At 44.7% G+C, this 144179-nt stretch overlaps 1 protein-coding gene across 5 annotated transcripts; it reads left to right on the forward strand.

Moving 5' to 3' along the window:
* Positions 1–32885: 32885 nt before the first annotated feature.
* KCNK5 (potassium two pore domain channel subfamily K member 5) lies at positions 32886–93783 on the forward strand. Of its 5 annotated transcripts, XR_005596858.1 has the most exons (7): positions 32886–33265; positions 84150–84261; positions 85559–85725; positions 86821–86989; positions 88212–90109; positions 90993–91079; positions 91216–93783. XR_005596858.1 is itself a non-coding variant. In XM_039532200.1 (5 exons), the coding sequence occupies exons 1-5, from the start codon at positions 33080–33082 to the stop codon at positions 89018–89020; spliced, it is 1443 nt and encodes a 480-aa protein (XP_039388134.1). In that variant the 5' UTR covers positions 32886–33079; the 3' UTR covers positions 89021–93783. The 5 variants fall into 5 exon arrangements, 2 of the variants coding, with proteins under 2 accessions (XP_039388134.1, XP_039388135.1); XR_005596857.1 differs by having other exon boundaries at positions 88212–91079; XR_005596856.1 differs by having other exon boundaries at positions 90993–93783.
* The last annotated feature ends 50396 nt before the right edge of the window (positions 93784–144179 follow it).

A 144179-nucleotide genomic window follows, 5' to 3' on the forward strand; every position in this document is an offset into this window, starting at 1 on the left:
TGGCCTACTTGGCTCTGATTGGCCTCTGCCTGCTCCTAGTCCTTCTAGGGTGCTGGAGGACCAGTTGTCACTGGTTCTACTTAGAGCTGATTGTGGGAGGCCTCTCTAGGCATCCCCTGCAGAGCTGAACTCAGTCTCTTCACTTCCAGCAGGACACCTTCTTGGGAAGGATGGGGTGCCAAAGTGTGGGGCCTCTGGCAGGTGGCAGTGAATGCCTGGTACACCCAGTCACAGGGAGATATCCACTTAAAGGGGAAGACTTGGTTGGTATTAAGAGAGTTTCTACCATCTTCATTTCACTGGCAAAAAATCGGAAGCAAAACACACATCCTGGACCTTTATTATATTCCTTGTGGACTCAAATATCCTGTTGAACTCAGTGAGACTTCTGGATCACACAGGATATAATGCCTCAGAATTTGGGCCTGATTTTGATCTCATTTATGCCCACTCTATATCAGGGTACCTCCACTGGCTTCAGTGGCACTAACATAGAGTTACACTAGTATGTGAGAGAATCAGCCTTGTGTCCTATTCCCATCAAGTGCAACCATGGACTATCTTGGAACAATTCGTTTAAAATGTTGCTCACTAGGATAGCCTCATTAGTCACATCTCCCTTTCGCGAAGTGGGACAAGAGGCATACAATATTAGTCTAGCATATGTCAGTAAAATCCAAATAGCATAATGTAGGGTACTCTTTCTCAGAGATGCCACTTTTAGCCTGGGATGCTGTTGGCTCAGAGAAGCTAAACAGGCATGAAGTTGAAGCTGACCAGCGCTTGGATGAGAGGCCTCCAGGGAAAATACAAAACACAACATGCTGCAGGAAGAGATACTGGTTTTGGTGAGTAGGCCATCATTCTGTTTGTGTTACTACAAATTAAAAGCCCAAGCATGGTTTTGGGGGTCTTGTGGATGAGACGCAAAGCCAAGTGCTAAAAGTTCTGACCATGTCTAAGGCCCTTTTTATCAGAATTAAGTGTTCACTCCCATGTTCTGATTCAGTTCCAACTCTGACTACATTCAGCCAGCCTTAACTACACTGCTAGTTTCAATTGGCTGTGGAATTCTTCATTCCCAGTCCCAAGCCACTGTATAGCAAGATTTCATGCTGTTAAACAGCTACTGCATCCATACAATTGGTGGCTGCATTAGATGCCTTCTCTGCACACAAAAGTTGATTACCAGTTGAAGCTAAATTGATATAAATTTGGTGTAAACAGCTATAAAAGTGACCACATAGGCACTTAAACTGGTTTAACTAAATTGATTTAAAAACTGATTTTAGTTGAACAAGGTCTCGGTGGTGGATGGTGTGATTCCTCTGTCTGTATCTTGGGATCCTTTGAGATGAAAGGGGCACTGCAACTGTGTGATAGTTTTAACGCTGCAGGCAGACCAAGACAAGGAGTAGTCACAATCTCCTTACAGTGTCTGGTCTCCAATTAGATAAGGGGGAGGCCTCAAAAAATGCTCTAGAGCTGAAGTTCACCCCTCTGCAGCAGATCAACACCAAAGCCTACGGACCACATAAATCCCATTCAGCTTATGTGGTATTAAATGCTGCACAGACCTTGTGTTGCCCTTTTACAGAGGGGTGAATTTATCCCAAGGTGTGTCAGCCCGTGCTCCCCTTCCCTTCCCCAACTGATTCCCAGGATTCTTTTGGTGACTTCTCTTCCTAACATGTACTATTCTATATGCTGGGTGTTCAATTAGTTTTCTGTCAAGCTCTTTGGAACTGCTCTGTACAGTAGTGAAGCTCTGGAGCTGCAGCACATACTTTTACAGCCAGAATCTCAGTGCACCCTCTTGGCTAGCAGCCACTAAGGCAAAAGAGGCAATAAACTAGTTTATAATGGACACATTTGTCTGTCAGAAGAATGTCAGCAAACAAATTACCACAACCTGCCTGAACCAGCTCAGGCCTCCTGGAAGTCAGACCATGATTGTCTTGAGAGTCTTTGTTTTGTTGTCTTTTAAATAGAAGAAGAAATCAATGGGTATAATCATAGCAATCAGCAAAGCAAGTAGATGATTTGCATGGCTAGCCCACAAGGCATTACCACTGGAGCTGTACTATCATCAGCACTAATCATACCTGGATAAATACCAGGCATCCCATGAGTCACAAACTTCAGGCTTTCATCTGCTGATGGTGGATTCAGGAATGTAGTTTAAATACTGGATCCATCTGGAAACAACCTCAAAATAGATTCCTTGTCCTCATCATCTCCTTAGTTAGCTGTGAAAGTTACTCCTACAGGATCTGATGTGAAAGGAGCACAACCATTCAACTACTTGGAATAAACAACCACTCCCCAGGATTAAGGGTATCAGAATTTGATTGGCAGCTGGGCCAGGACTGGATGTTGGTGTCTATCAACACTCCCTCATCACACCTCATTTTAAGATTCAAATTTACCTCCATTCCACCTACATCTGGTATCTTGCATTAGCTAGGTAATCAGGCCCGGATCCTCAGTGGCAGCTAAATGCCTAAATACCTTTGAGTGTCTTGGTCTAAGTATCAGGGTGATGAGCCCTATAACAAAAGCTGAGATAGGTTTCACTTTTGTAAATTTACATCAGAAATGATGATTTGGGGAAGTGAGATGATTTGTAAAATTAAATTCTACCTCACGCTGTTCTTCCTGCATTTTGATATGTTTGTTACTATTATTTTACATGCCCAACGTTGCCAACTCCTGTGATTTCATCAAGAAGCTCCAGCCCTCTCATGAATTTCAGCTCTGCACTGGAGAAACCACCCTCTGAGTGGCTGCTTTCTTCACTTGTCTGCCTCTTGGGGAAGAGCAGCCAACCAGGTCTGCTGCAGGAGGCAGATAGAACTCTCCTCCTCCACCCTTCCCCTCAAGAACCAGGAGCAGTTTTTGGGTAGAGGATATGAGAGAAGAAATAGCCCAGCCCTCAGGACAGCTCTGCCACCTCTCTCCTGTGAACAATGGGTCACCATGCGCCCACCTACCCTGAAATCCTGGCAATACCCAGCCTGGGGAGAGGGATGTAGAACCCCTGGAGCTGTCCCCCAGGTTGAGGAAGGGGGAGAAGGGGACCCCATTGCAGCTTCCCCCACCAGGCCTGGGACAGGGCATGAAAACCCCCCTAGAGCTACATGGGGATCAGAAGTGAGGATGGGCGGAGGGGGGGGGTTAAGAATTGATGTGGGAACTGGGCATACATAATTAGTTGCTGGGCTGGGGGGGCACATAATTCATTAGTGTTGGGGTTTAGGGAGAAGCTGGGAGCTCTGTACACTTAGGCAGCTGGTGAGAGCTCCCTCAGCTCTGGCACAAATCACCTTATTCTGTACATTTGGGACAGTGGGCAACACTAATTCTCTGTCACACGCATTTGGAGATGGGAAAGGGAATTCAAACATCAAAAGACCATGAGGACTAGAAACTTTTTTTTTTAAATGACAGCTGACCTCATGTAATCACATGAATCCGGAAGTTGGCGCCTTAAGACAAACAAATATTCTGAGAATCATATAAAAAATTACAAGAGTTGGCAACACTCACCACTCTTTTTGGTATCAGGCACTTGGCACCCAAGATGACTTCATAATGCAGAAAGAGACAAGCAGGGGAGCCCAACATAAGAATGGCCATATTGGGTCAGGCCAATGGTCTATCTAGACCAGTATCCTGTCTTCTGACAGTGGCCAGTGACAAATGCTTCAGAGGAAGTGAACAGAACAAGACAATTTGAGTGATCCATCCCCTATTGGCCAGTCTCAGCTTCTAGCAGTCAGAGGTTTAGAGTCATCCAGAGGATGCAGTTGCATCCCTGATTTTCTTGGCTAATAGCCATTGATGGACCTATCCTCCATGAACATATCTAATTCTTTTTTGAACCCAGTTATACTTTTGGTCTTTACAACATCCCCCACCAATGAGTTCCACAGGTTGAATGTGCATTGTGTGAAGAAGTACTTCCTTATTAAACCTGCTGTCTATTAATTTCATTGGGTGACTTCTGGTTCTTGTGTTATGTGAAGGGGTAAATAAAACTTCCTTATTGACTTTCTCCACACCAGTCATGATTTTAGAGACCTTCATCACATCTCCCATTAGCCCCATCTCTTTTCCAAACTGAACAGTCCCAGTCTTTCCAAACTCTCCTCATAGGGAAGCTGTTCCATACTCTTACTCATTTTTGTTGCCCTTCTTTGTACTTTTTTCCATTTCTAATATATCTTTTTTGAGATGGGGTCACCAGAACTGCGCATAGTATTCAAGGTATGGGTGTACCAGTGGCATTATATTTTCTGTCTTATCGTCTATCTCTTTTCTAATGGAGCCTAACATTCTGTTTGCGTTTTTTGACTGCCACTGCTCATTGAGCGGATGTTTTCAGAGAACTATATAGCATGACTCCAAGATCTGTTTCTTGAGTGGTACCAACTAATTTAGACCCCCTCATTTTGTATTAGTATTTACGATTATGTTTTCCAATGTACATTACTTCGCATTTATCAACACTGAATTTCATCTGCCATTTTGTTGCCCAGTCATCCAGTTTTGTGAGATCCATTTGTAACTCTTTCCAGTCTGCTTTGAACTTAGTTATCTGGAATAATTTTATATCATCTGCAAATTTTGCCACCTGACTGTTTACCCCTTTTTCCAGATCATTTATGAATGTTGAACATCACTGGTCCCAATCCAGATCCTTGGTGGATCCTGCTATTTACGTCTCTTCACTCTGAAAACTACCCTTTGTTTCCTGTCTTTTAACCAGTTACTTATCCATTAAAGGACCTTCCCTCTTATCCCATGACTGCCTACTTTGTTTAAGAGCCTTTGATGAGGAACCTTGTCAAAGACTTTCTGAAAGTCCAAGTACACTATATTTACTGGATTAACCTTGTCCATATATTTGTTGACTCCCTCAAAAAATTCTAATAGATTGGTGAGGCATGATTTCTCTTTACAAAAGCCATGTTGATTCTTTCCCAACAAAATTTGTCCATCTACATTTCTGATAATTCTGCTCTTTTCTGTAGTTTCAACTAATTTGTGTGGTACTGAAGTTGGGTTTACTGGCCTCTAATTGCCAAGCTTACCTCTGAAGACTTTTTAAAAATTGGTGTCACATTAGCTATCCACCAGTTATCTGGTACAGAGGCTGATTTAAGTGACAGGTTACATACCACAGTTAGCAGTTCTGCAATTTCATATGAGTTCCTTCAGAATTCTTGGGTGATACCATCTGGTCCTGGGGACTTATTACTGTTAATTTATCAATTTGTTCCAAAACCTTTTCTACTGACACTTCAATTTGGGACAGCTGCTCAGATTTATCACCTAAAAAGAATAGCTCGGCTGTGGGAATCTCCCTCACATACTCAGCTGTGAAGACTGATACAAAGAATTAATTTAGCTTCTCCACAATGGTCTTGTCTTCCTTGAGTGCTCCATTAGCAGTTCTATCTTCCACTGGCTCCACTGATTGTTTGGCAGGCTTCCTGCTTTGATGACGTACTTAAAAAAATATTGTTTTTAGTTTTTGTGTCTTCTGCCAGTTGCTCTTCAAAGTCTTTTTTTGTCCTGCCTAATTATATATTTACACTTGACTTGCCAGAGTTCGTATTTCATTCAATTTTCCTTGGTAGGATTTGACTTCAAATTTTTAAAGGCTGTCTTTTTGTTTCTAACTGCCTCTTTTATTCTGATGTTTAACTGTGATGGCAGTTTTTTGGTCCTCTTACTGTTTTTTGTTGTTGTTGTTTGTTTTTTAATTTGGGACATACATATAGTTTGAGCCTCTATAAGGGTGGTTTTGAAAAGTTTCCATGCATCTTGCAGGCATTTCACTCTTGTGACTGTTCCTTTTAATTTCCATTTAACCAGCCTCCTCATTTTTGCAAAATCTCCCTTTTGGAAGTTAAAATGTTGTTGTGGTGGGTTTCTTTGGTATTTTCCACCCTACAAGGATGTTCAATTGAATTACATTATGGTCACTATTACCAAATGGTTTAGCTGCATTCACCTCTTGGACCAGATTCTGTGTGCCACTTTTAGGACTAAATCTTAATTCATAAATCCCCATGTGTAATTCATCAGCTGTTTGAATATTTACTAACTTTTAGAGTCAAGTCCTGTACAAACATCTTGATCACTGTCACACTGATGTGAATCCAGTTAAATTCCAATAGATTTACTCAAGATTTAGATTCAGATCGGTGTGATGGGTTGAAACACAGAATCCCCCTTGGGAGCCACCACCCGATGTGCCAAGACTACTTCTACCCCTGCTTTCCCTGTCAGCTCAGGACTCCAGCATCCTGTCTTGCTGAGCCAGACAGAGGTTGGGCCACACCCGTCTGCAGTTCACTGAAACTGAGATGCACTCAGTTCAGGGGCTTCTTAGTTAACAGAGACTTTCCCGGTGCCCAGTGTTCAGCCTTTCTGGGCAATTTGCAACCTGTATAGTTCTAGCTTCTTCTCATCTTCAATCTTATTTATTTTGCTTCCTTTTCTATCCCTACTTTCCTTGCCCAAAATAAGCAAACAGAAAATAACAAACCAGTGACCACTTTGTCTGTTCTCCAGCCATCACACTTAAAACTCACTTAAAATCACTACCAGCACCTCAAAGCAATCAGCTGTGCACAGATCCTGCTCGACTGTGCCACTGTCACAGGTTGGATCACAGAAACCCCCTTGGGAGCTGCCACCTGATGTGCCAAGACTACTTCTGCCCCTGCTTTCCCTTCCAGCTCAGGACTCCAGCACCCTGTCTTGCTGAGCCAGACACTCCCGTCTGCTACAGCAAAGACCCAGGGTCTGAATTACTTGCCCCAAAGCTGCAGGTTTACCTGAAAGCAGCTAACAGAAGTGTTCCTGTCTTTAACACTCAGATGCCCAACTCCCAATGGGGTCTAAACCCAAATAAATCCATTTTACCCTGTATAAAGCTTAGACAGGGTAAACTCATAAATTGTTCGCCCTCTATACCACTGATAGAGAGATATGCACAGTTGTTTGCTCCCCCAGGTATTAATACATACTCTGGGTCAATTAATAAGTAAAAAGTGATTTTATTAAATACAGAAAATAGGATTTAAGTGGTTCCAAGTAGTAACAGACAGAACAAGGTAAGTCATCAAGCAAAATAAAATAAAATGCACAAATCTATTTCTAATCAAACTGAATACAGATAATCTCACCCTCAGAGATGCTTCAGTAAGTTTTTTTTCCCCCTCAGACTGGACACCTTCCAGGCCTGGGCACAATTCTTTCCCCTGGTACAGCTCTTGTTCCAGATCAGGTGGTAGCTAGGGGATTCTTCATGATGGCTCCTCTATCTAGCCAGCTGAAGACCAAATGGAGGGGTATCCCAGGGGGTTAAATAGACTTTCTCTTGTGGGTGGAGACCCCCTCCTCACTCCTATGCAAAGTCCAGCTCCAAGATGGAGTTTAGGAGTCACCTGGGCAAGTCACATGTCCATGCACGACTCACAGTTTTTACAGGTAGCATCCATTGTTTACATGCTACTTTGAATGTCCTCAAGTAGACTTCTTATGTGGACTGGAGCATTTCAAGATCCATTGTCCTTTAAGTGTTTCTTGATTAGGTACTTAATTTCAACATTCCTTTCTCCAGGAACTGACCAAATGCTCTACTAAGGTTATTTAGAAATCAAGCCTGTACACAGCCAACATTTATAACATTCATAACATCGAATACAAAAATGATACATGCATGCAAATAGGATTAATAGATTCAGTAGATCATAACCTTTACGTAGATATGTTACATGGCATATGTAGCATAAAACACATTGTAAGCATATTTCCACAGAGCCTTCTGGGAGGTACCGTCACAATCGGAGTCTGGGTCACAAGATATAATTGAGGCTCCAACTCTGGAGGGAGAAATTACAAAATTCCCTTTGTTAAATGAATTCAATTAATATATAAAGAGAACAGATGGAGAGGACAGGAAGTTGTTTGTTAAGCTGCATGTCATAGGCACATGATTAGAGTGACAAGGAGGGTGAGGAAATGTCTTCAACATGCAGCTACAACAACACTGCATAGGAGCACCATGTTCATTCCACTCTTGATCAATGTATCAAGCAATGTTGTCGGAAAATATTCTTCCCTTTTTAACTTTCCTTGCCTCTGGTGCATGAGGATAGCTTAGTCAGAGGGAGCTAGTTGCTGGGATGAAGGCCCTTAATTAAGAGTGCCCTTCGGCCTGTCCCCAAATGTTATAGGAACTAACCTAGGCACTATGATAATACCAATAATAAATAATATCATAGTAATGACAAGAAAAACCAAAAGTGCATTGACAAGACAATAGGACAGAGGCAAGCTATCAAGAAAAGACCATTCAAACCTTCACACGTAGTAACAAATACGGTGAATTGTACTCAGAATTGAGAGTTAGTTCAGAGAGCAAGTGTCTATATGCTCATATCTTCTATTCCGCACTAGCTAAGGCGTTCAGGTTTTTTAAAAGGAAACATGAAGGAGAAGCATGTAGGCCTTATCTACACACACAAGTTGTACTCCTTTAGCTATACTGGTCTAATAAACTGTAGGCAGTAGGTGAAGAGCTGAAAAAAAGAGCACACAAGTAGGAAACTGCAGTATAACGCTGTAAGATGATAAAATAAAGGCCATATTTCAACAGTAGGCAAAGGCAGCTGGCAACAACTAAGTAACAAAAAGGGACAGTCAGTACCATAACAGTATGTATTCTGGAATAATCAGTGGTTGGGATTTTTGACATCTTCTTTATTTAAAGATGAAACTTTCAATGGAATTTGTCCCAGCCTTAAAGTGATCTGCAGAGAGAAAACAATAGTTTGTGCCCTCTTTCTCCTTTGTGATGTCCAGAAAGGCAGTGGTGTTTTTAAAGTGTGAGTGTGTTTTTGTTTTGTTTTTTAACTTTGATCAGGAATGTCAAGTCTGGTCTTCTCTGGTTTTGCTGTAGACTCCTTGGATGGTTTGGATTTGGATTTGAATTGTGAGCTTTATCAGCCTTTCATTGAAGAGATGAGAGGGAGAATGTTGAATCTTTAACAAAGACTAATTTTCTCCTAAAGTGTTTCTCTGGTATTTTGTGGTAAGTAGACATTACCAGAAACAAACAAAACACAAAGAGTTTGAAACAGTGAATACAAATCACTCCACATCTCAGTTAATCAAGTTTCATTTTTCTGAGTATCTCTAAAGTCAGATGCCAGTTCTTTACTCGTCAATATAATTTTTCAGGAAAAACAGTGTAGACAAAACTTGAATTTCTAATTTTTAAAAACAAAGCAAAAATATTGGGTGGGGAAAGGGATATGAAAGAGGAAGACCACCTTTTAGGTGTTTGTTAATTTATCATAATTTGCATTTGAAAGATCGTCAGGTAATGGGGGTAGAGTTAAGTGAGGATTAGTTAATCCAGATATAGTTCAAAATTGAGTCTGATTTGAAGTAGTTATTAACAAACCTTTTTATGAACTTAACACTTTATGGTGTTGTCAAAAGGTCAAACTCCGGTCCAGTGTAACACCGAGATACTTTGGATTAGCTTCATGGCCGATGCTCTCTCCGCAGAATTGCACATCTAGTTTGGTATTAGCCATTTTATTGTTCAGATGGAAAGTAGTTACTATGGTTTGTTTTTTGGTTTTTTTTTTTTTTTTTTAAATTAGGTCTAAGTTTCCAGCATTGGAAATAACCAGTCATTGTGCTAAGATTTCGGGTTAGGGTGTTGCTGATGTTATGGAGGTTTGTGTGCTGAACCACTAGGGCAATATCATCCGCATACATGAATTTCCTTGACTCTGTCGCTGGTGTGGCGCGGTGTATAGATTAAAGAGTATTGGGGCCAGGACAGAGAGCCCTGAGGGATGGCCAAGTTAAGAGTTCTTGATCTAAGGTACACCTGGTCATTAAGGTGTACCTTAAAATGGCGATCCCCAGGCATTGCTGCCAAGATGCAGATCATTCACCAGCAGTGAATGATGCGGGAGACCTTAAGGAGGAGGCCCTGTCTCCAGATGGTGTTACATGCCGAGGACAGATCAACAAGGGTGATTCCTGTCTTCAACTTACATTGTAATCCTGCCTCAATGTGGCTGGTGAGTGAAGCTACTTGGTCACAGCAGTTCATCTTCGGGCGAAATCCTGCCTGCTCCACTGGGAGGATGTCTTCAATAATATCAGACAGGCGATAGAGCAGCACCCCTTCCATGAGCTTGCTGGTGGTTGAGAGGAGAGAAATGGGGTGTTAGCTGGTGCATTCTCTGGGGGTTTTCCAGGCTTCAGTTTCCCTGTTGCCTGTTATCAGCTTGTGGCCAGTTCTCCGGTTCTATGCATGGCAGTAAAAAGCACTGCTAGTCATTCCCGTCCCCATCTCCTCAGATTCTTGAGAAACTCTGGAGGAATGCCATCAGCCCCTGCAGCTTTCTGATTTTTGGTTTCCAACAGCGCAATAATGATCTCCTTGACAGAATATGGGGAAGAGAGTGGGGATTCCTCTGGGCATTGTTGAAGGTTTCTGCGGAGTTCCCACTTGACCTCCTGGCACGATAAAGTCAGGTCTCATGTCGTACTTATCACAAAATTGGCCAGAACATCATGGGGCTCCAGTCCACTGACCTTATGAACTACAACAATTGCTTAGGTATATTCTGCAGCTGAATATTTGCACCAGTGTGGTCTCATGGCAGTCACACTAAACTCCTTGACACTCAACTCAATAATGCTATACACACTGTGTTGGGCATGCTCAAATCTACTCCAGTTGACTGGCTCCCAGTCCTATTGCACATCCAGCCTCCACAGATTAGAAGAGCTGCTCAGACATCTCACTTTCTTAATCAAGTCAATGCAAATATGAGGTTCCCACTGCACCATGACTTGCAGAACCCGCCAAAGATGAGATTAAAATCCTGCAATCCTCTATGGAACCGTATCAAGATCCTTACACCCAACTTTGATGCTGAGGCTCAATGAAGAGTCACATGGAGTACTTCGACCACTGAAAACAAACAGCTCATCGTTGATCCTGTTGAGGAACCATCGAGTTTTGATTTATGTCGGAAAGAGACTGGTGCAGACTGACATCAAGACATCTCCTGGGAGATATGGACAAACTCTCTTTAAATGGAAAATGAGGCAAACACCTGTATGCGACTGTGGTCACCAGACACAAATGATAGAGCACATCATATCTGAATGTCCCCTTCGTTCTTCCGCTGGGGACCTGAAGAATGTTCACCATCTCACTGCAGTGAGATATAAATTAGTAGTTGTTGCTACCTACCCAAGCCATATGAAAGAAGAACACTTTACGGTGGTTTTTCTGTTTTATGGGGAGTTCTCAAATCTTGTTACCCATAAGTAGGCTTGGAAGAAGTAGATTCTTCTCAGTAAATACTGGTGAACCCTGATTTCACTGAACACACACAAACCAATGAAAAAATATTTCCATCAATGATAATCAAAATTTACAGATGGGCAAAGTAGGAAAAATTGTGCTTGGACTTATTAGAATCAAAATTAAGTGATTTAGACTTTTGAATTCAGCTTGTTACAAATGGACTAATAAATGAATAGTAAAACAGATATGATTTGTTGCTCTGTAGGTATTTGCTTTGTATATTTTGACATGTTCACAATTTGTGCTTTAACAGTTTATAAAGCTTTAATTTTTTTAAACCTTAACATCTACTGTCATTATTTAGTTGTCTCACCCCTCTCCCCTATAATTTCTGGAACCTGTAAAAATAAAAATCTAAAAAAAATCTTAAAAACAAACATCAAAATTATATAAAAAAATAAATAAAATAAAAGTAGAATATTGCCAACCCTACCCACAAGCATCCAGCCCCACCCAGTATGTTTCATGGCCACTACCCGGAAAGTAATCTGCAGCCGCTAGCAAAAGAATAGATGGTCAGAAGCATTGTTACTACTATCTGAGCTTTGGTCTGCTCTTTAAAGACCAGGTTTAGGATGTCCTATTGAAAGACCTTTCCAGGGAGATGTCATATATTCTCACTTAGCCCAATAAAAGCTACAAAACAGTGGAGAACTGCTCTGGAAACAAGAACATATATTGAAGGGGGAGAGTGGCGTGGTGGGGTATTGTAACCAGAAATGCTGACTTTCTATTGTGCTAGGGGGTGCTCGACCTCTGCTCTATCCCTGGCCCCGCTCCCACTCCACCCCTTCCCCCCAAAGCCCTGCCTCTTCCGACCCCTCCCCGCCTCTTCCCACCCCCACTCTGCCCCGCTGCACCCCTGCCACACCTCTTCCTGCCCCATTCCGTCCCTTCCCTGATCGTGCCTTGCCCTCGCTCATCCCCCTCCCCCAGTGCCTCCTGCATGCCACAGAACAGCTGATTGTGGTGGGCGGAAGGCACTGGGAGGGAGGGGGAGGCGCTGATCGGTGGGGCTGCTGGAGGGTGGGAGGCACTAGGGGGAGAAGGAGGCGCTGATCGGGGGGGGCTGCCAGTGGGTGCTCAGCACCCACCATTTTTTTCCCCATGTGTGCTCCAGCCCCACAGCACCCATGGAGTTGGCGCCTATTTGTAACTCAGAGCTACCTCTGGGTTTAGAAGGTGACTTGAGTTTCCAGGAAACCTGTGAAAGCTGAATTCTCCATGTCCAAAGAAAGTGCTGGTGATGCCTCTCCTCCAGCTTTCTCTCTGGCCTATGTGTATAAAAGAGCTTGCTTCTGTGTCTACACTGTTGGAGGGGAAGCACTGCTATGGAAACTGGCAGTAAAGATGACAGAGACTTCATAGGTCCTTATATCTGTTTATAAAATCCCAGTCCTGTATCTGTGTTTTCTAAAGAAAATAAAAATTCAGAGCCAGCAACTCAGCCCTCATGGGTAACTCTCCACTGCCAAGTCAGCAAATGCGAGTGGTCAGAGGGAATAGGACTAATAAAGAAATACATTTCCCTTTCAAGTGTTCAAAGAATTTCAGCAGTGATGAAATATTGTTTTATATTTGTCATGTAAACTGAAAATTTCCATTTAAAGTATTAGTAAAAGTTGCAGTGACATGCAAATTAAAATACAAACATCCAATGCGATAAATCAGCTATTTTGACTCTCCAGTACAACTATCATGGGTTGGCAATGCTGGGTTCTCCCTCATTTTTCCAAGCTCTGAGACAACCACAGCATATCAAATGCAATATTCCATAGTACTGTTCTGTGTAGTTTTAGTACTATTACAGATCCAGAAGTTAATTTAGAACAACTAAGTGACTGCTGGTACTTCAACTTTTATAAAGCAAGTGTGTGTGTGTGTGTGTGTGTGTGTGTGTGTGTGTGTGTGTGTGTGTGTGTGTGTGTGTGTGTGTGAGAGAGAGAACCACTTTGGTACAGAGCAGATTTTTCAGATACCTCCCTTAATTGCCCACAATACATACCTAGATCAATTTGTGAATGCAAAACTCATTTACACAGTCAAATTACATTAGTTGAGTGCAGTTACCAGACTTGCATGATAAGGTGTGAGATTATTTTCAAATACACCTTCAGGCAGTGTGGGCACAGTTAAGGAATGCTACTGAAAATATGATCCTACAGCCTGGTCTACATCTAAATTTTAGGTTGACCTACCTATGTTGCTCAGGAATGTGAAAGATTCAAACCCATGAGAGACATAGGTAAGCCACCCTAAACCCCAGAATAGACACCACTCGGTCTACAGAATAATTCTTCCATCAACCTAGCTACCACGTCTCATGGGGGTGGATTAACTACAGTGATGGACTCTTCCATCACTATAGTAAGTGTCTACACTGTAGTGCCACAGCGGCAGTCCCACAGCTGTGCAGCTGTACTGTAGAAAAGCCCGAAGACTGAAGACAAAGCCATGAAATAATCCATCAAGACTGCTCTGAACTTGGTTGATTTGAGTATAAGCATTACAGCACTCATTGACCTGAGCCTGGTGGGATCTTGGCACCTCCTGTAAGGTGATGAGCTCAGTATCTTGTGGGATTGGCCCATAGTTCTCCATCAAAGTAACATACTGTACAAGTACAGGGATATTACATCATAATGGGAAATATTTCACAAGTATGGGCTAAGCAGGTATTTAGAAATATAAATGTTATGTGCCCCACTTGTTTCAGGCAGTACTGTATATTTAGGACATGATGCTAATCTAAAGGGCAATATATGGTTAGCTTTTTATTTGTTTTTTGGGGGGGGATTGTTTTTAAAGTTCTGCTGCTCCTTATGTTTCCACTCCCCACCACAATTTTCTCCTATTGCGTGACCCATCAGCAGCAGGCTTCTGCAGAGAACCTGTAAACAGTCCATCCTTCTGAGAGCAAGGGACAAATAGTTTGTTTTATTGGTTTTTTTTTTAAATGAGCTTTGTTTCCTCTCGTATGCTGGACCTTGAGAGGGGAATGTACCTTCAGAAATGACCAGCGCCCTTCAAATTCTTATCTAAAGGAATCCCGCAGGAAACCTTGGAGCTCTTACAAAAATTTGGACTGTCTGTTATTTATCAATTTTGCAAGGACAGTAGTCTTTGGCTATCAAGCCCCCTTTAAGCCATCAACTCCCCCCTCCTATTCTCCTTGCTTTTAACAGTAGAGTTAAACATTGACTCAAGTTTGTTCATATCGGTGTATCTGCAGTACAAACACATTAACTAGAAATGCTGGCAAGATCAGCATTAGCCACTGAACCCTGACATCAGTGCCTGCTTATGTCAAGAAACAGGTTCTCTACCAACTAACTGCAAACACTTTGGCCCAGTCCACACTGGGTGGGGAAACTGTATAAGCAGCTTTTTCACAAGAACTGGTTCTCCAGAAAGGTCTTCCTGGCTCATATGGCCAAAGCCTTTCTCACTTGCAGAGCTCTCCAGATTCTCATTGCTAAATAGCTGTTCTTTTTTATTTTTATATTATATATTTCCCATAGAACTATCTATCTACCTGTAGGGCCCCCTCACCATCATATCTCAGCATCCCACAAACTTTAAGGTATTTATCTTCACAGCACCCACATGAGTTAGGGAATTAGCATTCCCATTAGACAGATAGAAAACTCAGGTACACAGAGAGAAGGAGACTTGTTCAAGATCACACACAAAATCTACAGCCTAGTCACAAATTGAACCCAGCTTCCTGAGCCCCAGTCCAGCGATTTAAAATAAAACCACCCTTTTACACTGCAGTTGTCTCATAACATGTATTACAGCTATATTTCAACCATGTGCTACAATAGTTACATATATTTAAAAGATTACACAGCTGCCCAGCGCTTAGGATACTTAAGATATATGGTCACCCAGCCTTTTCTAAGGGCTTGTCTACAATATCGAACCATGGTAAAGAATTGTCCTGTAACAAACATGTGGTTCACAAATATATAACAGTGTAGTCCTGCCTGTGTGAAAAGATTTAGACCCCCTATGATTTAACCCTGATCTTTCCTGGTAAGTAATATGTTCCACCGTATTCAAGAACTAAAACAATACATCTCAAAAATACCATATACCAGTAGGATTTATGATAATGTATAGCCAAATATTTTGGTGATGAGATGATTGATATGAATGGTTTTGTTTGGAAGGAGTATTGGGAGTCAAAATTCCTGGGTTCTCTTCCTGGCTCTGCCATTGATTTTCTTTGTGGCCTTGGACAAGTCACTTAAACATCTCAAAAAGAACAGGAGTACTTGTGGCACTTTAGAGACTAACACATTTATTTGAGCATAAGCTTTCATGGGCTACAGCCCACTTCATCGGATGCATAGAATGGAACATATAGTAAGAAGGTATATATACACATAAAGAGAACATGAAAAGATGGAAGTTGCCATACCAACTCTAATAGGCTAACTAATTAAGATGAGCAATTATCAGCAGGAGAAAAAAAAACTTTTGTAGTGATAATCAAGATGGCCCATTTCAGACAGTTTATAAAAGATGTGAGGATACTTAACATGGGGAAATAGATTCAATGTGTGTAATAACCCAGCCACTCCCAGTCTCTATTCAAGCCAAAGTTAATGGTACCTAGTTTGCCTATTAATTCAAGTTCAGCAGTTTCTTGCTGGAGTCTGTTTTTGAAGCTTTTATGTTGCAAAATTGCCACCTTTAAGTCTGTTACTGAGTGACCAGAGAGGTTGAAGTGTTCTCCTACTGGTTTTTTAATGTTATGATTCCTGATGTCAGATTTGTGTCCATTTATTCTTTTGTGTAGACACTGTCTGGTTTGGCCAATGTACATGGCAGAGGGGCATTGCTGGCACATGATGGCATATATCACATTGGTAGATGTGCAGGTGAATGAGCCCCTGATGGTATGGCTGATGTGATTAGGTCCTACGATGGTGTCACTTGAATAGATGTGTGGACAGAGTTGGCATCAGGCTTTGTTGCAAGGATAGGTTCCTGGGTTAGTGTTTTTGTTGTGTGCTTGCTGGTGAGTATTTGGTTCAGGTTGGGGGGCTGTCTGTAAGTGAGGACAGACCAGCAGACTAACACGGCTGCTACTCTGAAACCTGTCATTAAACATCTCAGCACCTAATTTTCCCCTCCTGTGAAAATACCCGTCTGCCTCACAGGGATGTAGTGAGGATTAAATAATGTCTGTAAAGCAATTTGAGACCCTTCATGAAAGGTGCTATGTAAATGCAAAGTACTGATATAGTGACTGCTCAATCAGCTTCTGTCTTTATGCCACCTACATACATTTTGGAGCCAAATTTGAACAAGGGCTTTAAAGAATTTCTAATATGATAACTTTTCACTTTTCTGCAGGGTTTGGAATATTTGTTTGGTGTGTGATGTGTTTGTGATGTGAGTATGTGTATACATCCTGTACAAACTTACAATGGTTAAGGTTCACCACATGAAAAAAAACCTCTTTGCTGACATTTGTCCCTGGCTTTCAAAACCAAATGAGTTATAAAGGGTTTTAAACAATGAAATACTTATGGCTAATAAATTCACAACTTGTTTTTCTGCATTTGTACCTTGATTGATAGCTTGCTCTCAATGAACTTGCACTTTAATGAACTTTCCATGACTATGGAGGTTAAGAAGGTTGAAAATAGAGAGAGACCTGAACCAACCCCCCAGCTCTGAACACACCTGAACTCTGGGAAAGTTCAAACCAGTAATCAGACTTTGAAGCTCACCTTGAGTCCACAATAACCCTGCAAAGTGTATCTCTTTAAATGTCTCTTTTTGGGTTCGGATATTGAGGGCATCCTTCCATTGTTCTGTGGCATAAATAACCCTCCACTACCATCACCTTGGCCCCCTGACACCTATTTTCTGTGGCATGCAGAGATTAAAATAAGGGGGAATCAAGAAGGAGCACAGCTTCTCTCATTCTGCTAAAAGCAGAGGGGATCTCTGCTTGACTTAAGGAAGCAGCATTCCTCCCACGGCTTCCCCACCTTCTTGGTTGGTGCAATGAGAGTTCCCACTCCTATTTCACTCTAGGTTAGCCACTGGTGGTGCTGAAAGCCTTCTCATTTGTGTATAGGAATCTAACACAGTGTTTAGAACCATTTCTAGGGTGTCAGCCCTGAATACAGGAACCAGGGAAATTGTGTGTCCTCTGAACTGCTCAGCAGAATATTAATTAATTTGTTTTTTTTTAAAGATACCTATCCCTTGGCACTTGCAAAGGTTTTCAGGATAGGACTCCATAGGGAAATGAGAACAGAATTCTACTGTACAAGAAAATTACCAGAGATTTAGCGAATATTTTGATAACATGTCCCCATGGTCCTTTTCCAACATAGCATACAGAAAGTAATATTTAAGCAATAAGACACAAGGCAGAACAATTTTGGGGGGATTACCAAGGGTCTTGGCCTGAAGCTGTAAAACTAAGTGACTCTGACCACTTGGGAAGTGAAATAATACCCAAGAAACATGCTGCCTGGAATGACTTTTTGTTATGAAATGAGATTCCTACATAAAAAAAACAAGGAAAACATTCAGTCTGATGCATTATTGATGTGGCTGTGAGGCCAGTGACATGGACTGCCTGGGGTGGGGTATGCTGAATTGGTTTGGGATTAAGGGTAAAATTCACCCCTGTGAAGAGGACTAGCAGGAGTCCTGTCCACCACTGAAGTCCCTCAGGGCTTATTGGTTCTTAGGACTCATTCTGATTGGCTGCACAGAGTGAATTTCACCCTCAGGGATTAAGCAGCAGGTTCTTGTGTGGAGCTATCTAACAGGAGAGGAGACTTCTGAAAAACCTGGGTCATTGAGTTTATTTTGGTTTTTTTACATTGAAACTCTTGTTGTTTTCCGTTTGGCTTTCTGTTCTATTCTGGGGCGTTATTTTTGGAGAAGCCAGGCATGTCCCTGCCTCGGCAAGTGCAGTTGGGAGCCTTGAACTGTGATAGCACAGCCGCTGTCTTTAATGGCATTCTGAGCTCTTGCATAGTAGGTTGCGGAGGGAAAACAATGTACTGTACACAGCAAAGAATCTGACACAATGTTCTATTAATCATCATCAAGCATGTTATGGCACAGACACTCAAGCAGGAACGTTTCTGAATAGAAAGCGGACTCCAACCATTAGGAAAGCATGCAGATAATCAACTAAATGGCGTGGGAGGGGTTCTCACTGCTTTATTCTTTTGCAACCTTTATTCTTTTTTATGTATATTTTTCTACAGACCCAAGGGCTTGTGTGGTTTACAGCCACAAAAGTAAAGTCCCTGCCACAAGGAACAAACCTGCAATTTCTTTCAGGATGAAATTCACTCCTGTCCTGTGCAGAAGATCAACACAAGAGCTATGCTCGAAAGTCCCTCTCGAGGCTTAAGTAGGATTTAAGTGTTGCACAGGCCTTGTGCTGGCCCTCTGCATAGGGTAAATTTCACCCTCTACAACATACTCAGAGAGAATGTTAAGTGGAAAAAGGGACAGCCAGCCCAGCACTGTAGTGCTAATGCTCTGTCCTAGATCTCCAGTTGCATCAACTCCCCACTTGGTCCAACAAGTGTTGGGATCACTATGGAAGCCGCACACTAAACTGGAAAGCTAGTGGCTGCAAGATTGGCTATATAGAGAATGGGGGGAATGGGAGTTTTTCAGAGCTCTATGGGAGTGAGATGTTGCCCCATTTCCACCCAAGAAAGAACAATAATACTGGGGCCTTTGTAGTTCCACTATATGAATGTGAGCATTTAACTTTCAGAATATTTGCATAAACCTGGTAATAATCTGTAAACCTGGTGATACTACACTTTACAGATTACGCACTTTACAGGTTTATGCAAATATTCTGAATTGGATTTTACCTTTCAGTGTCAGTGTACTTTTGACAGCACTTCCAAGTGCATTTGTGTTCTCTGATTTGGTGCCTGGGGAATGTTAAGTAGCCTCCAGTGTCCAAAGACAATACATATCATAGTTGGCGGGTCTGACCTCCTGTGTCCTCCACTCCAGTTAATTTCTAAGCTTTCACTTTCATTTGAACCTGCATTCACACAGTGATCACATTTGGACAGACTTAATTTAAATGCATGGAGATTAGTACAGATTCCACAGCTCCTTGCTGTAGCAGAAAATAGAAAGAACCCCATAATGTCTTTCTTTCTGTGCATCTCAGTGTGGAAAAATAAACAAACTCGGTCAGGTGTGCAGGGTTCTCCTATTGTTCTATCTACTCTATTTCAAAAATAGGGATAAATGATGTAAAGATACTAACCAAAAAAGGCAGAGAGCTGGATATGCACTTTGCAGTTAGCTCAGCACAGATTGATTCTCTGAATCATTGTTTCCATTGTTATTCAAACACTTAAATGCTCCCATTAACTGCATGGTACAGTATATTCTTTTGACGGGAGGGTGTGTGGGGGGGGAGGGAATTATTTAGTCTGGAGTTATTTGCTATTCACTTTATTGGGTAGACGTGAAACCATAATTCAGTCCAATGACTCTCAGAGGGATGCATCCTTTGGCATATTTTAAGGATCGGACATGAGCTATTCTTTATCCCTGCACAATGGCTGTGATTAGCAAACTGAACCATTATGAAAAGATGGTTTGGAAGAACAGAAATCATAAATGGAAAAGACCTATTAGGTCATCTAGTCTTGCTCCCTGCCAATGACAGTCTGTACCCTATGTAGTACATAGTCCAGTGTTTTTTATTTTCTCTCTTTCTACACTACTATGTAGTGTATTAGGGGTATAGTACTATGAGGTAGGGTGGCCGAGTGGTTAAGTCCCTTGACTACAATCCTGATGGTTATGGGTTGGAGTACTGCTTCATTTCCCACAGTTCACCCACAGCTGCATAATGGTTATGTTAGGACAGTTAAAGGCAGTCGGACAAGTTGCTGGTCACATCACTCCCTTGTGTTCTGTTAGCTATGAAACTGATACGTCTTAACCACATCACCCTGATGTGCCATTGGCTTGGAGGGACTTTGAGTATGTTACTGTGTGAAAGTGTTAGATTCTGTTTTGTAAGCAGGAATGGCTTTTTAAAAAATATCTAATCTATGCCCAGGGCTGCCCGGGGGAGGGGGGGCAAGTGGGGCAATTTGCCCCGGGCCCTGCAAAGGCCCCCACGAGAATATAGTATTCTATAGTATTGCAACTTTTTTTTATGGAAGCGGCCCCCGAAATTGCTTTGCCCCAGGCCCCCTGAATCCTCTGGGCAGCCCTGTCTATGCCATGATCACACCAGTATGCTGGGATCTGAAAAATTGTTGGTTAGATGTCACAAGAAACTTCCAAGCTAACAGGTTTCAGAGTGGTAGCCATGTTAGTCTGTATCAACAAAAACAACGAGGAGTCGTTGTGGCACCTTAGAGTCTCTAAGGTACCACAAGGACTCCTCGTTTTTTCCTAGCTAACAGTCTCTCACCCACACTTAACTTATTCACAGGTGTTTTCCATTCAGTGGGCAACTGAGCAAAAAACAGGTTAGAATCTGAATGGATACATAAATGTTGGGGACTCTATCCAGAGACAGATGGGAATTTTCATTTAGATAAAACTAAGGAAAGTCAGATTCACTAATCCACTCCAAATAGAAAAAACTTTTTTGGCAAGGAATACAGTGGCAATATTTATCTATTCATCAGACATGCTTCAGTTTGCTACAGATGACTTGCAACTGGCCTACACAGCCCTACCAGTAGGTTCTAATGCCATCTCTTTCATGTTGTCCAGCCACTTGACTCCAATGCCAGTTTTCCAACATTGCCCTGTCAATAAACTTAAATATCCACTCTCCTACACTGTTTAGACCAATGGTCCTCAAATATTTTCTGTCACGCCACCCCTCTACCCATCATAGAATCTGTCTGTGCCCCCCTGGGAGCTGCAGTCGGGAGCCGAGGGCCAGGATCTGCAGGCTGGGAGCTGAGGTTGGGATCTGCGGCGGGAACCAGAGCTGTGGCCTGGGGTGGGGCTGGGGCCAGAACAGGGCTGGGTGGCGCTCCCACCATGGTGGCTGGCCTGGGCTTGCGCAGCCCCCAGAACGTTCCTCTGCACACCCTTGGGGGGCACACAGCTATGCTGACCTAACCCGTAGTGTAGACAGCACTAGGTCGATGGAAGAATGCTTCTGTCGCCCTACACGTCACCTCCTGGGGAGGTGGATCAACTAAAGCAATGGGAGAACCCTTCCCATTGCTGTTGTGAATGTCTACGCTGAAGTACTATCGCGGCATAGCTGCAGTGCTGTAGCGTTTTAAGTGTAGACATAGCCAAAATTAGGTTTATATTACAAAGAAAAGGTTGCTTTACTTGAGCTAGACAGTGCAATAGGTGAAAGGTACACGTCTTAGTTATTTTATTGAACTGACAAACATTACTTATTTGTTAATTGTTTTTATAGCTCTAGATCAGTTATCAGCGCCTTCACTCAAAGTGCAAGTTTCATTGTCATCTGTTTATATAGGCACAAATTCAAATAACATAAAACACAGTAACACTACCTGTCAAGTTTCTGCTTAACGAGATCAGTATTTTCACGTTTCATATTAGTGAGATGATATTTTCTCTGTTGCAGGGGTGGGTGATGATGCATGCTCCATGCATCCCAGAAAGCTCTACAACACAGCTCAAGGCTACTCATAAATAACATACAATGGCAGCAATGCAAGATTATAGCAAGATTATAGCACCCAGCCTGCAATTCTCAATTTAGAGCTCTCTTTGAAGCAAGATGAAACAGTGCATGCTGAGGTCTGGAGTATCTGCAGGACACAGTTCCATATTCAGATACGGGCTGCTACCTGCAATCGGTTTCCTTTGATGAGTGCAGCCCTCAGGCTCTTGTTATGTTGCCAATGCAGCTCTCATTTGGGTAAAATGAAATCTTGCAGCCCCTCCCTTGCCTTTAAACTGCATCACAAAGGCTGATGTTGCAAAGTGAACTACAGATCCACAGACACACCCTTTACTAATTCTGATTGTTACCCAGTTGCAAAAGTCAGAAAAAAAAGACATAAAGACAGATCCTTCAAAACATCATTCACATGAAGAGTTTTTATTGTTGTAAGTATCCCACTGAAGTCAATGGGCCTGCATATGTGAGTAAGGCTACTGACACGAACAACAGTTTGCAGACTGGATCTATAATCTTTACGGGAATCTTTGTACCAAATGAATGTTAGTCACATTCAGAGAAAATATTTAATTTTCAGTTCTAATAGCAGTGCCATCTTCAAGACTGAATTCATTGGTGTCCCCGACTGGATCAGACACTTAAAACAGATAAAATGCCTTTTATAGATTTATTTTCTTTTTTTTTCCTATTTGGCAACAGAAAAGCCTGACGCTCTAAGGAAATAAATTGTGAAATCTCTATTGGATATAGCTGACAGTCTGCTAATCATTAGTTTTCATAACCCTTATTGCTGCATGATATATACATCAGACCTGATCCTGATCCACCTTGGATGGAAGGGGACCCTGAGGGAGGAAATCTCTGTTAAAATTCCCTTACAGAGACTCCTGCTATATCATCCTGTTGGGGAGAGGACTCTCCACCCATAGAAAAAGCCCCAGGACCATCCCAAACCTGGCAGATCTCCACGTATTTTTGGGAGGCTAGTGCTATTCATGCAGATATCCTTTGTCTCTGCCCTGGCTCTGGCTCCTCGCTGGCAGGCCTCTTCCCAACCACATCCCTGGCATCTTCTCCAACATTCTTTTTCCAACAAGGTGATCATCCTTAGAAGGCCACGTAAAAGTGATTTAATTAATCTGAAACAGTAAAGAGGAAAAGCTACCAACTTTGTCTCCCTTTCTCCTGCAGGAATTAGTCTGATGCATTTGCTTCTATGAGGAAAATGAGAGCTATTACTATAGCAAGGAATTCTATGGGCAGCCAAAATCTGCACACAACACTCAGACATTTTGCCACTGGACAAGCCTTTTAATGCTTGTAAAATAAGGTTAACAAACTGAAGAATTATGCAGTGTTGAGGATTAAAATCTCAATGGAATTTATTGACAGTTTTTGCAAATTTATATATTTACTACAGTAATACCGTTTATTAGAAACAAACAGAAATTAACAATTTCTTAGGAAACTAATTACACAGACTCCTCAATCATAGAATCATATAAATGTAGGGCTGGAAGGGACCTCGAGAGGTCATCTAATCAAGGCCCCTGCACTGAAGAAGAACCAAATATACCTAGACCATTCCTGACAGGTGTTTGTCTAACCTGTTCTTAGAAACCTCCAATGATGGAGATTTTCAACTTGTTTTGGAAGCCTTTCCAGAGATTAATTATCCCCTTATAATTAGAAAAATTTTCCTAATATCTAACCTAAATCTCCTTTGCTGCAAATTAGGCTTCTTACTTCTTCTACCTGAGTGGACATGGAGAACAAATTGATCACCATCTCTTTTTATAAGAGACCGTAACACATTTGAAAACTACAATGAGGTCCCCCCTCAGTCTTCTTTTCACAAGTCTAAACATGCCCAGTTTTGTTTAGTCTTCCATCACAGATCAGTTTTTCTAAATCATGGGTGGTGGGTAGCATGGACAGGGGAAGGCTGTACGTCCCCAAACAGTCTGGAGTGGCCTGCCCATGCTCTACTCCCAGACCCCCTCCTGCCTGCTGTTCCCTCGTGTGGCCGAGAGTCTGGGGCAGGTGGGCTGGGGCCATGGTGTGCACAAGACCCTGGAGCTGGGGCCATGCCATGCTGCCCATCTGTCTGGCACTGAGACTGCGCTGCCCACCCAGCGCTCCGGGGCTGGGGATGCTCCGGCCACGCTGCCCACTCACCTGCCCAGCACTGGGGCTGGTGGTGTTCTGGGCTCCAGTCAGGAAGGGGAGGAGCCGAGGGCTAGCCTCCCCCAGGGCGTGTTCACCTACCGCCCATGATCTAAATCTTTTTTCATTTTTGTTACTCTCCTCTAGACTCTCTCCAGTTTGTCCACATCTTTCTTAAAGTGTGGTGCCCCGTACTGGACACAGTACTTCAGCTAAGGCCTCGCAATGGCAAGCAGAGTGGAACAATTACCTCCCATGACTTCCATACTACATTGCAGTTAATTTATTAATAACCTTTTCTGTAATTGCATCACACTGTTGACTCATATTCAATTTGTGATCCACTGTAACCCCCAGATCCTTTTTTCTATAACCCCCAGATCCTTTTTCTATAGTACTACTGCCTAGCCAGTTATTCCCTATTTTGTATCTGAGCATTTGATTTTTTTCTTCCTCACTTTGCACTTATCTTTATTGAATTCCATCTTGTTGATTTCAGACCAATTCTCCAATTTGTTAAAGTTGTTTTGAATTCTAATCCTGTACTCCAAAGTGCTTGCAACCCCTTCCAGCTTGGTGCCATCTGCAAATTTTATAAAGCATATTCCACACTCCAAGTCATTAATGAAATTATTGAATAGTATGGGACCCAGGACTGATCCCTATAAGATCCCACTAGTTATGTCCCCCCAGTTTGACAGTAAACCATAGATAACTACTTTTTCATATGGTCTTCAACCAGTTTTGCATGTAGTTTATAGTAATTTCATCTAGTCGACATTTCTCTAATTTGCTTATGAGAATATAATTTGGAACTGTTTCAAAATCCTTATAAAAAAATCAAGACATATCACATCTGCAGTTTCCCCTCTATCCACTAGGCCAGCAACCCTGTGAAAGAAGATTAAGTTGGTCTGGCATGATTTGTTCTTGACAAATCCATGTTGTCTATTTCTTTATAACTCGATTATCCTCTAGGAGCTTATGAACTGATTGTTTAATAATTTGTTCCAGCATCATTCAGGTATCAAAGTTAGGCTGACTGGTTTATAGTTCCTGAGGTCCTCTTTGTTCCCCTTTTTGAAGACAGATACTATATTTGCCCATCTCCAGTCCTCTGGGACCTCACCTATCCTCCAGGAGTTCTCAAGGATAATTGCTAATGGTTCCAAGATTGCTTTAGCTAGTTCCTTAAGTACCCTAGGGTGAATTTAATCAGGCCCTGCTGTATTGAAGATATCCAACTTATCTAAATATTCCTTAACTTGTTCTTCCCCTATTTTGGCTTGTGTTCCTTCCCCCTTGTTGTTGTTATTAATTGAGTTAAGTATCTGATTACCATTAATCCTTTTTAGTGAAGACTGAGGCAAAACAGGCATTAAACACCTAAGCCTTCTTGATGTCATCCCGTTAATAGCTATTCTTCCCTGCTAAGTAGAGGACCTACACTTTTTCCTTCATCTTTCTCTTGCTCCCAATGTATTTCCAGAATCTTATTACTTTTACATCCCTTGCTGAGTGTACTCATTATGTGCCATAACTTATTATTAGCTTATTATTCTTCATACCTTTCCTTTGCATCACAATAGTTTGCTGTTGTGCTTTTAATATTATCTCTTTGAGAAACTGCCAGCTTTCCTGAACTCCTTTTTCCCTTAGATTTTTCTTCCCTTGAGAGTTTACCTACAAATTCACCATATTTGTTAAAGTTGACTTTCTAGAAATGACTCATTCACCATCTCCTCCTGATTTGGTGGTCTGCAGTAGACCCTACCATGACATTGCCCATTTTTCCTCCTCTTATCTTCACACACAGACTTTCAACTGGTCTGCCTATCACCTCCTTCTGGACTTCTGAACAAGTGTATATATTCTTGATATACAATGTAACACCTCCTCCCTTTTTTCCATGTCTGTTCTTTCTGAACAAGCTATACACCTGTATTTCAATCATGAGAGTTATCCCACCAAGGCTCAATGATGATGATAAAGGCATAATTTAGCTTGTGTACTAAGACTTCCAACTTATCCTGTGGATTTTCCATACCCAGACTCCTTACATTTGTGACATCTAAGATGTTGAGCAGTTTCTCCCATTGTTCTCATTTTCATTGCTTCTGTAAGCCTAGTGTAATTTTCCATTTCCCCCCACAACACTGAGCCCTCTGTTAAGGTCACTTTTTAAAATACCTACCTGTGGGCCTTTTCCACCTAACCCTTGTGAACCTAGTTTAAAGCTCTTCTCCCTGATTGGTGAGTCAGTGTGTAAAGATGCTCTTCCACTTCTTGGTCAGGTGGACCCCATCTCTTCCTGGAACAGCATCCTATGGTCAAGGAAGCCAAAGCCCTCCTTTTGACACCACCTGTGCAGTCATGCATTCATCTCCAGAATACATGTCCCTATCTGGGCTCTTATCTGCATCTGGGAGGTTAGATGTTTTATATTATTACAAACAATAGTAGAATATTTGGCAATTTTCACCATTTTTCTCCTACAACGTCCCACTAAAACTGATCATGAGGCCTGACTGCCAAAGTTTTGTGGGTATTATGATGGTGAACTAATAAAAGAAACTGAATACAAGGACTGAAAATACTGCAACTGACTGATTTTTATAGGGATGATTTAGATTTTTCCAGGTTGATATGCATGTTAAAATCAAGAGTTATAAGAAGAAATTGGTATTATGAACATTTGTCTGCAAGAGTTGAAGTGAGATGGAAGAAGTTTAGAGTTTCTTCATGCAATAGTTTGAGAGAAACAGGACTACACTGACCAACGTTGAAGGTCAGATTTCTGTTGTAGATAGATGATGAGTAAGACAGTCAATGACATGCACAGATAATAAATAATATATCTGGGTTCCCTCATCAGGAAGTTGCTCATGAAGATTAAAAACTACCCCACTGAAAAAAGAAACTGCAACTGAGGGTTTAGGCAGCAAAGCAACAAATTACAACCCCCTCCACCTCTCTATGTACAAAAAAGAGAAACAAGATTGGCAATAAGACCTGAGAAGCAAATCTAGATGGGTCAAAGCTTGTTAAAAGAGTGAGAGATGCAGAGTTGATGGACATCACCTGGAATGAGATCATGAGCCAATTGGACAGTAAGGACTTCCAGGTGAGAAGTGTTGCAGCATGAGAAGACAGATGCCTGAAGCTAATTGCACCTTTCACAGTTCATACTCAGTAAAATCTGCAGCACTTGTCACTATGCAACAGGTTTCCTTTGCCATAAAATATTTTCATGTGCTCAGTCTAAAACATTTTCTAACATTTATTTATTCATTTCAGGGTTGTTCTAGGAAACATCTGTACAGCAAATGTGTCTTAGACATACAGCTTGGCTGAAAGGGATTTCCTTTTTGGACTGGAAAGCCTGAAATGATGATGACTTTTGCAAACAGTGCAAACGGTTGATACTTGTGGTTTTGCTCACAATGGTACTATCTGCTGTTTCAGCCCTGAAATTTTTCAGCCTTTGAGTAAGCCATCCCAGCCTTTTCATTATCTCAACTGGTCTGGGAAGCTGCGGGGCCCATATGACAGGTGCTGTGGGTGAACAATAGGGGCACTATTTAATCTGAGGGAGACAGGGAGTAAAAAAGGGCTGTGGATAAAAGGAGATTGGATGTTTAATGAGGGCAAGAAAAGCAACAAAGAGAGGTGCCAGCTATGGAAAACCACTTATAAAAAGCACAGCACTATAAGTATCAAATAAAACCACCCATGACTTCGACACATTCTTTCTTGCTACACTCACTTTCAGTGCAGTATGAAAATGTGCCTTGTATTTTGTTCTGTTGCAGACAAAAGAAATTGAAGTGAAATATCTAAGCAAAAGGAACTTACTGACAGACTCATAATATCACTTCTGCTTCTAGAGGGTAGAATTTGCTTCCCACTGAATTCTGGTTAACTGTTTTCTCGTGTGGGTTACCTCTCTAAAACCCAAAGAGGCAGTCTGACAAGTGTAGTAATATTTCAAAATGTCAACTGACTCAATTTCCTGAAAGATTCAGCAGAATAGATGAGATAGAGTTTGAGATGGAAAGTAGAAAGATTCCACCCAATCTTAAACATATGTTCCATAACTGTGTTGAAACTTTATTCACTCCTGCTTTATTTGTTCTGCAAATCTGCACTATGTTCTGGGATATTCATGTTGTTCCCTTAATATGGTTGTTTCAGCAATGTAAAGAGTTATAGGTAGTCAGTAAAAGAGGTACAATTTCAAAAATGTAGTCATATATCAAAAACCCCAGGGTAAAGAGGCACAAGAACAGGAAAATAGGAACGTGGTGGATTTTCAATCATTGGCAATTTTAAACTCAAGATTGGATGTTTGTCTAAAAGATATGCTCAGGTTCAAATAGAGATTAATTCAGGGAAGTTCTATGGCCTGTCTTATGCAGGAAGTCAGATGAGATGATCACCTTCTGGCTTTATAATCAATAAACACAAAACTGCTATAACCTGATCAGAGCAGTGGTCCATCTAGCGCAATCTCTCATAGATAATTCAGAGGAAGCTGCAAACCTCCCCAAATAGGCAATTATACAGTAACTTGCCCAGATCCTTCCTTTACATAAGATTTAAAAATAAAATCAAATTTAATGTAACAGTGGATGTTTTCATTATCCATCAACATCCAGTGTTTTTTTAAATTATACTAAGCTTTTGGTCCAAATGACACATGGCAGAGAGTTCCACATGGTAAATGTGCATTGTGAATTTTTTCCCCCCTTTCATCAGATTTAAATTTGCTGCTTTCCAATTTAATTAAATGTACTCTTGTTCTAGCTTTCGGAGAGAAAACAAATAAACTTGCCTGATTTACATTCTCTACCCCATCCACTGTGTTTATCATCTCCCTTCTTGTCTCATCTCTAAACTAAACAAACACAATATTTCTAATATCACTTCATATGGAAGTTTTTCCATGGTTCTGTCACCCCTTTTGAAGAAGCCTGCACACAATTGTAGATTCCCAAGAGAAGACAGAGATACTGAACAATCAATACATTGACAGATTTATGTTCTTTGTGAACATAAGAATTCTCATACTGGGTCAGTCCTATGGTCCATCTAGCCCAGTATCCTGTCTTCTGACAATGGCTGGTGCCAGATGCTTCAGAGGAAATGAACACAATAGGGCAATTTATTGAGTGATTCATCCTCGTCATCAGGGCTATCCTTAGGCATATGCAAAATAGGCAGCTGCCTATGGCACCACGTAATTTGGGGCACCAAATTTTGTGGTGCCCTAGGCAGCTGCATGCTGCATATGCGGCACTGGTTCCAGTGGCCAGTCCTATCCCCCAGCCAGCCTCCCTGCTCCATTCCCGCCCTGCCCCCAGTCGACCCCTTCCCCCCCACCCCTCCCCCACCCCGTCCCCCCCCCACTCCCCCCCCCCCCGCCCCCCATTCCACCCCTTCCCAGGGCTGCCCAGAGCTGGGGGCAAGTGGGGCAATTTGCCCCAGGCCCCGGCCCTGCAGGAGCCCCGCGAGCCCTGGCTCGGCAGCGGTCCGGGTCTTCGGCAGCACTGAAGGGCCCCCCGCCACCGAAATGCCGCTGAAGATGTGGAGCAACTGAAGGGCCCCCCACTGCCGAAATGCCCCGCGAGCCCTGGCCCGGTGGTGGTCCGGGTCTTCGGCAGCATTTCAACGGTGGGGGGGCCATTCAGTGCTGCCGAAGACCCAGAGCGACTGAAGGCCCTTCCGCCGACAAAATGCTGCCGAAGACCCAGATCGCTGCCAGGTGAGTACAAGTGCCGCAGCTCCCCCGCTTTGTCCCAGGCCCCCTGAATCCTCTGGGTGGCCCTGCCTCTTCCCCCAAGTCCCCTCCCCTGAGTGATGCGGGCTGTGGGATTAGCGGGGATACTGGAGCTGCCAGAAGAGGTCGGGCCCACCCCCGCACTCACCAGCAGCGGCGGGAAGCAGAGCGACTCAGCCCCAGCCCGCTCTGCTCCGCCAGCTCCCAGCCGCGTTGCTCCACTTCCCACCACTGCCGCTGGTGAGTGCGGGGGTGGGCCTGACCCCTTCCCCCAAGTGCAGGGGGGATGCAGGAGCTCAGGCTGTGTAGGGCACCACCATAGGTAGGGATGGCCCTGCTCGTCATCCAGTCCTAGCTTCTGGCAATCAGAGATTTAGGGACACCCAGAGCATGGGGTTGCATCCCTGACCATCTTGCCTAATAGCCAGAGATGGACCTATCCTCCATGAACTTATCTAATTCTTTTATGAGTTATACTTTTGGCTTTCACAACACCCCCTGGCAATGATTTCAACAGGCTGACTGTACATTGTGCAAAGAAGTACTTATGTTTGTTTTAAACCTGCTGACTATTAATTTCACTGTGTGACCCCTAGTTCTTGTGTTATGTGAAGGGGTAAATAACACTTCCTTATTCACTTTCTCCACAGCATTAATGATATTATAGACCTCTATTCTATTCCCCATTAGTGGTTTCTCTCACCCTGCTACTAAACTGCTGAGCTTGAAAAAAAAAGAAACTACTGTAGGTTATAGTTGCCTGTGATGAATGTATACATTTTTGGAGAAGGCTGTCTATGTAGGGAGCAATTTAGTTTTCTATAAGCAGTCTCACAAGAGCACTGCTTTGACATCACTTTGTGTTTTACACACCAATAACTGAACATGCATACCTACGGCAGGATTTTCCCCCACATTTCTCTCATTTTTATCTTATTCCACTTTTTTCTTCTCATTTTGCTCTGTTTTTCTTCCTTCTTGCACTGTCTCTTCTTTCCAGCTTCCCTTCTCTCCTCTCCCTCCACCCTTTTTCTCAGTACATGTCACCCTCCCCGTCTCACATTTCCAACTCCTCTCATCCAACACAGTGCTGCAACTTTTCCTCTCTCTTTAACCCCTTCTTTAAAAGTAAAGGTCAATACAATTCCTGGGCAAGGCTTTATGAACAAGCCACACTGGACTATCTCAAGCTGGGAGTTTTTGAATGTCATGGAAAAACACTGGCAGGGGTCTCTCTCTCATATGCATTATTTATTAAAGGCACGAAATGTACTAGGGGTTTTACCACCACAGAGGAGGACAGGGTTCCTTCCTTGAAGATCTTACAATCTAAACAGACAAGGGAATGCGTGAAGGAAGCTGCACGTGGCTCCTTTCCCTGTTTTTTGGCCCCTTGCCCATGTTATTGGTCCTCGGCACTTTGGCCAGCTCAGATGAAAACTAGAGACATATTCAAAAAACTTGTCTAGTGACAGTCTATTCCTCCTCAGGAGAAATGAGAGCTGCATCCTCTTACCCCTGCTCAGCTCCAGGAAAAAAAAGGATCAGATCTCACACCCCATTAATGTGGCTGGTCATTCACATATATGGGGGAAGTGTGTAGAGGCCCCAGGCACCATAAATGTCAGTTATCTTCTAGATTCACCCAATCTCCCGTAACATGGGTCACCCTTCTAACCCCGACACTACTAGTTTTAAATAGAGGTTTGTGCTCAAATCCCCATTTCCCTGTCACAGATGACAATACACACGTACAGTACAGGCAGAGGTGTCTCACACCCACAGAGAGAAGGGCAGAGGTCTCTCTCAGACACACACACAGGATACAGGCATCTCACCCCCACAGTACAGATGAAAGGGTGACACTCTCATGCCCCCACAGTATAGGCAGAGGGGTGGCTCTCTCTCTCTCACACCCCCACAATATAGGCGGAGGGATGTCTCTCTCTTTCTCCCACACACACAGTACAGGCAGTGGGGTGCCTCACACACCCCCACAGTACAGGCAGAGGGGTGACACTCTCTCTCACACACCCCCACAGTACAGGCGAAGGGGTGACTCTCTCACACCCCCACAGTACAGGCAAAGGGGTGACTCTCTCTCTCTCCTACACACACAGTATAGGCAGTGGGGTGCCTCACACACCCCCACAGTACAGGCAGAGGGGTGTGTGTGTCTCTCTCTCACACCCCTACAGTACAGGCGGAGGGGTGTCTCTCTCTCCCACACACACAGTACAGGCAGTGGGGTGCCTCACACACACACAGTCCAGGTGGAGGTGTGTCTCTCTCTCACACCCCCACAGTACAGGCGAAGGGGTGACTCTCTCACTCGCCCCTCAGTACAGGCAGAGGACTGATTCTCTCACCACTCTCCACACAGTACAGGCGGAGGGGTGACTCACACATATAGTACAGGCGGAGGGGGTGTCTTTCTCTCTCTCTCACGCACACAGGGCTCCCTCCCAGCTCTTTCTACCGGGGCTCTAGTCGCCCTTCCTGGGGCCGCCGTGGCGGGCTGCGCGGGGGAGCGCACACACGTGTCTGCCGGGGGAGGGGGCAGCCCAGCGGGGCGGGTAAAGCGCGGCTGAACCCAGGTCCCCTGATCTCCGCGGTGCGAGCCTGCCCCAGAGCTGCTCAGGCGAGGCGGAGAACTTTCCCCACCCGCCGCCCCGCATGCGCCGTCCGGGAAGGGGAGGGGGAGAGTAGGGGCACCAAATTCAAACAGCCGCCGAAGGCGCAAGGCGGGTGGGGGAGACGGAGGCAGCCGGAGGGAGAGGAGAGGGGAGGAGAGGAGACGGTGGGAGGAGAGAGAGCGAGAGGCCAAGGGGAGGGAGAGAGGGAGCCACACAGACTAAAAGGGAGGGAGAAAAGAAAGGTGTGGGGGGAGGGAGCGCAAGGCAGGAGGAGGAGGAGGAAGAAGAGCGTCTCAGCCACTCTCTAGAGAGAGCCCAAGGCTGCTGTTCCCTTCCTTGCGCCCCGCCACGGCATTGCCAGCGCCCTGCTTGTCACTGTCCCCAAGCCGCCCCCTCCCAGCACCATGGTAGACAGGGGCCCCTTGCTGACTTCTGCCATCATCTTCTACCTGTCCATTGGGGCAGCTATCTTTGAAGTCCTGGAGGAGCCGAACTGGAAAGCAGCGACGGACGATTACAAGGACAAGAAAACTGAGCTGCTCAAGGAGTTTCCCTGCCTGAGCCAGGAGGGGCTGGAGAAGATCCTGCAGGTAATTGGGGGAAGCTGCCTCCTCTCGCCTGTTCGGGCTGCTCTGGGGGTGACTATGGAGGCGTGGCCGTTTGAGAGTTTCCCTGCATTGTCTGTGACCCTTTTAACGTGAGGATCTCAAAGCGCGGTTAAGAGAGCTTCACAAATCCTCCCTGTGAGGCAAGGCAGCATTAGTAACCCGTAGCTGAGACAGGGAGAGCTAAGGCTGATGTCTCCTTGACCAACATCCTCCCAGTAACAAGACACGTGTGCGTGTCATGCGATTACCCCTCTGACCCACAACTTTGAATGAAGGGCTACACCGCAAGAGTGCTTTGTTTTTCCCGTAAATGTCTTACAAGTCTCTTTAAAAGTCCCTGCCCCAAGCAGGTTTCTGACTTAGTGGGGACGCCTGCCATGCAAAACCTAGGTCCTAAGTAACTCAAAAGTTGACCTCTGGGGGAGATTTCTAACAGGGGAGGGCCGCTCTTCGTGGGGGTGTGTGTTTTGGAGAGTAAATCCCCAAGTAGGGTGCACTTAAAACAGGTGTATGCATGTCTTTAAGGAAGGGGGAGGGGAATTGGTTTTCTAACAAAGTATTTTCATTCATACCTATGAATTTTGAGATTTCATGAAGAATTTTTTATTTTTAAAATGAGAAAGTATTTGTCAAACTCCTTTCTCTTAATTAGTGTATTGAGTTTGAATCCACTTCCTATAAATTTCCCACATTGCAAAAGTCACAGTGCTGAGTATTCAAGGTTTTTTTTGCCAGTTGCAGGCTGGGCATTTGTCTTCCCTGGGGCACAGGCCAGCAGACTGGATTTATATCAGCGGGTGATGTGCTCGGTAGGTTCCCCCCCCCTTTTTTTCTTTTTAAGACAATAGTATCTTTTATAGTTTTAAAACACATCTAACTGAAAGGAATAGTTGAATTTACAATAAAAATGCGAGGTTTTCCACCAAAGGGAGAGATGCTAATTTTTAAAATGCAGTTGGTTTACTGTAAGCGTAATTTGCCTGTACTGTCTGTGAAACAGTGGTTAGAATGTTAATTTCATTTCCCTAGGTTTCAAAAATGTATTGACTCCTCCTTAGGCTGCCTCAATAAGGTACTACTCTGTGGAATTACACTACTGAACTGTTTGGTGATGCATTACTGTAGCAACTCTTTAAGGGATGAGATTAGCAGAGCTACCAAAACCAACAGATTCTCCCTTCTTTTTTTTAAACTTTATGTGGATACTTATGGATATCTGAATGGACCCTAGGTGGTGGCATGAGAATCAGGGAAACAAAAGATGAAGCCAAGCAATTGGTGCACTTGATCCTCTTCTTTGCTTGGCCTGTTTTTGTTTTTTCTATGTGCTTAGTAAGTTCTACTTTGAAAAGTTTGCCTGGGATCTGTGTTTAGCTCTAATAACTTGGTCTAGGAAAAACTTGGGTTAAGGGGAAACCAGTCAATATTGTATGGTTCGCTTGTTTGAGCTTCATTTTTATGAAACTTAGTATCTGTGAAGGGGTAAATACTAGATATTTTAATACACCAATTACTGAGAACCCCTTTATAATATGGTGAGTAAATGAAGCGTATAGTTTAATCTTTGTAATATATAGCAAGTCTCTTCTTTGCATCTCATTTAACCTCCATGATTTGTTACATCTATAGCACTGGACCGCTTCCTAACCATAAAGAGTGGTTGGTGGTGGAGGGGATGGGTTCCATGTATGTATAACTCCTCTTTACAGCTACTTAATAAGACTCAACAGATCATGCTGTAATACTAACCTGTTAGTGCCTTGCTATGCATCTAGTGTGTGCATTAATTAGCAAAACCATGTAGTCTGTCTCTTCAGAGATCATGCAATAGTTTTTACATGTAAAAAACCCACATATGCTCAGTGAAGCCATGTATGGAGGTGAGCAGTGCAGAATAGAGAATTAAGAAAATGGGGTTGGCCATATGTTTGGTCCCAGCAGGGCCAGATTAATCTTTTGTGGGCCTGGCGCCAAACATATGTGTGGGCCCCCATGGGGGCAATGGAGCATGGCATGGGGGGGGTGTCATCCCCGGAGTGAGGGCCGGACAGGGGCATGGCATGTCCGCCCAGCCCAGTGTGAGGGCACTATTTACAAACCAGCAGTTGCCAGATGCACAATGGCCGGCCTGGTTCTGTGCTGCCAGCATGCCCCTTTCCCTCAGGGATGGGCCCATGCTGCGCCACACATCATCCCCCCACCCCTCCCGCCAAATACTGGAACACGCCTCCACCCCAATTCCCTATAGCCAGAGCCCCCTGGACCTGCTATGCCCAGCACCCCCCCAGACCCTGCCACAAATGCACAGCGCCCTGCACAACATCACCCCTGCCCAGCACCCCACACAGAACCCCCACTCCGTAGAGCCCCAACACACAGAGATCTTCCATGCCCCCTCACAGCCAAGCACCCCCTCCAGACCTCTCAGAGACCCACTCCCCCACAGCCTGCCTCCTGGCCACAGTCACTGGCCCTTCTGGAAGGTGACTGTGTCTGCCGGGCTGAGCCAACAGCGCAGACCTGTCTGGTCCTGGGGCAGGGAATCGCTCCGGAGTCTGGCAGAGTCTCAAGGCACAGTGTAAGCAGAGCAGGCCGTGGCCCTTTCTGAGCATGGGCCCAGTTCCATGGTGACCAAAAGGGAGTTGCAGGGGGTTGCAAGGTTATTTTTTGGGGGTGAGAGGGTGGGGTTGCTGTACTGCCATCCGTACTTCTGTGCTGCCTTCAGAGCTGGGCAGCCGGAGAGCGGTGACTGTTGGGCAGGATCCCAGCTCTGAAGGCAGCGCCCCACCAGCAGCAGCACAGAAGTAAGGGTGTCAATACCATACCATGCCATCCTTACTTTTGCGCCACTGCCTTCAGAGCTGGGCAGCCAGAGAGTGGCAGCTGCTGACTGAGGGCCCAGCTCTGCAGGCAGCAGCGCAGAAGTAAGGGTGGCAATATCTTACTATGCCATACTTACTTCTATGCTGCTGCTGGTGGTGGCTCTGCGTTCAGAGCTAGGCTCCCGAACAGCAGCCACCGCTTTCCAGCTGCCTGGCTCTGAAGGCAGTTCTGCTGTCAGCAGCAGTGCAGAAGTAGGGGGGGCAGTACTGCAATGCCCCTACAATAACATTATGATCCCCTGCCAAACTCCTTTTTGGGTCAGGACCCCTGCAATTACAACACCATGAAATTTCAGGTTTAAATAGCTGAAATCATGAAATATATGATTTTTAAAATCCTGTGACTGTGAAATTGACCAAAATGAACTGTGAATTTGGTAGGGCTCAATCTATGAAGCATATCCTTGTGGGCTGTAGTGGAGAGGATTGATGAAAGCTCAGGAGTGTTAAGGGATCCATGAAAGTTAAGTATGCGTGTGTGTATGTGTAAAGACGCAGAGACTTAGGCTATGGCTACACTTAAACTTCAAAGGCCGCCCGCGCGCGCTTGCGCTAAGCAGGGCTACACACTTACATTTGCGCAGCAGCAGGCAGCAGGAACACAAAACACACCTGCGCGCGCTGCAAATTGCCGCGCGCGTGTAAGCCCAGCAGCCCCCAGCCCCAGCCGCCGCTCCCACTGTCCCCCCCTTCCCCGGGAGGTGGAGTAGAGACAGGAGGGAGGAGGAGGCGCTGGCGCTCCCGCTTTGGGCGCTGCGCGCGCTGGCGCGCGCTGCCGCGCGCTGCCGCTTGTAAGAAATGCAGCAGTAAGTGTAGTGCAAGTCCGTGAGAAAAGCCCAGCTCCACCTCCCTCCTCCCTCCCTCCCAGGACTGGTCCCTGACAGCGCTGGGAGCCCCCGCGGGGGGGCTGGCGCTTTGGCGCGCCTGGCGCTCCCGCGCTGGGCGCTTGCGCTTTTGCTGGCGCTGCAGAGCAGCGTGTGCAACACTGTGTTGCTGCAGCCTACGCTCAAAGAAAACAAGAGCCTGCTACCTCTATCACAGTTGGTCGGGCTCTCCTCCTTGGGCTTTTGTGATTCTGTGCTCACTGAGATCTTATTCTATTTCTGTAATGCTCCTTCAGCATCTGCCTCTGTGGGTATGTCTTCTCTGCACAGTTAACCCAGACTCTTGCCTTCATTTTAGCCCAACCATCCTTACTGTCCATGCAGAAAAACCTCTGACCTGAGTTTAGAGATGTTTAAACCTTGGACTAGTTTATAAGGCTGGGTTGTAGCTTACTGCCTAAACTCCTCTTTAACTCAGACTGGAACCCACCCACATTGCAATGAGGATGCAGGCAAAATCACTCAAGTGCCAATAGTCCTCCAATGCCCTTCCCACAATTCCCCTCAAAGCAGTAGTGTCAATTCAGATATTGGGTGTGTGTGTGTGGATTCTGGTCCTTCCCTCCCTTCTGACCTACCCCTACCCCCCAACAAGGACCCCATTCTGGTCCCCATTTGTCCTCCCCACCGTCCTCCAGCAGGCATGCCAGGTCTCCCCCAGTCGGGGAGTCTCCCATCTCTTATCCACATGGTACATGAGCCTGTGCTGCCAGAAGTTGGGTTCTGGTTAGACTCCCCTGTGTTTCAACATACAGGAACAGACTCCCCATGCACCAGGTTGCAACACCATTTGGCCCGGCCGGCTTTCTGACTGGCTTGGCTGCCCCTCCGTGTTTATGGAGGGGCAGCTGAGTCAAATTTTAGTGGCATTATGACCACACAGCTGGAGCAATGCTCTGGCAACAGCTGTGCTGATTTAGGACAGGACCACTGCTTAAAAGTGGCTGGGCCAGGGCCCCTGCTGGCTCTACAGCCTGTGGAACTTTAAGCAAGTGCAAAAACCTTGGGGGTGGGGGCGGCATTAGCTCGCCCAGCACCTCCAAATTGATGACACTGCCTCAAAGAGCAGACAAGTTTTCTGACAACTGCCTGGGAGTGAATCCTAGAGTGTCTTGGCAAAAAGAACTATGGGATACATCTCCAGGCACACATGGGTGAATGCAGAAACAGTGAGGACACAGTAATGAGGGTAGGCTTTGCTGTGGGAATGTTCACACCCAGGTTAGCCTCACCCAGGTGCCAGTCAGTCACCTTGGCCAGCTGTGCAGTGAAGACAATACCCAGTGACTCTTCTTTTTGTTGCCCCTCAGGATTCTGTCCTTTATCCCCCTCTATGCCTTTATCTCTCTACACCTGCAGCCTGTCAGGGTAATCTGTGGGTGGGCTGCAAGACAGTTTGTTTACATTGACTGTCCGCAGCTGCCAGTGGCTGTGGTTCCCCGTTCCCGGCCAATGGGAGCTGCGGGAAGCAGCAGCCAGCATGTCCCTGCACCCCGCTCCGCTTCCTGCAGCTCCCATTGGCCGGGAAAGGCGAAGCATGGCCACTGGGCGTTGCGGGCGGCCGTACCTGCAGATGGTCAGTGTAAACAAACTGTCTCGCAGCCTGCCAGCGGATTACCCTAATGGGCTGCATGTGGGTCGCAGGCTTCCCACCACTGCTCTACACCCTTATCCCTGTTAGACCTCTTCAAGCTCTTATGGCTTCATTCACCATCTCCATGTAGACTACTTCCAAAATAACCACACTTTTCAATATCTAGTCCCACCTCTCTGATAGCTCTTCCTGGGTGTTCTGTTGTGAGCTCAAACTCAACATGGCTAAAATGTGATGCTGATTTTCCCCTTCTCTCACTTCTCTTGGTAACAGTTGATGATAATGTTGCTATAATCCAGGTCATCTAGGCTTACAATATTGCTGTCACTATTGTTAGACTATTGTATATAGTGTCACAGTGTGCATGGCATTTCTCACAGAGAATGAAAACATGGAGTGACATCCAGCCCCACTGAAGTCTATGGCAAAAATCCTATTGATTTCAATGAGGCCCAGGATTTCACCCATGGTAACTGCATCACTTAGAGTCTGGGTCATATTTAAATTTTCTTTCTCTAACCAGTATCCATGCTTTTATTGACTCCTGCTGGTTCTTAAAACATCTCTAAACTCCATCCTTTTTTTGTCTGTCCATGGTCATCCTGCCTTAACCACTGGAAACCTGTCAACTTACTCCCCCTCCAGCACATCCAAAACTACTATGCTGGTAAAATTATCTTCCTCTCCCACTGCTCAAACGGCCATGCCTCTGTTTGAGTCCCTTCATTTGCTTCCCTGAACTTGTCTTCAAGGTCCTGCATGACTCCAGGCCCACTCACATCTTTACTTTTGTCTCTTCCCTTCTCTCTCTCTACTCTTCTTAAGCCTTCTGCTTGGTTGCTCCTTTTGTATCCTTTCCCTTCAGTACTTGCCTTCTGCAATGCAGCCCCGTGAGGCTTTGAATAGCCTCCTTGATCTTGTGTGTATCAGTCAACTATTCTCCCTTCTTTAATATCCCTTCTTAAAACCCACTTCTCTGTGAAGCCTTTCGACAAGTGTCCACCAAACTTAGCTTATCTTCTAATAATCAACCCCAAGGAAACCACAAAAAACATGCAGAAAAGGTTAGTTCTGCTGCCCTGCTTTATGTATTAGGATGGTGGGAAAGAAAACAAAAATAACAAGAAATAACTTTGTCCCAAGAGCAGGGCTGCATGCTGTCTTGTCTCATACCCAGCACGCTGTGTTCTGATTTAGTGTCCAATTAAGTAGACACATTGGGCACAGGAACAATGGAAATTCTTTTTGTGGAGTGGCTGCAGAATCTGGTCCTATGATCTTAAGCTCCAAGGAACCAGGGACCATATCAATTTATTTGCTTATCAAGTCCCATTTAGACTAGCATTTCTATATTAACAGACTAAAATTGCTTTTAAGGGGGATAGCGTCAGGTCAATTTGGCCTAAAATTTAGATTCTGGAAAACAAGGTTTCACTACACTTAATAATAGAAATGCACAGAATTAAAATACATTCTCATGGAAAAAGGTTAATAAACATTCCCTACAGAATTTACAAATGACACATTGCAGTAAATGCTAGAGCATGAGAACCTGCAGATGGATCCAACCAGTCTGTTTTCACCACCAGCACTGAGAGAAAAATTACTCTTCGAATAACCGTATGCAGTGTTTGTAAAAAAGTTAAGGACACTTGTTCCCTTTTAAGGATTCCTAAATGCTATATTTGAAGTGTGTCTCACTGAGGCATGTAGAATTATACCAATGTGCACAGTGAGTCTCTAGGTTGTGCAAATGGCTGCTTTCAGCCAGGTGACGCTATGCTTCTAGATAATGCCGTTAAGCCATGTTTCAGCTTTCCTCTGATCAAACCCTGTGTCTTTATTTTGACAATTTTACATACGCCTACAAGGAAATGTTGGGGATTAGTGGGGAGGCACTCATGTACTCAGTGATGGAAATTGGTGTCTGAGGGTCCACTCCCAAAACTTCGTGAAATGCCTTGTGTAATTTTCCACCTCCAAGAAGATTCTGAAGAATTTCAAAACTGCACGTGTTAATTGGTCATTATCTGGAATAACTATAATTTACAGTTAACTACATTACCAACAAATGATGAACACACAAAGTAGAGGGCCCCAAATGCCCTTGAGAATTATATTTTTAAGTCTTTGCTTTCTAAATCTTCCAGAGCTAACTCAACAGAAGCTGCATGTTGTTTCCAGTGAGGAAGGTTGTCATTTAGCTTCACGGGGCCAACGGGGCCAGGCAGCATGATTTTTGTAGTTGAGCTGGCTACCACAGGAGCATAGGAGAGAAGCTTGAGATAGTTTACAGCAGTTCTCAAACTTTATTGCAGAGTGACTCCCTTCTGACAACAAAAATGACTAAATGAGCCCAGGAGGGGGGATTGAAGCCTGAGCTCACCCAAGCCCTACCACCCCAGGGAGAGCTGGAGCCAAAGCGCAAGCCCCGCTGCCCTGGGTGGGGAGGTGGGCAAAGTCCTGCCACTCCAGGCAGTGAGGGGCCAAACCCAAAGTCCAAGCCCCGATGCCCAGGGCTGAAGCCCTCGGGCGTTGGCTTCAGCCCCAGGCAGTTCGGCTTGGGCGTTGGCTTCAGTCCCAGGCCCCAGCAAGTCTTACACCAGTCCCAGCGATCCCATTGAAATGGGGTCATGACCGAGTTTGAGAACTGCTGGGATAGTAGCATAAGGCTTGGTCTAAAACACAGTTTTTGTACTGGTATAACTATGTTGGGAGGGGGTTAACCAGTATGGTTGTATTGGTATAACCCCACTACTATGGATGGAGTTATACTGGTATCAGGTGCCTTATACCAGTATAGCTTATTCCTGTTCGGAAATAGCTATAGTGTAATGGACCCTTTTATACCAGTATAAAACTGCATCCACTCTAGTGGGGTTGTAGCACTTCAACCATAATAGTATAAAATGGTACAACTTTTTGTGTGCAGACAATGAAATCTGCAAACTTGTATATGCAACCTGCTGTTGCAGCCAGTTGCAGGAGGAAGCCTCTGATAGAGCAGTGAGGCCAGGTGGTGACTTCTGAAGACCTGCTGACTGCTTTTCTTCCTCTGTTGTGGGAGTGCATTTTCAGAGCAGGGGTAGATATGAGGCTATGCAGTCTTCCCCCTTCACTCCAATTTCTGTCTTCTGCTCTTTATTGCCCCACCCAGCATGTGAAACACTGAGGTAACCATTGGGAGCTATACTCATGTGGTGAGTCTTACCGACCTTGATTATTGGGAACTTTTTCTTTTGGCGGTGGTGGGGGCAGTCAAAATATTTATCTTTGATAAAGCCAAAAAGTTTGGCTGGTGGCAGTGAAGGAAAGAATTCAAAGCTATGTGTAGGAAACTTGTTTTGGGAGAAAAAACATACAAAAGGAAGAGAGAAACTGCCTGTTCCAGCTAGTGATGTTTGCTTCCTTTAGGTTTTTTGAACAAATAATTAAGGTCTTTATTCAAAAATCTTACAACACTATAAACAGAAGGCCTAAAATATATCTGAAGTAACCAGGTAGCTTGACTATTTGGACCAGAGCCCAGTGCTATGAAGAAGTGCTAGAGAACTTCAAGGAGAGCTTGGATTAGTGTGCTTGGGTGTTTTTTGGGGGTTGGGGGGAGTGTGTGTGTGTGTGTGGGGGGTTTGCTAAAGAAAAATATCTGCAAGGCAGTTCAGAGAGTATGCAAACAGGAGGATATAGAAGTTGACAACTTCAGGCAGGATTTAAGGATTTTGTCTCAATACCATTTTGTAGATGTGGTTGTGGTGTTTTGATTCCCTCTCATATTGCATTTCTTATAAAAGAAATAAAATACTTTCTTTTGAATGCTCTATATCCAGGGTTCATTACTTCAAAGTTAACATCATATGGTTTAATTTTGCATACAATATTTGTCAGGTTTGAGAGCATCTGTCAACTACTTTTCCAAAACTTGAAAGGCTATTAAGATTTAACTCCACTTGCTCAACGCTCAGTAAAGGGAGTAGAGATTTTTAGTGGTGATTCATTCCCTTCCAAGTTAAGAATTGTGTTGCATGTAAATTGGACACATTGTGTCACAGACCACATAGCTGCCCTGATTTCCTGATTTGCTGCCATCTAAAGAATTGAGGGGAGGGGACAGAATTTAATAGTAATCTGAACTTCATAGTTTGCACCAGGCTGTCTGATTTTTCCCAAAGCAAAATACAACATAGTTTAAATCCATGAAATATTTCCAAATCTTACATGGTTTTAAAAAAATAAAATCAAGCCATCTCCCGCAGGAATGGGACAGGAGATTGCTAATACAAAATTCTTCTTAAGGGAAAATATTATCATTGTTAATATCTAGAGCCAAAGAATTTTTAAAGCACAAATTAAGTCTTATCTCTGAAAGGTAAGTATTGGTTTACACATTTTAGAAATAGGGGAACTAGGAACTTGGGCCTTAATTGACTTGTTTGAGGTTGCTCAGCAACCAGTTGCAGAGGTGGGAATGGAACCTAGGACTCCTGTCTTCTTTAGGATTGCCAACCTTCCAGGATTGTCCTGGAGTCTCCAGGAATTAAAGATTAATCTTTAATGTCATGTGATGAAACCTCCAAGAATACAGCCAACTAAAACTGGCAATCCTAGTCTTCCTGCTCTAACTACTAGGTTTTACTGCTTAATAGGCAATATCTATACTAGGAAAATTGAGACCCACAATTCACCAATAGAAGACAGCACTGCAATACTCTGTAGTTTTAGGTAACTTCAGAGTGAGTAGGTGGAGGCTGGGGAAGGGCTGGGTGTCTTGTGGGCTTTTTTGTTGCTGTTTTTTAGTTGCTTTATTGTCTAATCCTATTTGGAGCAGGGTTAAATGGCAAGGCAGAAAAATGCCTGAATCCTATCAATGCTACAGCCTCCCCTATTGCCACTATCTGTGGAAAACTCTTGAGACCTAGTTTTCCTAGCGCAGACTACATAGTCTTCCTCTGGTTATTTTAGGAAATAATGCATTGCACCATGCCACCATACGGCTGTTGCATCACCCCCCTTGCTTCAGAAGCTTGTAAAAATTCAAGATTGCATTCCATTTTTCACTGATCTCCTTTTTGGAACAAAATGTTACTTTCACCATAAATAAGAGTTCAGTTTGTTTTCAATTAGATTTATTTTCCCACAATGCTGTTAAATCCTTAGAACAAACATACTAACAAAACAGAGATACAACCAGAAACAAACTACGTTGCAACTGACATTAACAGTCAAGCAACTGTGCAGTCTCTTTAATAAATAACTAAAACATTTGTTGCTATTAAAAAAACAACCCACAAACCAAAAAAAAATAAAATAGACGTAGTTGGGGCACATGGCTGAAAGTTCATATTTAGTCCCTCTTTAAACAAAATACTGCATTTGTAGCCCTCTCACAGAGTTGTTAACATAGTGCTATATTTTAAAAATGCTTTTACGGTGGGCAACATGGGTGACTGCCTAGGAGACCATGGTTGGGAAAAGCGGGGCACAGTGATCAAGAGAGTGCTGGCACCCGGGCAGAGTAACCCCTGCCACTTGTGGGTGGCTTCATTGGCCCATGCAAAGTCCCAGCTCAGCAGAGCAAGCAGGTGGGTTGGGCCGGCTTCCAGGTTGGAGAGGGGGCTGAAGTTGCAGGTGGAGGGGTTGTTGCAACTTCCCCTGGCGAGGGTCTGCTCCAGAGATGATCTAGGGGAGCCCTGGTGGGTGCCCTGCAGGGCAGGCTGGAGCCAGGGCTGGCCTTGCCCCTGGGGCTGTGCCATGCACTGGGGCGGGGGGGGGGGCAGGAGAGGGCCAGAGGAAGAGCTACTTCTTCCTGGTGTCTCCTGCACTCATGCTGGGCTGCCTGGCACAGGGTAGCTGCTCACCCGCCCCCAAATGCCCGTGGAGCAGGGGCAGCTGGAGTGCGCCTGGGCTAGTGGTGAGAGCTCCTGGGAGCACGCAGCAATGCATGAAGTTGAGTGGCACTGAGGAGCGGAGCCGGTGGGGCTCCCTGGGGGGTAGGTTCATGGCAGTTCAGGGAAACAGACCCTGTGATGGACGTTGTAGCAATGAATGAAGCCAAGTTAGTCAGTTTATTCCGGTGGAGTTCCCTTAAGCGGGGGTTTTTCACGTCTTTTATTATAATGGTTACATAAATCATTCTATTATGCGCATGTGCTAACATAATTCAACTACTTTGCCCCCTTCCCTGATTGGTGCCTTATGCACTGTGTATTTCAGTGGTATGCACCTGGTTGGCGCTTTATCTGTGTGTTTTCTGATTGGAAGTGTGGGGGTGTGGGAACCACTTCAGCCGCTCTAAATCCGGGGGCGGCATTCCTACCCCCTTAGCGCTTAAGAAGTGTAACGTTCCTACAGACGTGTGCTGTGCTAAGCTTCAGTTTGTGCCTTGCAGAGCTGCCTTCCCTCCACCCTAGCATGTCACACTGTCACTAGCTTGGCATGCTGCCCACTGGTGCCAGGCACTGCCAGTGCCTTTTGCAACGGTCTCTGTGGTAGGTGCACACAGTCCCTACGGTAACTTAAAAGCTTCTCCAGTAAACTCAAGGTGTGTGACCGTACAGCGTATCTGTACTTAACGCAAAGAAAGGGAGCCAAAATACAAGTTTGTCCAGAGTGCCATTTTCTGTAAGGCTGGCCCTGCTTTTACTTGAACCATGTGGTAGCCTTCCTGGGGGGCTAGTAGTTACAGATATAGTAGTTTCTCAGCAGTGGCTGTCAACCTTTCCAGACTACTGTATCCCTTTCAGGAGTCTGATTTGTCTTGCGTATCCCCAAGTTTCACCTCACTTAAAAACTACTTGCTTACAAAATCAGACACAAAAATACAAAAGTGTCACAGCACATAAAATATGCTTACTTTCTCATTTTCACCATATAATTATAAAATTAATCAATTGGAATATAAATATTGTACCTACATTAGGGTGATCATACGTCCCATTTTATCTGTGGCAGTCCCCTTTTTAAGCCCTGTCCTGGACGCCCCCACTTTTTTGGCAAAAATGGGTATGGGGGGGGAGGGAGAAAGAGACTCAGGCAAGCACAGGGCTCAGGCAAGCATCGCCACCTGGCTGCTTAGGCCAGCCCCATGCAGTGTCCTGTTTTTACTTTGGGAAATACGGTCAGCTCTAGTATGTAGAGTAGTATAAACAAATCATTGTCTGTATGAAATTTTAGTTTGTACTGACTGCTGGTGCTTTTTTATGTAGCCTGTTGTAAAACTAGGCAAATATCTATATGAGTTGATGTACCCCAGGGGTACATGTGTCCCTGGTTGAGAACTACTGTCTTAGAGGGATCACCTTGTGCAGCAAAATTCCTTTAAAAATACTAACCCAACTGAAAATCCAGGTGACTTGGTTTCTAAAGGATGTAGGTCATGCTAAGACTTCATTTTGACTATAAGTGGAGTATATATTGAGGGAATTGATTTGGGTGGCAGTGGTTTGGTTTTTTTAATGTAATGATAAAATCTATGGGGGAGTTTATGTTCATCAAAAATAAACTGGAATTTCAAAATGTAAATTTGTCAAATGCAAAATGGAAATTCTTGAATGCTCATTACCTATCACTTAATATTTTGCTACTAACTTTTTTGACAAGTTTCCTAAATATAACTAACTGTATCTGAATTTTTTTCCCAACTACCTTGGCTTAAGACCTCGATTAATGACTAATTAATTAAAAAAAAAAAGTTGTGCACATCATTTTAAGTAAAAAGGCCCCAATTCATAAAATCACTTGAACACATGCTTAAATTCTATTGACCGTCTACAGGACTTAAGCATATGATTTGCTGAATCTGGATGCAGGTGCCCTTATCTATTCATATCCCTACAAACCTGCATGTGTGAACTTCACTTCAGTTTCATTGGTTTGATCTGCCACGTAGCAGAAATAAGGAAAATGGCGAACGTTTATCACAGAGTTATTTAAATACCCTGGAAGAAATTCTGCCCTTAAATTCACTGAAGTCAGTGGTCTGAGGGCAGAATTTGGTCTTCTGTACTCTCCATTCTACCTCAGGTTCAGGTTTGTTAAGCAAGGACATGACAGAACCCTGGTGTGTTAGCTTGGTATTGGGTATGAAGTGCTCCTATTCCTCTTTGATTAACAAGTAGTTGGGATACATATTGCAGTTTCCAAAGAGTTGTGTTCTGCTCCATACATTTCGGCAATATTTTCTTACCATGTGGCATAACTGTAGCCCTGGATATATTTGCATAAATGATGTATTTAAATAAAAATTTAAAAATCTGAGTTAACAGGAGGATAAGCCATTCCTCAGCACTCTGCCCAAGCAGCTCTGTTTTCACATCCGTCCCTCTTTGACTCTCACATAAGTTCTGTGACCCAAGGAGCCATTGATTGTCAATTAGCTTCTGAAAGCTGTTTGCTAGTTCAAAGACCTTGGGCGTTTCTTCCTTTTCCCTAAGAAAACAGCATAAAGAAGGAAGGGGCATGGGAGCAATATAAACACATTGTAGACCAGAGCCTTTCAGGAGGGGCTGAATCTATCACACCATTAGATATTTCAAAAGTTCCTGTTCCATCACCATGCAGGTCTGTAGTGTTTTCTCCATACTCACTTGGCCTTAGCACTTGCTGTGGCATTGGTGTTACAGTAACTTGTGCTCTGGGGCAGTGGTTCTCAACCCAGGGGTCTGAGGCCCACTGAGGTGCGGGGCGGAGCATGAGCTGGTTTCAGGCCATCTGCCAAGCAGGGATGGCGTTAGACTCACTGGAGCCCAGGGCAGAAAGACGAAGCCCCACTGTATGGGGCCCCCCCGACGCTGAAGCCTGAGCAACTAAGCTTTGTGGGGCTCTCTGTGGTGGGGGCCCCAGGCAGTTGCCCTGATTGCTACCCCCTAATGCCGATCTTGGCTTTTATGTGCAGAAAACCAGATGTTGTGGCATAGGTGGACTGTGGAGTTTTTGTAGCATGTTGGGGGGCCTAAGAAAGAAAAAGGTTGAGAACCCCTGTTCTGGGATCGTGTTGCCTTCTGCCCAGCTCTTACCTCTCTTCTAAGGCTTGCACAAGTTGGCAAATGCTGAAGGGATTCTGTTAGTGTTTTATGAATGCATCCTCCCACGATTATGTATAACCAGTTTCCAGCTGCTCAGAAATAAAATCCAAGCCTTTCAGACTTGTGTGTCTGCTTGATGTATATATAAACTAGCTTGTTTTTGAAGTCACAGCAGGTGCAATACTCTAATAAAATTAGATAATGGATATGTCTGAGTTGGCTCCATCAAGGGAAACTTCCTCTGCTATCCTAGAAATATGAATCGTGGCTCTCTGTAACAACAAGGCTCTACATATTTATCGGTTATTTAATGGTACTTTGGATTCCCAAAGCAGCTTTCATCTGACAGTCTCTATAGTTTACAAACTACCATAAGTGACGACTCCTTAGCACCCATCAGCAGCAAGCTCTTCCCCCTCCCTCCAGTGCCTCCTGCCTGCCAGCAGCTCCACCAACCAACTCCTTCCCCTCCCTCCCAGCACCTACCGCCTGCTGCGATCAGCTGTTCTGCAGCATGCAGGAGGCCCTGGGGGTGGGAGGGAGTGGGAATGGAGTGCGCTCAGGGGAGGGGGCGGAACTGGGTGAGGAGTCCGGTGTCACCTTAAAGACTAACAGATTTATTTGGGTATAAGCTTTCATGGGTAAAACAAACACAGATCCATGCATCTGAAGAAGTGGGGAGGTTTTACCCGCGAAAGCTTCTGCCCAAATGATCGATAGGTTCTGTCCTGATGGCCAAAGAAGTGTCACTAAGTGTGTGTGGTTTTTGTTTTTAATGTGGGAGCCTTCTTGGCTGCCTGTCTTCACCTTAAAGGCAGCAAAAAAGGCCACAATCAAGTTCACTGTACCCCTTTGTAGATAAATTGTAAAGCAGGTTTAGATTTTCAAGGCATGATCGTAAGAGAAAACGATTGGGTCTTTGGGACAAGGACTATCCTTTTGTTCTATGTTTTATACAGTGCCTACCACAATGTGGGTCCTGGTCTTTTACTGGGGCTCCTAGGTACTACAATGATATAAATAATAAATATACTACACCCATCACCTGCGTGTTGTATATGTGGTCTATTTGTGATAACTTTGCTGTACAGTATCTGTTTGGAAGGTCCTAGACCTTACATCTTACTCAGTAAAACTAGTGTAGATACACCTCTTTTATTTGACTTCCGTTAAAAGTAAAATTTAGCTTATATTTTTGGAGCGTCCTGGCTTTATTGGCAAACACTTAAGAATGCATGCTCAGCTTTGCAGCGATATGGCCAGCTGGTCAGTTGGACAGATGTCACAACAGCTGCTTTCTCTTTTCCGGCTGAAGAATGTTTTTGTAATGTAGTTTCAGACTAGATGCTAGAAAGAGCTTGCTGCTGAACTTGTGTGTCTTTGAGAGGAAGGGTGTGTAGTTCATCTGCTTACAATTTTTCTAGGGTTCTGATGACCTTCAAAGTGCCCTGATGGTGAGCAGCTCTTAAGCTAAAGATGTTTCTGCATAGCAAAGAGGGAAATTTAATTGAGCAATGACTTCCTTTATCCTGTGGCATGTAAGGAGGAGTAAATAGTCACTTGCTGAGTCTGTTACAGAAGCAGGAAGGAGAGAGAGGGTAGTAAATGGAAGCTTGCAATTTCACAGTAATTGTGCTAGCTAGGTGATCATTTCTTCAGTTAGAAGATCAAGTGTGACTCAGCTTTCCATACCCTCTGGGTTGTTTTTTTTTTTTCTGTGCTGCTTACCCTTAAATACACCACTACCCCGCTATAATGTGGTCGTGGGGAGCCAAAAATCCCTACCGTGTTATAGATGAAACCCTGCTATATCGGGGTAGGGGCAGCAGGGCTCTGGCGGTGATTTAAAGAGCTCTGGGCTCCAGCCGCTGCGGGGAGCCCCAGGCCCTTTAAATTGCCGGTGGAGCCCTGCTGCCACAGCCCCGGGGTAGGGGCGGCAGGGCTCCAGCGGGATTTAAAGGGCTAGGGGCTCCCCGCAGCAGCCGGAGCCCCGGACCCTTTAAAGTGCCGCCAGAGCCCCGCTGCTACCGCACTATACGCGAACCCGTGTTATATCGGGTTGCGTTATAGCAGGGTAGAGGTGTATCAATATTGCATATTGCTATTGGAAGCAAAAGGCAATCTGTTGGATATGTAAGAATATGCTGCAAATACATAGAAACTATCTTGCTTGTCTAGAAGTGCACACAGTTCAACAGGCAATAGCTCTCATATGACGTTTTGGACTTGTTCCAAATACATTGAAACTGTTCTATGCTAAGTGCTGCTCTTGAAATTAAGTGATTACTGCCCCACAGTTTACTTTACTGCGTTGTAAAATCCACTAGCTGAAGTGGAGTCATTAGTGAAATCTCAGACCTATGAATTTGTGTGGGTTTTGATTGTTGATTTAAGTGTAATCTTAAATGTTCTTGGCATTTAGTTAAACCATTTGCAAAGAAGTACTATTTGTGATGTCATATAGGACATATGGGAATTTATTTAAAATGTTTGTAGGTTAATTTCCAGTTAGCTCCTTTGACTTCTTACTTTTTTGTATGTACCCGCTGACTCCCCTTGAGAGGAGAAATCAGGAATTGTAGATGGAGGGTTATTTAAAAATATTTTCTTCATGTATAAAACTAACAAAAGATTCCAGTAGTTTCTACGGGGATCTTATGCAATTGTGAAGGGTGTGGAGGTGGTCTGTGAGATAGCAGATTGGAAAAGGAAGTGTTCATGAGGCAGTGTATTGTTAAGATGAGGTCTGTAGTGGGAAAAGCTTTGCAAATCCTTGAGGTACTGTGTACTTCACAAGTCCATGGCAGAAATGAGGAAACTAGAACAAAAGTTACCTTCACTTAATTGTTCCCTCTTATTCTCAAGGAAGTAAATTTAGTTCTTACTTTTGTAGTGTTAGGAGGATATAGATCAAAATAACCTTGACATGTGTCCCAGCTTCTCGATGAGATTAAAAATTAGATTGGAGCTTTCATTATAGAGAGGTGCAGCATGACTTCCTTTTATGACCTGAGTAGCATGATGAGCGGTTTCATCTCAGCTCCTTCCAGCAGCCAAGGATTCCACCTCCATGCCTTTGGCAATGTTCTATGATATTTTTTTAAAATACCTGTGAAGTTCTTCAGTTGTTCCAAGTGTCATAGAACAGTCAGCTTTGGCCATATACCATGGAAAACATCCACCTGCTATAGTGTGTTTCTGCTCTTAAAGAGAAATTGGAGCAAAATGCTATCCTCAACCAAACCAATTTCAAGCACAAAAAGAAACTATAGAAATTAGGTTATTTCTGAGGTGGGAGAGATTTAACCTCCTGCTGAGGAATATTTGCAAGTATAGATGTGAAAGACGCCACTGAGACGTCTTCATTCCTTCCTACACCATTATGCCACAAGCTGTGGATTCTTTAATAAAACAAACACTAAAGGAGTGGATCTAGTCACATGCTCTCTGATGTAATTCCATTAAGTTACACCAGTGTCAGAGAGACTGGAATCGAGGCCCAAGACTTCTAGAGTCTTAGGGGGATAGTGGTTACTGTAAAACTATATAGTGACACACACAAACAGGGGAGAAGATGCATCATTTGCCTTATGTGGCTTGAATTAACTGAAGCTGGGATTTTGACTACTGTACACTCTAAGGCAGGGGTCAGCAACCTTTCAGAAGTGGGGTGCTGAGTCTCCATTTATTCACACTAATTTAAGGTTTCACGTGCCAGTAACACATTTTAACATTTTTAGAAGGTCTCTTTCTAGAAGTCTATAATATAGAACTAAACTATTGTTGTATGTAAAGTAAATAAGGTTTTTAAGATGTTGTTTAAGAAGCTTCATTTAAAATTAAATTAAAATGCAGAGCCCCCTGGACTGGTGGCCAGGACCCAGGCAGTGTGAGTGCCACTGAAAATCAGCACGCGTGCCAGAGGTTGCCTACCCCTGCTCTAAGGGGTGGCCAAACTGCAGCTCATGAGCCACATGCGGCTCTTTTACAGTTAAAGTTGCGGCTCACAGAGCCCCCCACACCCTCTCCCCTATTCTTCACCTCCCAGACTGGGGGGTGTGGGAGTGTGGAAAGCTCAGGGCTTCTGCCCTGTGGTGGGGGTAGGAACTTCTGTCCAGCAGGGAGGGGAGTCTCGGGGCTTCAGCCCTGCGGGGTATTCCTGCTGGGGCTCAGGGCTTCAGCAGGAGCAGCGATGAAGCCCTGAGCCCCGACAGTTGCCTCCTGCGGGGCTGAAGCCCTGAGCCTCGGCAGGCGCACCCCATTTCTTGAACTTCTGAAGATTGTCATATTGTTGCTTTGAGGGCCAGAAAGTTTGACCACCTGTGCTCTAAGCTCTTGATTCAGGCAAGGAAGGCTCATGATTCCCCCCCCACACCTCCTTAGGGATTCCCTATCTCCCTCCCCTCAGATTTATTATTTATTTATTTATTTTTCCCAGTCTGGAAGCTGGCTGTCTCACTTAATGTACACTAGAAAATCACCCTTGTTGTGAAATGTGTTAACATCATTACCACCTCTGGGGACATAACGATGCAGCTTTGCATGATGGCACAACTTTGAAATATCTTGCAAGATACTGCCATGCTGAAACCTGAACAAATCTAGTCTTGTTTTTGAGGGTAGGAGTGCATGTTAAAACCAGCATGTGAGAACTTTGTATTTCTAAGGCTCAACATGAAGATATAATCAAGTTAACCACTGAGAACTGTTAATTTAATAAAGCAGTAAAAACAATTATAGGCCAAACTTTAAAGCTGAACTCAAGCTGTGAAAGTAAGTTTGCTAAAGCTGTCACAGTCAAACAAAATGGCTTTTTATTTATTTATTCAAGATATTTTCCACAGGATATATCCCAGTTAAATGTGACAACTTATTTACAATGGGTTCTTGCCCAAGGACTGAATGTGATGCAAAACTGACAAGAAACTGCTTAGAAAAACAAACTTATTTTCCTGCGCATCCTTTCTTTGTGTGTGCGTGTGTCTGGCTTTTAGGTTGGATGCTCTTTGGGGGCAGAAAATGTCTTTATTCTTGTGTACTGAACACCACAGAGCACAGTGTTAAAAACACAATTGTGCTGGACATAGTAAGAGTAGCTGAAGAGTGTATGTTTTGGTGGTGGTGGTTGTTTGTTGTTTTCACTTGTTCACAAATATTCATCAAAGATGCACAATACCTCTTTCACTTTGAAAGCGTCCAGAGCTGAGTGCGGAACTTGTGTTGGAGGGAATCATGACACGACAGATGGGACCGCGGTGGATATTGGCCAATGTTTTGTCCTAACAATTGGGAAAACTGGTGTCATTGTGGTGTGGTGGTCAGGACACGCATTAAACTGGATGCATAGTAACGTAAGTCTCAAAGAAAAGTTAGCCTGGTCTACACTGAAAACTTGGGTTGTCCCATCTATGTTGCTTGGGGTGTGAAGAATTTACACCCCTGAGAGATGTAGTTAAGCTGACCTAAGCATACGAATTGGTTGCCAGAAAAATTCTTCTGTTGATCTAGCTACCACCTCTCGGAGGGTGGATTAATGACAGTGACAGAAAAACCCCTTCCGTCAATGTAGCTGTAGTGTTTGTAGTATAGATGTAGCCATAGTTTTTCTGTGGATTTTTTCCCACTATTCCTGTTAAAATAAAACTATCACCTCGCTGCTCTTAAAATGCATCCTGTCATTGTTGACATTGGAAACTTGCCCTGCTTCCCTCTCTCATTTGTTGAAATGTTACAGAGCAGAAGAGTAACGAATGTGTTTAAGACTTTTGCTTGATTTTTCAGCAGAAGTATTTCCATGGTAGTTAACTAGGGTGACCAGATATCCCGATTTTATAGGGACAGTCCCGATATTTGGGGCTTTTTTTTAATATGGGCTCCTATTACCCCCCCACCCCGTCCCAATTTTTCACACTTGCTATCTGGTCACCCTATAGTTAAGTAGGTGAAAGTTAGTAAAGGTACTGCATCGGAACACCTGTATAGCCTACAATGCAGTATCTGCCTCTGTTTTGTAGCCCAAAAAGTCACCCCAGTAAAAATGCCATCACCTTACTTAGCACCTATGCACCCTGTGTGTGTTTGAGTCATATCTGCTGATCTTACTTCTGTTAGCTTGTAGCACCCATGGAGCTGTGGAAGAGGAGTAGGATTTTATTCTTCCACAGTTATTAGGCCAATATTTTTGTTCTGCAGACGCAGTTACTGGAGATATCAGTCCCCCGTCCACAGACAAACAAAAACCACCAACAGCAGTGGCTTGACTTTCAAATTTTTGATAATGTTCTGGCTCATCCCTCTGTAGGTTTCGGGTTGCCACGCATTAGGAAAATATCATATTTGGATTTGTAAACTGAGAAAATTCTTAATGTAAGTTGTTGTGTCTGTTAACTTTCTAACTGTGCCATATCTTGGTAGTTTTAAAGTGGGAGGACTAATGTTAATCAGTCCTTCTTTGATTAAAATATCTGGACAGTATCTTCCAGCTTTGTTCCTTAACAAAGCAAGACCTTGACAATAATGGCTAAATTTGCTAACCTTCAAAACTAACTTGAGACAAGTAAAATCTTTAACCTTTTTACTTTTAACTGTGTTAGATCTTTCACATAAAAGTTAAATCATCTCTCTCTCTTTCAAATAACCTCTAGTTGCCTTCACTAAGGTCTGATCTATGTATAATATATTAGTTACTATAGTAAAGTGAGAGGTTGACAGATACAAACATCAACGTGTTCAGTAGCTTATACCACAACATATTCAGTGATTTAAGGGGGTCTTTAGAATTCTGTAGGTTAAGTTGCTAGATAGCTTGGTGGTTCATCTGAATTTTTTCTCATTTTGCTTAATTGTATCCAATTGAAATTATAAGGGGAAACTTTAGTCTTCAATTTTACTTCCTCTCCTAGGGACACTTCTATAGCTGCATTTTGCAAATGGGTAAAGTGGTATAGTGAAATTAACACTGGGGTGCTAGTCAAGAGCTCATGAGTCCTTGTCTGTTTGAGGAAGTTGTGCTACTTGAACGAAAGGTGCACTTTTTTTTTTTTAAACCAATTTAGTTTTGGTTTAAACGAGGCTTTTATTGGTTTGGCTTAAGTCTATTAAAAATCTGTTTAAGCTAAATTGAAATAAGCCACTCTTAAACTGAAATAAGTCTCCATACTGGTATGCACCTGTTTGACCAAAATCAGTTAAAAATGCCTAGCCTTCTTGCATACATTGTTGTTAAGTGAGAGTGAGTGTGTCTGTTTTCAATAGTCGATGTTGGCCCTTAAACTGTGTAGTCCGTGTCATCTGACAAAGATGCCAATGGCTTATATAGAGTATACAGCCCTTTTAAAGTACTTCACAAGCAAATGAGGGAAATTCTGTATTAAGTGAAGTAGCATTTGACTGGCTGATATATATATCTACATGTGGGACTTGTGAGTGTCGGGGGTGGTAAGTTCTGCAATGACAGAACAGTTCCATCCAACTAAAACTCATAATTCAGCAAGTTATTGTTTAACTCTGCAGAAAAGTACAAGAGGAAATCACCTCTTTGCTCTCTTCCCATTAATACCCCTCACTTTTTTTGTCTGTCCTATGAATTATGGCTTTATAGGAAAACTGTCTGGCATTCTTCATACACAAGCAGATCTTAAACAGTACTTTCTGTGAAAATATTGACATGCCTCCAAGAGATAAATGCACAAACCTATCAGAATTCTTGCCCAGAGAGGATAGTAACATATCCAGTTATTTGTACTGAATGCAGAATGGAAGTAGAGCTCCAAGTTTTAACCTCCCCTTCACATTTCATTGTTTTTTCTCCTGGCAGTGCTCTGTCTTCCTAAGTGCTTAAGTGATTTTTACTGTCATGTTCACACTTCATCTTACAAATGACAAATACTCTAAACTTTACTGTTTTATTTTTATTTCTCTGTTGTTCCAAGAAGTATTAAATCACTATATCCCTTTCATGGTTGCTACTGCATAGATCTTGGGACCAACAGCATGACTTCTTAAGGACCTGTAATATTACGGGGAAAGGTGGGCAGCAGAGCAGGTTGTGCTGAGGCACTGGAGACCCTGCAGGCTGTCTGCTGCTTTAGAGGCTGAATCTTTTGCCTGTTCCGTGTGGGGCTGGGAGGACCCCATTGTGCTGTACAAGAACAGTGGTCTTGGCCCCAGTGTGAGGAAACCTGTCTGGAGTGAAACATGCAAAATTTTTGCCTTCTCTTACCATTCTGTATCTTTTGGTAGAGTAGAGAATGGTCTTGTCTTGTTAAAAAATTGGTTAGTTCAACCCATTAAAGATTTGCCTTACAACAACTTTGAAACTGATTTCTAGCAATAAAGGTGCCTCTTTCAGCCCTGCTGTACCTTCCCAGTAGGGACGCAGTAGTTACATGAAGTGAAGTAAAACTGAAAAAATGACAAAAGTGGCAACACCCTAAGAGGCAACAGAGTGATGCACTGAAAGAACAACCGATATTTCTTATCTAGGAACCCAAATACAGTCCCACCTCTTTTTTTTTTTTTTTTATGGTCATCCCATATGATGATTGTTTTTCATATGTCTTGTTTAAGTACATTAAACAAGAAACAAAAATGCTAACGCTTTTTGCTTTTTAAAAGCAGGAGAGAGACTAAGACCTGGTCTACGCTTTTTAAAATTACATTGTGCAGGGGTGTGAAAAATCCATGACCCTGAATGACACAGCTGTGCCAGTCTAACCCCTTAGTGTACATGCAGCTAAGTCAGTGGAAGAAAGCTTTAGTCAATCTAGCGATCATTGGCTGGGGAAATAGCGTTCCGTCAGTGTAGGCTGTGTCTGCAGGTTTATGCCAGCATCGCAACAGCACCATAGCTAAGCCTGCATAGTCCTGGTAGTGTAAATATAGCCTAAGAGCCGTGGTCTGGTCTCTGCTTCCCTTTTAAAAGGGAGAGAGGGAACAAAAACTAACGCTGGTTCTGATGCTGAACACCCTTATGAGAAAGATTATAAAAAAATCATTCTGGAATTCACAGTTGTGAAAGTTAAATCTCTTTTTGGGGGCGAGGGAGAGAGGAGTGTAGGGGCTGCATGGCAAGAAAGGCTGGTGCTATAATTGCTGCAAATTTCACTTGAATCTGAAGAAGGAATGCTAATATCCATCAGCAGGAATCAAGCTAGAACTCGGCAGAGTGCAACTAAGGTTTATTGTTTACAAAGTGGGGATAATTTTTTTAAGCATTTACATGTTGACTAAACATCTCTCCAACTGTTTCATTTATAAACACACTATATTTTGAGTTTATAGGAATCTCTTAAAGTGGAAGTAACGAAATTGGTGTCTGTCTTGCCACAACAACTATGTAGACAACACCCTGCTCTTGTTTAATGTGTAGCTTGGGGATATCTTGATTTTTTTTTGTTGTTTTTTATTTTTATTCCTTTTTTATAGTTGCAATATACGCCTTTATCTTGATCCTATCTCCATTAACAAGTTAAAATATTTAGATGCAAACTTTCCTTAATCTGAGGACAGCTTTGTATTTTATATCAGCTGTGTCCAAACTTTTGATAATGCAGAAGTTTGTACAAGTAAAGAATCATACGGATTATCATAAAAAGAAATCTGCAGTTTGATTCTATTTTTTAATAGCAGAGGTTTATACTGAACTATCAAGACTTCATAAAACATTATGTATAAGTTTTGGAACCCCACTGAAACACATGTCAAGAGAAGAAAATATATTTTGTGATTCATGCTCCTTGCTTTTTTAAAAATTTGCCCAAAGAGTTAGCATCTTGTAATCAGTCTCCCAGACAGAAATGCAAATGAGCAAGTTTCTATTGCGTGCTGTTTGGTTTGTTTGTTTGTTTTTTATTAGCTATGTTATTTCCATAGTGATGTGCCCAGGTGATTGACTTTCACCCTTTGGCCTTCCTTTGTTCTGATACATCTTTGTAACATTTTGGCAGCCCTTGCGGGAGAATTCCTGCATATCTTTGTAACATGCTGGTGGAAAGGTGTAATTGTTGGATGTTCCTTGTATGCTCTATACAAAGAACTTGCTTTTTGTTCCAAAGCTGTGAATAGTATTTAGCAGAAACTTTCAGAGCAGTCTCATCATCATGAGAATTTCAGAGCTGGAATGATTTGTTCCTCAGAATACATCACCTTTGTCTTATCCTCATTCTTTTGAGCAGCCATGCAAAACTCAATAAAATCGATCAGCCAGGCAGAAAATCCTACTCTCCTGTGATTTACAATTGATAATGTTAACAACGTACTTGTCAAATGGAGGGCAGTGGGGAAATAACTTGCCATTGGTGAGTAGAACTTTTCAGAGCTCGTTTGGAAAATGCAACTGGATGATGAACCACAGAGGGGCCTTTTTCACATTAAAGCAATAGAACTATTCATGTGTACAGTTAAACTTGAGTATAGATGTTTGCAGAATCAGAGCTGAAATCAGTTCAGAACCTATGCTGTCCACAAACCCAGTGAGGTGGTAATGCTTGGCTATACTCAGGATTTCTATTTTATTATTAACAGCATGTGCCATAGAGCAATATGAGTGATCTCCGTAAAGGCATTTTTCCTATGGCATCACTCCCATATCTGTTCATTTTTAAACTATGCAGAAAGGTAAATCCAACCATGCCTGATGACTGCTTCTATCATTAACCTCTCTGCTTACTGAAGGACTGCAGTGGCTTATCTCAAAACGATACACTACAAATTAAGGACCTTTAAATGGCAAATTAAATGTAATGTGAATTAAATGTAAAGTAATGCACATTGGAAAAAATAACCCCAACTATACATATAATATGATGGGGGCTAACTTAGCTACAACTAATCAGGAAAGAGATCTAGGAGTCATAGTGGATAGTTCTCTGAAGACGTCCACACAGCGTGCAGCAACAGTCAAAAAAGCAAACAGGATGTTAGGAATCATTCAAAAAGGGATAGAGAATAAGACAGAGAATATCTTATTGCCCTTATATAAATCCATGGTATGTCCACATCTTGAATACTGTGCACAGATGTGGTCTCAACATCTCAAAAAAGATATGCTGTCATAAGAAAAGGTTCAGAGAAAGGCAATTAAAATGATTAGGGGTTCAGAATGGGTCCCATATGAGGACAGATTAAAGAGGCTAGGACTTTTCAGCTTGGAAAAGAGAAGACTAAGGGGGAATATATTAGATATAAGGTGGTCCTCGGGAGCTAAAAAATCTTACCGTGTTTATAGGTGAAACTGCGTTATATCGAACTTGCTTTCGCCTCGAGCATCTCCGTTATTAATAGTCAGCAAATAGCCCAGCCTGCTATCTGACCCCCACCTACTTCCTGCCCCCTGACTGACCTCTCAGAACCCCCAACCCATTCAACCCCCTTCTCTCCCACCCCCATCCCTAATCACCCCCAGCATTCCCACGCTGAGCCATGCGCCACACAGGGACAGGCACTAGGACCTGGGAAGCCGGCGCACGGAAGCGCTCACACCTGCTCGACCACATCAGCTGGGGTGATCCCCATGGGGGCGGGACAGGGGGAAGTGGGGACAGGGGGAAGTCCCCATGGGGGCGGCTGCTGCCCTGTCCACAGAGCACGTCCAGTCTGGCGGCTGAGCCTGCGAGGGGGAGCAGGGTGGGCAGCCTCGCCCAAGATGCCCACATGTGCCTGATCCCCACCCCGTGCCCATGCAGTGCTGGGGGTGGGGTGAGCCATCGGTCGGCGGCTCCTGCCGTGCATGCCCGCTCTCAGCCCATCTCCCCTCCTCCGCAGAGCCCCACTCAGCCCATCTCTGGTGAGGACACTGCAGCCAGCTGCTCGCTGGGGCACATGGAGCCCCTGACTGCGGGCAGGTAGTGCGGCACTATGGACCCAGAGAGCCTGCCCGGCGCTGCTGCGAATGCGGTACAGCCTGCCAGCTGGGCCCGCTGTGTGCCAAGCCTTCCAGGTCAGGTACATGGCACCTGCACAGCACCGTCTAGGACAGGCACCTCTCCCTGCCCTGGATCTGCAACTTCCCTGCATGGACCAGTCTTCCCCAATTTCTCGGCACTGTCTGGAGCCCGTGTGATGTTCCCCTGCACTGCAGCTCCCCACCTCGGGCTGTGGCTCCCCCTTGTTCCCTGACCACTCCCCCAGGACCCTCTGCCCCTTATCCAGCCTCTTGGCTCCAGCCCGGCACCCTTAACACACCGCTCAGAGCAGCATGTCGGAGCCAGACACGCTGACGCGCTGATCTGCTGGAGCACGCAGCCCCACCCCCCAGAGCGTTGCTTTACCACGTTATATCCGAATTCGTGTTATATCGGGGTAGAGGTGTATATAAAATCATGAGTGATGTGGAGAAAGTGAATAAGGAAACATTATTTACTTGTTCCCATAATTTAAGAACTAGGGGCCACCAAATGAAATTAATGGGCAGCAGGTTTAAAATAAATAAATGGAAGTTCTTCTTCACACAGCGCACAGTCAACCTGTGGAACTCCTTGCCTGAGGACATTGTGAAGGCTAGGACTATAACTGGGTTTAAAAAAGAACTAGATAAATTCATGGAGGTTAAGTCCATTAATGGCTGTTAGCCACGATGGGTAAGGAATGGTGTCCCTAGCCTCTGTTTGTCAGATGGTGGAGATGGATGGCAGGAGAGAGATCACCTGGAGTGAACCTAACAGGTAATCATCCTGTGGGGCACCTGGCATTGGCCACTGTTGGTAGACAGGATACTGTGCTGGATGGACCTTTGGTCTGACCCAGTATGGCCATTCTTATGTTCCCGTTGAAGTTGATGGCAAAACTCCTATTGGCTTCAAAGGGCATAGGGTCAAGGCCCAAAACAGCGACGGAGTTTTTGACATCATCTTCTCTACTTTGATTCTGTCTTCAGACCAGCAAGAGAAAAGTTGTACCCATTCGTCTGCTTTGTAAGTCTCATCTTGCCTGAACCTGCTTCCTTCTGTGAGAGGACAAAATTAAGCCAAGTCAGCTGGATTCCCAGTGGGTCTGTTTTTGTCTGTCTGTATGTTAATCTACCTGGACAGGCACATTTCCATTGGCAAAGTGTGTGTGTGTGTGTGTAACATCCATCACTTAATAATACATCTGTGGCTTAAGTGCAGTTAAAATCCCCTCCCGGGACTCCTGTTTCTCAATTTGTGACTTCTGCAGTGTTTAAAGATTAATGAAAAGGGGGGTTGGGAGGGTTAAGTGAGTGGAGATTCACTTACTCTCCGCCTGTTTATTTGTAATAAGATAATGTTCCACAGGAGAGTGTTTTCTTGTCAAGTCAATGATCATTATTTCCCAAGATATTTTCCATTTCCTTTAAAATTCTCAGCCCTTGTTCTCTATGCCAAGGGACAAAAATTAAAACAAAAAAGAGAGAGGGCATTTATGTCTCAGGAAGAATCCTGTCCTCACTGCATTAGTGCTTCTTGTCCAGCGGTAATTTTCCGTGTGATAGTTGGAAATGTCACAGAATTCCCCAAAACTTCTATTCGCCCTCCTCCCCCTACACACACTCTGGGAACAATACCAGCATCAGTCAGAACTGGTGGTGCCGGAGTATTTTTATTGGAGATGCCAGCTAACGCTGGTTGAACAAATAGTTTAGACTACCTTACAGTGGCATTGAAGGACACTGTCTCTCTGAAGAGATATAGATCCCTTGGAATTCATTGTATCTAAGTGCATATTTTATTTTAAGGAGCACCTGCTAACATGAACTCTTAAGGCAATTAGCACGTAACTGTCTGATCTGGATGGGGTATACTTTGCTCTCTAGTATTTAGACTACATAACTTTTAAAAGTATGCAGAGAATGAACACACTAGAAATTCCCAAGATTAAATTGCTCATCTCTTTGTACCTCGTGCACTTTCTCCCTAGCTATCCTGTGACTAACTCTGATTGTAAGCTCTCCAAGGCAGGAAGTTTATGTATAAAGTGGTGTCTCTGTGCATGCATGGTGCTGTAGAAATAATGTCTTAAAGTCGAATACAAAGTAGCTCTTCAAGTCACTTCTGATGACACTTTAAGAATCAATCACTCAGGGCTTGTCTAAACATGAAGTTATTCTGGAATAATACATGTTACAAAATAACTCTGTCTGGATATTCTGATTCCAGAATAATGATGATACCTAGCTCTGTAGATATCAAAACACTTTACACAGGAAGTCAGTATCCTCCCTTTCTTACAGATGGGGAAACTGAGGTTGGGCCCACCCCCGCACTCACCAGCAGCAGCGGCAGGAAGCAGAGTTACCAGGCCCCAGCCTGCTCCACCAGCTCCCAGCCATGTTGCTCCGCTTCCCGCTGCTGCCGCTGGTGAGTACAGGGGTGGGCCTGATCCCTTCCTTCAAGCCCCCTCCCCCAAGAAAAAGGACTGGGAGTTGGGGGAGCAGAGTGGGCTGGGGCCGGGTCGCTCTGCTTCCCACTGCCACTGGTGAGTGCGGGAGCGGGCCTGACTCCTGCTGCTGGCGCCAGGCCCCTCATTAATCCTCCACGCTGCCCTAGGCCTCTCTGCCCTGCTACTGCCCCCCACAGCTCCTGTCCCTGTGGCACTGCAGCCCTTGAACACAGCTCCCCACCCCCTGTGGAGGGCTTCCCCCCCCCCCCCCCGCAGAGGGGGTGCAGGTGCTCAGGCTGTGTAGGGAACCACCATAGATAGGGATGGCCCTGACTTTTTGTATATAGTTGTTTAAAAACTTTTAGTTGGTTCATAGCTTTGGGACAGAGCATGCCACGGTCCCTGGGCTTAAAGTCTTGTGACTGCTGCAAGACACCTATGCCAGTCAGCGATCCGCATAAAAGCTGTCTAAAGTGCTTGGGGGATACCCATGTGAGCGACAAGTGTCGCATCCTTAAGAGCTTCAGGCCTCGAACAAAAAAGGAGCAGGACATTCGTCTTCCAGCACTCCTTATGGAGTCGGCCATCATACTGGCATTGGAGCAGATCAGACTCTGCTCCGAGCAAGGTTCTCTTGAAGATCAAGAGGGACAAGGTGCGGGACATTATGATTGCCCCGGCATAGTCGCATCAGGATTGGTTCAGCATGCTCATGGACCTGGCCATAGCGAACCCATGGCCACTTCCCAGCCGCCCAGACCTACTCTTGCAGGATCACGGTCAGCTCTTGCACCCGAACCGTGCCTCTCTCCACCTCATGGTTTGGATGCTGTGTGGCTGAACCTAGTGGAACAAGCCTGCACTAGGTACAGCAGGCTCTCTTGGAGAGCAGAAAGCTCTCCACCAGACTTACCAGGCAAAGTGGGAGCATTTTCTCCTGCTGGGTGTCGGAGTGGAATATTTTCCCCAACCCAGACATCTCCTACAGTCCATCCTGGATTACCTGCTTCACTTGAAACACCAGGGCCTCACCTTTTCCTCAATCAAGGTGCATCTGGCTATCATATCGGTATTCTCACATGAGATGATCGTTGTCCTGAAAGGCCCTGAAAGACTCTTTCCGCTAATCCGGGGCCCAGTTCCCCAATAGGACCTTAACCTGGTCCTCTTCCAGGCTCACAGGTCCACCCTTTGAACCTATGGCTTCTTGTTCCCTCTCCCACCTGTCATGGAAGATTGCATTCCTTGTAGCCATTACTGAGGTGAGACGAGTCTCCGAGATTAAAGCCCTCTCTTCAGAGCCCCCATATACGGTATTATACAAGGACAAAATTCAGCTGTGGACCCATCCAGCCTTGCTGCTGAAGGTGGTGTTGCACGTCCATGTCAACCAGGATATTTTCCTCCCAGTGTTCTGTCCAAAGCCTCACGTGACCAACAAGGTGAGACGCCTGCACACTCTAGATGCCAGGTGTGCCCTGGCTTTGTACTTGGAGCACACCAGGCCTTTCTGCAGATCGACTCAGCTCTTTATTGCGATCGCTGACAGGATGAAGGGCCTTACGGTGTCCTCTCAGAGGACTTCAAACTGGATCACCACCTGCATCTGCACTTGTTACGGGTTGGCGCAGGATGTGCCTCCACCGATTGTGAAGGCGCGCTCTACTAGGGCTCAGACATCTTCAGCTGCTTTCCTGGCGCATGTTGTCTTTATTACACACACTGACCACATTACACCATTATCCAGCAGGCCACAGATGATGCTGGATTTGGCAGAGCTGTGTTGCAATCGACACATCCATGAACTCCTGCCCGCCTCCAGAGGTACTGCTTGAGAATCATCTACAATGGAAAGGACATGAGCAATCACTCGAAGAAAAATGATTACTAACATTTTGTAACTGCTGTTCTTCTTCGAGATGTGTTGTCATGTCCATTCCATGACCCACCCTCCATCCCCTCTGTCAGAGTTCAGGCAAGAAGGAAGTTGGATGGGGGGAACTGGTGGCACCCCTTATAAGGGCGCATACACGCGCCACTCCAGAAGTCGCCAGAGCCAGTCCACTACGGATAGCACTGAGGGAAATATTTCCGGCACCGGTGCATGTGGCAAGCGCACACACCTACAATGGAATGGACATGAGCAACACATCTCGAAGAACAACAGTTACGAAAGGTTAGTAACCGTTTTTTTCTGTCACTGTATTAACTGTCTACACTACAACAGCAGCACAGCAGCTGTGCCACTGTAGCGCTTGTAGTATAGACCTACCCTGAGTGTCCCCATGTAAATGTGCTTGTGGTAAAAATTTCAAAAGCACTTCAGTTCCTAAGTCCCATAAAGTCAATAGAATCTAGGAGCTTTTTGAAAATGTTCTCTCTGTGAGCAAGAGCCTAGAAATCTATCCTACCTTTGCAGAGGTGCAGAAGGGAAAGACTCACTGATCTAGTGGTCTTTTCTACTCTGATTGGTACCATTCTGTTTCCAGGATTTCTTAAATAGGTCTTTTTTTCCCCTCCTTCTAAGTGCTGTTGACAGTATTTTTCTCTTTAGACCGGGGTGGGCAAACTATGGCCCATGGGCCGCATCTGGCCCATGAGCCATTTTAAGCCATCCCGTGAGCTCCCACTGAGGAGTGGGGTCTGGGGCTTGCCCAGCTCCGGTACTCCAGCTGGGACACAGGGTTGAGGGCCGCACCACGTGGCTTGGCCCCATTCCAGTACTCCAGCCGGGACACAGGGTCAGGGGCTGCACCACGCGGCTCCCAGAAGTTGTGGCATGGCCCTGCTCTGGCTTCTATGCACTCCAATGGCCCCTTCCGATGCTCCAATGGGAGCTGCAGGGGTGGTGCCTGTGGATGGGGCAGTGCGCAGAGCCACCTTCCTGTGCCTTTGCGTAGGAGCTGGAGAAAGGACATGCCATTGCTTCCAGGAGCCACTTAAGGAAAGCGCCGCAGTCACTTGGAGCCTGCACCCCTGAGCCTCTCCCCACTCCCCAACCCCCTGCCCCAGCCCGGATCCCCCTCCTGCCCTCCAAACCCCTCGGTCCCAGCCCAGAGCACCCTCCAACACCCCAAACTCCTCATCCTCCGCCCCACCCCAGAGCCCACACCCCCAATCAGAGCCCTCACCCCAACCCCAATTTTGTGAGCATTCATGGACCACCATACAATTTCTATTCCCAAATGTGGACCTCAGGCCAAAAAGTTTGCCCACCCCTGCTTTAGACCCTTTCTTCTATACCACATTATGAATTATCTGTATGTTTATATGAGAATTTTGTGGTGTGGAGAGGGTCTTATGAGCAATAGAAAGGAGAAAAAATATATTTTTTGGGGGGAGGGAGGATTTTTAAAAACTGAAACTGTTCTGGGTGCTGAGTATCAAGCTTATTACTTCATTTGTAACTGTTCCAGCAGCTGCAGTTCGAGAGGAACTTGATTGTTCCGCTTGTGAAACAGGAACATCTGCAGTAAAGACAGTGGCTAGAGGCAGAATCTTAATCCACTGTTTTTTGTATTTTTGGTGTTGCATCATTGTACTTGATTTCTGAAGAAGGATTCAACCAAACGAACTCCTACCCATTTTCCCCTGACAGGTCACAGAGAATCAGTGTTGTGAACAGGAATCTCTGTAATAACCAGGAACATTCACTTTCTCTTGTTTAGAGAGGTTGCTCATTTGTTTCTTGTCAGAGGTTTACAATTTAACCAGAATAGGTGATCCTTAAAAAGAAGATTGGTTAATCTCTCCCTTATCAGAACAAGTCATTCTCTTCAAGGATGACCTGTAACTTATTAACCAGAAATGGCTAGTATTGGTCAGAGTCAAAGTAGTAACAAAAGTTTTCTTCAAATACAATGATGTAGAAATGAAAGGAGATTCCTTTCCTATGTTTTTCTATTTGTTGTATAGACTACGCAAGCAGGTCTAAAGCTCAGTGGAGATGCAAATAACGATGTCTGTATGAGGTTGATCCTGAAACCCTTTCAATAACTTTACTGAGGCTAGTGCTCATGTAGTCAGAGGCTGCAAGATGGAGTCCTGGACAACTGACTCACATCCGTGTCTTCCTTAGTCCAGTTATGATATGTATCATAGTGGTTTTGGGCACCCAGAATAGATACTCTTGAAACTCAAAGCCTTGTCAGTTGTTGGTCATCTCCCTTAGTTGTTCTTCACACCTGTACAAAGCCCTGAAACTAACTTCCCCAGGACCACAATAACGTTAACTTTGGTGTTGCAAGAGCATGGCTTTTTTTCCCCTTTCTTTCTTTTAATCCCCTGTTCTAGATAACCATGTTGATTTTTATTTTGGAACTAAACATAGCCTTCCTCAAGGCAAGGAGTGGGTGGTGCAGTCATTGAGGCAAGAATATTTTTGCCATATCAAAACTCATCATTAGGTGTCTTAGTATCTTACGTGCTTTGCTGTGTTTGTCATCTTGGTCTTCGTGTATTTATGCTAGAACAATCTGTTCCGTGGTTGTGTGTTTTGTTTTGTTTTGTTTTTGTTTTGGTTTTTTTTCTGGCTAATCAGTGATTTTTGGAAGAACCTCCAGCACTGATCCTTAGTCTCCCCTCCTAATCTATGCTTGATTGCTTTCCTTGGAACCTGACTGGTTCTAAAGTCCTGTGCAGTGCAAGCTGATTAGGGGTTCTCTTCCTTCTGCGAAACTAGCCAGTCTGCTGATAAAGCAGTACTGCAAGGAGTAGAAATGGGGAAGGAAAGAAACAAAAAAATCCCCATTAGTGGGGTTTCTAAAAACCCATAGGGAATTCCGAAGATACTGAGCAATTAATTAGTAGACCTACGCTGTAAAAACAGCAGAAAAATAGTTTGGCCTGTCACCTCCCAAATCATATCTGGTTTGTTGTCCTTTTTCAAAAGCAATATGCAAAGCAGCAACCAGGCATGTATTTACTTGCATGCTTTAAATATCAGACTCGGAGGCAAGGACAGCTCTGTATGAAGCTGGAGGCTCTTTATGTGCTGGAGGCTCTATGAGGTAAGGAGAAATTTGCTCACATTTAAGTCCTGGTTGTGGACAGAGTAAAGTTAGGAGCAATAAGTACAAGTAGTGTAACTTGGATCCTCCAAATATCTATGTGCAGAGCTGCACTGTTGCATAATTAGCATGAAAAGCCGAGAAACTGACTGGGCAAATGGAAAAGGAGCAGCTTTTTAGCTTAACAACTTACAGGTGTTAGGTACCATGGAGCCAAAGTTCTTTGTTTTTATTTTTTTTATCTTATTTTGATAAGAGTTAAATAATTTGATAACTAAATTGCATACGACTTGTCTAAGGGCTCATTAAAGCTTCATGTTCTGCCTGTAAAGATATCTGTGGTTTGTTTAAAAGAATTGCTAGTGTAGGTAGCAGGAAGTTGCTGCTCATCTTGTTAAAACTTGTCATATCATGTTGACTTGACCCCTATTTAGAGAATACATTCCCCTTCCTCTGAGGATTGAGGAAAATTGAGCAGGTCACATGCACACTTCAGAATTGTACATTAAAATGTTGACACACCCATGACTGGATTATGTTTGATGCACCCTAAAGTAAAAGCCTGTTAGTGTTCCACTGTAGTACACAAAGCTATACATTGAATAAAACTGGGAAAAGAGCAGTTGAAATTTAGTTAACTTTGCTTTTGGCCTGCTGTGGGAATCTATTAAGATAAAAAAATCAGTTAAAACAATTGTTGAAATGATTGTTGCTAGCTGATACCATTTAATCACTGGTTTTGGCCCCATTGTGTCATAAACTATTCAATGCGATGATCATATGCTGCCGCTAGATGGAATCCTGCTAATGTTCTCCTTGGGAAGAATAAAAAACTACTACAGGAATTCAACGGTCTCTGCATATCCTAGAAGTCTGGAGTGCTGGGATTAGATGGCTGGGAGGAGACACCTCTCAAAGCATCTTCTCTGACTGAGGGTCTGTTTACATCACGCTCAGTTGATCAGGAATTGAATTTGTGCTGCCAACGGATGTCTCTTATTTAAAAACTGGAATTTATTTCTCACTGGATTTATCACTCACCATCCTTCCCTCATGCAGGTGCAATTGAATGCTGCTGCTGACTCATATCCTGGAGGCTTTGCCCCACACACCTCCTAACAGCTACAATCTACATAGATCATAAATGACAGTTAAACTCTCACAGGTTTGTACGGCACCAGGGTGTTGCCTGTTAGTTCAAGACAATGTGGTTAACCTGTCTTATTTTTCTTTCTACAAAAAAAATGTCACAAGCCATTCCTACAAAAGCAAACTAGGAAATCCAGGACTCTCTTAACATTTTTTTTTCTCATCTGGCATGGCTGTTATCCTGATGAACATCAAAATCATATTCCAGCCCCAGATAATGCTGAAAGAGAGGGGAAATGAAAGGTCAACCATCCTAAGTCCTGTTGATTTCCAGAGTCGCAGAGACACTTTATCAAGTGCCTGAGGCTTCCTGAAAGGCTCTCTTGCTTGGCTGTGCACACTGACCCTGGTCATGGGCCAGCATGTTTCAAGCAGCCGAGGATTGAGGGGCCAAGTGAACAATCATGATGATGTTGTCATTATGTCTGAGATGGAAAACTGGGATGGGCAAGTAACCAAAAGTGTGTGCTTTCCTGCTGATTTAGATCCATTTGGAAGGAGTCGTTGTCCTGTATTCCTGAGAATTCATACATTACACACATACCATGAACAACTTACCTCATACCAAATGACTGGGAGAAATATACAAAAGTAGAAGGAGAGTCTTAAAAGGGTGCAGCTGTTTTGTACATGGCTACATGTGCTTTGGTTCCTTCCTTTGCAGCTTTCTCAGCTGTCCCTGAAATCATGAGCTATAATCTCCCCCTTTGCCACCATTCTTGCATTTTTGCTACACAGACCTTCCGTTATAACCTTTTAATCAAGAGGAAAAAGGCAGAAAACAGTTTTGTCTAAGTTTACACTTCCATAAAGCCACTAATCAGATTATCACCTTCTCTTCCACCCCAGCCCAAGAGTGTTTACAGATGAGAATATTTATTTTACCCTGTATACTGTATCAGGTCACAGTACATAAAAGGACTCTGTTGGCTTTAAATCCTTTTTTGTAGTACTGCAGGTCACACAGCAAAGGCTAGATTGTGAGAGTTCATAAAACGAAACTTTCACTGCTAAAAACTAACACAATGATCTCTGTTTGCTACACCCAAGTGGGGAATGCTGTCCACCAGTACTGATACACTCAAGGTTTGTTGAAATCTTCAGACTTTAATTCCATCGTATGCAATGTGCCTAAACTCATTGACACTTACTGTGAATCTCCCAAAAGAAGATTGCCTTAGTGAATAACTGAACCTGTGAATCAGTTTCTTGTTTAATATTGCAAAGGTCAACATATTATTATATTCAAGCTGCTGAATGTAAAAACTCTCTGATTATTTTCAGTGCCAAACACTTATTATTTCTTTACTAGCATACAAAGAGCTTTGCATCCTTCTAATATTGTCTCTTGGTTTCTGGGCTTACCCATATTCATTAGTTGCGCAGGTTTAATCCTAGGTGTGTCTTTAAACCAATGTAGTTCAAATTGTGCAAAATCCTGTGCTGACACTCTCTTAATTCTGTTTAATTTAGGTTAATAAACTGGTTTATATTGATTTTATTTTAATTCAATTCCATAAATAACGCCTAGCGTTAAACTGGTGCAACTCTGAATATAGACTAGGCCTCTGTCTCTAGGTGGCTGGATATGGAGATAATGCAACATGAATTGCTTTCACCTGTACACATTGGGATTGAGTCTCTTATTGTCCTGGGAACGTGCATACGCTCACCTACATTAATATAGGACTTTCTGGAGGGGTCTGAGCAAACGCTTTTCAAGTACCTTTATTTTATTTTCCCCTCTCTTAATGTAGCTCCCTCCACCATAGCCTGCTCCGTCATTACCATTGCACCCCACTTCAGGTTCTTTCTACATGAATGCTTTTACTACAGAGACTTTCCTGACAGCCAGGGATAAAAAAGAAGAGGGATGGAAGTTCTCTTTCAATAGGTACAGTTGGAGACTTCACTCCCCTTGGACTGAGCCATTGCTACCCTGTGGATGCCTACGTACAAGCATATCTGGCTCTTCCTCCACCCTGGGGCTCCTTCCTCATTTGTTGACTTGATCTCTTTCCCCTTTTGAAATGGGATATAGTAAAATCAAAGATGTGACTGTGGTGCCGATTGCCTGAGGATTAGTTGTGTCCTGCTATTTCACTCTGTTGCTGCTGGATTCTGTAAAAATAAAAACTGCTGAAAGAGGACTGGCAGTATAAAGTTTCATCTGATTATAAATGCAAATCCCTTGCCTCTGGACATTTTATTGTGATTGGCTAAATTGTTGGTATTGTATGTACTCGTGATTAGATAACTGATCCACAGTGTTTTCTATCTTTAAATTTACGTTCAAGACTCTGGATGTAGGCATGAAAAATGAGATCTCCGTTAAAATCTGAGGTACAGCAAGTAATGAAAAGAAACATGAGCAGGTTATGGGAATTCAGAGCTTTTTGGTGACTTAGGCCAGTAAATATTAACTGAGTCTGCTGTAAAGGAGCCAAATACTAAGTGCATATTATGTAGAAGGTAGTTGATCAGGAAAAGGATTTGACGATCGCATACAAATCTTTAGATGCCTGCTTAGCATATGTTTCAGAGTGTTTGTGAGGTAAACAATCTCTATAGAATAGGATGCAATCCCAAGAAGCAATACTGTTACTGTACACATTATCAGTTAGTTTCCATTTACCTTATGCTTTGCATTTGTCTAGCATATTTTTACTGGAGGGTCTCTAAAGCACTTTGAAAACCTCTAACCTCTTGGAACACCCCTGTGGGCTGTCCTAATTTCACAAATGAGGAATATATAAGGTATTGAGAACTGAAGTAAAGTTTTGTCTATACTGTGCACCTTTTAGTGACACAGCTGTGCTGCTACAGCCGTGCCATTACAAGGCACGCAGCATAGCTGCTGTTTGTAGGCAGGAGAGAGCTCTTCTCGACAAAAAAAACTTCCACCCCGCAATGAGCAGCAGCAGCTTTGCTGGCAGGAGAGCGCTCCTGCCAATAAAGCATTGTTCACACCGGCGCTTTTCTTAACACCCCAGAACAACAAAAGTTTCGCCGACAAAGTTCCGGTGTCGACAAAGTCCAACGTTTTAGGGTCATTCAGTGTTGGGGACAGAGCAAAGGGCTACTGACGGGGCACATCACAACCACTGCTTTAACCAATAGTGTGCTCTCAAATGCAGTATTCAGTACTGACCACTGTGGCATATAGAGTAGATATGGTGCTGCCAGGGTGAGAGTATAATGAAAGCTGACTGCGCTGATTCTAGGCTTACAGGATTCGGTTACTCCGACCTGCTCTGACTAAAGAGAATTATTTCATTAGGACAAGATCATTGTTCACACTGCGGAGTTTTAAAATGCCATGAAAGAAACTGGGAAACTTGGAGAACTGTTTTGCTCAATGAGTGCAACATAAAACAAATTGCAAGTTAAAGCCAAGCTGAATCTAATGGGTAAATGTAAGAAAGGATATGCAGAGATTATCTATGCAACTGCCGCTGCCTTGTGTGATCAGATCTGCCCAGCATGACTTTATATAATGACTTGAGTGGGTTTATGGGAAGAGAGGAAATGCAGCTAAGGGCTTGGCTACACTTGCAGATGTGCAGCGCTGGGAGTTACAGCTGTCTTCGTACAGCTGTGTAGGGAAAGCACTGGAGTGTGGCCACACTGACAGCTACCAGCGCTGCAGTGTGGCCACATTTGCAGCGGTGTTGGGAGTGGTGCATTATGGGCAGCTATCCCACAGAGCACCTCGTCCCATTTTGGTGCCATGGGTTGTGGGAAGGGGGCGGAGGGTGCAGGTCATTCTGCTTCCTGTCCCAACACCCCGTGATGCATCGCTTCACATCCCAGCAATCCCTGTTTTTCCGTCCACGTTTGGCGCCATCATGACTCTCTCAACGGTTTCTGTGCAGCGCGATTTCTGTGGGAAATGGAGCCCGAACTGATGAGTCTCACCAGCACATCACGTTTGGCAGTTGAGCTGTTCCTTAAGATACAAAGTGATGAGGAGTCTGACTATGATAGCGAGTCGCCTGACACATATGACACTAAATTGCTTCTGGCATTCACGGAAATGCTCAGCACTGTGGAACGCTGATTTTGGGCTCGGGAAACAAGCACACAATGGTGGAATCACATCGTCATGGAAGTCTGGGATGACGAGCAGTGGCTGCAGAACTTTCGGATGAGAAAAGCCACTTTCATAGGACTGTGTGCTGAGCTCGCCCCCACCCTGCGGCGCAAGGACACGAGATTGAGAGCTGCCCTGACGGTGGAGAAGCAGGTGGCTATTGCAATCTGGAAGCTGGCAACTCCAGACAGCTACCAATCAGTCGGGAATCAGTTTGGAGTGGGAAAGTCGACAGTTGGAATCGTGTTGATGCAAGTTTGCAGGGCCATTAATCGCATCCTGCTAAGAAGAACCGTGACTCTGAGGAACGTGCAGGACATTGTGGATGGCTTTGCACAAATGGGTATCCCTAACTGTGGAGGGGCGATAGATGGGACGCATATTCCTATTCTGGCACCACCCCACCTAGCATCCGAGTACGTTAATCGGAAGGGGTATTTTTCTATGGTTCTCCAGCACTTGTGGATCACCGTGGGCATTTCATTGACATTAACACAGGCTGGTCTGGAAAGGTGCATGATGCACGCATCTTTCGGAACAGTGGCCTGTTCAGGAAGCTGCAGGCAGGGACTTTTTTCCCAGACTGGAAGGTCACAGTAGGGGACGTCGAAATGCCCATTGTGATCCTTGGAGACCCCGCTTACCCGTTAATGCCTTGGCTCATGAAACCGTATACAGGGAAACTTGACAGGAGCAAGGACCGGTTCAACTACAGGCTGAGCCGGTGCCAAATGACTGTGGAGTGTGCTTTTGGCCATTTAAAGGGGCGCTGGCGATCTCTGTATGGGAAGCTAGACTTGGGGGAAAGCAGCATCCCCGCGGTTATATCCGCGTGCTGTACCCTCCATAATATTTGTGAAGGGAAGGGTGAAAGATTCAGTCAGGCATGGACCTCCGAGGTTCAATGCCTGGAGGCTGAATTTGTGCAGACAGAGAGCAGGGCTACTAGAGAGGCCCAGCACAGAGCTGCAAGGATTAGGGATGCCTTGAGGGAGGAATTTGAGGCTGAAAACCAACAGTAATGTTTGGTGCCTTGCACGGGAGTGAAGTGCAGTGGTTACAATGTTAGTAGGAATCTGTGTTTCCTAAGCTGATTTGCAGTGCCTGTTTCTTTCCTGGGCTAAGGTATCTTTGACTTTCTGCAATAATAAAGACTGTTTTCAAAGCCAAGAATTCATTTATTGAAAAGAAAATAACTTTATTGACAGACACACAACATTTTGGGAACCTAAAAGGGCAGGGGGGTGGGGTGGGGAACTGTATAGTCAAAGGTTTGAATATGTCCTGTCTGGAGTGCTGTGCAATGACTGCTGCACTTCAGAATGCCTATACTGCATGGTGATGGGGGTTGAGTGCAGAGGGGAAGGGTTGTAGTTCTCAGGGCTGGTTGGGGAACATACAGGTGTTGGAGGCAGCTGGTGGTGGTAAGAACCTGGATGCTGGGGAAGGGGGTTTTGAGCTGACATTGGGGCACAAGGGAAAGAGCTTTGGGACGGGGGCGGGGCGGCGCGGTAGTGCTCTGCCTTCATGGCTACGAGCGTCTGGATAGAGTCCGCTTTGCGCGCCAGGATGCTTATCAACTGCTTTGTGCTTTTTCCTCCTGGCCACTGCGTTTTGCTGGTGGATCCTGCTTTCCCTTTCCCTCCAGTCCTGCACTTTTTGATTCTCTGTGGCAGAGTGATCCATAACTGCTTGCAGCAGGTCGTCTTTGCTTTTTTGCGGCTTCTTCCGGAGGTTTTGGAGTCTTTGAGCTGTTGATAACATGGGCAGCCGAGAACTCAAGGTTGCTTGTGGAAAGGCAAAAAAGGCAACACTTAACAGAGGCAGCATTGTTTATTTCTCAGACAGTTATTCCCACACAGTGAAGGAGTAACATTCTTCACAATAGCATAATTTTCCCATCCCAAAGAGAGCGCACATAACCCACAGGAGCCCCGAAATGGTAAGTAAGGGGAACTGATTGCTTCAGGGCTGTACTGTCCTCGGGGTTTCTGTGCATTGGGGAAAGCAAACAGCTGCAGGGGGCACCTACACTGAACACTCTCCCAACATTTTCCACAGGAGTTGATCCTGGAAGATATCTCGCTGCTGCGGGTCACCTGGGAAGAGCGGGAGGGTCTTCTACAGCAATGCGGATTCCGCCCTGGCCCTTATGCAGCTTGCCTGTGTGCAGCAATGGTCCCCCCCACCCCTCGCTATTCCACATGTAGGCATGCATGCATACAGAACCCTCCTTCCTCTCCCGAAAAATTTCCATCCTGAAAATAAAAGCCGCTCACCGGGAACCCGCTCCTCTGTTTGTCCTCCACCAAAGTACCGGCTGCTGCGACTGGCTACCTTCCTCCTGGCTTGAGAAGAGCTCCTGGCTGCATGCCTCCAGGGACTCCGGGGTGTCTCCCCCCACCCCAGTACCTCTCTCCTTTCCCCTCTCCCCCTTCCTCTCCTCCTCCCTCCCCCCTCCTCTGTCCCCTCCATCGTCTCGGATTGGCGGGGGGTCACCACCATCGATCATCCAGCTCTAAAACAAAAAAGGTCGTGTGAGCAGGAGCGGCGGGCGGCGGCGGTTTCCTGGCTTTGCAACACATAGCACACTCCTCCTTCCCTCCTCACTAACCCTGCAGCAGCACATCCCGGTCATGGCCCATGGCCCCCCTGGATACCTGCCCAAAGGTAAAGGTAATACCTATGGGAGGCTCCCTCCCACCCCACTCTCCCCCACAGACACTGATGAGGCTCCAGCTCCTGGCCATTGCTCCATGCTGGGGCATGTTTGGTGCATGGGCATGGTCACCTGGAAAGACACACTGCTGACACCACACTGCTGAAGGGATTTTTGGGGGATTTAAAAAAAAGGGGGGGGCATTTAAGGGGCGGGCTGAGAGGAGGCAGTGAGAGTGAGAGCTGACTGATGAGCAGGGCATACTGGCAACAGGGATACTGGGATAATACTCTGGAGTATGCCATAACGCGGCATGGTGGCCTGCACAGCCAGGCATGCAGCAGCATCACCAGTGCTGCAGTGTTCCCAGCCCAGGCCAGGTGTGCGCCTGCCCTGCCCTGCTGTATATGTGTTGCAAGTGTGTAAAGCCACCACCAGCGCTGCAAAGCCACCTCTGGCAAAAGCCAGTCTAGGATAGCCCCAAGCCCCAAGGGCTCTAGTAGCTTCCTTTCAAGTGGTTTCTTGCTGTCCTTTCCAGGCAGAAAGTAAGCCTGTGAACTATTCTGGCTTATATTGGCTAGTAGTCCCCCACCTAGTTACCTACCATGTTTCTAATGCTCAGCTCTCCTTCTAACAGCTTGCTCATCTTTTGCTTTCCAAACATATACAAACATAAAATTTAAAAAAAAAAAAAAAAAAAAAAAAAAAAAAAAAAAAATAAATTAATGGGGACTGGTTCATACAACCCTCTCGTATTCCTTAACTCTTACTGTAGTATTTCTTACTGAGTGTTCTACTTGTACTGATATTCAATCAGCCTTGTGCCCAAGGACAGAGCGATAACAGGCATTACCTGGCCAAAACCTGTTGCTGCTGTAACAAAGCAGATTTTTTTTATGTACATCTCATTCTTCTGCCTTATCTGGGCAGATTAAAATTTTGAATGTACTGACTTATCTTCAGATAATGCTGTGCTAGTTACAGCCATAACACTCCAATTAAAGAGCTTACCTGGATGGGAGATGAGCCAGAAAATCACTGCAGGTGTCTAAACAAGGAGACAGTGTGTGACCAATGTCAATTTTTTTTCTCCCCCATGAGGAGAGATGTAATGTGGATTTTTTCCCTCATGTATATGTGATCAGACTTTCCTAAAATAAAGTGTCCATTTGCTCCTGAATGGTATTCTGTGGTTGTAGAGGCCCGCTGTGTTGCAGAATTGACCACATTTGTTTAACAAAGTTGCATCTTATTGCTGTGGATGTGACCATAACTATGTTACATGTTTGGTTTGGTTTGTTTAAAAAGAAGCGGGGGAGGAGCCATGGACCATGTACAGGTTTATTTGCAAAGACAAAACATAAAAGTCTTTTTTAAAGTTTAAAAACTGGGGCTAAAGCAGCATGCTTTTTGTATATCTGGCTACAGTATGGCTCACTCCTATTCACATAGGCAGGGTCCAACTGTTGTAATTTAACATGGTCAGGTGGCTTTGATTAACAGCATAGACAAGCCCGGGGGGTACTGTGGCCAAGTTTGCTTGTCATTCTACAGTTGTATTCTTCATCCAAGTCCCCATCATTCTCTTGCTCTTTTCTCAGAGGGCTGGGTGCATGCTCTCCTTTGTCCCCTTTGCACTGACCCAAAGGTCTTGTCTACGGTACCATTTTTATTCAAATTTCCGACCACTGCACTAACAGCAGGTCTGGCAATAGTTGAAACAGACCCACTGGCTGCTTTTGAACCACCTTAAAGACCTGCTCTGAGCATAATCAGACAGCCTGAAAGTTGAAATACAGGTGGCTTGTCTTTAGTGACACATTCATCCTTGCTAGCACTGGAGCTGTGCTGATATTGCAGTGATGGGAAATTTGAAAGGAAAATGCTGGTGTAGGCACAGCCAAAGTATATGCGTATATGGTTTTGGTTGTTTGGAAAGGCTCAGCCTCCTTACACATTCTTGTTTTGCTATCTAAGCTTTCTTTCTCCCTCCTTTCCATACTACCAGAAAAGGAAGATGTCAGGAGAGAGATCCCTCTATCCATCCATAATATCTGTTTTTTCCTTACTCTTTTATCTTCCTGCAAACTAACTTTTTTTAAGTGCTCTTTTGTTCTTGTTTGCAGTCATAACCTTATTTTGATTGTTCAATCAAATACCAATAGTAATAGTTTTGGTCCCTACCAAGAAACTTTCACGTTTCACGTTGTGCTATTTAAGGGACATTACTTCTATACAAAGTGGGGGAGGGAAGGAGAAGGGCATGTCTTATGCTTCTACAGCTGGGTTGTAAAAGGTGAATGTGCCTTTTGGCCTCACATCCACACGCAAGCTTATTACAGCCAAAAAGTACTAAGACAAGAATGAAAGCGGAGACGGACAGGCAAGACCGCAGTTCATAGATAATTTGCATGCCATTGTGGACAAGAGGGAGGTGTGGCTTTGGTGGGGGGGAAGTCTATGAATCTAAATTGTGAAGTCTTTACACAGCATTGAGAAGAGTTGGCCCTGTGTCTTTCTTAGGACATTAATTGAATCATTGTGAAGGTTACTAAGCCAGGGGTGGGCTTCTCTTCCATTCTAGCTGCCTTCTTCCTCTTAAGCTTTCTCCCCCTCACAGGACCCAAACCACCACCACTTGCAGATAGTGCTCTTAACTGCTTTCACAGACTGGTAAACAGAGCTCCTTAGCTCAAGTTGAGGGTGCAATAATGTGGTATGATATAATCGCCCAGTGACCATGAAGACTGAAATTTCAACATGTAGGATTTAGTGTGTATTTTGAGGTCAGTTGTCTTGTGAGGAATTAAACTAATTCAGTATATTTTGGAGCGTGGGATGTAATTGGAGAGTGAATGGTATTAGACCAACATCTAGTGCAGTTTTAATATACATCTTTTCCGGGTGATTGCATGAATGCCTGAACTTCATCCGAGTTCCCCATATCTGTCAGCTGCCTTGGACACCACTGATTTGTGAGATTTGAAGCTATCTGCAGTCCCTAGCAAGAGTTGAAGCCCATTTTGGAATGGCTCCATTCATCTCCCCCACCCACCCCCCCAAAAAAGGGGAGGACAGAGGATTGTGTAAGCAGTTCATCTGTTCCAAGGGTTTCCTCATTTTGGGATTTCACTGAGGTTTTGTCTACACAGAGAAAGCGCACTTGTTGAACTTTAAACTCATACAAAGCCCTGTATGGACATTCACTGATCTTGGTGCAAGAGTAGCTTATTTCAGTTTAACTTAAACCTATTCCCAACTGACTTAAACTAAACAGAAAAGCCATTCTTGCATCAAAGAAGTGTCCATGCACGCAGTTTAACTACATCGGTTTAAACTGACACCTTAGTTATACTAGGTTATCATATTTGAACATTCAAAAAAGAGGACACTCCACGGGGGATGTCAGCCCCGCCCACAGTCCACCCACGCTCTGCCCCCACTCTGCCCCAGGTCCTGCCCCCTCCCGCTCGGCCCTGCCACCGCACCCTTCCTCACCCCCTGGCCTGCCGCTGGCTTGCTGCTTCCCTCCTCAGTCTCCCACCCACCGCTCGCCTCCTCCCACCTGCCACCTACCTCCTCACTCCCCTGCCAGAACCCCCATGCCCACCCCGAGAACCCCCGCCTGCCGCTGGTCACCGCTTCTTGCCTCCTCACCCCTGCCCACCCACCGCTAGCTCCCTCACTGCTCGCCTCTTTAACTCCCGCTGGCCTTTTCACCCCACCCCCCCCCCCCCCGCTCACCTACACACCTCTCACCTACTCAACCCCCGCTGCTCACTGCTCGCCTCTTCACCCTGCCCCACTCATCTACTCGCTCCTCCTGCCGCAAGTCCCTCTGGCTCCTAGGATCAGGGGCAGCCGAGGGGTCTCCACATGCTGCACCTGCCACAAGCGCGAACTCCGTTGCTCCCATTGGCCGGGAAAAGCACCAATGGGAGCTGCCGGAGCCACGGGGCTTGCAGGCACTGGCAGCATGCAGAGAGCCCTTTACCCCCCCCCCCCCAACCTGATCCTAAGAGCCAGAGGGACCTGCTGAGGGGAGAGGTGGGGAGTCCCGGTGATGCTTACCTGGGGCGGCTCCTGGGAAGCATCTGGCAGGTCCCTCTGGCTCCTGGGGTTGGGTCGTGGGCAGGCAGAGGGCTCTCTGCATGCTGCCGGCGCCTGCAAGCCCTGCTCCACGGCTCCAGCAGCTCTCATTGGTGCTTTTCCTGCCCCTGCAGCTCTGATTGAGTAGGAGGGAGCCGGTGCAGCACGCAGAGACCCCCTCCGCCTCTGTGCCTAGGGTCTGCCCACACTGTAGGCTCCTGCCAGTGGGCGGGCGCCAGGAGCTCCCCAAGGAAGCGCCGCCAGCCCTGGAACTTTGGACTTAGGGTTACCAGATGTCCGTATTTTCCCGGATGTTTTTAGATATTTAAAAATTCCTCCCAGATGGCGATTTAAGAACTAAAAAGCTGGACATGTCTGGGAAAATATGGACGTATGGTAACCTTAGTTTATACCAGTGCAACTTTCTCATGTAGGCCTTAGTTTTCTCATTTCCTTCCTGCTCAACATGTATATGAGGAGTGTATGGGCTGTCAGCTGGCATTCAGCTCTGCATTTCTATTTCGTATGATCTGCCTGGCTGCTGCAATTAGGGCAGATGTCCCGGTTTTATAGGGACAGTCTTGATTTTTGGAGCTTTTTCTTACATAGGCTCCTATTACCCCCCCCCCCCACCTCCTGTCTCGATTTTTCACACTTGTCTGGTCACCCTAGCTGTAATTGAAAGACTTAGGCCATGTGTATACAGTGTAGGCTACAGCAGCTTAACTGTGGCACCATAGCACAAATGCTTCTTACAATGAAAGAACGGGTTTTTCTATCACTGTAGGAACTCCAGCGTCAGTAACTAGGTTAATGGAAGCATTCTTCCCTCAACTTTGCTGTGTCTAGAACAGGGGTAGGCAACCCATGGCACGAGTGCCGAAGGCGGCACACGAGCTGATTTTTCAATGGCACTCACACTGCCTGGGTCCTGGCCACCAGTCCGGGGGGGCTCTGTATTTTAATTTAATTTTAAATGAAGCTTCTTAAACATTTTAAAAACCTTATTTACTTTACATACAAGAATATTTTAGTTACATATTATAGACTTATAGAAAGAGACCTTCTACAAACATTAAAATTTATTGCTGGCACGCAAAACCTTAAATTAGAGTGAATAAATGAAGACTCGGCACACTACTTCTGAAAGGTTGCTGACCCCTGGTCTAGACCACCTGCCTCTTCTAGGGGCACTTGTGGCTTCAACAAATCTGCCTACAGCAACACCCATCTTTGTGGTTTCTATAAACTGATAACAGTCCTCAGCAGGCCAGACCTGTTTTCTACCTGCATCTCTACCTATAACCTTTAGCCTACAACAAATATTGTACACAATCTTGCACGCTTGTCAAGCTTCCCCAGTAGAGAGCTCTGTAGTTCCTTCATCCAGACTCCAAAGCTCCCTTCTTTTTATCTCTAAATGGGCTCCAATAGTGAAATGCATTTTATTTTTTAAAAAAATGTGCGTTTCTCCACCACATACCCAATAAATGCACTTTGAGGACAATGTTGTTGCAGGAGGGGTAGTTGTATGTATTAGGGCCCAAAATTAAATAACCTGGGGTTTATTATATTTATTTAATTAGTGCTGTGTGTTTATTAATTGGGTTTGAGTCTCTGTGCTAAGTACAGTATCTGATCCACATTGGCAAGGAAGGAAGGGTAGGTGCATGGGTGAGAGAGAGCGAGACTTACCTGCATGGTGTTGGCCAGTGTAAGGAGAGTCTTCTCCTCAGAAAACCTGTATATAATGTACTGAGCTCTCCCTCTCCCGTGTTGTCTCTGACCCCAGAAGAGATCATTTCTCTGTGCTTAGATTAGACTAGCCTACATTAAAAGTGCCTGGAGTGCAACCTCAAAGTCCTAAATTGCATTTTGAATTGAAGAGTGAGGACTAACTAATCAGTTATGGATTTCTATTAAGGGCTTATCTTCACTAGACTTTTGAATTAATTGAGTTAATTGCCAATTAAGGGTAAAGAACAAACATTTATAGTCAGGATCAAACGTGTGGGGAAGGTGCATGCCAGCTTTTACAAATGTGTTAACTACCTCGAATTAATTGTAATCAAAAGTCTAGTGAAGACGTATCCTAAGGCCATATCTACACTACCACTTTCGTTGGTATAATTTGTCGCTCAGGGGTGTTGAAAAACGCACCCCTGAGTGACATAAGTTACACCAACAGAAGTGCTGTGGAAGTGGACAGCACTATGTTGACAGGAGAGCTCTCTCCCATCGGCGTAGAGCAGCTACACAAGTGAGCTTACAGCAGCGCAGCTACACTGGTACAGCTGTGCTGTTGTAAGCTCGCTAGTGTAGACAGAGCATAAGAGTAAACTGGGTAAGCAATTTCTAGTGAGGAAGGTTCAAGTATATATCAGAACTGTGGTCAGATGCATTATTTATTTATTTAAAATCTTGTACACTTCTATACAAATTATCTGTTGCCACTGGGCTTTGGTGTTTCCAGTGCAGCCTCCCTGTGTTTCAGTTTGAGAAATGCTGTGCTAGGCTAAAATACCTCCAAAGATTGTCCCCACAAACGTGAGGATTCTCCATGAGTCTTCAGTGCCCTGTAGGCCCGAGCTGATTTGCTAGGCTTTTGATTTGCTAGCTCTGCAAAGCAAAAATATTGACCCTTCCCATCACAAAATATTATAAACAAACATTTAGCATTCAAATCAGCTCAGTTAATACAAAGACATGTTATAAGGGAAAAAAAAGCTGAATGAGAAGCAGGGCTGATTCAAGAAACTGGAGACCAGATAGCATGAAATAACTTGGAAAAGTTAAGCAAAGGAAAACAAACCAAAAGGAGCCCAGTTTTGTGCTGGCTCATCAGCCTTCGCCAGGGACAGCAGGTGAAATAGCACTTGCCTATGCTTTATTTTGTTTGCATTTGTGTAACTTGGCTAAAGGATTCCATTAGGCCCTGTGCATGTCCAAGCTACTCTAGGCCTTGTAACAATGTTTGAAAGTTTTGCAATTTGATTGACTGTTTTGCAGAATATGTTCCCACTAAACCATATTCAGTAACTGTGCTAGACACCAGCTGAATACTACTTCACCAACATAATGTGGGAGTTAGCTCATGAGCTGTGTGGGGACCATGTAACTCTAGCCACAGCTTATTCCCAAGTAAACCTGTTTAAACGCTGCTACAGTTTTGCAAAACTCTACTTGTGTGGAAAGAAGTTTAAATAGGCAAGAAAATTTTCATTAGTGGATTGGGGAATTCTGAGGAACTGGCCCAGATTGAGGTGTCATTGGAGGAGATTTTGGAAAAAAATGATAAACAGTGATAAATCATTAGAACCAAATGGTATTCACCAAGAGTTCTGAAGGAACTCAAATATGAAAGTGCAGAACTACTAACTATGGTATGTAACCTGTCATTTATAACCGCTTTTGTACCAGATGACTGGAGGATAGCTAATGTGATGCCAATTTATTAAAAAAGGCTCCAGAGGTGATCCCAGCAATTACAGGCCAATACGCCTAACTTCAGTAACAGGCAAATTGGTCGAAACTATAGTAAAGAACAGACTTATCAGACACATAGATGAACATTATTTGTTGGGGAAGAGTCAACATGGTTTTTGTAAAGGGAAATCATGCCTCCCCAATCTACTAGAATTTTTTGAGGGGTCAACAAGCAAGTGGACAAGGATAATCCAGTGGATATAGTATACTTAGATTTTCAGAAAGCATTTGACAAGGTCCCTCACCAAAGGCTCTTAAGTAAAGTAAGCTGTCATGGGATAAGAGGGAAGGTCCTCTCATGGATCAGTAACTGGCTAAAAGACAAGAAACAAAGGGTCGGAATAAATGGTCCGTTTTCAAAATGGAGAGAGAGAAATAGTGGTGTCCCCCAGGGGTCTGTACTGGGACCAGCACTGTTCAACATATTCATAAATGTTTAGGAAAAAGGGGTAAACAATGGAATGGCAAAATTTGCAGATGATACAAAACTACTCAAGATAGTTGAGTCCCAGGCAGACTGCGAAGAGCTACAAAAGGATCTGTCAAAACTGGGTGACTGGGCAACAAAATGGCAAATGAAATTCAATGTTGATAAATGCAAAGTAATGCACATTGGAAAACATAATCCCAACTATACATATAAAATGATGGGGTCTAAATTAGCTGTTACCGCTCAAGAAAGATCTTGGAGTCACTGTGGATAGTTCTCTGAAAACATCCACTCAATGTGCAGCGGCAGTCAAAAAAGCGAATAGAATGTTGGGAATTAGGAAAGGGATAGATAATATAGAAAATATCATATTCCCGCTATGTAAATCCATGGTATGCTGACCCCTTGAATACTGTGTGCAGTTCTGGTTGCCCCATCTCAAAAAAAGATATATTGGAATTGCAGAAGGTACAGAAAAGGGCAACAAAAATTATTAGCTTCCATCTGAGGAAAGATTAATAAGACTAAGACTCTTCATCTTGGAAAAGAGATGACTAAGGGGGACAATAGGATAGAGGTCTATAAAATCATGACTGGTGTAGAGAAAGTGAATAAGGAAGTGTTATTTACTCCTCATAATGGAAGAACTAGTGGTAACCCACTGAAATTAATAGGCAGCAGGTTTAAACAAAAGGAAACATTTCTCCACACAGTCAACCAGTGAAACTCTTTGCCAGAGGATTTTGTGAAGGCCAAGATTATAATAGGGCTCAGAAAAGAACTAGATAAGTTCATGGAGGATAGATTCATCAATGGCTATTAGCCAGGATGGGTTATGATGCAAAACCACGCTCTGAAGTGTCCCTAGCCTCTGTTTTCTAGACGCTAGGAATGGGTGACAGGAGATGGATCACTTGATGATTGCCTGTTCTGTTCATTCCCTCTGAAACACCTGGCATTGGCCACTGTCAGAAGACAGGATACTGGGCTAGATTGACCATTGGTCTGACCCACTATGGCCATTCATGTGGTTGGTTGTGTCTCCTTCTTTCCCCCTTCCCCCAGTCTTAGCAAGGATGGGTGAGTAAACTTTGTACCTGGTGTCCAGTAAAATTTCATTACCATTTTTCAAGGTTGAACTAAGGGGAAGTCTTGACTGGTATAACTTTCTACTTCAAGCTTCGTGTTGGGCATTATGTCCAGATGATTTTATCTATAAATTGTTTCCTTGTAGGTGGTGTCAGATGCTGCTGGACAAGGGGTTGCTATCACTGGGAACAACACCTTCAACAACTGGAATTGGCCTAATGCTGTCATCTTTGCTGCTACAGTAATCACAACAATCGGTGGGTATTTAGCATGTAAAGTCTCCTGGCCTTTAAGTCCAATGGGCTGGTACCCTCTCTTGTCCAACTGGCTGTCCACTGAAGGAAGATAAAAGCTTATAGGAAGTGGATAAAAATCAATAAAAACCTTAGAAAATGTATCTTTAAGGCACATTTGGTGAGGCGATCACAGTTTTTCAGTTTGTGTCCACAGAACTCAAATCCTTGAAATACATAATAGAAATATTTCCCTTGCTGAGTAGTTACAATCCTATGTGCTGACAAGGTGGGATTAATGTGTTCTTCTTAGTTCAAATCAAGGCTTACACTTGCAAGTCTGTGTGACATAAATTTAGCACAGAGTGTTGCCTTTAACGTAAAGGAATATTCTTTGGGGCTTGGCAAATCCACACATGCATGAGATTTTGTGAAACTCGCCTATCCCGTACAATCCCACACACTCCCAAACAAGCTGTTGATAAATGTATTGTCATTAGTAAAAGAGACAGATCAGAAGGCCTTCCTGTTTGTCTCCTGTATTTCTTGGAGAAAGCTGGGCAGAATTGATGCACTCTCCTTAATCTCACTGCTGATTTGTTCATGTGGAATCCTATTGCAATGTAAGGCTTATTCCTCATCTCGGAAATGCAGACAGACTGTGCTGCAGGACTTGCAAAATCAGCTGCTACCCTTTTGCAAAAATCTGCCTTTGCTTTTGCAGAAGGTCTTTGCTGATATGTCCAGAGAACCCTGCAAGATGCAAGAAAATATATGGGGCACTGTTTGTTGTTTTTGTCCTGACAAGGAACACACACAGTGTTTGCAAACACAAATTGACCAGGGGAGATGGAAACCTTACTGTGAAACCAAATACAGCATCACGTTCTGCTTGTTACTATTATTAAAAACCTTTTTGGGAAAAAAAACCTGACTTCATTGTTCTTTAACTTCCAGTAAAAAATTCAAGAAAGCAAAAACTGGTTTAAACAAGAGAATTCTGGCAGAGGGTTAGAAATCGGACTAGTTGCCCTTCTTGGGTCCGTGCTCAGAATATCTGCTCACCTCAGTTGCTATCAGAGGGCCAAAGCCCTCACCAAGGCAACTTGTTCTATCCCAACCTTTCCTCCACTTCTTCACTACCAGGCTTCCTTTATCTGCAGAAATACCAGGGCGAGGTGTAGATGTTCATAATGGATCTCATAAAAGAGATGTCTTACCTGGGGCTTCTTGTACAGCAGATGTCAGGGAACAATTCCCTATGTATATGCTGAACTGCCTTGAATTGGCATCTGTGTAAATGGTCTTTTATCTCTTTCAGGCTATGGAAATGTTGCTCCTAAAACACCTGCTGGACGTGTCTTCTGCATATTTTATGGGCTTTTTGGAGTTCCTCTCTGCTTGACATGGATCAGTGCTTTGGGGAAGTTCTTTGGTGGGCGTGCCAAGAGGCTGGGCCAGTTCCTAACAAAGCGAGGAGTAAGCCTGGTATGGATTTCTGCTTGTTTTTCCTCCTGCAGGGTGTGGTTGGTGTGTGACTTGAACTTCTAGTTCTTCAGCTATCTGCTAATCTAGGTAGTGTACTTGGCTATTAAGGACCGTATTCTGCAATGAGATTACATGGATTGAATTGAGAAAAGGACTCAGCCCTGTTTGTAAGTTTGCAAGAGGCAGGATCCGTGACCACTAGAGTTTGTACAGCACCTAGCACAATGGGGCTCTGATTGGGCCCTCTGGATTATATGACAATACAAACATTTGATGATATCGTAGTCACTGTGGAGACATTTACAAAACATTGTTACAAAAATGTGTATAATCGGCATACATAACTGAGTGTTAATGCAGTAAAACCAAGCAGGTACAGGAAACTATTGAGGGTGAAATACATATATGTACACAAGCAGGTAAATAGGTTTTGTGCAGGCATTGGGGGAGAATGGGAAGGAAAGTGCTAAAATTCTCTCCACATGTGCCATGAATTGCAGTGTGTATGGTGATCACTCTTATGGCTGCTCCAGCCACAACATCCCATCTCTCCAGCACAGAGCTTATGCGCTGTGGGGGCCACATTCTACCTCTCTGTATCAGGATGAGTTTTGCCTGTAGAGAATTAATAGACTGATATGGATTACAGGGCTGTTGTTCTCTCAAAGGTGTTAGTGGTGTCACCTACACCTTAGTGCAGCTTGAGTGGGTTGTGTAGTTCCCAAAACCCTTTGATAGAAATGAAGCCTAGGAATTCAGAATACTGCAGGTTTAGTTCATGTAACATGCCCTGGCTCTCCTTTTTCTCTTGAACCCTCCAGTGCTATAGCCTGTCAGTCCCATAGTGCTTCTTCACTGATCACTTGCTCCTATTCTGTCAACTGTGCCCCTACCTCCACTGGCCTTTTACAACCCCCTTCCTTACTACCAGAGCACTCCTTATCTTTTGCTCCAGCAGCCACTGTGTAGGGTTGGTGATATGCTCATGGACTTCAGTATTTGGGCTAACATTGATGGACACACTGTAAAATGCACTGGAGTGGAAGAAGACTTGACTTGTGTTTCTGAATATTTTTTTTTCTTTATCCTTTACAGCGAAAGGCACAAATTACATGCACAGCTATTTTCATTGTCTGGGGAGTCTTAGTCCATCTGGTCATTCCTCCCTTTGTCTTTATGGTGACTGAAGGCTGGGACTACGTTGAAGGTCTCTATTTCTCATTCATCACAATCACCACTATAGGATTTGGAGACTTTGTTGCTGGTCAGTTTGCTCCCTTTTTTATTATTTGTATATTGCCTGAGGTGTGTCTGTCTTCAATGTAAATATCAGTGCTCTGGTGTATGTGTTCAACTTCCTGAGGTCTGGGTGCATCTGGAGGCTTTTGCATTACTGAAGCTTTTATTAAAGATCAGCACTACTCCAAGAGACTCTGGAGCTGGCCCTGCAACTTCTCAAAATGGCACTTCCTAGACCCTGAGCTCAGTGCTCCGCAGAGGTTGTGGGAAACAGGCGTGGGGAGGTAAAGAGAGTTGTCTCAGCATTGTGGAGTGGGAGACGCTGCTCCATTCCTGCCCTTGCTTCCACTGGTCCTAGCAACCACAGGATTTTGCTAGTATCTCATCATGTGGGAGTGACCCAGAGGGCTTGTGACCTAACCCCATCAGTGAAAAAGTATTGGGTAAGGCCAAAGTGCTGGGAAACCATGGAGCCCCTTTTAGGTGTCATCAAGAAAGTCCATTGAATTCTTTATACCTGTCTCAATAATCTTAATTTGAGTTAAGTATTCTCTCTCTCTCTCACTCACACACATTTAGAGCAATCAAAACTTTTAGAAACAAGCCTCATAGCATCACTGGGGTAAGCACAAGCATTGTCCCTGTTTCTCAGATGGGAGTAAATGAGGTACAGAGGTGTTGAGGCCTAATCTTTAAGGAGTGACCTTTAATCTTGGGTGCCCAACTTCAGCCACCTAGGCTCTGCTTTGGTGAGTTGTATTTGTTCCCCAGAAGTGCCAAGCGCTCATAACTTAACTGAAGTCAATGGGAGCTGTGGGCGACCAGCATCTCTGAATATTGAGCCCAAGATATCTAGAGTACAATGCCCTAGATTAGAGGGCACTCCTGAAAATTTGGGCATAGCTTGTCCAAAACCATGCAGAAGAGTTTGAAACAGAATCTGGAATCTTAATTACTGACCTCTGCTTTGATAACTAGATTGTCCTTTCTCCCTAACCCATTTGAAAAAAATGGGTTTTTTAACGAAAGATCATTCAGATGCAGTAGCTCATTCTAGGAGAGTTTAAATGCAAACCGCCACATGTTTTCTGTTTCAGCTTTCCTCTTGGAAGGCAGGTATGAAAATGGTAGTCTGAAAACTCTTGAAGATTCTTCATTGGATTTCAAGTTATATCCAGACTAAAACTTCCTTAAACTTTGTATATACTTGTTGTTATATAACCTTTCTTGTTTTGAATTCATTATAGGTGTAAACCCGGACGTGAACTACCATGCCCTTTACAGATATTTTGTGGAGTTATGGATCTACCTGGGCCTAGCTTGGCTTTCACTCTTTGTCAATTGGAAGGTCAGCATGTTTGTGGAAGTCCACAAAGCAATCAAGAAACGGAGGAAAAAAAGGAAAGAGTCCTTTGAAAATCACTCTCCCTCTAAAAAAGCCCATCAGATGGGCAGCTCCAAGGATGTGAACATCTTCAGCTTTCTTTCCAAGAAGGAAGAGACGTACAATGATCTCATCAAGCAGATTGGGAAGAAGGCTCTGAAGACAACCAATGACAAAATGATTAAAGCAGAAAATGCCAAACCAAATATCCAGAATGCCAGCAAGGATGCCCTGGTGACATACACAAAGAGCAAATCATTCGATTATGACAGCGTTTCCCTAGGACTCAAAAACGGTCACATCATGAGGCACCTAAATGACAAACGCACTGGAGACAGCCCCCTGGAGGGCACCGTGTTTATAAACCAGCTGGACCGGATCAGCGAGGAAGAAGGGGAAGTTTGGGATTCCAGAGATTACCGACCCTTAATCTTTGAGAGTGCCAATATAAATTTTGTAAATGAGGAAGAAGATCTTTCAGATGATGAGGAAACTTCAAAGTCCTCCATGGATGACAATCTTGCAGAGGAACCTGAGACTCCCAAAAAACTGGTGAATTTCCCATCCTCTGATGAATCTACCTTTACCAGTAATGAGTCGGAGATTTCTGTGCCTTATGAACAACTGATGAATGTGTACAATACAGTAAACAATGTAACAGCTACAACATGAAGCAGCACACATTTTGGCATAGTTTTTTTGAAGGTGGTTAATACTGTCTATTCAAAATTTATGCAGGAGGAAGGCAGATTTGTTGCTAGCACCTCCTGTCTCTAACACCCAAACCAAAAACCTCCTATGTCTTAATGTCATCAACAGTTGTTAGCATTCTGGAGTCCAATCAGCTTTGCTTGTCTACGTTAGAACAGTTGCAAGATGACAATTTAAAGCTTGAGGCATCTTGCTTCCTCTTGGGACTCTAGTTCTTGAAGAAAGTGGGAGGAAATGACTAAAGTTGTTACACTGGACCTATTTTTTTTTAATTGTGCTTTTCATGGGAGAATTCATTTGGGTGTAAACCTATACAGTTGCAGACAAACTGGTTTAGGCATATAGAACATGTTAGATTACTGCACTAGCCTCTCACCTCTGGAAAGCTGGATTCGAGTCCTACCTAGCTCACAAGTGAAAACAAGTGTGAGGTCTTATCCTAGCCACACATCAACTTGCTACCACTAGATGTGGCATAACTGGTAGTCTCTCTCCAAGAGAAGCTTGGGATTGGAATAGCAGGATGTACTTAAGATCAGAGTTGAGGTGCATTGGCAGGGGTGAGTAAAGAAGCTTCAGAGCTACCATGGTGTTTGTCTGGGTTATGCCAGTGCTATTAGTAAAATGGTGAGCCGTGAATTTATGAACAAAATATTAAATTAAAAAAACGCCAAAGGAACTGACTTAAAGAGAGCCTGCTTAGCAAACAAGAACCTACCTGGGATGAAATCATCCTTAGGGACATGAAAAGCACTTGTGGCTAAAGTTCACTGTGTCCAGCAGCCAAGACCTGTGCAAGAAGAAGGTGTGGAGGAAGCCACCGTGATCAAAGTAAAGAGGAGCACAAAGGATATGACAGACTTTTTACATGGAAAGTGTCCTTCCACTGTCCATATTTTAGAGAAAATACTTGAATACACTTTGTCTGTACAGATGAAGTTTTAGTTAAACTGCCTTTTTGAGTAAAATCACCTTTTGGGTATCAGATCCTGTCTGAATGTTGCAATGCCTGTCAAAGGGACCTGAAGAGCTGTTACAGAAACCTGTACGGTATGATCACTATCGCTGGTTCAGAAACTCTTGCTGTACCTCCCCAACTTGATACTTCAGATTAGACTTGAAGTTGAGATGGTTTTAAAAACAGTCACACTTTGAATGTTTTTTAAAAGCATGACCCACTTGGGTATTCAATGGTTATTCTACCCTACTTCCAAGAAGGTTGCGTAATTGTAGACATGGGTAAAATTTTCAGAATTGCCACTGACTTAGGGATTGTCTACTCAGAGGATTAGTGCGCAACAGATAAGAATGTGAATCGACAGTGCGCTAGTTTGCTGCATGCTAACTACCATGCACTAAAATCTCTTTAGTGTGCTTTGCCATATTCCCATATGAAAGCATACTGTGGAACTTTGTGTTGTAGCAGGGTCCACTTGACCAGTTAGTGTGCACCGAGCGAGTGCACTGTAGATTTATACCCTGGCTTGCTTCATGCTAACTCTCTGTGTAGACAAGCCCTTAGGAGTCTGAGTCACTTTTGAAAAAGGGACTTGGGCTCCTAAGTTACTTGGGCATATCTGAAAATTTTACTTCTTGCCTCCAATTAGAGCTTTTGATTGGTTGTGGGGCACATGGGCTGTTTTTTTTTTTTTTAAATGTTAACCCCAGATGTTTAGAGTAAAAAGAAAATGGTAATATATTTTTCTTCCCTTTAAAAAAAAATATCCATGCATACACCATGTAAAACTCTCTCAAATGAGCTCTTAATTACATGTTGGCAAGAGGTGCTGCTACTCTGGATACTGGGGACACTGCGGAGGAGGGTGTGCTGAGGGAGGGGAAAGGACTGTCCCAGTATCCAAAGTATTTTTAGAACAGAGAATTGTCAAGATCTTTGGACTTAAAATGGCAAGCTTTTGTTTTTGTTTTACAGTATCTAAATCATTCCAAGATGCCCTAGAAATGTTGAAAGTTCAGAGAACAATTAAAACTGAAATATATGGATTTGGGAAGGAGAGAGGTAAATATTGCTGCCTCTAGAACTCGGTGAGAAGGATTATGTGGAATTTTGTAATACTAATCTTGAATGACTAAATGTACTAATAACTGTAAATATTGACCGCTGCTTGAATCATGGGTGTCTCCTTACACATTAGGAGGAGAAACTGTGGGACCCCAGCACTCCAGTTAGATATCATGTTGACAAGAAGTTCTGAAGCCACCTACTGTAAAACAAGGAATGTCTATATTAATTGCTTTATGGAAACTTGTATTATGTTCATGAAGGTGTGTAACCTAATTGTAACAAAGGGCAAGATCCTGCGCTGTTAAAAATGTTGGCAAAAATGTGGAATTAACTTTATTGGTTGCAGCGGTTATTCCACCTTTACAATATTATAGCTGAAGAGAGACTCTAACTCAAAGTGTAATTTCATACTTTTACTGCTTTTTGGAGTCTTGGTGACTAGGTGATCAGATTTGCAACAGGCTGGAATGAATGAGTGTCTGTACTAGAAAGGTTTTCTTTTCACAGCCTTTCATCATGACTCCAAGCCCCTCAGGTATGCCTCCTTGTGTAGAGGGTTTTGGGTGATAACTATTTCTTGATGCCACTGTTTTTGGGGTTTTTTTCTTCAACCATAAGAAATGGGAGGCAGTGCTCCATTTATAGAGGTGTGACTTTTACTGTGGCAAGTCTAATATTCTCATTAAAGAAATGCACATCACTTAAACAAAACAAAACACTCCAAAAAACTATTCTTGTTCTCCAGCTTGTCTTCCATTGTTGACACGAAGATCAAAGTTTTAGTGACAGTTAATGCAGTGTTAGGGTAAGGCAGAAAGGGACACTGAAAAAGATGGAGAAAGTAAGTCCAGCTTGGTATTCTCTGTTAAGTAGAGAAGAGGAGCAGCCAAAGTGTGGTCCATGGAGCTTTAGAATGTGGCTCCTCTTTAGTACAGAAATTACATGACCCAGACACTTCTCTTGGCTGCTCTGACTGAGATGGAATGTTGCACGATCTCCATATCAAATTGCAGCTGTGTCTTTAAAGATGTGGAGGGATGTAGTCTGTTTCATGTTATCAAGTTAGGTGCAGCTCTCTGCCTTCTGCCAAGCTGCTGACGAGGCCCTCAATTGGACCTTCCCAACATAAAATATAAAAGTCTACATTATAAACACCATAGATGTTCAGGTACTGATTAACTTTCCTGGAACTAAGTGCAGAATTCTTTTTTTGAGACATAAACACATCTCACTCAAGTCAACCCACCCACGTGCCTTACTGTAACGCTACTGGGCAAAATTCAACTCTTTGCAGTGGGCCAGCACAAGGGCTGTGCAGCAATTAAATCCTGCTTTGCACCTGAAGATTAATTGGGATTTAATTGGTACATTGCAGAGGGCCAGCACAAAACCGAAGAGGTGGTTTCCTCCTCCCCCGCCAGCATTTTTCAGATCTGGTGCCATCTCAGAATTGCTCGAGGTCTAAGATAGCCAGCCCTCTTTGTCCACCCGTCTTCCACATTTTAAGAAAAGCAACAGCCTGGGGCCTTAACTAGCATTGTCGTCTTGCCCTTTGATTCTCATGTAATGAATCAGAAGCGTGTCCAGTATTTTAGCTCTTCAACATAAAAGTGCCTATAGCTAGTTTCAATTCCCAGATGCTGCTTGGGGAAAAAATTGTATAATGTGAAGTAGTTCAAGGAAACTTAAGTTTACTGTTTGCCACCATTTAGAATTTCACTGGGGTTTGTGAACTGGGGCTGTGGTTTGTTCCTCAATAATTTAAGTTTATAGGTGGGATTATGTGGGTCAGCTGCGAACTTTAATAAAAAAACAAATTTATGGCAGATATAGATGTGGGGGTGGGGGATGGGGAGAATCCTTCCAGCTGCTAACCTATTTCCAGCCACTTCTGGGCCATTAAATCTGAGCATGGTTTCCCCTTTCATGCCTGATTTCCATTTGCCAAGATGATCCAATGTTGTAAAAGGCATTGGCGGTTGCAACGAGGTCTTTATGTTGTGTTTTAAAATGTTGTTCCTACATCCAAATTAAAAAGACAAGGTGGCCTCATCTTCCACTTTGCTCTCCCCTCTGTCTTATGCCAATTAGACTGGCTTGAGGGTGACTAAATGGGCTTCAATGGTGTGTGTGTGTGTTTTCTGGCAGGCAGACTAACATTGGTACGAAACTGCTGAGTAATAGAAAAAAGAGCCGTGTTCTTCCAGTGCCGGGGGTTTGTGTGAATCCATTGCTGCCAATGGACGCCACAAAACTTAAACCAAAACCAATGCTTACTGACAAACACCTTGTCATACTGCATAAGAGATGATTTTTTTTCTCCATTTGATTTGAGTGGTACAGATAAAAAATATACCAACATTCTCAGTAAAATAGGAACAAAAAAGTTATACAGAAACCTATTGACCTTAATAGGAGCCTGAGAACTCTATCTTTTCTATACTCTTCTTGCCTTCTAGGCTTCAGTCTACTAATTTGATGCATTTAACTTAAATATAAAATATGTAAAAGAGCCCCTAATTTTTAGTCTGTACAATCCTGGTGATCTCACTTCTGTCACTCCGTCACATGAACAGATACAACATCTGTTTGTTCTTTGTTTGGTGATTGTCACTGGAATCACAATGTATGTAAATATTGGATAACTCTGTGTCAAATGTAATTTATTTTAATATTTTGCAATAAAATGTGAAATGTACAAGTTGTTTTCTCCAGTCATAATTGGGAGGGGAGTGGAGAGGTATCAAGGAACTGAGTCTTATTTCTATGACACTATACATTTGTATTGCAATTCACAGACAAGGCTGGTCTTGTTTCAGAAAGCTAAGGCCCTGATACAGCAAGTTGTAAGTTAATACACTGCACTTTGAGGGAGCAAAGTCTGTCAAAAAGACAGGCATGTTGGAACAGAGGTCAGCATTTGGAAGGCTAGCCAAAAGGTCATATGGATATGCTTGTGTACCCACAACCGCTCTCCAGATCTTTTACTCCACAATGTCTGAATGGGAGGTAGATGACCAAAAAAAACCCCCCTGTATTAAAACTGTAGGAACAATCTTACGGTGGCCATTGAATGGGCTAGAAGACCTAACGGCACTTTTCTGTCTCCAGCAGTTTAATGTGTGGAGCACCAGCAGCTCCCATAGAAATCAGTGGGAGATGGGGTGACCGACACTTGGGTAAAAATCAGGCCACTTACTGTACATGCCTAACTTTAGGCACCCAAGTCTGAACATGGCCTGATAGGTATGTGTATGATATTTACATACCCAATGGCACACTCCAGCTATTTAACACCTAGCTATTGATGACGGGAAGTGCCAGACTGGAATACTGTTAAGTTCTGACTCGTGGGGTTAAGTTTTACCCTTTGGAATCTTGGACACAACTTCCTGTAACACCTGGTGATTTCCTTTTGAGTGCTCTCCCAAAAAGGGCCTAACCAGCCTTGCGCGTGGAAGTTTGGGGATGTGCTCCTGTCAATGTTTGTGGTGGCATCCCTGCTGCTATGAGGTAGTGTTGTCTAGTGGCTAGAACGGGGCCATGGATCTAGTTACTATTTGATTGCTGCTGACTCATCATATATCTTTGAGCAAGTCACTTCACCTCTTTGCCTTAGTGTTCACACTCCTGTAAAACATGGATGATACATAGCGCTGTAAGACCCCTTGAATGAAAGGTTACTATGCAAGTGCAATATTTATTAGACTTTGCCCCTCTCTCTTGCAAATAGGTAGAATTACACTCTGAGCCAGAGTGTGAATGAGGGAGCTGATCCTACATATCATGCCTGAACTCTGTGTAACTACTGAGGAATGTGGTTTTATTTTGGTTGCATACGTGATGAAAAGAGGGACATGGGAGGAAAATTTAACCCTGTCCATAATAAACAGGGCTGGCAGGTGTCCTGTATGGCCTGTGAAACTCACACATTGGACAGCCTTCTCGCAGCTGCCTGCATTTCAGCTGGGTTCTCTGGCATGCATCCATCCAGCTGAGCTGTGGGCAGGCATCAGGCTTGTGGCTGTGCCTCCTGGCCACTTGGAGCCATTGTGCAGATATCCATCTGCCCTTTGTGTCTCAGCTCCTGCGGCTCCCATGCTGCAGCCCAGCCAGGAGGGAACAGCTGGGAGGAGATGATGGTGTAGTGGTGGCCCAAGGTGAGGAGCCCAGTACTGACCCCAGGCTCCCTGAGCTCCCCAGGATCTCCCATCACAAGCTGCCAGGCATCTGGGAGAGTAGTTGGGGTTCTTGGGTTTGTGATGAGGAACAGGCATCCAGGCTGCCTCTTTTCTGTCTCCTGCTACTGCTCCCACATGGCTGTGAGGAAGAAGAGGTGGCTGCTGCAGTGTCTCTCTCAGGGCAGGTTAGAGGTCCCTTTCACAGTGAAAGAAAAAGGAATGTGATATCGCCTACCCCAACAGTTCAAAAATCACGAGTCAGACCTTAAATCTTGAGACTTACCCAAAAAAAAAAAAAAAGGGTTTGGGTCTGTCTTTTTAGTTTCTGAACTCCCGCGGCCCATCCCCACTCTGTGTCAATTAGTGTTGCCAACTCCCCCAAAAAGTGATGTTGATCCCCTAGGGCAGAAGCTCTCACCCCCAAATCAATCCTGCCTCAGTTTCCCCCACTTCTCTGCCTCCTCTCTACTCCTCCTGCAGCTCTAGAGTTGTTTAACCCCCCTCTCCCAGGTCGGGGTGGGGGGGCTGCAGCAAAGTCCCCTCTGCCCCTTCCCAGGATGGGTGTTGCAGGGAGGGAGGGGAGAGGAGCTGTCCCTGTTACTCACAGGAGGGAGAGGAGGGCTCTTTCTGTTCCCAATTAGGGTTACTATACATCTGGGTTTTCCAGGATATAGCCTCTTTTTTGAGCCTCTAGCCAGTGGAATTTTTCAAATAACATGAAATGTCCAGGGTTTTTGCAGAGCAGAGGCTGCACCTCAGAAAGAGCCCTGATTTGGTCCCTCCCCTGCAGTGGCATCAGGTCCATTTCTGGCAACCACAGCTGTTGGACCCCAAACAGCTCCCAGCCCTAGGGGAGGGTCCCGCAGGGTGGCGTTGACTGATGGCTCACTGCATCCCGGGCTTGCTACCGTGACAGGGAACAACACTGCCTCCCCCGCACCTCCAGTGAGTCCCCCTCCCTCCCACAGTGTCCCAATCCTCTCCCGTCTTTGCCTCTGTGAGAATGGCGTTGGCTCCTGAGAGTGGAGGAGGGGGAGGCAGGGGCTGTGGAGAAGCCAGCCAGTCTGATGGGTTCCCCCCTCTTCCCGACCAGTGCTGAAATGCTCCACAGGGCTGGAGCTTCTGGTGTCCTCACTGGACTGGCTCTATTCAGCCCTTGCTGAAATCTCATGACTTGCAAAGGTATCTTGAGAGTTGGTGACACTATAAATGAGGGGAGCATCCCCTGGCCTCCCGACACACTTGCTCCTGTGACGTGTAACTTGAGGAGCTGCCCTACCCTTGACAGCCACGAACATAGGTGGGAGGAAAGGAAGAAGCTATAGACCCTATCATTCCTCTCAACATTAAGGCAGCAGGGATCCTGCTGGCTGGAGGGAGGAGAGTTGCAGAGCAAACCACCCCATGCTGCAGCAGCTCTAGTCCTGCAGGATTGGCTGGGCTCAGCTCCCCGTTCAAGGCATTGCGACCCGATGTATGGGGACACAGCGCATACAGATTTGGCCTGGCTGCAAAGGGCAGCTGAACTTAGCCAACCCTCCGGGACAAGAGCCACTTCAACCGAGACAGGGAATTTTGTGGGTCAAAGCAGGACCATCTCATGAAACCTGGGACTCGGGAGGTCTGCCCTACTCTGTCCTAGTGTACATCCCTTGATACTGATATTAGGCTTTCAGACCCTCTTTTTCCATAGGTCCTTTTGGCTGTTTACCCTGTGGTGACTAGATTAAAATATTGCCTGTAGACCTTGCACAGCCTGGGATATTTAAAGTATTTGGGGGAATGTTGTTTAATTTCCATGTTGACAGACACCAGCCTGCCTATGGCATCTGGCACCATTTCTGCTGACGCATGTGCAGGCACGCTCCCAGCAGAACAGAGGTTGCCTTTGTAACATTGCTCAATTAGGTGTTCCTTCCTCCCACCCTTGCCCTAAACTCTCAAGAAAATCAAACTGAAAGAAGCCTTTTTGGCCAACTTGGGGGAGAGAGGAGTAGAAGTCCACCGAAGGGTGTGGGGTGGAGCGGATATTAAAAGTCCCATCATGTGATCAGCACCAGGATGGGCTATCCTTGTTTCACATCATAACTAGAGAAGAAACAAATCCTGTCTTTAGGGTATAGTATTGTGTCTAATACAAACCAGCTATAAATGTATACAAAACCCAGGCTCAGGGCCCATAGAAATTAACAATTCCAGATAAAAAGGGGTAAAAGATAATCCCAAAAGGAAGAGTGGGAGCAGAAAGAGTTCAGAGAGAGAGAGAGACCATCTTCCAGAAACAGAACTTTGAAAACAAGCTGAGTCACTCTAGGCTGGAAGCGCTTTCTCTGATGTTCAAATTCCCAAATTGAGCTTTACTTCTGGACAGAATCCTGTTGACATAGAGGACTGCGGGTTTACACATGTTTTATCTGCTGCTGGTGTAAACTACTCAAATACAATGGTGTCAAGAATGGTATAAGACCCCAGATAAGACAATATTAAAAAAGATTATATTTTAAAAATATTGATCAGACTAGTTGTAGGATAATTATTAGAGTCAAAAAAACAAAAAGTTGACTGAAAAACTTTTCCATCAGGTTTCAGAGTGGTAGCCGTGTCAGTCTGTATCAGCAAAAACAGCGAGGAGTCCTTGTGGCACCTTAGAGACTAACAAATGTATTTGGACATAAGCTTTCGTGGGCTAAAACCCACTTCATCAGATGCATGGAGTGAAAAATACAGTAAACAGTATATATATTACAACAAGCTTATGCCCAAATAAATTTGTTAGTCTCTAAGGTGCCACAAGGACTCTTCGTTATTTTTCCATCAGAAAATGTAGTTTTTGTTCACACTGGCATTTCTATAGGAAAATTTTGATGAAATATTCTAATTTTCTTATTGGAAAAGTCTATAGTTGTTTGGAGTAACTGTATAACTGTGAAAATTCAAAACTTTTTTTTCAATTTTGAATTGATGTTTTGAAATTAAACACATTTTTTGATAATTTAGAAATTAAATTTCTTTCAGTTTTTGGAAACCAAAACAATATCAGTTTTCCATTTTCAGGTTTTGGATTTTTGGAGGGGAAGCAATCTGAAAAGGTAAAACTGAAATCTTTTGATTTCCAAAAATTGAAAAAAAAATCATTTTGACTTAATGTTTCATTTTAAAATGTTTTAAAATTTCTCACAGAAAACAACTTTTTTTACTGAGAAAATTCAAATGGGTATTTTTCCCCATAATTTTTTGTTGGGGGAAGATGTTGATTTCCCCCCGCCCCCCACAACCAACTCTAGTGTTTTTGAGAAATAACAAAGAATCTCCAAACTTGTCTGTCATTCTGCCTTAGAGTGTATTGCAGTACAGTGCACTCTACCTTTAATTGTACTCAATGCATCACCTCTTCTTTCAAAGGAGCACAGGCCTACACTGAAAATAAGAGTGCCAGTCTACGCTGATCAGAGTCCTTACTTCGTCCTATAGCTTTAGGCATTTGCTGATTGCATCTGTTTACACCTTTCTAGTCAGTTTCTGGGTGTATAAGGAAATATTGTAATTAGTTTCTAATGCTTTTCAGATCACAGCTTTAAAAACTCTTGTGCTTATTTATGGGCTGAGCACTGCTTATACTTATGCTTAAAAATAGGCTGCGGTCAGAGAAGCACTTATCCCAACCATACACCCTGTCCATGGATGGGACATAAAAAAATATGTATGGCCAAAAGCATGGAGAAAATCAATTTGTTCCCCTGCATGCAGGCCTTCAGAAAGAGTCTCATAAAAACTAGAAAGCAGCTATAAAAAATAAAAGCAGAGACCACCTAATGAAAACTTCCTCTTTGCCTTCTTGCATGTGGCTGGCTATATTTTTACTGCCAGAAATGAATGCTGTATTTCTCAGATTGGATTTAACTCCCACACCCTGTGAGGTAAGATTATAGGGTTTCATTTACAATGCCAAGGCTGTTCTTCCCATACAGCCCCCAGACCTGTTGTGTATCCACTGCATGTTGGCAGTCAGTGGAAAAGTGGGGGCGCAGCTCAAGACTCCAGGCACGGACAGCCTCCTCCAATATTTTTCTACTCCTTTCAGGCTGGGACCACTGCCAGCTCCATCTCTGGCACAGCTGGAAAAGAAGGCAAAATTAGTAAGGAAATTGACGTGATTTTTAATTTATGACTAAAATGGGAAATGAATGAAAAACTAGCAAGATGCCTTGGGCATTTGTTGGGGAACACTGCCTACTGTGACTAATTTTATTGCCATCTGCTGTTATAAAGCGATACAGTAGTTGTGGCTTACCCCAAAGAAAATCAGAAGGGTTCACAAGGAGGGCTCTGATAAAACAAAGCAGTGATTTATGAGAGACCTGCTATTCTCTTCCATCGTTTCCCAAAGGAAAGTGGAAGCCGCATCCTTTGAGTCATAGAACAAATAAACAAAAAAACACAGACTGGACTAATAAATATACCATGCAGAACAGTTCAGTATTGGCAGGTAGCTGGGGTAGATCACAGGTTCTCACAGCACATACCACACCGTGCTTGCTAGTCATGTGATTATGACTCTTCTTTCCTACAGTTGCCTGCCTGCCTGTCTGTAGAAATAAGCAGTCAAGGGGCAAGCCTAGCAGGGAATGTTGTAACCACCAGTAGGAAAAGAGACAGGAGGTACTTGAGGAAGCAGAAAGGAGTGAGGAACAGGAAAGTAATTCATGAGATCAAAGACCTGCTTTCCTGTCTTAGTCTGTACTCTGTGGAGCCTTTCCAGATGGGCCCCAGAATGAAAGCTGTTCTAGAACCAAGAGCGGGGGAATTGAGAGGGGTCGTGTGCATGGAAGGGGGGAGGATATATCTCACATTAAACTGTTCACGGAAGTAAGCTGTCAGAGAACCCCTGCTATAAGCCCAGCACAAAACATCATAGGAGATTTAAAGGAAGCTGATTCCCGAGCTGAGGAAAGGTGGAAGTATGGCTAAATAGAGTAACTAAAACAGAGGCAGAGCATCAATGGCACCCGGTGCACAGATAGAACCAGAGCCAGTAAGGGGACCTGCCTGGAGACGGACAATCCACACTGTGCTGGCTGAGCTGCTGCAGGAGGGGTGTGCGATTCAGGAACCGGGACCAGCGGATCCGGCAAATGATGCAATGACTTCTTACTCTTGTGAGCCTTGGAACGCACCCCTCCTCTGGAACTTATGGAGGGTGCAGTGTCCTTCTTGGGTTTGGAGGAAGACTTACTGCCATACGTATGCACATCCTTCCATGGTTCATGGCTAGGCCCCAGCATGGGGTCCATAGCACTGGTACCGGCGGAACCGGACTGGGACTCCGCGGTAGGAGGTGCACTCCTGGATTGCTCAAGCCGATGTCCAGAGGGGATCCCCTGGCCAGGATCTGACTGAGGCCTCATGGCAACCTCCATGAGGTGCTTCTTAAGGCGTAGGGAAGGAGAGACAGATACTGCACCTGGATGTGACGTGGGCTTCCCCCAAGCAGTATAGACAGTGTTGATGCTAGTGAATGAGTGAAAAAGAGCGAGAGCATCAGGGCAGGAAGTGCAGACCTTGAATCTTGTCATCATAATCCAGTTCCCAGACACAGGTGCTGGGGAGGGATGGTTGGGTGGGACTACTGAAGTGACGTCCCAAAAGCTTTAATTGTACAAAAATAACTATGAACACTAAATCTACTACAAAATCAGTAAAATCCTAATTACGTACAAGAACAAAAACAGTTTTTCTGGAGAGTTTGGAAAGTGCATCACCAAGGATGAGAGAAAAGCAAAAGCTCCGACTCAGACCATGTAGCAGTGAGAAGGAACTGAAGGTGTGATTATTATTACTAGTTATTACTTGTGTCATGTGTGACACGTATTATTCATAGTTCCATATAGTGTGCACAGTGCTTTATAATACAATGAAGAGGAATTCCCTGCCCCCAAAAGTTTACAGTCTTAGTCAAGACAAGAAGAACAGGGAGGGACATGAGAAAGGGAGGACAAAAGTGAAGGCTATGTTGAGGCAGTCAGACAAGGAACATCAAATACAAAGGATTGGTTAATGGCTAGCGCACCTTGGAAATGCTATGTGCAAGGAAGCTCATCCTATGCATTTGGAGGCTAAACAAAAGAAATAAAATAGACACAAGAAAATTTCCCATCTCTTTGTTGTGTGAACTCTCAGGGCTAGAGATTCTAAACTGATGCAGAGATCCCCAAAGGTTACCCCCTGGATCTGCCCTGAAAGACATCTTGAATTGATAGACTAACACATCTGTCATGTTTAGGAATCAGAGATGTGTTTGCTTGCTATAACCTATAAATAACTCTTCCTTTTTCCTATGGCTACACTTGCACTTCAAAGCGCTGCCGTGGCAGCGCTTTGAAGCGCTAAGTGTAGTCAAAGCGCCAGCACTGGGAGAGAGCTCTCCCAGCGCTGTCCGTACTCCACCTCCCTGTGGGGAATAACGTACAGCGCTGGGAGCCACGCTCCCAGCGCTGGGGCTTTGACCACACTGGCGCTTTGCAGTGCCGCAATTTGCAGCACTGGAGAGGGTGTGTTTTCACACCCTGCTGCAGCGCTGCAAATTTGCAACTGTAGCCATAGCCTAGGGCCTAGTTAATAAACCTTTGTTAGTTTATTACAGGAATGGCTACACAGGTGTTGTTTTCGTGTGAGATCTAAGATTCAAATTGGTTTGGGGTAAGTGAATGGTGAGACTATTATAGTGATTCAGGAGTTCACATTTGTTACTTGCTTGGGGAAATCTAATTATAGAACATACCATCAGTGTGAGGTGTCTGCCCTCTCCTAGGCACTCATGGTCGTGAGCCATTCCAGGCAGCGTGACACTGTCAATCCCTAAAAATGCCCAGGCATGAGAGACATTGTTTTCTATCTCAAAATACTTGATCTGTTAGAGATTTTAAATAGGGGGAAAAATGGATTAAAGCTTAAAATTTGCTGTCCTTTATAAATTGCCGCCTTCCGACCCAATATGTGACCTTGTGCATTCATACAATGTATCGTCTTGGAAATGTTTATGATAAACTTATCTTTCCTTGGCCAAGAGAAGGAGAGGGGGAAAGGGAGGAAAAGGCTCAGAGATTGGCGTAGTTTATTTACTTTTAAATGTTCATTCTTTCAAAAACCACAAGACCTAGGACTAAGAGGTCAGTAACTGCTTCCAAAAGCTATATTACATGCAAACTTTTTATGCAGTAATCACTCTTCTTTAAAGAGGGATATTACTGCTGTCAACTGCCCCTGTCTTTTTCTTTTAGCTCCCATTGATATGTTCCCCTTGCCTGGACATCCTAATTTCCCTTTCCTCTGCTGTGCTACATTTGTCCTATCCTATAACAACTCCTGTGACCACATAAGTATGCCGTACTTGTCCCTATGCAGTGTAGTTGTAGCCATGTTGGTCCCGAGATATTAGAGAAACAGCTTGGTGAGGTAATATCTTTTATTGGACCAACTTCTGTTGATGAGAGAGACAAGCTTTCAAGCCACCCAGAGCTCTTCTTCAGGTCTGGGAAAGTACTCCTGAGCATCACAGCTAAATGCTGTGGACCAGATTGTTTAGCACAAGTAATTAGTGCATATTGTGAGGGACCATTCAAGGCAGAATGGCCCGTTAGCACCTCTGTGGTCATAAGACAAAAAGAGAGGGTTAGTGCAGGGGTTCTCAAACTGGGGGTTGGGACTCCTCAGGGGGTCGTGAGGTTATTACATGGGGGGTTGTGAGCTGTCAGCCTGCACCCTAAACCCTGCTTTGCCTCCAGCATTGTAATGGTGTTAAATATATTTAAAAGTGTTTTTAATTCATAAGGGGGGATCACACTCAGAGGCTTGCTGTGTGAAAGGGGTCACCAGTTCAAAAGGTTGAGAGCCACCGGGTTAGTGGGTTACAGATTGTTGTAACTCACACTAATTGTGACCCACTCACGTCCTCTTTTTAATCTTGTCTCTGTTACCAACAGAAGTTGATCTAGTAAAAGATGCTACCACACCCACCTTGTCTCTAGTCGCTGTCCCTATTATGCAGCCCACCATGGCCACTTGGCATTGCACACTGACAGCAGAGCCCATACTTGGATTCTCCTGTTCTAAAAGCACAGGGCCTTACTGCTTGAATCAGAGGCTACTCTCTGTTAGCAATATGCGGCCCTTGCCACACAGCTGAACAGTTTGGGGGCTCTCTCCATTAAGGACACCGACGCACATACACGTTATTTTATCCATTATGGGTTTGATCCGGGGGTCTCATGATTAAGAAAAGAGAGCACAGACGTATTCTGACTATTTGGACCCTATGTACACTGGGCCAGAAACTGGGTTAAGGACACATCTAATCATTTGCCAGTGGGTCTGGTGTTACCTGAAATGGCTTTCACAGCAGGGCCTTGCCTATTTTGAGTGAATTGCAACTGCTTCTTTTTCAGCCCCACTTGCCCCTGCTCCTTCCCACTGCAGCCCCCGTCTGCCACCAAACCTGAACTCCTCACTACCTCTCTTTCACAGGGTTCCCTCCTCCCACCACCTCAGCCCCAAACCTGAGCGCCCCAACCCAGTTTAAAGCACAGTTCCCCTTCTGCAGTGTAGACGACCTCTATTGTAAGAATCATGCTGAAGCTCAGGAAAGGGGTACACTGAACTACTTTGTATTCAGGTCTGCTGACATGATTGCATTTGTAGTGTGGATGGAATCTAAATTGGTGTCTTTGTAGCACAAAATAGGCAGCTAAAATTGTCACCTGCACAAACAAACCTTTGGCTCCAAATCAGCAATTCAACAAAGGAAAAGAAAATGAACGGAGCAAAATGTGCCTGCTTATTCACTGAAGACAGGATGACCTAGAGAATGAAAACAAAGAGAAGGGAAGAGAGTCAGAAGCAGTCAGCATAACCCAGTCAGTTTGCACTGGGCGCTTTTATGCTATGAAATATTGGTGGTAGAATTCTATACAATGCTTGAAAATGCCACTGATGCTTCCCCTCCATATTGCATTTATTTCTGATAAATGCCAAGATGACAGGTCCTTTAGAGATCCCCTGGGTGGATGTCAGGAATTTTGTGGTCTGTGCTACATAAGACACTAAATTTAATCCTCAGGGTGAAATGAAAATGATATCAAGCCCGCATTCCTGTGCTGAATGTCTCCACTAACCAGACTTCTAACTAAAGGCTGAGTTGTATGCTCTTCATAGAGGATGCACCTTCCTGTTGCGGGGGAATCAGCACAGTTAGGGTCCTTTGGCAGGGGGCTCCAGTAGGTTATCCAGTCATCTCACCTGCCTCATGGCAGAACAGAGTTCAGTATCCCTAAATAAGGAGCACAGAGCCAGTTCAAGTTTATCCTTGGAGACCACCTCATTTGGGGTCCTATTAAGAAATGGTTCTTACCCCATCCTCCCATTTTATAATTCAAATAGTGTCTTATTTATTTAACGAAAACACATAACTTCCACAGGTTAGGTCAGGTTGCCTGTGACTGGGGAAGAGAGAGGGTGCAGGGCAGGCTGGGAAAAAGGGCAGACATGATTGAGGTGAGGCTGCCTGAAGGGAGGGGAGCTCTGGGACAGGAACAGAAAGCAGCAGGTAGCATGAAAATAGTGGTTCCTGAAGAGCTTCATATCAGGTTCAGTATGAAGTGGCCAAAATGGGAGTGAGCCAGAGGAAGCAGCAGCAGCTGGTAAGGGTGGGGAGGAGCCTGGAGAATGCCTGTAAAGGAGAGGAAGAAAAGGAGGAAGTAGCTGGGAAGGGCACAAAAGAAATCCCCAGTAGGGAGAAAGTAAGGCAACAGGGAGCCATTGAGGAAAGGACCCTGATTCTCACCACTACTTCCTAAAGCAAAACATCAAATTATCTCCTTCCCTGCAGCCACTTCCTTCTAGCCTGCCTTGCTTCTCACTGGTGTGGGGTGGAGACTTTCTTAGGCCAGGTCTAGAGTCTAGACAGGGTCTGGGAACAAGCAGACTTGGGGTCCAGGAGGTGTAGCACAGGCTCAGTTTCCTCACACTGTGGTGGTATGGGACTTGGAGGAGTGAGGCGCATGTGCATGCTGTCTCCCTGTGAGTGACCTCCTCCCCAGCTCACAACCCCTTGCAACCAGGGGTTCTCTCTGAGCTGGCTCTGACCATGAGGGTGCAGTCTTAGCCTTGATTAGCTCAAGTGATGGTGTTTCTACCTTGGCAGGTTTTTCCAACAGGCATAATTGTTCTTAAGTATTTTCTAATAAGTAAATGCCATTTTTCTAACTGAAGTTTATTTTAATTACCATTTCCTGACCTTGTTAGAGAGGGGAAATAATTGGTTCCTGTCCGTATTCTTATATCTTTCAGTTTCTGGCTGCCCAGGGCCTGGAGTTGTCAGGGCACCATAAAAAGAAGAAACTAAAAACAGAACTCATCAGAACAAAGCAGCATGGTTGAATACAGATCCCAGATCAAGAACAAGAAACCCTTCATGCTCCAACCCTCTGTCCTCCAACATACAATGTGGACGACTCAGGTTCTTAAAAGATAATAAGATGTCTTGTGCCCAGGTCTGACAGCTAGCTGTGAGGTCCTGTTGTGTAGCTTTAACGTTCATTAATGTACGTGTAGGCAATTATCAAGTTTGCCCTCAGTATATTTCAGTCTGTCTAAGGCTAGGTACTCACTGGTTGAGTGATTGTGGGTTAGTAATATGCAGTTGCATAGCTGACTTTAACATAACCATACAGTCGATATAAGCACTCTGCTGTTAGGTCTTTCATCCACCCTGGTGCTATATGTGGCTGGGATAGGCAATACAGCTATCTGGGTGCATCTCCTGAGATTCATAGTGCTACAACTTGCTATATCACTCTCTGTTCGCATTCACAGGGTGTTGTGGGGCAACTTGCCTGCCCAGTCAGGGGATTGAGAGAGAAAATAAACTAGGTACAGGAAATTCATTTCCTGGCAGGACCCAACTGGTGTGGTGGTATGCTGTTATGTGTCAAAGGAATGGTTCCTGCTTGCCCCAGTAACCCAGACCAACAGCTGCAGCTTTTTATGAAGGCAATGATTCTTTTTTTGTGCCTTCACGAAAGCTTCTGCTAAGAGATAGTGGAAGGTGTTTCAGAGGCTGCTTTTAGACTGGAGAAGATGGAGGCAGCAGAAGCACAACAATAGGAGATGGGGACCATGAATATGACTGAGCAGATGCAGATGCAGTTTCCCATGGCAGATGCTCCCAGCGCAGACCACCTCTTCTGAACCAGGAGCACAAGCACACAGTAGTGGGACTACATTGTGATGGAAACATGAGATGCATAGCAGTGGGGCCAGAACTTTTGCATAAGAAAAGCCACTCTCTTTAGATCTATGTAAGGAGCCTGTCATAGCCCTTGAGCAGCAGAACTTCCAGATGCAAAAGTGGCAGCCAATAACGATCCAGAAGTGTGTTGCTACCACTCTGTGGAAGTTGGCAACCCCAGACTGTTACAGATCTGCCAGTAATCAGTTCATAGTAGATGTATCTATGGTGATGGAGGTTTGCAAGGCAATTAATGCTGTGTTTTCCCCTAGGGTGGAAAAAAATGGAAATAATCCTGAAATAATTTTGGGGTTTGAACAGATGTGATTCCCAAGCTATGTAGCATGATTGATGGGGCTCATATATACCCATCCTATGCTCACCATGTCAAGGAATTAAATACATTAACAGGAAAGGATACTACTCCTTCATTATGCAGATCCTCGTAGACCACTGCAACATATTCATGGACACCTACATTGGATGCATAAGGATCCATGATCTTCTGAAAGTCTGGACTGTTCCAACAAAGAGATCCTACTATCTGGATTCACCCCCATGGCTCATGGGCCCAAATAGTCTCTCAAATATGTCCCTTTGAAACTCTATGTCTTGCTCTCTCATATCACAATCATGGTGGAGAAACTCTGCCAGCAACTTCTCCTCAGACTCCTTATTCTCCTTTTTTGTTTTTCTTCCAACTTCTTATTGCTTCTCCTTCAACTCCATAGATTTTTCTGATCAGACGGAGCAGTCCTTTTGCACCTCCATTATTACACCATCTCAGGTTCTCCATGATGTTGAACTCAATTTCTGAAGCCTGTCACTGACCCTGAGTGGTCTCCTAGTTGGCCTCCCATCTCTCAGTGAGACCATTTCTGTCTCACTTGGTCCTGACCGAGGAAAGAAAAGGCTGTGCGTGTCCTTGACTCCCTATATTCATACTCAGTGTGCACAGCCACAACTAAAAAGTAGCAACGGTTATCTCAAAAGAATGCCATTCTCTTTGCTGATTCTTACACCCAACAAACTTCTGCAAGTTGTGAATCTTTCTAAAGGAGTTTTTTTCAGGAAATTAAATGAGGAGTTGATTTTATTTTCCAAATCTCTCAAAAAACTCTTTTTAGAAAAGGGGAATGGGTGGGCACGGGAGAGAGTACCATGTCCTGGCTGACAGAATGGCAATGGGGATTATATTAAACCTCTTTCAGGCAGCTGCAACCTTACAAGACATCATGCTGCTTCGGATTCCAGAATAGAAGAGGGACCAGTTATTCCAGGCCTTAGGGAGAAGACTTTCTCTAGATACAAAGGAAATCTTCCTATGTCTTGTGACAGATGAACTTATAAGTGACTGGACAGGGATTGCAAGTTATAATGGTGGCAGAAGGAGGCTTGCTTTACCAAGGAATCTCAGAGACTGCCTGTAATATTTACTGAGCAGGGGGGAAAAAATCTCCAGGAACGGACCAAAAGGCAGATCAGCAATAAACTGGCTTCTATGCTAGTGGGAATGTGCCTTAACATGCAGGTATATTTGGATTGTAGTGTGTTCTGGCAAGCTACATTTTGCCTGGACTTAGGTACAGCCAAGAAGCTTTTTACTTTCATATGAATGTTTTTTCATTAAGAAAATATATTGCATTCAGCTGCTATAAGATGCTGGTTTGCAGATGGGTTTTAATCCACTTGCACACCATTTTAAACAGCATAGTCAGGATGGATGGACAAGTGTAATGACAGCATTTGCCCCCAGCTGAAGCAGCAGCTAGGATTAGTGGTAAAACCCACCCAAATATTTTGTAATATCCTTCATAACAACAGAGGTGGCTGTGCCCATCTTACTTGGCAGAGAGACTGAGTCCTCTCCTAGTTCTTCTGTGTGATGCCTTTTGCAGTGGGGAAAAAGCTAGGCTGATTGGGGAAGCAGCCACAGCTGGGGCCATGCCCAAGCAGGCCATAGCTGGCCCTATAAAAGGGCTGTGAGCCAGGAGCTGAGTGAGTCTCTCTCCAGACTTGGAGGGAGAAGGACCTAGCTGTGTGGGGATAGGGTACCTGAAGCAGAGCAGAGCAGAGCAGAGCAGAGCAGCGCTGGGGAAGACAAGAGGAGCTGGGGTGCTCCAGCCCAGCAACTCCCCAGGCTGAGGCCTTGATAAAGGCCTACACAGGTACTGGGGCTAGGAGGTGCAGCCCGGGGATAGGCAGAGGCAGCTGGTCCAACCCCCTTGCCAGTGATGAGTGGCCATTACAGACTGAAGTTTGCCCCAGTGAAAGGGGGCTAGATCACGACTGGCAATAGCCACTGAGGCAAGGTGGGCCTAGAGAGTGGGGGGGTTCTCCTGGGAAGGGAGACGCAGAGAGTGGGGGTACTGCTCAGGCAGAACCCTGAGGTAAAGGGCACTAGGGTCCAGGAGGGACACAGGGGCCTGAGGTAGGTGAGAGACTGCCAGCAGGGGACACTCCGGAGCTGGAATTGAGCTAATTCCCAGACTGACCAGCAGGAGGCGCCGTGGTAGTGAGTGCGATCTGCTACCCCTTTCCACTCCACTGTGCTCTTGCTGGTCCGGATCAGGAAAGAGTTCCTGTGATTCATGGTTGAGATCATCTCTGAACCTAGTGTCATTAGCCACCCACCCTTTTAGAGCTGTCTAGTGGGGTGGAGCATGTCTTCTCAGACATCTGAGTTCTAAACATACACCCATCCTGGCTCCACAGCTAAGTCCATGCTGAAATCAAGCTCTATACATGACATGCTTCTCAGAACATGGTCCAGTTCCTCATGAAATAAACATGCTGTCAGGTAGTCCTGGACTGGCCTTCTGGTACCACACCTTGAGCCCCTTTATATTCTCCCTGCACTGCTGTCTGGTCCATTTCATCAGCCAGCAGCTGCTGAGATATACCCATCATGCAGTCTGAGGTTCTTCTTTGAGGAGTTAGAAGTCATGGTTTTGGATGCTTCAGCCCAGAGCTGTATCAACATTCTGGTCTGATTCTCCTGCGAGGTGACTACACACTGATACATGGGCTTCTGAGTAGGCACTGTTCTGCTGTATTAAACACCGGAGATGGATGGAGCTAGAGGATGGTGAGCAGAGGCTTATGAAGGCAGACTACTTCCAGTCAGGGGTCAGACCACAGGCAGATGGCAAAGATAGTACACAGGAGTGGGTGCCCAAGAGGCTTGTGGGGAAGCAACTGAAGGACCATGAAGTATCTATTTTTGTGACTGGCTGTGGTTGCATTTTCCCTGCAGATATCTCAGGTTAGCAATATATGGAACAAGCTCATTCACCTCAGGGCATGGTGGGTGCCTTGCCATGTGGTACAAATAGAGGCTTGTGGATGTGGGAGAGTGGAGCATGTTTAACAGTGGGTTTTCTCCTTAATTCTAGTTAAGCCTGCAGCAAAGACAAGGCCTAAACTGAACATGCCTAGATTTTGCAACTGTTCCTGCCACTATATTTTTCGAACCACTGATAATTTTGCCTCTCATCTCTTCAGAGCAAACCTTTTTTCTTCAAAGTGGTGCCAAGAGTTGAATGCCAAGGTCCAGTCAGGGCCTACCTAGTGCAGACTAATTACTTCATTGTTTTAATCATAGAATCATAGAATTGGATTAATACCTCATTATTACTCCTAACTCACTAATAATTCACATTTAAAGTTCATCGTCAATGAACAAAAGTTACTATCACTAGGAAAAAGAGAATCCAACCTCCCTTTGTGTAGTAACCTGCTACACTTCAGTGCATTTATTATTTGTTTTTGGTAGTGCCCACGATTAGCTAGGAACTTTCCAAATAAAAGAGAGAACATAGCGCTCTCCACCTCCACCCCAGGAGATTACAGTCTAAAAGACAATGAGACAAACACACATAAGGTGTTTTCATCAGTATAGTTAGGATTAGAGGGCCAATCCTGCAAGCACACTGAAGTCTGCAGGAGTTACACAGACAGGCTTTGAAGAATAGCATGAAATGAAGGACAATGGTATGAAAAAACATTGACAGTTACTTTTTAGAGGTGGCACCGCCCAGTGTTTTTATTCATAGTATAAAATCAGATTGTTACATCACAGTGAATGAACCTTTGCAGGAATGTTGTTTGAAAACATATTCTACTTTTCAGCAGATCTAATGTTTTTTTTTAATAATTCCCTACCAGAATCTGAACAGAATGCATCAAACAACAGATGCCCCTTTAAATTAATGCTCACCCTCTGCTAAGTAGGATCAGGCCCTAGGTTAGTGTCCTATGATGTTATAAATTTTGTCATAAAGTAGGTTTGTTCATTCTTATAATACTAACTAAAGTTGATGTTGGACTTTAGCTCATGTAGAAGTTCCGTGAGACATTTGTACTTTAACATGAAACAAACACACAGCAAAATATGACTATTGCTGGTAAGTGTCAGGATATTCCAACTGTTTTAGAGACAGACCCAAACCAATACCTTGAGTCTGAACACCCCAAAATTCTGAGCTGTTCAAAATCCAGATCTGCACTCTGCCGCTTGAGCTGATTCTTAAAGACGACTGAGCATTAGGAGAGGCTGCCCTCTCCATACAGTGCTGAGCTCTCTGTTAAAGCACTGGAGAAAACCTTCTTCAAGAAACTGCTCACTGCCCAGAATTGTCAGTTTCACCTGTCACAATAACTTACTGGAGCTTTGGAGAATTTTCCAACTGGGTGGCAATTTTTGCAGGGTAGGGGAAGGAGAACTGGCTGGATTTTCACACAGAATTCAGATCCATCTCCAAACTTCCCCAACTTTTATGGTTCTGTCATCTTCCTGGGAAGAAGTAATGCCTTCCCCAGAAAAAGTGATCCCTTCCATGTGATTCTGTTACACTGAGAAGATAACTCATGAGTTTCAATTTTGCAAGTAAACGTGCTCATCCGATCATGAAGAAGAGCTCTGTGTGGCTCGAATGTTTCTCTGACCAACAGAAGTTGGCCCAATAAAAGATATTACCTCACCCACCTTGTCTCTCAGTCTCATATAAAGTGTAAACTCTTCCCTTGGAACTGTCTGCCCTCCTCTGGAATCCTGTGTAACTACAAGAAGCACGGAGAGCAATAGCTCCAATATTTTAGCTCTTCAAAATCATGTGTCAGAGAGACGGAGAGAGCAAGGAGATTTAGAGAGCTGTCCACTATGAGACCACTCTCTCGGGATCCTGAATGACAATCCTGAGAAGAAAGCTTGGTTCAACTGGTGTGATGTCCTCAGAATCCTGGCACTTGTTATAGCCCTTGTTCCATTTCCTTGTAGTAGGATGGAACAAGGAAGTTTTTAACTGCTCCTCACCCAACCCTGCTCAGGTTTTGACAAGAGAAAAATTGGGGGTCTTTTTTTGAAATAGTGAGGTCTGATTACAAGCTAGTTATGAACAGATCATTGCTGGATGGTGAGAGGTAACTGCCAGTCATATTTCATACTGTTTCGTTCCTTTGTCTGCATAATGTAGTCCTACTGGTTAAGGTGATGGTAAAACATAAAGATCTGGGTCTGTGACCTGCATGGCTCAAGATGTATGTGAGAACAGATCAATAATTTTAGATAGCACTTTTTGTCCTGAAAAATCCCAAAGTGCCTTAACAAACTGTACACTTGGATCACTGCATTCACAGCTGAAATGAAGTGCCTAGAGTGGAATGCAGCTGCTATTTAATAGCCTGCAGCAACAGTACACAGCGGTTTAGGACTGAAAGCAAAGATATTCTTATCCATGTGAAACGACATGGGTAATTTAGGTTGACAGTAGAATCGCGTGAGTTTATAGAACAGGGGTTAGGGCACTGTTTTTTGTGAAAAGCCAGATCCCAGTTCAGATTTAAAGCTCTGTCCATTCCCACCCTACAGCAAAGTTTGGAAGGGTTTCCGGATCCTAGCTTTTGGTTTGGGGCCATCTCTACTAGATACAATTCCCAGATATAAGATATGCTGTAAAAAGAAACAGATAATGGCATGGGACAGTTTGTTAGTATAAAATGTTTGCAACAGCGAGAAGCTAATGCCAGTTAATTCCCTAGTTATTTACTGTAATCTCATTAATTTAAAAAAAGAACTCATTTGCCTTGGGTGTAACTATGCAGCATCATATGGTTTCCCTTAAGATGATATTTAAAAGGAAATAAATAAAGTAACAGTTTTTAGAAAAATTATGTAGTTTTCTTCATCCCCTATATCAGCACTGATTTGTTCACACCATAAAAAATGATAGTGAGTTTACCACCACAAACTGCACAGCTAGTTTAAATATGGTGTGTACCCACCACTTATCTTCCAGAGGAAATGTTCATGGGGTAACTGTGGATGAACATTTTTAGGTGTGGCCCTGTGGCACTCCTTACCTGCAAGCACACCAGCATGGAGTGATTTAAATCAAAATGATTAAAATAACCAATTTTAATCATGATTTAATTCTGCAAGGAGGAAACCATGATTTAAATAATGGATTTTAATATTGTTTTACATGTGTACTTTTTAGTTATTTTCATAAAGAAAGGCTGATTCTCATTGATATAAACTGGTAGCTTTATTTATTTATTTATTGCTAACCAGGAGGATACAGCATAACTATACACATTTATTTAAGCAATTATATAGCCAAACCTGCATTTATTCAGATTATTAATATTTACTTGTTTTATTATGTTAGAAAAGGGGAATGATGCATTTCTTGTTTATTAGATTATTTATTTTTGACTTGTGATTTGTGTCAAGCTACATTTGCAGGCAAATTGGAATTCAATTAAGATGCACAAAAATAGCATTTCAAAATTGTTTTTCAATTTTTAAATAAAAGCTACCTAACATGTTGGATACATAAAAAAAAGTTTAGAAAAGCATGTTTTGCATTTAAAATGAACTGCTTTATTAAACAAAAGAAATATTATCTGTAGATATTATAGACTTGATCTGATTGTTTCTGGTCACTATGTCCTTCATAATTTTAGAGCTAGACAATCTCATCCTCTCACACTCATTTTTCTTCATAGATGGGAAGAGGAAAACAAGCTTTCCTGCTTGTTCATTCCCAATTTATTTCTCAACTTTGAATGAACTAGTCATTGAACTGAACTAGTTGAACAAAATTAGATGAAGAAAATATTCTCTCTCTGCCTGCAGAAGAGGCTAGGACTGTCAAAATCATGGTAGAACACAACTTTGAGGAGTCACGGTAACTAGCATGATGTTACATTCAGTGTAGACAGGGACCAATGTGTCTAACATCATCTCTCCTGGACATAATTAACCCCAGGTGGGGTGACCAGATGTCCCGATTTTATAGGGACAGTCTCAATATTCGAGGCTTTGTCTTATATAGGCACCTATTACTCCTCACCCCCGTCCCGATTTTTCACACTTGCTATTTGGTAATCCTAATCATACCAGTTGACATGATGTTAAACACAACAGTTCATGTCATGCTGAGTGCCATGTTGTGTTTAACACATCATTGTCATTATGAGAGCTCCTCAAGATTGTGTTCTAGCACAATGCAATTTCCCAATGTAGACAGGCTCTTAGAGTGTGGCTCTGGACATGGGGCAGCAGGACTCAAGCATGATAATACCTTGTTGAGGGAGCCTAGGGGTTGTGGAAACAGGCAGTAACAGAGAATGCGGAAGAAGAAGGGAAGCTGACACAGAGAAGGGTAGGAGGACTGCAGGTGCTCTTCTAGATATCTCTGTGTATTTTATAGATACTCCTGGAGGGAAGTGCCTACACAGAACTCACGGCAGCAGGACTAGAAACTAATGCTTTGAGTAAAGCTGGGAACCACAGAGTGAAGTGTGTGCTGATGCTAAGAATAGAGAAAGCAGGAGATAATCATAGTAAAATGTTGCATAACTAAGCACTTTACAAAAGTGGGCATTGAAACTGAGGCACAGAGGTTAAATGTTTTGCCCAAGGTCAAGCAAGTTAGTGTCAGACCTTGCAAAAGAACTTAGATAACATTACCTCTCAAGAAAAGGCAAATTTATCATCAAACAAAAATGTACAGGTAATTCAGACAGACGTTTGTCAGGATCCCATGTACTCCATGATTCTGTAGCCATTTGCTGCAGAATTTACCCCTTGCCACTGAACACGCTCCAGAAGTTGAGCTTTCATTTTTTTAAAAATTGTTTCTAGCCTTTATGGTTGCAAAGAAAACTTTCCAAATGTCAACTGAGTATAAACTGTTTGCCTGAGTCTGCCAACCAGAAAAATAGCTGTCAGGGTGGTGAAAGCTGCCTAATTCATCTCAAAGGATGTTGACTTTGGAACCTAATAACAACAAAGACACCATTGTGGGTTTTTTTTGTTTTTTTGCTACTGATCACTTTAACAGCAAAATCCAACTAATGTGTTTATCCCACAATCTCAAATTGCCTCCCATGCCTCCACAAGCGCCAAAAATATCATTTGTCAACTACACAGCTGCCAAAGCCTCTAGCTCCACTCTAATAACTTCTGCAATGCGGTTATGCATTTTCAATACAAAACGCTTTAGCATGCTGGATGTTTTAAAATGAAGGGGCAGTATAAAACCAATTAAATATCAAATTAAATGGCCCAGGCACTATTATATTCATAACATACATTTTTATTTTTCAGTAAAGATCTCCAATTTTTTTAACTGATTTGCAGATGGATTTTCTCATCTATTGCACTGGTATGCTATAGAAATCAGGCACCTTGCTGCAGACATTTGATTCTGCTTGTGGCAGAGTGCACACGCCCTTGATCTAAATAAGTGTCTGCCACTGGTTGCAGTGCAAATGTTTTAGGGCTTGTCTACATGGAGCCATTCAGGAAAGTTAAGATGAATTAACTAAAAGTGTGGAAGTTAAGGCACATAAATTAAAACGCATTCAAGCCCTGTGTGGACGCTCTCATTCAGAAGTAACATGCCCTTATTTGCTGAAGTTTATTCTTCCTCCAGGAAGCACTCATATGCAAATCAGTGGTAAAATACTGAACTTCAATGGCAATTAAATGAAACACAATGTGCTCTTTTTAGGCTGTTTCCTCCACCACACCCAAGACATGCACTGTAAGGAAACTGGCAGTGCTGTGTAATGAAAGCATTTAAAACAAAAGGGGGTGGGGAGGGGAGAGAAAGACAAGCCTCCAAGTAACCAGGGCCATCCCAAGCCATTTGGGTGCCCAACATGGCCCCTCCATGGGGAGGCTTGTGGGGCCCCAGGCCTCCCCCCCCAGAGTCCGGGAGGCAGGAGCAGTGGGGGGGCACTTTTGGGGGCCCCACAGGCCTAGAGTGGCCTGGGGGATTAGTGGGTGGACGGAAGCAGCCCGCTCTGCTTCCCTCACCCCGGCCCAAGCCGTGTCACTCAGGGGAGGAGGTTTGGGGGAAGGGATCCCCCACTAACCGGCAGCAGTGGGAAGTGGAGCAGCCCGACCCCAGCCTGCTCTACTGCGCCAGCTCCCAGCCACGGTGCTCTGCTTCCCACCGCTGGTGAGAGGCAGAGGTGGTCCTTTCCCCAACCCAAGCAACATGACTGTGGCCGGGGCCAGGGAAGCGGATCAGGCTGGGGTCACATCTCTCCACTTCCCGCCGCCAATGAGTGCGGGGGATGATCCTTTCCCCGCATTCACCAGCAGCAGGAAATGGAGCGCCACCACTGGGAGCTGGCTGGGGCCGGGTTGCTCTGCTTCCTGCCACTGCTGGTGAGTGAGGGGTCGCTGGGGGAAGAGGTGGAATGGGGGCAGGACAGGGGCGGAGGGAGTTGTCCGGGGCCCCACACCCCCCTAGGGACGGCGCTGCCCCTTACAGGGAGGGCCAGCTGAGGTATGGGGCTGGTTGCCGGGGCTGGTGCTGCAGTGTATGCAGCACGCAGCTGCCTAGGGCACCAAATTTCATGGTGCCCTATGCAGCTGCATATGCTGCATATGCCTAAGGACAGCCCTGCAAGTAACCATTGTGAATGACAGAGCCAGGTTAAAGATTTACTTGGTGATGAGATTATCCAATAATTTCATCCCCCCACAAAAAGTAAAAACAATTACAAATATTTCTGAGGGACCAAGGAAAAATAATGTAATTGAATGATCCATTTTAGGGGCTCTGCAGTTCAGCCAATAACTTCTCACCCTCCCAAAGTAACATTTCCAATATCCTCTGCTTCTGGAAAAGCTGCTTCATTCAGGCACCCTAGAGGGAAGCAACCAGTGTATTGATATCAGCCCATAATGGATTCATCTAATATCTTTTCTTCTCTCCTGGGAATATTTCTAGTTTGATGGGAACATTGGCTCCCATACCCAAGAGAAATCTTCAATTCTTCATGATTCTATGATTCTATAGTGCAGAACCATGAGGTTTTGTGTGTGTGTGTGTGTGTGTGTGTGTGTGTCACTCCCATAAGGTTAATGTTGTGAACATGTGCAGCCAGGATTATTCACAACCGAGATGATATGGTCCCTTAATCCCACTAGATTGCCACTCCTTTGCACTACCTTCCCATCTACCTGTGCTTCCTGCACTGTGACCTCTGACCAAGTGGTTATATCCCTTTGCTTGATGTCACAGTCCCACGCTGCCTGCAGTTTCTCCAGACTTGGCCATGTCTAGTAATTGAAGCAGCAGAACAATGGCCCCTGATAAGGCTGTCTATCATTGTGCGTCCACCTGACTATAAGAACACCAGAAAGTTGGGGCAACTTTGAGCCAAAGTGAGCACAATCCATGATTTTAACAATACAAAGAATTGTGGGAAGGTATATCTAAAAAGCTGCAGGAAGAACATGGGATCACGTGGACATACACAGCATCTCAGGGAGAGGCTAAAGGGGCTGAAGACGAGCTAGTAGAAGTCCAAGGATAAGCATAAGAGAATCAGGGGTGCCCCAACAACCTGTTTCTTATATGATGAATTGGACTGTGTTCCGAGCACCCATGAGCACAGCGTCCCATTTCAGTATGGACTCATCTGTGGAGCTGAGACGAGTGTGTTAAAAACCTGGATGTCTGCAAAGACCCAACCCAGGCTGCCCTGGACAACCAGCAGGGAGAGGGAAAAGGAGAAGAAAGGTGGAAGAGGCTGTGGGAAGGAGTACTGACACTAGTCACAGAGAAGAGCTCATCCCCAATTCATAGGAACTGTTCCCCTTTATGACCCAGGCAAAGCACGGTATGGAGGAGGTTTCCCAAACTGAAGAAGCAGGGGAGGACAGCAGCTCAGGCTGGTAAGATGGAGGCTGCCATTATTGTTGTTATTATGAAGGATATTACAAAATATTTGGTCAGACTCTTACCCTATAGCTCTAGCTGCTCGTTCAGCTCAGGATGGAGGCAGCACCATTACAGCCCTCCCTGCTATCCCCCTCTCCCAAGTGATCAGTTCAAAATGGCAGACAAGACGAGAGGAAAAAAATCAAAGTGGCACTTTACAGCAGCTTTAATTAAAAATCATGACTGAGAAAGGTAACTATAACCCATATTCCAGCCAAAATATAAATGATCATGAAATTATGCTTGAAGGCACTCATTACTATTGCAAGCCACCAGCATGTTAAGACACCCTGCCACTAGCATAGTTTCAAGCGTAGACCTAGCCACACATGCATGAGCTATCCCAAGTTAAAATCACAGGGAAGAAAAGACACTTTTATCGTGAGGTAAAGTCACCTCCAGCCTGACTGCTAACAGGGTAAGCTAGCTAATGTTATGCACACAGATAGGCCTGAGCCAAAACACCGGTTCCTAACCCCCTTCCCTTTAAAGTTTGTTTTGGAGGGTTAAAATCTGGATAATAACTTTTCACTCGACCCCTATCTCTATGACAGGATGAACCAACCCCCCACCCCCAACCCCCAGATCCAACCCCTCGAAACACTGGACTATTTGAAATCCAGATCTGAATTTTGCAACTTCGGTTCTCTTGTGGCACTTCTAAGGCAACTAGTCGTAAACCTATCTGACAGGCAGCTTGAGTGACTCCCCTTCTCTCCACAACCCCTGCAGTCAAAAACAATTGCCACCAGGAAAAATATAATTTTTACTGATGTTTTTTTCCTACACTTTACAAAAATAACAGTTCAGTGTTTTAATGGAAAAAGTTTTTGCATTGGAAAATGATGCAATGGAAGGACCAAGAAGATGTATGTGAGAGATTTCCATTTGTTTTGCTAGAGATGAGAGGAGCAATATGCGTTTTGCAGGGTAGACAGTACCTCCCGTTTGAATGCACTTCCCCCTGCCCCTTCTGCGACTGCTTTGGAAGAAGAAGTTAGAGCATAGCTACTGCTGTAATCTTAGTAATACAATGACAATAGATAAATATCATGTATGCAATATACCTTCTTTCCTCAATATAGAATAGCCTCCTTCAACTCACTAATTGCTGTAGAGAAACTTGGGACACACAAACCTCACTCCCTTCCAAGGAATATTAATTCCACCCAGATGGAAAGGGTGGTTGTTCTGTGGTGAGGGTGATTCACAGTATGCTGACAGCGCAATGTGCCTTTTGATCACTAGATTAAACAAAGAAAAGTCTGGAAGTGGGAATACTGATATTTCACACTGCAGTGGAGAATGTCTATGGTTAACACAGTGTTACCAGACCCTTAAACAAAGTTTTCAACTCACTGATGTAACAGATTTATGCATGGTGCAGGCATTTTTGCAGAAGAGAGAGAAGATGCAAAGTTCTTGACTACTTTGACTCTCTCTATCACCTTTCATCTAAGGATGGACAAGTGTTTTACGAACACTCATTAATGAAGCTTCAGAACACCCCTATAAGTAAGCATTATTAGTCCCATTTTAGAGTAATAGAGACACAGGCAGGTTTCCCAAGGTTACACAGCGCTTCAGTGCCAGATCCAGGAGTGACACCTCCCTCTCCTGCACAACCCCTGATCTAACAACTGGCCAACTCAAAAAAATGGGGCAAATTCATCCCTAGTGTAACTCCAGTGACTTCAGTGGAGTTGTCCAAGGGACTAAGTTCTGTCAGCCAAAAATATCACTATCAAGCTTTTAAAACAAAGACCAGATTTGTATCTATTTGGAAGAAAAGCCATTTAAACCTGAAATAAAACTAAAAGATGGAATTGCTGGAACTAGCTTGAAAAACAGTTTTCCAATCCTATGTAAATTTTTGTGATATCAAAAAAATGTCCTGTCCTAATTCAGGATGAAAAGTCAATCTCAAAATTACTCACACGCTGAAAATCTGGGGGAAAATTAGTAGAGGCCAAATGAAACATTTCATTCCAATCATTTCAAAATGTGTACTTGTAATTTCATTTTTTTTAAATAAAAATGAAATTCAAAACAAAGTTATTTTGAATCAGAAAAATGGATTTTTTTTCATTTTGAAAACTTAGAAACAAAACACTGAAAAATTTTATGAGTTGAAATATTTGTTGAAACTGATCATTTCCTATGAAAAGTTTTTATTTTGACAAATTGGCATTTTCTGATGGAAAAACACTTTGTCAAATTCCCAACTGGTTCTATTTGAAATGTGGTTTTAGTGTGTTAACATCCACATGGAATGAAGAGCTCATAGAAAATATTGCTGTCAAGTTCTGTCAGAATTAGGGAATGAATGTAGTTTGCTGGACCCGTACCAAATAATTAGGCCAGCCTGGAATCAGAATAAGAAAACAACTGAAATAGTCTCTTTTAATTGATTATTCCTAATCTGTTACAAAATACGCTTTGAGTCATAAAAAGCTCAAAAAGAGTAAGTGCGCTGTCTTTAGATGACTCTTAAAAGAATAGTTGTATAAACAGTATGAAAAGGCTAAGGAATCCAAAGGCAGGATATGTCAACTCTTCCATGAGAGACAAGGTAGGGAAGATAATATCTTTTATTGCATCAACTGAAGAAGAGCCCTGTGTAAACTCAAAAGCTTGTCTCTCCAAAAAATTCAGTCCAATAAAACGTATTATTTCATTCACCTTGTCGCTCTAATATCCTGGAGCCAGCACAGCTACAAGACTGCATACAACTCTTCCACGTGTCACCTTCAGCAGACGAGAGCTCTCTCCACCATTAAGAACTTGAGAAAGAAACTTGTATTATCTTTTCAAAATATCTAGGAAATTGAAGTCTAATTCACTCAGAATACTATTCCTCTAAGAACGGCAAGTCTGAAAACTCATCTCACAGGAAGTTATACAGGGTTTTCATTCAAAGCGTCTATTGCTGAAGGAGGTTAAATGCGCAGAATGATGGTTGTGCACTGTGAAGAAGTTGCATTATACTTTGCACTGAAGTGATCCAAGCAAGCCCACTGTTGATGAAATGCAATGGCTGAGGATGGCTTGGAAAAGAAAATGTCAAATGCTACTTAGTGATGGGGATGATTCAACCTTTACAGTAAGAGCGAGTGGTCCAGGAATAGTCTATGCTAGTTCTTCACCTTTTGGGACACCAGTGCCAGTTCATTATACTAAGAAAGCCAGTGCCCACCATGTTTTGTCCCCAGGGCCGGCTCCAGACCCCAGCGCGCCAAGTGCGCGCTTGGGGCGACATTTTGCCGGCAGGGCGGCAGGCGGCTCTGGCGGACCTTCTGCAGTCATGCCTGCGGGAGGTCCAGCAGAGCTGCGGGGCCAGTGGACCTCCCTCAGGCATGACTGCGGAGGGTTCGGTGGTCCCGCGGCTCCGGTGGACCTCCCGCAGGCATGACTGCGGAGGGTTCGGTGGTCCTGCGGCTCGGGTGGACCTCCTGCAGCCATGCCTGCGGACGCTCCACCGCAGCCGCGGGACCAGCGCACCCTCCGCAGGCACGTCTGCAAGAGGTCCCCCGGAGCCGCGGGACCAGCGACCGGCAGCGCGCCCCCTGTGGCGTGCCGCCCTGCTTGGGGCGGCCAAATTCCTAGAGCTGCCCCTGTTTGTCCCACATCCTCCAACCCTCAGTCTTGTGATCAAACATCACTGAATGGAGGTGGGCAGCAACTGAGTCTGACTCATTAGGGGCCTGACTTATGAGGAGTAGTACTCAGTCATGAGGCCAGGAGTAAGGATGGTAGTGTGGGATGCCCCAAACCCTGAAATATCAGTCCCCAAACCCTAAAATATTAGTGTAAACATGCAAACACTGTACTTGTAGCTCATGGAGTTAATGAGACTGTTCCCCTATTGCTCTCCATTGCTAGTTTTTGTTTTTTATTGGGCAGTTATAGATTTGGTCCAAAATATTGGGGGATCCCTTCCAGGGTCCTGTCCTGTTAGGTGCTTAGTGCTCTCAAGCACTATTGACTTTAGTGGAAGTTGAGTGCATTCAATAGCTTAGAGAACTGGGTCCCTAAGTGAGAGGCATCTGATGCGGGAATGACTGAAACACTGGTTCTGTCTCAGATCTGTAAACACTGACTGTTTCTGAGTGATTTAATGGTTGTCTTTTACCAATGTTGCACCAAATGCATTAAAGAGACAGACCAAAACATAGTGGAAAAAATGAGCTAATAATGATTCATCACTGCATCCCCAGCATTGAAATGGCAAGGATATTAGGTTAAAATTCAAGCATACAAGTTTCTGGCTGAACAATATGTTCCCAATGAATGCTGTTATTCATGAGTTATAGTTGCATAGCAGCAATATACAGTGAGGATCCAGCATAATACAGATATATATTTCTTTACAATTAGAGAGATTTGGTACAGTGCCTTCTAGGAGGTATAACCCAGGAAGTGGAGAACAAAGATGATTTATGACCTCAGTCTATCTTGGGCTGTTGCACAGAATCTTCATAACACTCAGCACTATGATCACTTTGTGGTTCTGTCTCTGACATGTTCCCTACAGTGGGGTTGTGAGAGGACAGCACAGGACTGCAAATAGCAGCTCTAAATTTCCCCTGCATGGAGGAGAATTCCTATATTCACCGCCAGAGCAGGACAGAGGTACAAGGGCCAGAACTGGCCCCTTTAATTTTTATTCAAGCAACTCACAGATTAGTAATGTGGGAATGGGTTTGATTAATGTTCTTTAGAGTTTTGCATGCATGGAAAGTAAAATAATAAAATGAGATGTCCTTGGTATATTTTGAGAATAGTCTACGCACAATATGGTAGTATAAATGCTTCTTCCTCATCTGTTCAAATGTCCCCTCCTCCCTTTCAGTAATAAACCAATCCTGATTAAAATTTCTTTTCTTAGGCATTTTAGGTGGGTTCCATCTTTTTGTAATGAATGCATTATTATTGTTTGCAGTTTTGTTGTGGTCGTGCTGGTCCCAGAATATTTGAGAGACAGGGTGGGTGAGGTAATATCTTTTACTGGACGAACTTCCTTGGTGAAAGAGACACTTTCAAGCTACACAGAGCTTCTCTCTTTCACCAACAGAAGTTGGTTCAGTAAAAGATATTACCTCACCCAGGGCCGATTCCAGGGTTTTTGCCACCCCAAGCAGCAAATAGAAAAAAAAGCCGCGATCGTGATCTGCAGCTCTACTGCCGCCGCTTCAATCTTCGGCGGCAATTCGGCGGCTGGTCCTTCGCTCTGAGAGGGAGTGAGGGACCCGCCGCCGAATTGCCTCCAAAGACTCGGATGTGCCACCTCTCACCGTTGGCCGCCCCAAGCAGCTGCTTACTGGGCTGGTGCCTGGAGCTGGCCCTGACCTCACCCACCTTGCCTTTCTGCATTATCAGTGGCAGTGTACTATAGATAACTGGATCTTCAAATCAGATCAGAACAGTCCTGTGAGGCCAAGATATCCAAGATCTCAACTCTCTGTCAATGTCTCTTCCATTACTGAATCAATAACTTCTCTATGTGCTCTAACCTTCCCTAGTCTGGGCCCAACTACACAATGGGGTATTCCATGGAACTTAATGACCCACAGTCTCTTCAACATCTGAGATATTTTCTTTTCAATAGTAGGCAATTTTTACGGTGGGAGATTAATCTTTACTCTATCTGTTTGAAGCTGGCACTAGTGCCACTGTGGCCAGTACGTAGGTCAGAGAGATGCAAATACTTCTCTGAAGTCTCAGTTTTCAACTCTGGCTCCTCTCTAGCTTTGCATGGGGCTTGTCTACTGAAGTGGCACAAACACAAGCTGTGCAGTTCAGAGAAAACAGGACATCAGCGTTGTTAGATCCTCTTGCAAATAAGAGAGTGCTAGGAGCTAGAGCTGGTTGGAAAACAGGAGATTTTTCCACTGAGAATTTAAAAAAAAGTTTTTGTTGACAATCATTTTTATTAAAATTAATATTTCAGCTTTTCATTTAAAAATAATGAAAACTTTAGTTCAAAATCTGAATGTTTTTTGGTTGGGAGCTGAAAATTTTCCATGGAAACCAGACACTTCTCTCACACACTTTTTGTTGATGTTTGTTTAATCAAAAATCCAATTTTTCCATGAAAATTTTTGACGAGCCCTACCACTATCCCCATTTAATGTAAACAGAGCCAATTCCTCTCCTAGTAGCCATTGTCTTAGGATCCCAAGCCTATATAAGATGAATGATCTCTCATTAGATATTAATGCCACAATCCCCATTGAGATCTTGGCCCTGCAAATTCTTGCATGGTGCACAGCGGGGTTGTACTCTGGTATAGATGTGAATGGAGGAGATGTGTGGAAACATAAAACTAGAGTGCTACTCATAGTCCTCCAACTGCTTAACAGGTCTGGCCCTGGCATGCCTGCACCTTTACTTACAAGTGCCTAAGGTAAAAATCTGAGGGAGAAGGGAGGGATAGCTCAGTGGTTTGAGCATTGGCCTGCTAAACCCAGGGTTGTGAGTTCAATCCTTGAAGGGGCCACTTAGGGATCTGGGGCAAAAATTGGTCCTGCTAGTGAAGGCAGGGGGCTGGACTCAATGACCTTTCAAGGTCCTTTCCAGTTCTAGGAGATTGGTATATCTCCAATTATTACCTTTAAAAAAACCTCAAACCACTGAAACAGTCTCAGGGTTTCTATGACTAAAAACTGCTCCTTGTGCTGACTTTGGCCTCGACTCCTGTTGGTCCTTGCAGATAAAAAGAAAACTCCATCTACTTTGTGTTTACCTGCCCTTCTCCTCAACATTTCTGTGTAATTTGCAGGGCTTTGCAAAGTGACAGCAGGTAAAGCAAACAAGCATCCCCACTCCAGGCAGTTTCCTGCTCTGTTCCCCTCTGATCCTAGATAGAAAGTGTTTGCAGGAACAGTTCCTGTTTATTGTGGGAAATCAGACAAGCTCCTGACTGAGAGGGAATTTGCCTGATTCCCTTACACACCAGAACAAGTTCTCACATAATGCAAGTGACTTCTTCATAGGCAAACTTTATGTCATTGCAGAATTCTTCAGGACAAGATGGCTTTCCAGTCTCCAGCATGCCCACCCTTGAGGATTTAATTGCCTGAATATTATTTCCTGACATTGTGCATGTCTCCACATTTTCACAGGGGCTTTTTCCTCTGTTGAAATGATAGGCTCATTTCGGAAGCAGATTGTATCTTTTCTCTTCTTTGTAGGAGAACAAAGTGTGAACAAAGTGGAAACTGGGCGGTAACACGGTATAAATGCTGTCTATCGTGATTCTGATACTTCTGGGACCAAGACCAATGTTAGCCCCTCAGGCCCATTGAGGCAGAATCCATTCATGAAACACATTTAGCTTTCATGTGACTTCATTTCAAACTCCATGAAGGTGGAGGTTCACAGAGCCCAGGCTCCACCCTGAGCCCAAATGTCTGCACCAAAATTTTACAGCCCTGCTAGCCCAAGTCACCCGACACAGGCCTGCCACAGTGTAGACATACCCTTATAGACTGAAGGCTGCTGGTCATTCCCAGAACAGGTAGATCATGGGTAAAAAATGAAAACTATGTAGAGCACTGGAGTGTTACCGACATCACTGTAGGCAATGTGAAGGTGGAAAGGAATGCAAGAGTCTTTTCCCTTTGTAGAGCCCTTTTAACTTCTTGACTGGAAACGGTGTGCCCTGCCACAACCTTAACTGTCACTAGCTATGGTCTGTGAATATATTTCTAAGCTTTCCTTTAGTTTTAACCCCATCGGTTCCCAAAAATCATGCTGGGTGTGTCTCCATCTCTACTGTGACGCGGCAGAATTCACTGTTCTGTGATGTCACAGCCACCATTACGCTCCACTGTAGAAAGGAGTCAGTCCATAAGGGTCAGGAAGGAGGCCCTTTTCTTTTTTTACTACATACCCTGGTTCTGAATCTTTTAAATTATTGTTTAATGCCCTTTGGTTGAGTGATGAAGTTCACAAGTTCTGGTCTGACCAGCCTTATTACAGACTTTCTCAGTAGCAATAAAAAAGAAATAAAAAAATCCCCCATAAAGATCTTAAGCTCCATGATCCTTATGAAGGCAAAACTCCCACTGAAGGGGAGGGACGGGACTGAGGAAGGAAGATTGCAATGGCAGTTTTGCCTCCATGAAGAGACACAGAATAAGACCCAGAGCAGATCGTTGCTCAAATAAACCACAAAGATATTTTTTGATTGTGGGTTTCTTTATAATATGATGATATGCTAAGTCAGTCATTTCTGTGGAAATTACTCTACTCCATTATTCAGAACAGAAATCAGCACTGAGTAAGAAAACATGACACATAATGCTGTGGACAAACTTTCTAACAGAAACAGAAGCAGCCAGTTTGAATGTAACCCAGGTCAGTAGTGACTGAAAGCACTGACTCTTAACATATGTCTACACAGCCTAGAGCAGCGAGTCTCCCAGCCTAGGTTGACAGACTTGGCTAGTGGGACTTGTGCTAGTAATGTAAAAATAGCTGTATAGACAGCGCTTTGAAGTTGTGGATCAGGTTCAAGCTTGGGCTATGAAGCCTAGGGTGGGGGCTGGGCTTCAGAGGCTGAGCTCCAGCCCAAGCCACAACTTCAAAGCTCTGTCTGTGCACCTATATTTAGAGTGTGCACAGACAGAGTCTGTTAGCCCAAGCTGAGGCTCACTACCATGGGCTGTATATACATACCCGTAGGCACCCTGTGTGACTGAGTTGGTGGTTTTAATCCAGTCTGCGGTGGACAAGTGACCAAATGACAAAACTGACACTAGTTTGTCCCCTTGTTGGCCATCTCAGAAGAGGATTAAAGAGACATGGAGTCTAAACTTTGAACTGATCTCTCTGTGATAAGGCACATTGTGTCAGAGAGAGAGAGAAAGAGAGAAGCTTGCACTGCTTGCCCATGGTCTACCTAGTCTCTGGACAGGGTCGCCCAGGGGATTCAGGGGGCCTGGGGCAAACAGGGCCGGCTTTAGGAAGTGCGGGGCCCAATTCAAACAGTTTCGACGGGGCCCCAGCAGGGATGACTGGAAAAAAAAAAACATGTAAAAAAACACGTGGGGCTTGTATTCACCGGGCGGTGCTCTGAGTCTTTGGCGGCATTCGGCGGTGGGTCCTTCACTCACTCCAGGTCTTCAGCGGCACTGAAGGACCCGCTGCCGAAGTGCCACCGAAGACCCGGAGCGAGCGAAGGACCTGCCGCTGAAGTGCTGCCGAAGACCCGAAGCGCTGCCAGGTGAGTAAAAATTAAAAAAGCGCCTCTAGCCAGGGAAGGGATTCTCACTGGGCGTGGAGCCCTCTTTGGCACGGGGCCCGATTTGGGGGAATTGGTGGAATAGGCCTAAAGCCGGCCTTGGGGGCAAAGCGGGGGAGCTGTGGCGCTTGTACTCACCCGGCGGCAGTCCAGGTCTTCAGCGGCATTTCGGCGGCCGGGGGCCCTTCAGTCGCACCGCGTCTTCGGCAGCACTGAAGGGCCCCCCGCCGCCGAAATACTGCCGAAGACCCGGAACAACTGAAGGGACCCCCGCTGCTGAAATGCTGCCGAAGACCCAGACCGCTGCTGGGCCAGGGCTCGCGGGGCCCCTGCGGGGCCCAGGGCCTGGGGCAAATTGCCCAACTTGCCCTCCCCTCTGGGCGGCCCTATCTCTGGATGATCAGAAGCCTTCATTCTTCAATGCTATCAGTCCAGCAGCTTTCACCAGCAGTAAACCACTTAGAATATCTATTTTTGAAGTGTTTAGAATTATATGCAAATTCAAGATCAGCTGCTTGAAACAAGTTCTGATGTGACGGGGGGTTAGGAGGAGAGCATTAGTAAGAAAATCTGTGGGTGTCAGATTGTTTCTGGGTGCACATGTGTGGGATGCTGGTAAGGTTTGAGAGGGAACCACAAATGGTTTTGTAAATTCTGTGGGGGCAAAAGGAGGAAATGACTATTTTAGAAGCCAAACACATCACTAGCGGGGAGGAGAGAAATTAAATACCCACACTGTGGAGACTTTTAGTGGCAAGAGGCAGAAATGGGAAGGGCTGCAAGAAGAAAAGACAACAAATAGTCCAAGAAGAACTGTAGCTGCAATTGGTGCCCTAGAATATTTTTGGTGCCCCATTCATATCAAGAAGGCAGGCTCCCAACCATAGGTCATTTCCCTTCCCTCCCTCACTAGAGCAGGGAACTTGCTTTCTGAATGGCTATCCTCTACCTACATCCCATGCTCCCGGCATGTAGTCCGGGGCACAGAATCTTCTGGCCCTTCCTCTTCCAGCTCTGGGAAGTAGCTCCAGGAATACATAAGTCTTCTGTGTTCAGCTGGTCCTTATACCACTGTTGGCAGGGATCCTCTAGCTGGCTGACTTTCTCCTGCAATGGAACTCTTCTCAGTCATGCCTCCCCCATCCCAGATTGAGGTACATTAGGCATAGGCTGGATGGAGGCTACCCAAAGTCACTTTTGAAGGTGGCTTTTGTTAAAGAGAGCCTTCTGGAATGTCATAGTCATAGAGTTTAAGACCAGACGGGACCACCAGATCATCTAGTTCAGTGGTTCTCAATCAGGGGTACGCAAAGGTCTTCCAGGGTGTACTTCAACTCATCTATCGGGGGTAGCCGTCTTAGTCTGTATCCACAAACACAAGGAGTCCAGTGGCACCTTAAAGACTAACAAATTTATTTGGACATAAGCTTTTGTGGGTAAAAAACCACTTCTTCAGATGCATCCAAAGAAGTGGTTTTTTACCCACAAAAGCTTATGTCCAAATAAATCTGTTAGTCTTTAAGGTGCCACTGGACTCCTTGTTCAACTCATCTAGATATTTGCCTAGATTTACATCAGGCTATATAAAAAGCAGTAGCAAAGTCAGTACAAACTAAAATTTCATACAGACAATGACTTGTTTATACTCAGGCCTGCCGACAGTGGGGGGTCAAAGGGGACAATTGTCCAGGGGCCTGGGCGATTTAAAAGGGCCCGGGGGCACCCAACCACCGCCGTGGCGGTGGCCAGGAGCCCAGGGCCCTTTTAAATCACCCAGGCAGGCTGCAGGGCTCCTAGGCGTGTGTGACCGCATCGGGCCCCGCACTTTGGGGTGCCCTGGGGGCCGGTACAAGCAGCCAGTGCGGTCCATCCCAAAAGTGACGGATTTGTCACTTCTGCCCCGCCCCCCAGGGATGGTCCTGAGGCCCAGCATTGCTGTCGACAGACCTGTTTACACTGCTCTATATACTGTACACTGAAATGTAAGTAGAATATTTATATTCCAGTTGATTTATTTTATAATTATAAAATAAAAATGAGAAAGTAAGCCATTTTTCAGTACTAGTGTGCTGTGACACTTTTGGATTTTTATGCCTGATTTTGTAAGCAAGTAGTTTTTAAGTGAAGTGAAAGGGGTACAGTAGACTGGAAAGTTGAGAGCCACTGATCTAGTTAGATGTCATAGGCCACTAACTCCACCCAGTCACCCCCACACTAAACCCAACAACTGGAATTAGACCAAGCTGGTTAATTTGGAATGGGGGGCTCAGCAGGGGTGATGGGTGACGGACTCTTTCTAAAAGTGTGGGGGGGTTGTGAGCCCCAGCCCCCTCCAGAGCCTTGCCCCTCCTCCTCCCCCTGAGACCCTGCCCCCAGACTAAGTCGGAAGCCAGAGCCAGGTTGAGGAGCCTGGGGGGCGAGAGAAGCAGGCAGGTGAAGGGTTGGTAGCTCTTACCCCAACTTGGCTCCAGCTTCTGGCTTGGCCTGGGGTACGAATAGCCACAGCCAGGCCATGTAAGAGCTGCCCAGGCAGCTGTAGGGAGACGGGGACCCTCCATCTGCCCTGGGCAGGGGACCCACAGGGTGGGGACACAAATCAGGTGCTGCTCTCAGGCCCCCCCAACCCAGGCATGTGAAGGCATCTTCCCATAGCTATCCGGGCTCCCTGGGCTGCTCTTACCCAGGCCAAGCTTCAGCTTCCAGGCCAGGGGGCGGGGCTTGGGGGAAGAGGAGGGGCTGGAGGCCAGGCCTGTGGCAAAAAGTGGACAGGACAGGCCCATACACTTTCAAAAGTGGGAGGACCATGCTCCCTTCTCTCTGTCTCCTCCTCCCCCCCTCACCCCATTCCAACACTCCTGGCACTTTGTACAAAACCTTGGAGGTAGACACCACATTAAAACAGGAGGGAGGGAGACAGAGAGAAACCACTTAAAGGAAGCTTTGCTGGGCTTGGTAAGTCTGAAAGGAATGGGAACTACATTGCCTTTGCCTCATAGACTCAGAGCTTAATTTATTCAGGGAGTTTGCCAGGGCTGAGTATCGGCATCTCTTTTCATGCTGGGACTGTGCCCTGGCACCTTTTCTGTCGGCAGCATGAAAGACGTTCAGTGTATGCAAGACCGTGCTGTGCAGAGGATGCCATCTTTATTGCTTGATCCCTGGCACCTCTTATTCTACACTTTAAGAACTGAAGACTTTCCTGCCGAGCATCACTTGTATTTACTTCATTGTTCTTACATTTACCTACCAATGGTGAAGGGAACAGCAGTGAAACTACGTTTAAATGCATAGAAGTCCCTTTCTCTTAACTACATGGCAGAGCCTGCAAGGGAAGGCTTTGATTGGGCTTTTACTACTGAGTCTGCTGTAAGCTACTGTGATGGAGCAAGGCCGGATGGCTACAGGAAAGGACTGAGGAGCAGGTATGTTAGCTCCAGGCTAAGCAAATCCCTAGTACCATGGGAACCAAAATGGCAGTTGCTCCAGGCTAATCAAGGCACCTGGGGCCAATTAAGAACTTTCTAGAAGGCACCGGAGAGAGCTACATTGATTGGAGCACCTGCAGCCAATCAGGACAGGCTAATCAAGGCACCTGGTATAAAAAGGGGAGCTCACTCCAGTCTAGGGAGGAGGAGCCAGAGGAAAGAAGTGTGCATGAGGAGCTGGGAGCAAGAGACACAAGGAATTAAGAACTGAGAGGGGGTACTACTGGAGGATTGAGGAAAACACCATACAATCAAGCAGCATCAGACACCAGGAGGATCCTGTGGTGAGGATAAAGAAGGTGTTTGAAAGAGTCTATGGGGAAGTAGCCCAGGGAGCTGTAGCGGTCAAGCAGCAGTTACAAGTAGCACTATAGAGACTGCTGCAATTCACAGGGCCCTGGGCTGGAACCCGGAGTAGAGGGCGGGCCCGGGTTCCCCCCTAGCCCCGCTACTCCTAATCAGACATAGGAGTAGTTGATCCAGACTATGGGTTTCATCCAAGGGGAAAACCACTGAGGGGAAGAAATCCGCCAATAAGCGCAGGACCTACTAGAGGAGAGGAGGAACTTTGCCACAACTGGTGTCAGGGGTGGGATCTTTGGTGAGCACAGCGCGGCAGAAGAAGGAGGGTGATTTAAAAACACACACACAAAAAAAAGGGAAGGGGGTTTACAATTTGTTACCACAATGGATGATGTAGTACGGGCACTGATACAAGCCACGGCGGCCCAGCAGGAGGCTACCCGTGTCCAGGCAGCTGCCCAGCAAGAAGCAGTGTGGCTGCAGCAAGAAACTAATCGCCTGTTGATGGACCAAGCTGTTCAAGACCGAGCTATGTTGCAAGAACTGGTAAGCCAGGTAAAGACCCTTGCAGAGCTGAACCGTGGGCATGATGGGACATGGCTCATACGGGCTAACCATTGGCTGCAGAAAATGACGAGGGAAGATGATGTAGAGGCATACCTTCTGGCCTTTGAGAGGACAGCCGTACGGGAGGCCTGGCCTCGAGATCAGTGGTCTAGCATCCTTGCCCCATTCCTGTGTGGGGAGGCCCAGAAGGCCTACCATGATCTGACTGAAGAAGCTGCAGCAGACTACTCCCAGCTGAAGGCAGAGATCTTGGCCAGATCTGGGGTAACATCCGCAGTACGGACCCAGCGGTATCATGAGTGGAGGTACCGGGAAGACAAAACCCTACAATCCCAATTATATGACCTCGTCCATCTCGCACGAAAGTGGTTGCAAACAGAATCCCGGAGTCCGGAAGAGATACTAGAGGTTCTGGTCATCGACCGGTACACAAGGGCACTGCCACCAGATCTCCATAAATGGGTAGGCCAGAACGATCCGTGCACCTATGATGAGATGATCATGCTGGTAGAAAGACACATGACAGCCAGGGAATTGACCCAACTACGCAAGGAAAGCCCCTTCCGTAGCAAACACCCAAACCCAACCCTGGAAGGAGGGACAGCCAAACCCCTGGGGAGTCCTAGGTGGAGGAAGAGGGGGGCTGAAAACCAACAGAGACTCCAGAAGGAAGGGATTGGCCTGAGTGGAGGGAACCCTGGGACTAAACCCCCTAGCCCACAGGATGGGAGACTGACTAGAAATAGTTATAGATGTTATGCATGTGGGGAGCACAGTGTCCCAGCACCGAAGAGCCTATGCAATGCAACTTGGGGGATTGGGAGGTCCCATGCTCCCTTATCCACCTTGCGGGCGTTGCGTTAGCCCCACATAACTATACCAGGCCAGTGAAGATAAATGGAACAGAGACTACAGCACTGGTGGACTCAGGAAGTGCTATCACCCTTATATCGGGTAAGCTGGTAAAAAGTAGCCAGCTGCTGCAAGCCAAACGTGTAGCAGTGACATGTGTGCATGGGGCCATGAGCCAATACCCCACCATCCCAGTGGAGATAGAGGTTCAGGGGAACCCCATTGAGGTGACAGTGGGCGTTGTACCTAAACTCCCATATCCTGTAGTTATTGGGAGAGACTATCCAGGGTTTGATAATTTACTTCCCCCTGAGAGGCTGCAGGGAAGTGGAGACCCTGTTGACAGCGACTCATCATTGGGGAATGTCAACCCCCCATGTTTTCTGAGTTTTCTCAGGATCTATTCTCAGCCCCGCAAAAGTCCTGGAAGACAAAAAAAGAAAAGAAGGCTGCGAAGGCTTTGGGAACCCAGATCCTGACCCAGGGCCAGAAGACTGCGCTAGTAGGCAGACGGGCATGAGCAGCCAACAGAGAAACTACCAACACGGAAGGTGAGCCGGAGGCTGGCCCCAGCCATGAGGGCGACAGGCCATTGGAAGAAGCAGAAGCCGGCCCCTGGGAGCTCAGGCAAGTTAGTCCTGGGAGAGAGACGTTCGGACGGGACCAGGCAGAGGACCCCAGATATGATAACGTCAGGAAAGAGGTGGCTGAGATAGATGGGATAGCAGTGGAAGGGAAGGTCAGAGGTCCCGTACCCTACTTTATAGTGAAGAAAGATCTCCTGTACCATGTGGTGCAAATGCAGGAGCAGGAGATACATCAACTTCTGGTGCCCCGAAAACATCAAAAAGCCATATTGAGCCTCGCCCACAGTCACTTGTTTGGAGGACACTTAGGGGTAGAGAAAACCCAGGCCAGGATCCTGCGGAGGTTCTTCTGGCCAGGAATACATGAAGATGTCAGGCAATACTGCACCTCTTGTCCAGAGTGTCAGCTACATAGCCCTCGCCCACACTTACGGGCCCCTTTGATACCTCTTCCAATAATAGAGGTACCATTTGAACGCATAGCCATGGATCTGATTGGGCCCCTAGAGAAGACAGCTCGGGCCACCAACATGTGCTGGTTGTACTAGACTATGCAACCCGATACCCGGAAGCTGTCCCCCTACGCAACAAAGCTTCCAAGACAATAGCTAAGGAGTTAGTACATATCTTTTCCCGGGTTGGGCTTCCCAAGGAGATGCTGACTGATCAAGGGACACCTTTCGTATCTAAATTGATGAAAGATCTCTGTTCATTGCTCCATGTACAAGCCCTACGGACCTCTGTATACCACCCACAAACAGATGGCCTTGTGGAAAGGTTCAATAGGACCCTCAAGGCCATGATCAGGAAAGTGGTGAGCCGGGATGGGAAAGACTGGGATACCCTATTGCGTTACCTCATGTTTGCCATCCAGGAAGTTCCACAAGCCTCCACAGGTTTCTCTCCATTCGAACTACGATATAGGGGCACCACCCCCGAGGCATATTGGATATAGCCAGAGAAGCCTGGGAAGAGGAGCCAAATCCCGGAAGGAACATAGTTGAGCATGTACTACAGATGAGGGATCGGATAGCCCAGGTTACACCCATTGTACGAGAACACTTGGAAAAAGCACAGGAGACCCAACGGACCCATTATAACCACCAAGCAAAGCTTCGACGGTTCCAACCAGGGGATCGAGTAATGGTCCTTGTGCCCACAACAGAAAGCAAGCTGTTGGCCCAGTGGCAGGGACCCTATGAAGTAATTGAAGCCGTGGGAGAGGTAAACTGTAAGGTACGGCAGCCAGGCCGCAGAAAACCGGAGCAAATTTACCACATCAATCAAGATTCTGTAATGACTTTCACCGACTGAATGAAGTATCCCAGTTTGATGTATACCCCATACCACGCATCGACGAACTGGTTGACCGACTGGGTAGTGCCCGTTTCTTGACTACACTGGATCTGACAAAAGGGTATTGGCAGATTCCCCTGACCAAAGAAGCTAAAGAAAAGACAGCATTCTCCACCCCAGACGGGCTATTCCAGTACACTGTTCTCCCTTTTGGGTTACATGGGGCCCCAGCCACATTCCAGCGCCTCATGGATAAGCTGCTGCGCCCCCATACTAGTTATGCAGCTGCATACCTAGATGATGTCGTCATCCATACGTCAGACTGGGGAACCCACTTGGAGAAGGTTGAGGCAGTGCTACGCACCTTAAGGCGGGCTGGCCTCACCGCTAATCCTGCTAAGTGCGCCATAGGACTAGCAGAAGCTAGGTACCTGGGATATATTGTAGGAAGGGGTATAGTGAAGCCCCAAACTAATAAACTAGAAGCGATTCAAAACTGGCCCCGGCCGACCCGAAAGAAGCAGGTCCGTGCATTCCTAGGCGTGGTAGGCTACTACCGACGGTTTATTCCCCACTTCACCAGTAGGGCAAGTCCTCTAACGGACCTGGTGAAGGCTCGAGGTCCAGACATGGTAAAGTGGACCGACGCTGCAGAGGGGGCGTTTGTAGACCTTCGGACGGCCCTCTGTAATGACCCCATACTCATAGCCCCAGACTTTACCAATGTATTTATTTTACAGACAGATGCTTCTGAGGTGGGGTTGGGGGCAGTTCTGTCACAAATGATTGGAGATGAAGAACACCCAATTCTCTACCTAAGCAGAAAGCTGCTCCCACGAGAACAGAAGTATGCAGTAGTCGAGAGAGAATGCCTCGCTGTCAAATGGGCCATGGAGACGCTGCGTTATTACCTCTTGGGCTGGCGATTTACTCTTGTGACGGACCACGCACCCCTCCAGTGGATGCAGAGAGGAGAGGAGGAACTTTGCCATACTAGGTAAAGAGTGACTTGTATCTGAGATCAGTTTAGCACATCTTTTACGGGCTTGGAAAGATGAAGTCTTCCTTTTCGTTCACCTGGAAGAACTTGTGGACCTTGTATGGCATATAGTCTATAGAAGTCTCCGCTGCAGTTAATGTGCAGGACACCCTCAGAGGGTCTCCAGATGTCAATCCCATTTACTTCCAGTAGATCAAACCAAGAATATACTGCAGAGAACAATCCTACATTGGCAGGGGACAGACGACACAAGGGTCTTTCTTCATTTCTAATTTATAGGATTCAGCCAAAAGACAATTTGAGCCTGAACAGGAAAATCCACAGGAACTGAGTAACAAAATCTGTAAATGTGGGTGCGTGGTTTTGTTTTGTAGTATTTTATTGATAAGTCTGAAGAATTACATGGTACATCAGTTCTGAGCTGCTGGAAATGTCTAGCACCACTAGGTTTTCTGTTATTTTTGGCCTTAAAAAGTCACCTACAACTCTGCTTCCTGCTGGGAATGGATAATGCAGATGAGGTTTTCCTATACCCGTTAATCTGTTTTATTGATTCCATATTGGAAACCCAATATACAGATGTGGAACACAAGAGGCTGCTGTCTATGAGAGAAAAGCATGTGAGTGGGATGGAAGGAACAAATGAAAAAAAACAAAGACATTGCCAGGACCAAATCAATAATGACAAATATAAATGTAAGGCCCAAGACTGGAATAGCAGAGAGGGCCTCCAACCAGGAATGTCCTACAGGGAGGAAGAGCTCTGTCAGATGGGATGTGCTGTAGGTTAAATGATCCAGATCATGTGACTTGCCAGAGTTAGAATAGAATAAACTGCATTAGCACACGTGCAAGTGAGCAAGGCTGGAAGCAGAGATGCTATCTGTGATGGAGACAGAGCTGTCACATTGCTGTACTCTAACAGCAGCTGCCTTTGAAGCAAGAATGAATAATGTGGGTTATGAACAGTGGGGTATGGTCACTGCTAAAAAGGAGAGATTATCTGAGGGTTAGTGCTATAAATAGTAGTGCTGGGACACTCCCAAATAAAATGACATGTTGCTCTGCAAAATCAGGACTGCCCTTCTCTGTAATGTGCCGCTGAGGACAAAGATGGACAGAAAGTCTTTTCCCAGCCCTGAAGCAGCTCAAGCCATAGATGGTTAAAATGCTTCCCCCAGCTTGAGTACATTTATATAACTTTACATAATAAATAAACGAGTTCTTCCTTGTCTGCTTCTCAGCCTGGCTGCTTGATTTAAAGAAATGTGCTGAGTCACAGAGTGGGTCCTCACCCTGGTTTGGACAGGACCTACTCTTGACTATCCTTTAGTGCAGGGGTGGCCAACCTGTGGCTCCAGAGCCACATGCGGCTCTTCAGAAGTTAATATGTGGCTCCTTGTATAGGCACCAACTCCAGGGCTGGAGCTACAGGCACCAACTTTCCAATGTGCCAGGGGCTGCTCACTGCTCAAACCCTGGCTCTGCCACAGGCCCTGCTCCCACTCCATCCCTTCCTGCCCCCGGCCCTGAGCCTGCCGTGTCCTTGCTCCTTCCCCTTCCCCCACCCCCAGAGCCTCCTACACACCACGAAACAGCTGAACGGGAGGTATGGGGAGGGAGGGTGAGGCACTGATTGGCAGGGCTGCTGATGGGTGGGAGGCGCTAGGAGCCGGGGTGGGGGAAGCTGATGGGGGGGACTGCTGATGTATTACTGAGGCTCTTTGGCAATGTACATTGGTAAATTCTGGCTCCTTCTCAGGCTCAGGTTGGCCACCCCCGCTTTAGTGAGTGGTTCGGATTCCTCTCCTTGCACTAGGCTGGACACCTTCTCCTCAAAGGGATTCAGCCTGAGGGAAGGCAAGAGGTGCTTCTCACTTTGAGCTCTCGATGAGTAGGGCAGCTTTGTTTTCTACCTGGGATTTCCTAAGAGTCTTGCCTAAAGATGTGATGAAATAGCAGAAGTATTGCTATGTCCATTCCTGGGCAGGGCTGCATCATACCCCTCAATGGGTTGTTAGCAGTAGGTTTCAAACCTTGGTCAGGTGGATTTGAATACTCTAGCCTCTACAGCAGAGGTGGGCAAACTGCGGCCCGCAGGACCCTCTTGCCCGGCCCTTGAGCTCCCAGCCAGAGAGGCTAGCCCCCGGCCCCTCCCCTGCTGTCGCCCCTCCCACCTTCCCCACAGCCTCAGCTTGCTCTGGGCGGCAGGGCTTCGAGCTCCTCCCGGGCGGCGGGGCTGGGAGAGCTGCCGGCCTGCCCTGGTGCTCTAGACTGCGTGGAGGCATGGCTGGCTCTGGACAGGTGGCGCGGCTGCCAGTCCTGGAGCTCTGAGCAGCATGGTAAGGGGGCGGGGAGCGGGGGGGTTGGATAAGGGACAGGGAGTGGTTGGATGGGGCAGAGGTTCTGGCGGGGACGGTCAGGGGACGGGGAGTGGGGTTGGATAGGTGTGGGAGTCCTGGAGGGCCTGTCAGGGGGCAGGGGTATGGATAGGGGTCAGAGAAGTCAGGGGAAAGGGAGCAGGAGGGGTTCGATAGGGAGTGGGGTCCCTGGAGGGGGCAGTCAGGGGACAAGGAGCAGGGGCAGTTGGATGGGTCAGGGGTTGTGAGGGGGGCAGCCAGGGGGTGGGAAGTGGGAGAGGGTGGATAGGGGGCAGGGGCCAGGCTATTTGGGGAGGCACAGTCTTCCCTACCCGGCCCTCCATACAGTTTCGGAACCCCGATGTGGCCTTCAGGCCAAAAAGTTTGCCCACCCGGCCACCCCTGTTCTACACTCTAGGGTGACCAGCTGTCCCGATTTTAGAGGGACTGTCCTGATATGCAGGGCTTTTTCTTATGTAGGCACCTATTACCCCCCACCCCCTGTCCTGATTTTTCACATTTGCTATCTGGTCATCCTACTACACTCTGAGCTAAAACCCTGTTTGCCCAGGCTCATCAACCTCTCTATGTGGCCCAGCCACAGAGTGTGGTTTACACAGGCAGCATTATATGGTGAACAGCTTTCCACCAGTCTCCTCTTTCATTAGCTGCAGCTGAGCCTGTAATGACCATCAGGAAGTAGTTGTTGATTTTGAAAACTCAGACTTTTTCTGCCTCTTCCTGAAAGGGAGGAAGCCCCTGTTACTTCTTTCTCAGACAAGCCAGCTTTCCTGATGGAGGGACACACACAGAGAAAGGGTTGTTTATGCCATGGCAGCATGGGGAGAAGTGTAGAAACTGAAATACTGCAGCAATTTGAAGAAGCGAGAGCAAAGGAAGGACAGGTAAGTCTCAGTCACTCCCCGACCCCCCAGCCATATCAAATTGATAAGCAGAAAGGTTTCCAGAGCTGAAGAGGCTACTATGGAAAGGGCACATCCCCCAGAGTCCTACTAGGGTGACCAGATGTCCTGATTTTATAGGGACAGTCCTGATATTTGAGGCTTTTTCTTATATAAAAGCCTATTACCCTCCACCCCCATCCTGATTTTTCACACTTGCTGTCTGGTCACCCTAGTTACTACAGCCATGTCAGAGGGGAGATGGCAGGAATCTCCTCTGTTTCTTGCTCTGATACACCCCTGAGAGTCGTCCTCCCCCTATCAAGACCCCACAGGCATTGAAGTCAAAAAATCTTTCCTTGCAAGAGTCAGTCATACTGTGTCAGAAGCGTTTCTCCTAATGTTGTGCTGCTCAGAGAGAAGGGATTGTGGGCCAGAATTGCCCCTAGATTGAGTCTTGGTTTTGCAAAACTAGGTCTCCTCAGCCCATTTCTAATTTGCATTTAAAATGGGGGGCCAGATCCTCAGGACCATCCTTTTGGTGCTCAATGAAGTTTGGGAGTGGGGAAGATTGCACAAAGGTGGCTTTAACTCTAGCCAGTCTCCAGGCATAACACAGAGCCATTCCAGCCCTCAAGGAGCACTCCAGCCATACCCATTTCCCCCTGGACATGATCCTGCATGGGGTCAGGGCCGTGGCACAGAGCTATGTAATCTGGGGATTACCCTGAGCAAGGAGGTGTCCTCCTGGAGGCAAATATGCACGCTTTAGGGCTGCTTGGCACTGCCGTAGAGGGACTGAGACTCTGCCCCAGAAATTTTTTGGCTTCATCTTCTCCAGCATGAGAGCACAGTCACTGTGCAACTATCCCTTGTTTTGGAAAGTGAGTGCAAGTTTGTGGTGGCAGACACTAAGCTCCTGTTTGTGGTGAAGCAGCTTTTAATAACTGCTCTGGAGTCAATGCCAAATTGCACGTTATGTGGCTATTGGGTGGTTACAATCTGTTTCTTGCCATGTCACTTACAGCAAATAGCATCAGGTGCCATGTTCTTATGACGCTCTATATCAATTACTGCTCCTCAGGCTGCACATTAACTGTTTCCATGCTCAGGCCCCACGTGGGCACAGCACTTAGACACGTGAATTGGCCTGGGTGTGATCTAGGGCCTGAGCCAGTGAGGTTCTGAACACCCTCAACTCCAAGCCCTTACTGAGTGCATTTATCTGGAGAGACCCAGCCTGCCCTTGACATTCCAGGCAGTTGAATGGCCAGCCCACAGAGCTGTTTGTAGAACTGTTGTCAGAACCCATGCCCACACCAGTGGCAACGAAGGGGCAAAATACCAATTAAAGTGCTCAATCTTGCGGGTTGCTGAGCACCTCCCTGAGAGATGCTGAGTGCCTTCAACTCCCTTTGAAACTAATGGGAGCTAAAAATGCTCAGCGCTTCTCAGCATCAAGCCCAAAGAGTTTAAATTTATCCAAGAACAAACAATGACTATCAAGCCCTTGTTTACTTTTGCTGCCTTTGCTGAGAACATTGAGTGGGAGTGATTCTGTTTGTTGGTGCATAAGCTTATTCTGCTTGTATCTGTGCTACAGTGTAACACCAAAAGCATCCACTGTCGGCTTGTAGTTGATCCAGATGGCTTTAAACAGCAACTATTTTCTGTGTTTCAGGGGACTCATTGCAAAACCTTCCTAGGATGTGCAGAGACTGGCACTCTTCCATCAATCCTATTTGTTTAGGTGGCATTGATACAGTGGATCAGACTCCAAGAGTAAGTCTTCACCACTATGTGCACAGCTTTCTTTTAGATGGGATCTTAAGGAACATGTGGTGGTTTATGGGTTTGGGATGTGTAAGATTATACCCCTGGACCTGCAGAGATTGATTGTAAAACTGACCACTTGGCTATCAAGAGAGTATTTTGATTTACTGGTAACATGTTATATTTTAAAGACAGGTATAATTCCTTGTAAAATGCCACTGCAGAATTCTGAAGTCCTGTCTCAAAACATAGCAGCTTACAGTAGTGACAGTGCAGTGTGATAACTGCAGAGTACTGTAGTATTTCCTTTTATAAGGGATGTTTTATGCCTAAATTTAATCTCTTACCCGCCACCTCATTTCCTCAAGTGTTTGCAGAACATCATCTCCTAGTCAGTAAGAGACCAGAAGAGACAGTGTTTCAAGATCTTTACAGTCCTTCAGTTATTCTGCGAGCAAATTGCCATCGTTCCTTTTCATGTCTCCTCTTTCTGAGACACACGCTTCTCTTATCATCAGCTCTTGATCTAACAATGCCATGTCCGTCCCTTGACTACTATACAGTTTGACGTGCTTGGTGCCATTGGAAGTTTTGCTATAAATCGACACCAGAAAATACTGAAATTTGAAATTTTGTTTTATGTCCTACTACAATCCAAGCTGCCTTCATGGTCTAGAAAAAAGTGACAAAGAGTCCTGTGGCACCTTATAGACTAACAGATGTATTGGAGCATAAGCTTTCGTGGGTGAATACCCACTTCATCAGATGCATGTAGTGGAAATTTCCAGACGCAGGTATAAATATGCAGGCAAGAATCCTGAGCTGATGGTGTCAAACAAAGACTGTGAATGGCTAGCCAACTACAAAAGCAGTTTCTCCTCCCTTGGTGTTCACACCTCAGCTGCTAGAAGAGGGCCTCATCCTCCCTGATTGAACTAACCTCATTATCTCTAGACTGATTCTTGCCTGCATATTTATACCTGCCTCTGGAAATTTCCACTACATGCATCTGGTGAAGTGGGTATTCACCCACGAAAGCTTATGCTCCAATATGTCTGTTAGTCTATAAGGTGCCACATGACTTTTTGTCACTTTTTACAGCTCCAGACTAACACGGCTACCCCTCTGATGCTTGATTTCATGGTCTAGTAAATTTTACTAAGGTTTAATGGAGTCCATCAGGCTAAAGTGTTTACTAGTGCCTGTATGTCCATTAAAGCAAAAAACTATATTGGTTACACACACGAGGTGATGGCAATTTTTTTTTCTTAGAGCCATTGTATATCATTTGGATCCTTATCTGAAAGTACCTAGAGATCTAATATTTGTTAAGAACACAGACACTGTAGTATCAATGACAGGCCAGTTCAGCTCTGAAGCTGCAGTTGTTAAAACAGTGAGAGGAAGTTCAAATTAATTAGCACAATATCCTTATGAATGTCCTCTTGATTTAATAATTAAGCTGCGGTTCTCAAGAAGGAAATGGAGAATGCACTGAATCTGATTTTATAAAAGATGTCCTTTGGCTCCGCAGTGGCAGTTCTTCCAACCACAGTGAATTCCCAGAGGAGATACAAGTTTTTAAATAATAATAAAAACAACAAAGAGGAAGGATCCTGCATTTTGATTTTTTTTGACCAGCCTCCAGAAGTTACCAGTAAATTTAAACCAGATGATGTTGGTAAAACCAATCAGGCAGTTGGCATAGTACATAGTAATTTGCACTGAACATTGTATAAATGAACTTGGACAAATTTGTAGCCTCTCCTGGAAATGTGTAGAAAAATGTACCGCAGAGCACCCAATGTGGAATCCTGGGAGCGTCCAGAGAAATATGCTTCCTTGTCTTCTTTCCTTTTCCCACAGGACTGTTGCATTGTTAGATAGAAAGAGCCCACGCATGCCACCAAGGCTTAGTTTTGCACTATGGCTCAGTAAACCTGCCGGGGTGGGGGAGGGCTGGGAGAGGGGAGAAATAAGCTAGAACTTCCAGTTGTTTTTCCCTCCTTCCTCCCCCACATCCTTTTTTTCATGGTTGAATCAGCTTGGGACATCGTACAGCTCCTCTCCCGCAAAATGACTTTGATTTATCCACCTGTCTGCTAGTGTATGGGGAAGGCTACTTAGATGAAATCCTATGAGTAGGATTTGCATTTCATTAATGCTTTCCTTCTAGGGATCTCAAAGCACTTTACCAGCAATGCGGAGTTAAGCCTCTTTATTGAGAAACAGAGGCACAGAATGGGGAAATTACATGCAAACACACAATAGAATCATAGAAATGTAGGACTAGATGTGATCTTAATAGGTCATCTAGTCCAGTCCCCTGCACTGAGGCAGGACTAAATGTTATCTAGACCATCCCTGACAGGTGTTTGTCTAACCTGTTCTTAAAAGCCTCCAACGATGGAGATTCCATAACCTCCCTAGGTTATTTGTTCCTGTGTTTAACTATCCTGCCAGGAAGCTTTTCCTAATGTCTAACCTAAACTACTCATGCTGCAATTTTAGCCCATTACTTCTTGACTTGTCCTCCGTGGATAAGAACAGTTTATCCTGCTCTTTATAACAACCTTTTACATACTTGAAGACTATTATCATGTCCCCACTCTGTCTTCTCTACTCCAGACTAAACAAACTCATGTTTTTCAATCTTTCCTCATAGGTCATGTTTTCTAGACCTTTAATCATTTTTGTTGCTTGCCTCTGGAGTTGCTCCAATTTGTCCATATCCTGCCCTAAGTGTGGTGTCCAGAACTGGACACACTACTCCAGGTGAGGCTTTATCAATCCTGAGTAGAGTAAAACAGGGGTTCTCAAACTGGGGATTGGGACCCCGCAGGGGGTCACAAGATTCTTACATGGGGGGGTCACGAGCTGTCATCCTCCAGCCCAGCCCGCCCTTTGCCTCCAGCATTTATAATGGTGTTAAATATATAAAAAGTGTTTTTAATTTATAAGGAGGGGTCGCACTCAGAGGCTTTCTATGTGAAAGGGGTCACCAGTGTACAAAAGTTTGAGAACCACTGGAGTAAAAGAATTACTTCTCCTGTCTTGCTGACAATATTCCTGCGAATACATCCCAGAACGATGTTTGCTTTTTTTGCCACAGCGTTACATTTTTGACTTGTATTTAGTTTGTGATCCACATTATGCTCTTGACACCAGATTCTTTTCTGTATTCATTCAATGGATTATTCCTTCCTAAGTGTAATACTTTTTTTATTTGTCCATTTTGAATTTCATCCTACTTATTTCAGACCATTTCTCCAGTTTGTCAAGATCATTTTGAATTCTAATCCTGGTCTCCAAAGTACGTGGTATCATCTCCAAACTTTGAGTGTCCTTTCTATGCCATTATCCAAATCATTTATGAAGATATTGAATAGAACTGGACCCAGGACAGATCCTTGCAGGACCACATTTGATATAGTTTTCCAGATAGAGTAGTTATCAATGATTCTCAGTCAGAGTACAGTTTTCCAATTATGCACCCACCTTATATTAGGTTCATTTAAACTATATTTCCCTAGTTTGTTTATGAGCAGGTCATGTGAGATAGTATTAAAAGCCTTACCAAAATCAAGATATCACATCTACTACTTCCCCCTAGCCACAAGGATTGTTAGCCTGTCAAAGAAGGATATTGGGTTGGTTTGACATGATTTGTTCTTGACAAATCCATATTGACTGTTACTTATCACTTTATTTTCTTCTTGATGCTTACCAATTTATTTTGTTTATTTGATTTCATTATCTTTCCAGGTATGGAAGTTAAGCTGACTGGTCTATAATTCCCTGGGTTGTCCATATTCCCCTTTTTTATAGATAAGTACTATATTTGCCCTTTTCCTGTCCTCTGGGATCTCTCCCATGCTCCACTAGTTCTCAAAGATAATCACTAATGACTCAGAGATCTCTTCAGCCAATTCCTTAAGTATTCTAGGATGTACTTCATTAGGCCCTGCTGACTTAAAGACATCTAGCTTGTTCTATTCCTATTTTAGCCTC

The sequence above is a fragment of the Mauremys reevesii genome, linkage group 3, assembly GCF_016161935.1.
Source record: "Mauremys reevesii isolate NIE-2019 linkage group 3, ASM1616193v1, whole genome shotgun sequence".
NCBI lineage: Eukaryota > Metazoa > Chordata > Testudines > Geoemydidae > Mauremys > Mauremys reevesii.

Coding starts and splice junctions, on each gene's coding strand:
- KCNK5 (XM_039532200.1), top strand. CDS start 33,080: ATGGTAGACAGGGGCCCCTTGCTGACTTCTGCCATCATCTTCTACCTG. Junction 33,266..84,149: donor GGCTGGAGAAGATCCTGCAG/GTAATTGGGGGA, acceptor GTTTCCTTGTAG/GTGGTGTCAGATGCTGCTGG. Junction 86,990..88,211: donor ATTTGGAGACTTTGTTGCTG/GTCAGTTTGCTC, acceptor AATTCATTATAG/GTGTAAACCCGGACGTGAAC.